At 41.6% G+C, this 144,179-nt stretch overlaps 1 protein-coding gene and 1 pseudogene across 4 annotated transcripts; both read left to right on the top strand.

Moving 5' to 3' along the window:
- LOC136114672 (zinc finger and BTB domain-containing protein 7C-like) overlaps window positions 1–2,025 on the top strand; it is a 5,760-nt pseudogene extending 3,735 nt beyond the window's left edge.
- A 38,470-nt stretch (window positions 2,026–40,495) lies between these two features.
- LOC136114578 (mothers against decapentaplegic homolog 2-like) lies at window positions 40,496–106,459 on the top strand. Of its 4 annotated transcripts, none has more exons than XM_065859946.2 (11): window positions 40,496–40,561; window positions 51,497–51,790; window positions 92,227–92,316; window positions 93,479–93,672; window positions 94,127–94,261; window positions 97,343–97,417; window positions 98,623–98,676; window positions 99,316–99,528; window positions 100,954–101,091; window positions 101,253–101,397; window positions 106,210–106,459. In XM_065859946.2, exons 2-11 carry the CDS (start codon window positions 51,555–51,557, stop codon window positions 106,331–106,333), a joined length of 1,404 nt encoding a protein of 467 aa, XP_065716018.1. In that variant the 5' UTR covers window positions 40,496–40,561; window positions 51,497–51,554; the 3' UTR covers window positions 106,334–106,459. The 4 variants fall into 4 exon arrangements, with proteins under 4 accessions (XP_065716018.1, XP_065716021.1, XP_065716020.1 ...); XM_065859948.2 differs by having other exon boundaries at window positions 40,516–40,582; XM_065859947.2 differs by having other exon boundaries at window positions 40,556–40,654.
- The last annotated feature ends 37,720 nt before the right edge of the window (window positions 106,460–144,179 follow it).

Raw genomic sequence — 144,179 nt, forward strand, 5'->3', positions numbered from 1 at the left:
GTAGAAATAAGCGCAAAGGCAGCACCTTGCAAGTTTTGAGGGCTTGACCTGCCAGCATAAGTAGATTTTTTTGGTGGTTTTTGCTTTTTTTTTTTTTTTATGCTCACATTCTCTATGCATAATAATGACATGATTCCATATATTCTACATATTCTTAGTCACATTACTAATGCCTCGGAGGGATCAGGCTGAAAATATTTTGGAAAACTATGAATTCTCCCACTTTACTTATTTCAACTCCGCTCATACAACCTAGGCAGCACTCGGCTCAGTTCAGTTTTGCTTTTTATAATCATCTGCCTTCGCTGGGATTTTTGTAGACTGCAGAAGGAAATGTTTATTGGGAAAAAAAAATAGAGATTGGACTGCCATCTTGGGAAAATATTGTTGGTGTTTTTAGATGTTCCGTTTAAAAAAAAAAAAAAAAAAGGACTATATTTGTAAATACATTTTATTGGGATGGATATTATGCTCTCCCAGGGGCTGTGCCTCTGCCTGCACCTCCCCTGTGCCATGTTCGTGCTCCAAAACAAAGGTCCTGAGACACCATGTGGTCAGTACAAGGATAAAAGGAAAAGAAAAAACCACCTCCAAGAGGAATTTTTGTTTCAGCAGCATTGCTCCACAAGCTCAGTTAATTTTTTTATCTGCCGGTCAGAATGTAGCTCTGCTTATTTAGATATTCTTATATATGTTTTGGTTTTATTTTTTTATTTAATTTTTTCCTCAAATTTAGGCTGTTCTGGACTTTTTGGGATGGTCTGCAAGCTCCTGACATGAAGGGCTGAGTCTGTGTGATGTTTAGGCATTGTCGCCCTGGGGAAGGAAGAGTTGAATTAAGACTATTTTCCCTCTGTCCTGGGCACTGGTGAGACCAAACCTCAAATCCTGGGGTCAGTTTTTGGCTCCTCAGGCCAAGAAAGCCCTTGAGGTGCTGGAGTGAGTTCAGAGAAGGGAACGAAGCTGGGGAAGGGGCTGGAGCACAAGTGTGATGAGGAGCAGCTGAGGGACTTGAGGGGTTCAGCCTGGAGAACAGGAGGCTGAGGGGAGACCTTCCCACTCTCTGAAACTGCCTGAAAGGAGGTTGGAGCCAGGGGGATTCGGGCTCTGCTCCCAAGTAACAAGTGACAGGACGAGAGGAAATGGCTTCAGGTCACATCAGTGGAGGTTTAGATTGGATATTAGATTTTTTTTTTCACAGAAAGTGTTGTTGGGCCTTGGAGCAGGCTGCCCAGGGCAGTGGTGGAATCACCATCACTTGAGGGGTTGAACAGACACGGAGATGAGGTTCTCAGGGACATGGGTTAGTGCCAGGGTTGGGTTAATGGTTGAACTTGATGATCTTGAGGGTCTTTTCCAACTAAAACAATTCTACAATTCTTTTACAGGCAAGACAGACTGAAGATCCACATGCAGAAGCACACAGGGGAGCGGCCGTACCTCTGCATCCACTGCAACGCCAAATTCGTGCACAACTACAACCTGAAGAACCACATGCGCATCCACACGGGCATCCAGCCCTACCAGCGTGAGTTCTGCTACAAGAGTTTCACCCATTCTGACCACCTCCATCGCCATATCAAACACCAGAGCTGCCGAATCACGCGACCCCAGCGAGGACGCAAGCCGGCGACATGGAGGGCAGCTGGCTTGCTTTTTGTTCCTGGTGGTCCACCGGTGGAGAAGAGCTTCGTGATGTCACCAGTGCTGGAGGAGATGAGCGGCCACCTCAGCGGCACGACCATGTCCCTTCCCAAACCTAGCCCCAAGCACTTTTTGAGCGGGACCAAGACCCCCTTCAGCCTACAGGAGCTGGAGAGCCAGTTTGAAGAAACCCAGATGAAGCTCTTGAGGCGAGCCCAGCTGGACACGGAGAAGAATGCGGGCATCTTCGCCTTCGCCCTGGGCCATAACAAAAACCTCGCCACCCAACCCATCTTCCCTCTCCCCAATCCTTGGAGGACGGGCTTCAGCAGCTTGGCGGGTTTTGGCCACATGGCTCCTGTCTCAGAGGCGAGCAACTAAACCCAAGTCTGGTCCCACCGTGGCTCTGCTCCCTTCCCAACAGGGAGATGGGCTCCCTTGGGGTCCCCTGTTGGAAAGTAAAATGTGGGAAAGCAAGGTGTGCGGTTCCAGCCACCCATGACCATTTGGATGGTCGAAGACATAATACTAACATAATAATATATAAAGGGCCTTGGACAGATTACTTTGAAGTACGTTTCTCGTAATTGTAAAAAGTTATAGCCCAGACTCATGAGAATGGTATCTCAGGCCGGATAACTGCCCCCAAGTGCATAAGATGTGTGACTGTCCTTGGGCCTGGTCTGTGAATGAGTGGAAAAACAAGTGAGACAAACATCACATGAGTTTAGTGTGTTCTTAATAACAATTAGTGGAAAAGCACCTTTTTGTAAACATCTTAGTCCATGCCCGTATCTGTAAATCCTATAAATTGTCAATGGTGAATAAAGAAGGCAGCCTAAGCCTAGATCTAGGTCAGCTCTCAGCTTGTCCAGGCTCTGCGCTCCTTTCTGAACAAGATCTCTGCCTCTGCGTGAATTTCTGTCTGCGTCCTGGTATGCGTCGTTCCTAATCACCACAGTCCCCTTCTGCCCTTTCGCGTCATCTGGCTCCCAAGAAGCTCTTTGTCCCCATGGCTTGCCACGGGTCTTGGGGCACGGGGACATCTCCAGGGTGGGCGGGTGAACGGGTGCTGCACCCCATGGCCACCAGCACTTTAGACTCTATGATGCACTTGACTTTGGGGCCGCAGGGCACTTGCTGTCCCCCCCAATCACTCACCACATGTGGGTCCATCCGTGAAGGCCAGACCAGGACTGCTGCTCTCTTCAACATTCCCAAAAATGTCACTTGCCTTAGTCCAGGGCATGGCCATTACCATGAGATGGCTCTTCTGGGGGAGATGTTCCCCATTTTGCATCCACAGGGCCTGCTGGACACCACCAAGCTGTCTAGACATGGTTTTGATGTGTTACATTCCTTGACCCTTTTGGTCAAAAGGACTTTTGGGGGGGGATTGTTTTCTGTTTTTTTGTTTTTTAGTTTTTGGTGGTGTTTTTTGGTTTTTGGTTTGGTTTGTTTTTTTTTTTTTCGCAATTAATTCCCATGTCTTGCAACAAAATTCTTTCTACAAGGGATAAAGGGGAGGGTCAAGTAGTCATGTTGGGAGGGAGAGGATCCTGACTGTTGCCTTTCTTAGTGGTATATCAGATTTGCAGAGCTGGTAAAAGCCCTAAAAAAAAATTTAAAAAAAAAATCACCCAGGGGCAAAGTAGAGTGGAAAAGTGAGTTTTTACTTATTTTGGTTCTTTGGCCATTTCCAAATTTCAGAATGAGAATCAAAGTCTATTTTGAGTATTTTAACTACAGTTGCTTGAAAAGGTGAAGGCAAATTAATGGAGGATCAGAAATGTTTCAATCCTGAAGTGTTCTTAAACCCTCACTTTGTGAAAATAGAACACATGGGAATTTTCAAATGAAAAAGTCAGAATTCACTGCCACTGACCATTTTGAGGTTTTGTCCTTAATTCCCCCTAATTCTTATGTATATATTGATGACAAAAATTTACAAAACACTTGAGTGTCCCTGAACCTGCAGTGTGGATGGGGAAAAATCTGGTGTGCAAATTTCTGTGCTGCTCATCTCAAGGGACCTTTGTGGATGAGTCCCCAAAAGGTTTCTGGTAGATGAGATTGTCTACTTGCAAACAAGTAGAAATACTATTTCTTCACCGTTTGTTTGTTGAAAAGATGAGGCAGTAACATATGATGGGCTGCTCCAAGCTGAAGGTTGCCCTTGGTGGTCACCAGGTCTGGGGTCCTCCCCAGACCTTGGCTTGACCACCTCTATCTAATATTTCTTTTGAGGCCAAAAAAGTGGTAGATTGGCTGGAACTGCCCCATTGGTTTCCTTCAGCCCCTAAAAACATGAGCTGCTCTCAAGGAGAAAGGCTTTTGATGGTCACCTTCTTCCAATGGCTCCTCTTAGACATGGTAGGACCCCAGTTTCACCACTGGCTGAGATGACTTGTGGCAGGTGCCCTAGGAAGAGGTAGCTCTCACTGTAAATGCTACAAATTATGGCTTTTTCTTTCAATGTCAGCAGAATTAAAGGGAATGAGAGGACCACAGGTTCATTAATTTTTTGGTTTGCCTATCAATGATACGGCTCTGAAGCAGTGGCTGGATGAAGGTCTCCCCAACGGAGCATGGGGGACACAAGGGGACACAGCCCTCGCATGAAGGCATGAAGGACTTCTGCTCTGAGACCATCCATAACAGAACGATCCCAAGGAACTACTGTCGAGGGTTTTGATTGCGGGGTGACAACCTCCTCTCCTCCCCACTTCCCCCTTTTGCCCCTCCCTCTCCCCCCTTCCCACTCAGGACAGGCGATCGGGAGGGAAAGAAGGACATAGAGAAGAGAGTTGTAAAAATTAAAAATGTTTTACTAATGCTATTAATAAGAATAGAGAAAAAATACAAAACATACAAAACCAATCTTGAAAGTCTCAGCAAATGCAGAGCCAGCACCCGAAGTCCTGGATTGGACTCTGCAGCCAACCAGAGCTGGATTCAGTCTCTCACTAGGCCTCAGTTTGCAGGGACGACCAGCAAGGTCCTCTCCTAATGTCGGCCATAAGCAAAAGGGAAAAGGGACTGAGATCCTCATGGTCTCCCACTTTTATATGAAGTATCACATGAATGGAATCTTATACACAGTTGGTCAATTTCTTGGTCACCTGTTTCTCATTGCCCCTCTCGCGAGATGTGAATCTGTCATCAATAAGTTTGCATTCCATTGCTATGTTTACCAAAACATGTATCTGGTTCTCCAGGAAAATGCAGCTAATATGAAAGCTTTAGCTGACAGGTAAATTCACTAAAAGATAAACTTGTTTTTTAATGAAACCAGGACAACTACCCAACGCTCACTTCCTCCTCCAAAAATAAACCCAAAAAGACTCTGCCTACAACAGGTCAATGGAGAAAAATAAAGAAAAAAAAAACTTCTTAAAACAGCATCAAAGTTGTTTTTTTTTTCATCTATATCAACTTCTTACACAAGCAACATTTTGCAGGTGACTGGTTACTTCAGGTAGTGTTTTTTGTCTATGATTTGGAGTCATTGTAAAATATCCAAAGATGCCAAGTACTGTATAATCTACAAGGACTTGAAGCAAGGTGTTTTTTCTGTCTCAATCTGTTTGTTGGGTTGGTGTTTTGGTTTTTTTTTCTATTTGTCAAGGGGGGAATGTCACGGTTGAGACGGACAAGCGACATAGACCAAGTTCTTCCAGGATGAAAGTAGTAGATGCTATTTATTGCCACAAGTGCATTTGTATACAGTTTTACCAATCCATGTGTCTCTTCACTATAGGTTACAAGTTACAGCAGTAACATCTCATTGGTTATTTTTGCTATCATCAATGTTACTTTTCTACTCCCTTTTCTCTCACGGATACATCCTTAACATCTCCGGATACTCCTTTACTCCCATCTTTCTCACGGGTAGGCCTTGATATCTTCAAGGCCAATTTCTGTTCCCAAGCCCTCCATCAGGGAATTCACGGACCCACCGTAGTCCCACAGGGGAAAAAACTTTTGCAATTTTCCTATTTATAACTATTTTTATGTGATTGCTTTATGTACAAAACAGTGGGAAAAAAATCAAAACAAAAAAAGGAGAGAGAAACACACACACAGACAAATCTACCTTAGTTACTCACAGGACAATCACCCTTACCTTTCGTTGATGCTAGAAAGTGGATGGAAAAAGAGAGACTAGATCGTCTTACGTATTTATTAAAGTGTATTAATAGATGCTTAAGAGATACTTAAGAGAACTGATGCTTAAGAGAACTGATGCTTAAGATTATTAGCAGGGCTTGGTTCTCTTGTCTGTGACCACACAGAGAAGGCTAAGCCACTGCAGATGCTGAGCAGTCTCCCTCCTTGGGCTGGTGTGGCCATCTCCGTGGCCTCAGGTCTACGGATCTTTGCCAGACACACAAATTTGGTGCTTTCCAAAGACACCTTTTGGAAAGACAAAATAACCATGCATTAATTAAGCATCTAGCTGGTACAGACTCCAGTTTGAGTTGGGCCGTTGTCATTGCGATGATGATGACGATTAACGAATTAAGGTTGAATTTCCCATGTTGCGCTGGGTTGGGTTGAGTTGGGTTGGATGGAGCTGGGTGCTGGTGGTGATCGCATTTTGGGGTGGGGAGGGAGGACTAGATCAAACCATATTTCTTCCCATTTTGATGTTGTGCAGTGACTCCAGGTTACAGGTATCCACGTGGGAACTCAGCTGAACATGGAGGTGCCTTCCCAGGGCTCTGATCCTCTTCCCCAGGCAGGATGGGTGTGATGAGCAACAAACCTTGGACTGGAAAGACACAAGGCTGTCTCCCAGCTTGTGCTGTGGTGGCTTCTTGATCAGCCTGGAGAAGAGAAGGCTCTGGGGAGATTTTATTGCGGCCTTTACGTACTTAAAGGGGCCTGTAAGAAAGATGGGGACAGACTTTTTAACCTGTTGCGATAGGACAAGGGTTGATGGTTTTAAACTAAAGGAGGGGAGATTCAGGCTGGACATGAGGAAGAAATGTTTTGCCCCTGAGGGTGGTGAGACCCTGTCCCAGGTTGCCCAGAGAGGTGGTGGATGCCCCATCCCTGGAGACATCCCAGGCCAGGAGCAGCTCAGGGCAGGAGTAGGATGCTCAGAGAGGTCCCACCACACGGGACCAGGACATGATGTGCCCCCCCAGGAGCAGGACTTTACACATTCACACCATTAATATCATTCCTATGGACCAGTGTTCTCCAAACAACAGTGATTTGTTATTAATTAGTAGCTGAAATTAACTGTTATCAGGTTAAAGATGATATCTTTATTCATATAGATGATATAATACATATTATATCATATATATGATATCAATCCCAGTCGCGCTGGATGGGGCTCTGAACAACCTGATCTGGATGAACATGTCCCTGCTCATGGTAGAGGGTTGGACTAGATGACCTTTGAAGGTCCATTCCAGTTTGAACCACTCTATGATTCTATTAACACAGCTGACACGAATGTGAGCCCTTTAACTTATGTGCACACAATCACAGAATGTTAGGGATTGGAAGGGACCTCAAAAGATCATCTAGTCCAATCTCCCTGCCGGAGGAGGAACACCTAGATCAGGTTACACAGGAAGGCATCCAGGCAGGTCTTGAATGTCTCCAGAGAAGGAGACTCCACAACCCTCCTGGGCAGCCTGTTCCTGTGCTCCATGACCCTCACCGTGAATAAGTTTCTTCTCATATTTAAGTGGAACCTCCTGTGTTCCAGTTTGTATCCATTGCCCCTTGTCTTATCATTGGTTTTCACCAAGAGGAGCCTGGCTCCATCCTCGTGACACTCACCCTTTATATATTTATAAACATTAATGAGGTCACCCTTCAGTTTCCTCCAAGCTAAAGAGACCCAGCTCTTTCAGCCTTAGTGTTGCTGCTAAAGTTGCAGAATTTCCTTGTTATTTTTGAAAGAGGCACAAAAACCTGGAAAATACATCCCAGGTATGAACGGTGGGACTCATCCCACATCGTTTAGCCATTTAGAAGTGATGTAACAGACACCTTATGCACATGTTGACACTTTAATTTTGGGTAACTCCATCACTTTAATTCACCCCACCTACGCTGGACTTCCCAAAGGTGGGATGAATCACCTTCGATGGCACCTGTCTATCTACTACATACCAGCATGGTTTGGCAAAAATAGCTTGGACTAAACTGCTTTCCTTTTCTGTAGCTGCAATAAGACAAGTTCGACCATGGGGAGGGATGTTCCCATCACTGTAACCCCCTCCTCATCAAGGATGGGATGCTGGCATAGGCCAGGGATCTTTCCCAGTAGGCTTGACTTCTTCCTAGACTCTTTTCACTGGGAATGCAATGGGAAATAAGGGTCTAAGTCCATCCTCCCAAACCTGGGGACCAGGGACTTGGGCTTGTTGGTCATACATCACCCTGCAATCCTAGCAAAACATCCCAAGCTCTTACAGCCACCCATTATTTTCCTTCCCTCATGCTCCTGAGAACGATTCCATAGCATCAGGGGCTTGGGCAGGGGTCTGGACCTGCAGGCACAGTCCAAAAATGTGGCTTGAGAAGATAAAAATATCAATCCCCCTCTCAGGGTGGGCAATCAGTCGTTGAGCATCTCATCAGTGCTCAGAGCCCGCGGGACCACGGCCAGGTCAGCACATAAACGGTGTGCTTCTGAGCACAAAAAATCCAAAATGAAAATTAAGCAAATTACTTTTTAGCTATTTAAATAAATACACTTTTAGTTGGCTGTTTAGTTGGTTTTTAATCTTGTGGCTTTTAACCCCATTTTATGGTTGTATTCTGGTTTGCTTATAACGCCAAAAAAAGATTTGCAAGGGGAGGGTGAAAAATCTGAAAATTGCTCAGAGGAGCAGACACATGGGAATCACAAAAAGAAACCAGATTTCGGTAAATGCTTGTTAGCAGCAACATATGACTCCACTCTTGCTCCTGAACAGCTGTTGTTATCTGCTGGATCATCCAGACCCCAGTGGGGGACATGATGCTGGGGCGATGCTGCACACACAGCAAAAAGGAGCATCTCCTGTGTACAACCTGCGTGTAACTGGATGGGGGACTCTTTGGCCTTGGCTCAAAACCCTTTGGTGAGTGGTTGTGAGAGCCTCCTCCTCTGGTTGTGCCAGAGAAATAAAATACCAAAAAAAAAAAAAAGTTTAAAAAAAAAAAAAGGAAAGAAAGGAAAGAAAGACCCTGCACTTTGGGAAGGGAGAGGTTTTTCTATTTGGCAGTTACCTGCAGGGCAAAAAAAAAAAAAAAAAGGTGAATAATTTCTTAAAATGCACCCTAAAATGCTTCAGACCTGAATGTTTGGTCCTCAGCTCTGCTCCTTCCCACAGTCTCGTGGGACCTGTTGTGTCCCCCATTCCAGGCATTTTTGCAACCATTTTGGAGGGGATTAGTGCTTTATTTACAGTCTAAGTGCAGCCAGAAGATTTTTGTGATCACAAAGGAAAATTTTAAGATAAGGGAGAAAATTATGTGAGACCCCAAGCATTTCATTTTAAGAAAATGTTGTGTTTTGGAGCAGGTCACCCATGATTGGGTTTTTAGGATCTGCTGTCGCCTTTTGGCATCTCTGACAGCCTGTACCTCCTTGGGCCACACATTAATTTCTTTCCAAGCCAAAAAAAATGGGAAAAAAATAGGAAAAAAAACCCTTATTGTAGAAAATACACCCACTCGCCCTGTGTAGCCCAAGCACATGCAGCCCCATCCCACCTCCCAGCCCATCTCCTGGATCCCCACCACCTTGACAGCAGGAGAGAAAATACCTGTGGCTTGGAAATGCCTTTTTTTAATTATTACTTCCCTTGTTTTCCTGTGTTGAACTGATGTTTTACATTACTTGCACTAATTGCTGTAGAGCAGGATGTTGTTGGGTTTCTTTGTTTCTGTCTCTTGTTTGGTTGTAACTCCTCTTGGCTGAGAAAACGTCCTCTACATGTACCTGTTGCACATTTTACACCCCTGGAGAAAATAAACTATTACCTGAAGCGGTGAGTGGCTCATGTATTCTTAATGCTGCTGTGACACTGGGGGATGGAGAACTTACAGCATCAAATGATGGTGAGATGGGTGATGGGCCACTCGTGGTGGTCTTCCAAGGTGACCCTTCATGTGGCATCTGGAAAGATATGGACCTGTTGGAGAGGGAACAGAGGAGCCACAGAAATGATCTGAGGCTGGAACAGTTCTACTGGGAGGACCTGCTGAGAGTCGTGGGTGTTCAGCCTGGAAAAGAGAAGGCTCCGGGGAGACCTTATTGTGGCCTTTTCGTACTTAAAAGGGGCCTGTAAAAAAGATGGGGACAGACTTTTTAGCAGGCCCTGTTGCGATAGGACAAGGAGTGATGGTTTTAAAGGAAGGGAGATTTAGACTGGATAATAAATAAATTCTTCACTATGAGAGTGGTGAGAGCCTGGCCCAGGTTGCCCAGAGAGGTGGTGGATGCCCCATCCCAGGAGACATCCCAGGCCAGGCTGGACAGGGTTCTGAGCAACCTGATCTGGGTGAAGATGTCCCTGCTCATGGCAGGGGGTTGGACTGCATGAGCTTTGAAGGTCCCTTCCAACCCAAACTATTCTATCATTCTATGACCATGAGGGTGTTTGGGCTGAGGAGCAACCCCTGGTGATGGCTGATACCCCAACATGAAACTGATTTGCAGAAAAAAAACCCAAACATAAGTATAATTTGGGGCTTTTCACTTCTGCTCATCTTCTTTCCACAGCTCAAACTTGCACTGCCCTCGTGTGGTGGGTGGCCTGGTGACAGCTCTGCCACCGAAGTAGCAGTGGGGACATCAGCGGGCTGGTACCAACATCTAGAGGTGGTTTGGGGGGCTCTTGGTTGCACCAGGACAAGAACGATCCTCCATTACTTCCTTGGCAGAGGAAAAACATAGCTGAACCACATTCAAAATGGAATTTAACAGTTGTACTCGATCTTAAGAGTTTTTTCCAACCTAAATGATTCTATGATTCTAAGAGTTTTCTGCACCCTAATTAACCACAACCAAATAATGAGGCCAGGGACATCCCACTCACAACTATCAGTGACCTCATAGGGACGCTAATTTTGAGAAGGTTCTTCCCTGCAACCCAAGGGCGAGCCAGGACTGGACCCTCTGATGCCCAATAGCTGATATTTCCCCCTCATGACACTACTAATAATATTACCCAGTTTAGGCAAGTAGAGGAGCCAAATATAAATCATATTCAATTGTATAAAGCTCATTTACTTAGGAACTGAGGCTAAAAAACATAAATACCAGGAAACAAAACAAAACAAAACGAAACAAAACAAAACAAAACAAAACAAACAGCAGTGTCAAGCTACAACCTACACCCTCTTTATAATTGGAACTTTTATTTTATTCTTTTTATTCCTGTGGTAAAGACACCAACTGAGATGTCACAAATCCGATTGGGCTTCCTAATAGTTAACGCAGTGCCTGAAGCCTCGGGGGTCATCTTGGATGCAAGCAGCCAATTCGCAGGCAGGCAAAGCAAACCACATGAGGCACTGGCTTGCTTAGGCCAGACAGGGGTTGAGGTTTTAAGGACAGAGCCTGGCTGGGAGCTAAAACCCTCTTCTGCTCTTGAGTAACCTCCAGCAAATCCTTGTACCAGTGGCTATAAACCTGCCTGCCTTGATACAGGGGAAGGTGTAGATGTTAACTTGGTTTCTGTAGTGAACAGGACAGCGTTTTCTTGGTGGGACCGATGTTAGCTGGAGTTTTGTATCTTTTGGGAAATATTTAAGGTTTCACCCTTGAGTTCTTAGAACCAGGGTTCTCATTTAAGCAGCTTTTATGAACTGCTACAGCTCTCTACAACTGCCTGAAAGGAGATTGTAGCACAGAGAGTGTTGGTCTCTTCTCCCAAGTAACAAACGACAGAACGAGAGGAAACAGCTTCAAGTTGCACCAGGGGAGGTTTATATTGGATATTGGGAACAATTTGCCAGGGGTTATGCTTGGACTAAATGATCTTGAGGGTCTCTTCCAACCAAAATGATTCTATGTTGCCAGGAGTTTTTGATGATAATCACTGAAAAATCAGTTGGAAACACGAAGTTCTCCCAAGTATTTTGCAGTCCACCAGCGTTCACAACCTTTCTGAGACCTGGTCCTTGGATCTAAAGGGAAGGTGAGCAGTGATGTGTTCTGAGTGCTGTTGCAGGGATGAAGGAGTTGGGCTGCGAGCCACCAAAATTTGAATACAGGAGCTGGACGAGGAAAGGGAAGAGCAAGTAGAGGCTCTGCAGGAGGTGGAAGCATCTCCCATGGTGAAACGGTGGAACTGAGGGCAACCCGTGCACAGACCTGTTCCTCAACCATCTACCTGGTGTCCTGCTCTTTTGCATTTGATCAGCTCAGCCCATGACAAAGATTATTGTAACTCCAAGCACCAGGAATGATTTTCCCTGGAGCAGAAATAGCCAAGGTGTCGTGGTTGAGACGGACAAACGACATAGACCAAGTTCTTCCAGGATGAAAGTAGTAGATGCCATTTATTGCCACAAGTGCATTTTTATACAGTTTTACCAATCCATGTGTCTCTTCACTATTGGTTACAAGTTACAGCAGTAACATCTCATTGGCTATTTTTGCTATCACCAATGTTACTCTTCTACTCCCTTCTCTCTCACGGGTACATCCTTAACATCTCCGGATACTCCTTTACTCCCATCTTTCTCATGGGTAGGCCTTCATATCTTCAAGGCTAATTTCTGTTCCCATGCCCTCCGTCAGGGAATCCACGGACCCACCATAGTCCCCCACACCAAGGTGTATAAATATATTAATATATTTCTACTGTTAGATTCAACAACCGTAATGTATTTGTAAATACATATGTGGACCTATATGCATATAATGTGTGTTTAGCTGTTATCCTCACTAGATCTCAGATAGAAGACAATATTATTTCTTCTATTTGGAAGGAAACTGAGGCATGGGAGGGCACAGGGATTTTTTCAAGGCTCCCTTGCAACACAGAGGTCTCTGAGTGCATGCTGCCAGCCTAACCCCTACACATGGTCTTTGCATGGGTGGAAATCATCACTGAGGAGTGGTCAACCTCAGCAATGGCTTCATCAATTTCTTGAATTTGATGCCAGGAGGGAGCATCTTCCTGCATCTTTGTCTCCAGCATCTCCATCTCATGTACAAAATAACAGAGTGAGCAACACCAGAGACAAATGTCCATGTCCCACTGGTGATGCTCTGAAGCAACCGGGCATGAATGAGGTTGAATGAAACGTGGGGATGACTTCAAATGTCAATGAGAAAGGAAACCCCCTTCCCAATTTCCCCCTGAGTGGAATTAGAGTGAAACCCAGCAGTGGGGAGAGGATCACAGAATCACAGAATGGTTGGGGTTGGAAGGGACCTCTGGAGATCATCTAGTCCAACCCACCTGCTAAAGCAGGGTCACCAGAGCAGATCACACAGGATTGTGTCCAGGCGGGTTTTGAATGTCTCCAAAGAAGGAGACTCCACAACCTCTCTGGGCAACCTGTTCCAGGGCTCTGGCACCTCAGAGTAAAGAAGTTCCTCCTCATATTCAGATAGAACCTCCTGTGCTTCAGTCTGTGCCCATTGCCCCTCATCCTGTCGTTGGGCACCACTGAAAAGAGTCTGGTCCATCCTCTTGACACCCACCCTGGAGATATTTATCACCATCAATGACATCCCCTCTCAGCTTCTCCAGGCTGAACAGCCCCAGCTCTCTCAGGCACTCCTCATAAGAAAGATGCTCCAGACCCCTCATCATCTTTGCATCCCTCCACTGGACTCCCTCCAGTAATTCCTTGTCCTTCTTAAACTGGGGAGGTCAGAACTGGACACAGAACTCCAGATGTGGCCTCACCAGGGCAGAGTAGAGGGGGAAGAACAACCTCTCTTGACCTGTTAGTCACATTCTTCCTAATGTACCCCAGGTACCATTGGCCTTCTTGGCCACAAGGGCACATGGGATGCAGCCATGGCCACTGACCCCCGTAATTGGACAGAGATATCCAAAGCACAGGACATGGTCATGTCACACACATGAGTTTCTTGTTTGCAGCAAATGTGAGCGCCTGCAGCCAAAGCCCGCACAGCTCCATGCCAGCTGCTGCTTTAATGCCCCATATGCTGGGCCATATGCTCAATCCACATGGTGGGATGCTCACATGGGCCTTAAGGGGAGAAAAAGGGACATCTGAGCGTGTGGGAGTTTTACAGAGGGTCCTGGTGACTGGAGATACAGAGACGGGGAAGGATGCTCAGCGGGTGTTGGGGAAGGATGCTCAGCAGGTGCAAGAGCTTGGCAAGGAATACACAAGACAAGTGGTACCATGCCCAGTGGCAGCCTCCCATGTGAAGCAGCTAAAAAAGGAGCTGGAAGATGTTGAGGAGGTGTTGGAGGGCACCACCAACCCTTCGCAATGTAATTCTCTCACACAAGTTGGCAGAAAGTTGCACGTGCAAAATTTATTATGACAAGGGAATTTCAAGACACCAACAAGGTTTGAAAAATATTATGGAAATCTGAAGGTGTTGTGTGTTTCTGCACATGGGGAGCATGTCCTGCCTGGGTGGCAGCAACAGGGTGGATGAAGGAAAGGGATTCAGCTCATCTAGGTTAGACACAACAGCAGAGATGCTGCCATCTCAGCTTGCTATGTTCCTCCTGCAATCAAGGAGAGAGCAATCCCTCTTAAAGTAAACATCTGAAATGGGTCAAATAAACCACATTTTCAAAGTGTCTGTTGCTCTTTGGTGTTTTGGAATGTCCCAAGTGTCCCCTCTCAGCCTCCTGCCATGCACTCTCCACCTGGTCCTTTGCACAGAGACATCATTATAAATTATGTTCAAAGCTTTCAATAATCATCACCGAAGAGCCTGACACATTCAAATGTCTGGGATGGGATATTGCATGGGACTATAAGCAAAATTCCCTGTGTGGATCAGCAGAGCAGAGAGGCAGGAGGCTCTGGGTGTGCCCACAGCTCGTTAGGTGCCAGATGAAGGGCTAAGGAGGGCCACCACCAGCTAAAGCTCCACAGGTTCAGCCCAAAGCACTGAAAAGGGGTGTTAGGCTGGACTGATTTGATCCTAGTTCTCCAGAGGAGGGGATGGTGGGTTCTGTACCTTCTTCAGCACTCACTGTGGGGCGAACACGATTTCTCCTGCATCCTTGGTAGCTCAGTCAGATACATGTGATGGAGGATACCTGCATCATACAAATGGTTAGTTAAAATGTTTGAAAAGCTGCTTTTTTTTGCTTGGCGAAACTGTTAATTTGGCTGATCTAGAGTCTTGGCCTCAAAGCAGGGGACCTAAGCCAGGGTTAGAACCTTCTACTGAAGAGAAGCTGCCAAATTAATGTATACTGTGATTAAGTTATAAAAGATGTACCCATCATTAACCAATTGACATGAGATAAATGCTTTCTGACCACCTACAAAATGAAGGGATGCTTTTCAAGTTTTAGATCCTTCTGCATGACAAGAGGGAGACGGAAGATTAAGTAATACATTGTTTAGAAGCAGACTGCTTAGTTTATATTTAATTAATAATTAATAGGTGTATTGTAAGTAAGAAACTAAACAGTTATAACTAACATCATCAATTATTTCTTAGTATAGATGTATTGTATGTCAACATTTTCAAAAAATGCAATGCATATGTAATAATTATGTGAATATAAGCAAAACAAGAGCATCCAGTCTTTGGAGTACTTATGGAGGATGATCCCCAGTGATCCCCAGCGCTGATAAAATAAAGAATGCTGCTTAATGATATAATTGACTCTGCTGTTAAGTTTATTTTTGTTTCACTCTTATGTTTAATAAACTATCTTGTGTCCTCTCCCACCAGCCTACCTCAGGCATGCTGTGATTCCAAGTCCCATCTCCCTGCTTAGAGAGAAACTCATTTGAGTTTAAGACTGAGATTCAGGTTCCTTGAGGGAAGGCAGTTAATCTTTCTGCCTTAACTTCTCTATTTGTAAAATGGAAATGATGACTTTATCCATCTTTGTGGGCTTCAGTGAGGATTACTAGTTAATCTGAGACCCCACAGGTTTAGACCTCACGTGCTCTGCTGGGGGTCTGGGATCAGGCTTGCAGATTTGAAGCATTCTGAGGGATCTAAAAATTAAGAGGCTCCCCATAGAGTTAAAGCAGAATAAAAGTTCTCCATCTAACAGCAACCCCTCCACAACTCAGCCCTATGAAAATCCCTCAAATCTCCCACAATTCACCCTTTTTGTTTTTGAACCAGCCAGGCCTTGTTTACAACGCGCGGAATCATCTTTGAATTACACTGCAGCATACAACATATGATTAACAACAATGATTACAGTTACATATAATGTAGCTAAGCCTTACATAATAAGATCAAACAACTACCCACCATTTGTCAAACCCTAATTCTACTATGACAATCTTATTAACGTGCTGGGTTAGTTTGTCTAAAGTACTATGAATAGATCCAGAATGATTAAACAAGTTAATACAACATCTTTCTCTTAAATTCATCACAACCATGTCCTTACAATAACCACAAAAATCTATAGCAACACGATTTTGAAGTGTAACATGCCTAATATCATCAATATCTACTATTGAGTTAATATCTCAGAAGTTAGATTAGCCTGTTTAAAAGACCAATAGCTTAACTTCGATGTGTCTCCTAAAGCTTTACCAGCTGCTAGACTAGGGAGAATACTAGATACTAGAGATACTATGGTAGGAATGTCTCATAATTTTACCTCATTTTTGCATTGACTAAGTGTAATATCACCCTTTTGACTCTCCTGCTGTTTGCTCAAATTGCCATTCTCCACAGAAGGTACACCACCTGCTTGCTAATAGGCTTCTAGACCACCAGGTCTGTGAGCATTTATAACACTGAATTAGGATCCATGATTTACATCCAAAACAGTCCTCACAACTTATCTCCCTCCTGTCCGTCTGCATCCGTTGAATCTTTGTTGAATCCACTTCAGTCCTCAGCCCGTAATGACACAAGCATAACCTTTTCCCCAGGTTATCAATTGATGTGACCTTTTCCATTTACCATTGACTAGTGATTTGACCATAACTAATGTAGGTTCTTTCTGATTTAGCATGGTTTTGGGTCATACCTGCAAAGTATTTCATCACAGGGCAAATTTAGGCTGCATCGCTTAGATATAAGTGATTCATCACATACAATGCTTTTGACAATTGGTTTTGTGGTGTTTTCCCTACTTCTCCCCCCTTTTTGTTTAAAATAAAAAATAAAAAAAAAACAAAAACAAAAACAAAACAGTTCAGGATCAGATACTTGCATAGGACCTTGACTACATACTCAGAATCACAAATCAAATTTAGAGGTTCCTCCTTAAAAAGCTCTAAGTAATGTAAAGCTGTGCCAAGTTCTGTTAATTGGGTTGAACCTTCAATAATTTTTACAGAATGATATCAATTGTTATCTTCACACCAAACCACTACAGCTTTATGAGACTTCCCAGAACCATCAACAAAAACTGTGCAAGTATGTGGGATCAGACCAACTACAAGTATGGTCTGTGACCTGATGTTGAAGACTTGCAGGTTCTGCACCAATTTACATTTAGGCATGCCAAAAGCTGTGCTGTTAAGAAAATCAGTTAGTGCAATTTACAAGGATGCAGATGGCAAATAAAAAACCAAAATTAAATTTCACAAATGGTACATGTATGACAAAAGGATCATAGCCTATTAAGACTTAAATTAATTCCCTGCATTTTCTTGATCAGAGTAACAATCGGTATATCAGTTCGTTAGCATTCTCATCATACTGTCCCACAATAGCCACAGGTTGTTTCTATGAATGCAGTCAGCCTGTAAGGTGACCATAAACTTATTTCTCAAAGTTTCCAACTCCATTTTATCTGTCATATTTATTGGATGTTGTTTTCCCTTACCGGATCAAAGTTCTGTTTCAGATCTATCAGTGTAGTATTTGCTTTATCCAAACATTGGCTGTTAATACTAGTGGAAATACAGCATTTGAAATTTCCTTGGAGATTTCTCATTTGCACAAGCAGATCTGTGCCATCCAAGGAGCTTCTTGTAAGACATGCAACTAAACAGAATTCTCAGAAAACGTTATTTGACCTTACAATTTACTTAATAAATCCTAACCCAAGAGAGGTATAGGGCTTTCTGGCAACTACAAGAATTCACGTATTAAAACTTTGTTCCAAATTTGGCATTCTGTTGGTCTCAAAAAACAGCCTTTCTTTCATTCTCTCCCATGACCTCAAAAACTAGCATGGTGAATTTACTAAGAAGTCTCTTACAACCAGTTACCACAGAATAAGTCTATTAAAAAAAAAAAAAAATTTGGTTTAATTTCCCAGCTTCATTAGAACTATGGATCCACTGGCAATGCCTTTAAATTTCAACCCTCAGACTCCTTGATGCAGTATTACAGTTCTCTAGCAGTAACATTGCTGGGGGGGGAATAAAACCTCCCTCTCGCCCCCATCTGAGATGGCAGAATCTTCAACCCAGCATGAAAACAAATCAGTTTGAACTCCACATCAAACCAACCTGGCTGCACTCCACACCCAAATCAGTACCACTCTGACCCACAGAAGCACTGAGCACTCTGACCCCCAAAAGCTGACCAGTGTGAAAAGACTGACTTCAGCAAGGAGGTAAAATGATGAGCTCTCTCCCAGGATGTGCCAAAACCTAGGAAACAAGACAGAAGCAAAAAGAAACATCACCAACAATCCCTGATTCAAAGCCGAGAAGCAACACAGTGACACAATAAGGATGGATGACAATACTCCAGAGAGTATTCTTGCTGCAGTTCAGATATAGCCAAGGCCACGCAGCTGGTGTAATCGCTGGTACGAAGTGGGAGGCTCTGGCAAACTCCTCGGTTGCAATGAGCTGAGTTTATCTGGCAGCTTCACACAGGCCCGAAATCCATGTTCAGGCACAGGCCTGGGATATTTTGCTTTTTTGTTCTCCCATTTCACTCCAACCATAACGCACTTCATACACAATTCCAACCAGCTCAAGAGTTGGCTCTCAGCCCAATTTACCTTTTACAATTTACAGATGTCAAAAAACAGTATATTAAGCATCAATGCATTATTCCATTTTCCTAGATCCAAACCAGTTCACATTCCAGCAACTTTTAAATACGACTTCATACAATACCAAGTTCACATCCATCATAGCATTTAGGTGTTTGTTTGTTTTTCTTTTTTTTCCTTTTTTTTTTTTTTTTTTTTTTTTGCAAAGCAGAGTTTAACAATTTAAATTCTTTTCTGGTCTCAAAATTACTAGATAGCAATATAAGCAATTATTCTAATGCATAAGGATGCATCCTAAGGGGGAGCAAGGTGGAATTTTAGTAGTAGAACCGGTTCCCATTTTGTAATTATCTCCCCAAACAAAATTCTTTTGGTACCAAATATAAATATACAAATTAAAATACTGAGCTCAGATATGAAAACCAAATACCAAGTTCAAGTATGCAGATAGATCACAGTTACACTTATTCAAGACAATATCTTGATTTTAGCATTACACCTTTGGGCCGCTTACTGCTCAGTCAGGCAGAGGTACCGCTGGGTCTCCCTGACAAAACAGGTCAGTGCGCGCTGGAGCCCAATCAGCACCTGCTCCCCCGCCGCTGCAGCAAGCTGGACTGGGCAAGGCTTTTATCAGTGTCCCATCTGGTGCGCTACAACTGTTATCCCAAAACCAGGATTCTTTACTTGATGTGCATACAAAAAAGCCAAATCCAGCACATCGAGATGAGACACAGCCTATCACAGAGCTGTGCAAGTCTGGATATTGGAATAAAATTAGCATTCTAGAAAAAAAAGTAACAGCTATTACACACAAAATCTTAACATCACGTTCACGCAGTAAGGAACTAAATTACTCATTATCTTCTGTATTATCACAAAACGCACATTTTGAGTCAACGGATTCTCACGATTTAACAGTCTGTGAACTTACTGTACCATATAACAGGCAAAGACTTACCAAACTATGATATGTTTAAACAGATACCTACAAAGAAAACAGGTTAATAAGGAAAGCATCTTGCAGACTTCAGCAAGTTTACTGTGACCTGTGTGTTATCAGTTAACTCTCTCTCAGCTTGTTGAAGTTCAAACCGTTCCACCTGTAGAACTGTCTGAAATGATGTAATGATCTCTTGTAGAGGTTTATTTTGTCCTGCTCTTCTCACCTTAAAAACAACATTAATTGTAACAAGGTGTTATACTTCAAGATTCTGTTCTCTGGACACTTTTCCCAATCATTTAACTTATACAGCAGTCACCATTAATTACAATATTTTACAAGATATTCCTTCCTCATATTTCCAAGTGCTTTCCTATGTTTTAAAATACCTCCCAATACCGATTTCTTAGGAACACGACTGAAAACAGTCATTCCTGACCCCATCTCATAAGTAAAAACCATGAGAAGAGGGAGGGAGGGGGGGAAAGCACAGGGCTGTTTGCAGCGCGAGTGGGAAAAGTGGGGAGAAAGTTTTACGGTGTACTTATACCACAAAGAAACAATTCTAACAACAACCAGTAAAACAATTAACTCACATTCTGACAAGTTGCTTGATTTTCAGAGGGGCAATACACAGAAGCATAAAATATGTACTGTAAAACTCGCAAATAACACCTTGATAGCAAACATTAGCATTCTCTGCTGCTAATTTCAACACCAGTGCTTTCTTAGTTTCTAAGTTTTCAATCTGCTTATTGATAGCCTCTTGAAGATGGTCAATAAATTGCATGTAATTCTCACTTGGACCCTGATAGTAGTTACAAAAGATTTGGCTGCTTTGTTGGTTTCAGACACCTCTACTATAGCTTGATAGCAGGATTTCAGAAACTAATAGTGCCTGTAATTTTGGTGTGTCAATTAGTGTCTGTTCCAAGAGTTGGGATACCTGCCGCTTTCATCGAGTCCCCATCATTCCGTACTAAATGATCTATAGCTGTTACATTGCATAGGTCTAATTTTGCTTGAGTCTTTCATAGTTTTTATCTGATCTAGGGGCAACATGTACACATACTCTTTTTCCTGTTAACTTAAAAAAAAAATGCTGCAGACCCTCATCCTCATCCGAGTCCTCAGATAATGCGGACTTCAGTGATGCTGGAGAATTGTTGGTAACAGGGGGGTTCAGAACAGTGCACATTCTCGCCAATACTTTCTAGCATCATAATTATTCATATTACCTGAGTCCCCAGGCACATCCCCTTTCCCGTCACGATCATCATGACTGCATTGCCGAATGGTGGATTCACTCGCAATTAGCTGATCTAATCTTTCACACAGTTCTGTTGCCCAGTTCTTATCCAGTGACTCCTTCTGCTCTCTCGTGGAAGTTGGAGGGTTAAAAGATGGTAAAGGCAGATACAAATTGGTAAAAGGACTGATAGTACACTTATTTACGACCTTAGCATTCTCAGCTTTCACAGGTTCTTTGGGCAAGTTGTCTGACTCCAATCCTCTGGACTTGCTGTTCTCACCAGGGTTGGGCAACGGTACAGGAGGCCACCTGCTCGGCATTTTGCCTCCCCCCCCGCCCCGGACTGCTGAGCTATCGGGGGTGTCGAAAGCACAGCAGGGGATGGAGTAGGGAGGGTATCAAAGACACGAACCGGGTAAACTTCACAGTGATTTTCAGGATACTTATCAGGCTGCAACACTGCAAAAATTCCGGCAGCAGCAGACCGTTCAGCCTTAAGATGTTTTAAGGTACTGATTATAAGCTTCCATGTAGTTACTAATGAGGCTCCCCATAGAGTTAAAGCAGAATAAAAGGAACTATGGTTGGACTTGATGTTCTTAAGGGTCGCTTCCAACCAAAACGATGCTATGATTTTATTCTATTATTCTAGCCCACCTTAAAACAAGCTCTAAAATAGGTCAGGTGAACTTTGCTCTAGAAGGACCTCTTTTCCTGATGACTGTAGAAAGTTCAGGGTGACTAACTTGGACTTTGATATCTAAGTTCTAGCATTTGGTGAAGTGTGTCCAACCATCTGTCTGCATGGATGAAGGGCTGGTGTTGGAGGTGGTCTCAAAACACCACAGGCTTGTAAATCCATCAAATACCTTCTCTTATGTACATTACAGAGCAAAACCATTTTCAAAATGTTATTTTCTGGGACTTTATGTATACCAGCAAGGTCAGAGAATTTGCCCCTGTTTCTCTGATCTCCCTCTTCTGGGAGTGGTTGTGCGATGCAGGTCCTGGCTCAAAGCATGGAGATCTGTCAGGTAATGCCTTTTATAAGCCATCTGACAGCTTTACCAGCATTTCCAGCTGAGACTGTAATTGGACCATATCACAGATTTGAGTCATATCAGCTGCTGTTAAGTCATTGTACTCAAAAAAGGGCAAAAAGTCAGGGGAGGGGAATGGCAGGATCCCTTATCTGTCTGGAATTGTAAATGGTTACACAGGGAGCTGCTGGGTATGCTCAAGTGGAAGAGAAGAGTTTATACATCATGGAAGGAGGGGCTGGCCACTTGGGGAGAATATAAGTCTGCTGTCAGAGGGTGTAGGGAGGCAACTAGGAAAGCAAAGGCCTGCTTAGAATTAAACCTAGCGAGAGGGTTCAAGGACAAGAGGAAAAGCTTTTTCAAATACATGGCAGATAAAACTAACACCAGAGGCAATGTAGGCCCACTGATGAACGAGGTGGGTGCCTTGGTGACAGAAGATACAGAGAAGGCAGAGTTACTGAATGCCTTCTTTGTCTCTGTCTACTCTGCTGGAGGCTGTCCTGAGGAGCCCTGTACCCCTGAGGCCCCAGAGGAAGGCAGGACAATGGAGGAGTTTGCCTGGGTTGATGAGGACTGGGTTAGGGAGCAGTTAGGCAATCTGGACATCCGTAAATCCATGGGTCCGGATGGGATGCACCCCTGGGTGCTGAGGGAGCTGGCTGAGGTCATTGCTGGACCACTCTCCATCATCTTTGCCAAGTCATGGGAAACGGGAGAGGTGCCTGAGGACTGGAGGAAAGCAAATGTCACTCCAGTCTTCAAAAAGGTCAAGAAGGAGGACCCGGGTAACTATAGACCGGTCAGCCTCACCTCCATCCCTGGGAAACTGATGGAATGACTTATCCTTGGTGCCATCGCAAGGCATATCAGGGATAAGAGGGTCATTAGGGGCAGTCAACATGGCTTCACCAAGGGGAAGTCGTGCTTGACCAACCTCATTGACTTTTATGAGGACATAACAAGATGGATGGATGGTGGCAGAGCAGTGGACGTGGTCTACGTTGACTTGAGTAAGGCATTTGACACAGTCTCCCACAGCATCCTCACAGCTAAATTGAGGGAGTGTGGTCTGGATGATTGGGTAATGAGGTGGATTGTGAACTGGCTGAAGGGAAGAAGCCGGAGAGTCGTGGTCAATGGGGCAGAGTCTAGTTGGAGGTCTGGATCTAGTGGAGTGCCTCAGGGGTCAGTACTGGGGCCTATATTATTCAATATTCATCAATGATTTGGATGAGGGAATAGAGTGCACTATCAGCAAGTTTGCTGATGACACGAAGCTGGGAGGAGTGGCTGACACATCAGAAGGTTGTACTGCCATCCAGCGAGACCTGGACAGGCTGGAGAGTTGGGCGGGGAAAAATTTAATGAAATATAACAAGGGCAAGTGTAGAGTCCTGCATCTGGGCAGGAACAACCCCAGGTTCCAGTATAAGTTGGGGAATGACCTATTAGAGAGCAATGTAGGGGAAAGGGACCTGGGGGTCCTGGTGGACAACAGGATGACCATGAGCCAGCACTGTGCCCTTGTGGCCAGGAAGGCCAATGGCATCCTTGGTTGTATTACAAGGGGGGTGGTTAGTAGGTCCAGAGAGGTTCTCCTTCCCCTCTACTCTGCCCTGGTGAGACCACATCTGGAATATTGTGTCCAGTTCTGGGCCCCTCAGTTCAAGAAGGACAGGGAACTGCTGGAGAGAGTCCAGCGCAGGGCAACGAAGATGATGAAGGGAGTGGAACATCTCCCCTGTGAGGAAAGGCTGAGGGAGCTGGGTCTCTTTAGCTTGGAGAAGAGGAGACTGAGGGGTGACCTCATTAATATTTACAGATATATAAAGGGTGAGTGTCACAAGGATGGAGCCAGGCTCTTCTTGGTGACAACCAATGATAGGACAAGGGTACAAACTGGAACACAAAAGGTTCCACTTAAATTTGAGAAGAAACAACTTCTCAGTGAGGGTGACATAACACTGGCCCAGGCTGCCCAGGGGGGTTGTGGAGTCTCCTACTCTGGAGACATTCAGAACCTGCCTGGATGCCTTCCTGTGTAGCCTCATCTAAGTGTTCCTGTTCCGGCAGGGGGATTGGAGTAGATGATCTTTTGAGGTCCCTTCCAATCCTTAATGTAGGAAACAATCCTTCTGCAAATGTAGTAGGTCCAGGCAGGATCTCTTGGCAAAGCATATTTTAATAACGATTTTGTAAGACCAAGTGTTCTACCTAAAGGCAGGCACACCTAATAGGGCAAAAAGCCCCTGCTTATATTTCCCCAAAATCCTGGCCGCAATTTCCCTCCCCTGTTCCCCATTGGTTGGGTACTTCAGGGTTTACAGACTATCCGGACACACAATACCCTTCCCCTTATCAATCTATTTAAGATATGGATTCCTGGTACTTTGGCTACACTTCCCCCTAAATTAACTTATCAATACAGGTATCAGTATGTATACAGGTGTCAGTCCAGGAAGAGACTGTGTATTACATTAAGAATTCATAGTCCGATGTCTCTCGGTCCTCTCCCCTGCTAGGGTCAGGCGCCAGGTCCTCAGTTATATAAAAACAACAGTTCTTCATTAAATGTTCCTTACACCTAACATTCTGTGATTCTGTGATTCTGTGATGGTGCTGGGATGATTCTCTTGCTCCTCACCCTTTTGCTGAGAAGTAAGCTAAGAAAAGAAACTGGTGATCTGTTTCAAAATAGATGGTTTTTTTTCCTAGCCACTAGCCTTCATTTTTAAATGTATGCCAAGTGTAAAATGTCATGGCTTTTGTTCTGGCTTTATCTACCAGCAGGAGACCATTATCTACTGAAATTACTTGTTAAATAAGTGTAAACTACCTGTAACTGCAGCACTGCATGTGCCTGGGGAATTTATATAAACCTGAGTTGATACTGGAATGGACTTTGGAAAAAAAACCCTGGAACATCTTGAAGAGGCAGAGTTGATTAATCAAATCGTGGCTTCATTGGAAAAATGTTGTACCTGCCACTGACTCAAATAACCTCCGAGATGATGACTGAAAGAAAGTTCACAGGGAAAATATTCTCCCCTCTCATTCTGTTAACTTTGTGCATTTGATAGCCCATTGCCACGTCTAGACGGGTTCAGGGGTGGGCTGCCAATCAGCTGTCTGGCACTGGCACGCAGTAGATGAGACACTCCACACACGTTTTTCCTCCTGATCAACCAGAGGAGAAATAACAGGAATATCAGCTGAAGGACGAGAAGATAGCAGCCAGGAAGGGATAATCACAAAGAAGGCCATGCACACTGGCTGTCATTTCTCTGAGTGTTTCCAGGAGAGGACTATCCATACATGGAGTGTCGGAGCTGCCAGTGCCCATCAGCAGAATTATTAGGGTTTTTGCTGGAAGATATTCTTGGGCAGAATGACTCCTTGACTCAAAGTGCACTCAAGGGATCTCTCCACCAGGTTTCTGAAGGGTGGACAGGGTTCAGACTGACATTTCTTGACTTTCTTCCTCGCCAGACAGTGTAGTCACCTGGAACACTAAGTTTGGTGTGTTGCAAAATCCACCCAGGACCCGGGTAAAGCAGTCAGCCCCGAACTCCGTGTTAATCTGGTTACAGTGCTTGCAAACCCTGAGACATTGAGTTAAATCAAGAGGTTTTTCAACCCGGAGTAAATTATAGACACATCCTCTAAAGGGCTTTCCAGACAATTCTTCTGTTTCCTTTAACTTCAAAAGCGCTTTTTTCTCACTGGTGGGCCAGAGACAAGTTGAGCTTCATACACAAAATTTAACAAAAATAATTGCACCCAGTTCAAGGTCCTTTGAGGCTTTGCATTTTGATAAAGCTATCCATCAAGCCCACTTGGGGCTTTACAGGGCCAAAATTGTCAGTCTCTGTCTTGCAAAAGCGCAAACATCACCTGTGTAGCTGAGGAGAAGCCCATGGTTACATTCAACAGAGTTCAGGTCACAACTATACACAGAGGGCAAGCTGGGTCCTTGAGTCCAAAAATAGTGACCAAAACTCGCCTTAAATTCTTGCCATCAGATTTAGCTTTCTGGTTTGTGCAAGATACTTGTATTCATGCTACAAAGAAAGACACAATGTCCTCGGAACATCTCTAATATCATGTCTTGCCTGTGCAAAACACTTTTTTTTTTTTTTGCTTTAATCTTGGGGAACAAGACATGGTTTCTGAGGGATGTGACTGTCTTCAGTCGCTGTAGATTACAAATTGCTGCAAATTACTATTTGTATAGACTTGGGAAGCGATTTATCTTGGAATGAGCACACACAGTGCTATTATTGGACATTAGCCTCTTTCATTTGGTTCTTGCTCTTTGCAGACCACTTTTATTACAGTTGCTGTCTGTATTTATTTGTGCATGGCCTGGATCTTCCATGTTTTCAAAGGCTTTCATCTTTTGTAGCTCTTTCTTGCCCCATTCCTTGCTGTGACATATATGAACAGGCTGATTAAGTTCTGAATCTGACTTCTGCAGCCCATGTGCTCTGCTTCCCTTATCTCTGGTGCTTAAAACTATATGATCTGTAATAAATTTGCCTGCAGTCCTGTCAAACTTGCACGAAGAAGCTAACCTGGCTAGACCGCAGCTTCAGATTTTGTTTGGTTGCATCTATCAGAACACATACCTCTTTATTTCCATTTTCACCAGCAAAATTACTCTAAAGCGTTTAAGATCTCATTATTGTCTGGCATTCCTTCACCTGTAAATGCTAAGGTCTGGAAAATCAGCAGCTGTCCTTGCCTGTGGCTGTAAGCTGGGAGTCTTTTCCTACTGACATGTTTCATAAAAATTGACAAATTGCTTTTATAGAGTGAACCGCACAGTGCAGTAAACATAGTCACCGAGATTGGTGGTTTTAAGACAGCTGTCTCAAGGAATCAAAGCTGCACATATCAACTTTAAGTGTGGGGACTGCATTTTGGAAAGCAGTGACTTCAAAAAGGATTTACAGGTCGCTGTTGAAAACACTGTGAGCATATATTCCTGGTTTTACATAGTAGAGAAAATGGGGCCTTTGGATCCGTAAGCAGAAGACAACTGAATAAAGGCAGAGAACTGTTATATACCTGTCAAGGTTTAAAGCAAGGCGACAATAAACCGTGGCAGATGCTCTCTGTTACCCCTTTACCTCCTGCCACCCCTTCCTTCAGATCAGAAAGATGATAGGAAGATAAGGAGGAAGGAAGAGAGACTTAGACTTTGACTTCAAGTTGGAAGGTTTTAAAGGGTTTTACTAATGCTACTAATAAATAGAGAATATATACAAAATATACAAAACCACTCTTGAATGCTCAATGTGGAGTTGGCGTCACTCCAGCAGTGGCAGAGCTGGGTGAGCGGAGCTGGCGCGGCTCCAGCAGCTGTAAGGCAGGTACTCGGAAGTCATGAGCGGGGCTTCACAGCAAACCAGAAACTGGATTTCAGAGATGCAGGGCCTGAGGCCTGTAGATCACAGGCAGACAGACAAGGTCCTCTCTAGATGCTGGCCATGGTCGAAGAGAGCTTGACCCTTGTGATCACCCTCTTATATAGGGGGTATGACGATTATGGGATGGAATACTTCCGTTGGTCAGTTCTAGTCACCTGTTCTGTCTGCCCCTCCTCAAACACGCCCCTCTCACAACGGAACGTGGGAAATCTTATCAATCTTTCTTGGCGACCATAATAATAAATCTAAACATGAGCTTCTTCAGCATTCCGTTGGTCTTCTTATCAGCACTGAGTACAGCATCCTAGGAAAAAATATGCAGACTAAAACTCAGAAAAGTACAGCCACCTAGAAGAACTTAGCTGAAAGGAAAATTCACTAAAAGAGAACTGGTCTTGTTTTTAACAAAACCAGGACAATACCACTGTAAATGCATTTAAACAATTTTGGTTTCAGCGTCCATAATTCAAAAAGGAATTTGTAAAGGTAAAGAGGATTTGGGGTAAACGTGAAAGTTTGGAGATCCTCCTTGTGGTGAAAGACCAAACAAACTCAGTTTAATTTGTTTATTTGAGAAAAACACTGAGGTGCAACTGGCTCCCAGTCACCAAATATATGCATTAAGTATTTCTATGTAAAGACATCATTCTGTAAAAAAAAAACAACAAAAAGGTATAATGAGATCTAATGGCATGAAGTTGAAGCTAAACAGATCCCTTACAGATAAAAGAGAATAGTTCTCAAATTCAACACACCAACTTACCAGGCAGTTGGTGGTTCCTTCACACCACAGGTTTGTAATTGGAGTCAAACTGCCTTTTCCATGGCCGAAATGGAATAGCTCAGAGCTGCAAAGGTTACAGGCTCGAAAAAGGATTCTGGGGGGGGAAATTATTTGGCCTCTGAAATGAATAACATAGAGTAGATGGTTGTAATGGTCCATCTTAGTCATATATTTGAAGACTCTGGTAAAATGTTGATTTTTTTTTTTGTTTTTAACCTCTCAGTGCCTTAAATACTGAAGCCAGGATGTGGTAACAGGACAATATTCTCCCAGATATTGGTGAGAAGCTGGTCTGGACTGCCAGAAAGGCGCTTCCTGAGTATAACAGGGCAAAACTTAACTTTTGCAGAGACTAAATCTTGCCGTGTTGAGAGATGACATGTGCCCAACACCAACTTGATCCCAAACTGGAGGAGGACAAAACCAGCTGATTCTTACACCAAACAGCAGAGGCAGGGATGGTTCATTAGGTTCTCCCCAACCTCCTCTGTAAATATGATGGATGTCACAGTGTCACACCACGGCTGTCCAAAGCAAAGAGCTTCTTCTGTCATCCCAGTTGAAGAAATCAGCCTGAGTAATGTGGAGTGCCAGAGATGGAGGTTCTAATGCAGAATTCCCTGTGGATTTAAAAAAAAAAAAAAAAGCCTATCAGTTGGCTTCAAGCATTGTTAAAAGGACAGAGATTTTTTTTTTGCATCCGTTATTCATCATGATAAAATTCAAGAGCTGAAATAAACAACATGACAGTTTTGTAATAATAAAGTCCCAGTATATTTTTAAGGCCTAATTTTTTATTATGGTAACACTTTTATTCAGTGATAGCTTCACCTGCATAACAGTAATATATGGTTTTTATCTCTGAATAAAACTAAGCAAGAAAGGATTGTTCTGGTTCTGTGAGTTCTTGCTTGATCTGTTCTGTTTATCAGAATAACAATAACTTTTTAAATTATATTGTAATAAATCACCAGTTTTTGAAAGCACAAAGAGAATGTTCAAAATCTGTAACTGAAGCTTTGCAAGATCAATAATAACATAAAGAAAACTTTTACCTCAAAGGATTTTAGACCCTTCATCAACTAATATAGACAATATATATAGAGATCACTTCCAACTCGGCTACCGATCTTGCACAGATGGTGTAGAAAACTGGGGTAAATCTAATTGAGACTAATCTATATAAACATATGCTTAATTAGCATAGTGCATCTTACACAGTGTAAAACAAAACCAGACTGTATTGCAATAACTGATCACAGCACAAATTGGTTTATTTTGATCCTTCCTAGGGAGGCAGCAACTATTTTTTTTAATTATTTTGCAGATTTCACCATAATGAATTAATTTCAGCTTGCTGGAAAAAGCAAACAGAAAAAGGAAATAAGGATGATAGAAAAATTAATCATATCAAGGTTTGTGTTTATGCTGAATTTTGTTCCTGTGACTGATCCTCACTGCCTTCAGCTGGTTTATTCACCGTGTAGATTTAAACACATACACAAATCCTTGCTGGACCAGGGCCTACCATTAATTCAGAAACAAAGCTGTTGTCCCCCAGGCTCACTCACAAATTATGCTTGTTTATTTAAGTCAATAAAGATAAACTCGTGTAAATCTCTTCATAAACAAGGCTATTTCCCTTTAACGGTGGCTTATTTGGGGTTAGCATAAATGTGTTTCTAATCAACTTTGACTAATCCAAAATAAAGGATGTTAGCGGATGAATGGTGTGGTATTTGGAATAATAAGAGAGAGGGATAACCTGATAAAAAACCAGAAATGCTGATAACATGAAATGTTACTAATCTATAAAAATCAGGAAAATAGAGGAAAGAAAAGCCAATTTTGGTGACTACTGATGGCTGTGAGCAGACAAGCCCTATCTACTGCAACCTCCGCTGCTAGCCAAGTGTAATTAAAAAGTGTTTGGAGTTCAGGCAGTTTAAGATATTAAGACATCACTGTTCCTCAGTGGTGGCATAAAACCAAGCCTTTGAAGGCAAGAGACTAGTACAAAATGGAGTATAACATCTGTGATTGCATCTGAGCTCCTTAGATGGATCCGGGCATTTGGGATTTTCCTGTAGCAAGATCTTTACTGTTTGGTTGTGTGAAAGCTCCCGATCCACTTCAGCACAAAGTTGAGCAAGTTAGCACAGCAAAATAATTCAAAATTCAAGTGTTTGATGATGCCAAAGTTGTCTCAACTCACTCTGCTTTTGGTTACTCAGGGCAACTGGATTTATGTGGAAATTAAGATTAGTTAAATCATTTACTCATCAGAATTATACAGCGTAAACAAGGAATATGAGCATATATTGAGATCTTCTGATTGTGTTATGGATTTCTTACAGATGTCACTTGGAAAGATTACTGTCTAACTCCATTCCATCTGATAAACGTAATATACTTTATAACATAAACAACAACTATTTTGTGCTACAACAGGTCAGAGAGGCATATCTTTGCTTTTAGTGCATTATTTTAAATACCAGTAATTTCTTAAGTCCACTTTGACGAGGGTATAAGACAGACACATCAGGTTTACATCAAGGGCTGTCATTTTTTTTTTTTGTACTGTGGGACTGTTTCTTTTTTTTTTTTTTGGTTTGCTTTGAAATCTCCCAACAGCCCAGTCTGTAATGACAGTGATTTATGTAATATTGGAAACATACTTCTGCATTTCAGAAGGGGTAGTGAACAGATTTGAGTTTCAACATTTCAGGGAAATTTCATTACTGAAAAGATAAATAAAAGAACAGAAACATGAAATGCTTTTTTAATGTAATTTTGCTGTTACTCACAGCCTTAAGTCACAGCTTTTTAAAAAATTTGTGGAGTACTTGGCATATTTAATCTACTACATACTTGGACATATTTAATCTACTATATGCTGGTATGACCGAGTAAAAGTGCCTACTAATTTTGGAGATTTTTATGCCTCATGCAGAAGCTTCTTTTTCATTTATGATGCTAAAGCTCTTTCTCTAGTCACTTTAAGGCCTGTTTGGACAGTACAACGCCAGCAGTTAAGTCATCTTGAAAACCAACCACATGCTCCTCATTAAGGGATGGAAAATGCCCAGTGTGGTGTCCTCTTTAACCCTCTCCGTGCTGCCACGCAAAGTGGTTTATCCCATATTGAACCCCCCCGAGGCCGAGGGAGACACAACCTTGATCCTACACGGGGGGGATGTTTTTGTGAGCCTCTGTGATTTGCAGCCCCAACGCCGCCTTCTTCCATTTGTTTTATTTCTCCTGCTGCTTGCAATTTCCTTCCCTAAAGAAAGGAGATTTATGCAATTGCTGGGGTTTTTTGGTTGTTGTTTTTTTTTGTTTGGTTGGTTGTTTTTTTTTTTTTTCCAGTATAAGCTTGTCAACATTTTGACCTGTTTCGACCAAACCAAGCAGAACAGAGGGATGCAGAGCTTTTGGAAACACAAGGTCTGCCAAGTTTCACGGCAAACAGCGGCCATGTTAGAAAAGAAAAAACTCGTTAGTGTCGTGCCTGGGAGAAAGGCAGAGAAAGCTCAGCCCTTATCAGTGCTGTTTGGCTTCCTTGGCAGTGGAAAAATGGTGGGCAGCTGGCCAGCCCCTGAACCAGCCATGGCATGTGCTGCTCTGTGCCTGGAATGAAAAGCCAAAAAAAAAGTAGATTGGGGACACAGAAAGAAGCTTTGGATATATCAGAAGTCAGCCTCGGGGATATAATAGGAGAGGGGACTGTGGATTTATTGCAGCGGAGAGGTGAAGGGAATGTCTGACACAAATCCACACAGAAATGGAGTTTAATTAATTTGCTGTTCATAGAAGAAATTCCCTCGGAATGCAGTGAAAGCTTCACAAAGCAAGTGCTGTGCTGACTGAATAGCCTGGATCTGTTTCCAGGTACAACATGCCTGGAACAGCCTCTTATCTTTCAAAAACATGATGGTAATCTGTTAGCAGCTCTGCATTGTCTGCAGTAGGTATCTTCTCTGTTCTACCTATTTTGTGACCGGCTTGAATCTCAAACTGATGGAACTGGGGGAAAAGAGAACAACAAAAAACCAAATAAGCTGCATGTCTGCTTCAAGCTGGGAAAACCCAAGGACAGACAAGACAAGAGGGAGGTTTCTGTGAGCCTGCATCTATCATTCCTGGCAGGAGGGTTAAATGATGGGAGGGGTATCTCACCTGGCTGCTGGGGATATCAAACCTGTTGAGATGGGAGATGTGCCCAAGATGCTGAATCACAAACACCAATGTGACCAAGCACAGAAACCATTTCAGTCTGGAGGAGGGACAATACCGCTGGAAAGCAAGATTTTATGTTGGTGAGATGGGACCTCAGGTAGAAGTGGCCTGCGGTTGAGCTATATGGGGGGAAGAACAAAGAAAAGTATCAAAAAGTGGAAGTGAAAAAAAAATAGAGCATCTCCAACAGACTAACAGCAAAGCAGGAACAGACCTTTTCACCCAAAGAAACCCTAAATGATCCCTGTTAAACACGTCTTGTGGCTTCCATCCCTGGAAGGGTTTGTAAGGAACATTTAACTAAGAAATGTTGTTTTTATATAACTGAGGACCTGGCACCTGACCCCAGCAGGGGGGAAGGACCGAGAGACATCGGACTATGAATTCTTAATATAATACACAGTCTCTTCCCAGAATATGTGCTGACACCTGTATACATACCGATACCTGTACTGATAAGTTAATTTAGGGGGAAGCGTAGCCAAAGTACCAGGAATCCATATCTTAAACAGATTGATAAGGGGAAGGGTATTGTGTGCGTCGGGATAGTCTGTAAACCCTGAAGTACCCAACCAATGGGGAACAGGGGAGGGAAATTGCGGCCGGGATTTTGGGGAGATATAAGCAGGGGCTTTTTGCCCTATTCGGTGTGCCTACCTTTAGGTAGAACACCTGGTCTTGCAAAATCGTTATTAAAATATGCTTTGCCAAGAGATCCTGCCTGGGCCTATTATATTTGCAAAAGAATTGTTTCCTACAGATTTGGGGGCTCGTCCGGGAGAAACGTCATCTCGGGGGTCCCTATCGCCGAAGGACAGGAAGGTGCGGCCCGTTAATTTCAACGGTCCTGTGGATCATCGGTAGGGACTCCAGGAGAGACCGACAAAAATCCTGAGGCTGTATTGAAAAAGGCAGATCTCTGCAAACCATAGGGGAAAGGGGAAAGGAAAATGTGGTAGGCACAATACAAGTGACCAGTCAACTCTGTGCACAGACCAAGGTAAGAAAACAGACTGTTAAGTACTACCTTGGTGTTCAGGGGCATTCTGAGTGGAGGGATGAGGTGGAAGGAGGGGCCTCGGGACTCAGAATGGGAAATGTAATGGAAAAATGATAACATTCCTCCATACAGTCCTTTAGGGAGGATGTTAAGGTATTGGGGAAACTTGTGATGTACAAAAAGGAAGGATAAATAGAAAATGATAAAATATTGTGTTTTGTCTGGACAAAATAGCCCATAATAGAGTGGTATTCTGGCCATAATATGGATCCGATGACAATTGGCTATGCCAAGATCTAAATTGGTACATAAAAAAAAAAAAAAAAAAAACCCAAACAAAAAACAAACAAAACAAACTGTAAGGGGTTTAAATCTTCCTCCATACCAGGGTGGGTTCCAGTCCCTCCCTTGCTGCAGCATGTTTATGAGTGTAAAGTGTGTGGCCTGATCAGTGTAAAATGCACATGAAAGGGGGTTCAAGTCTCTTCTGAGAATGGGAAAATATCCTTTAGACATAAACCGTTGATCAAGTCTGAGACTGGGACTGGATCCAGCCGCACCTAAACTCCTCTCTGAAGGAGTTTAGAAAGCAAGGGGGTCCTTTCTGAACCTTGTGACTCAACGGGAGGGTCTCCCTGAATTTTTTAGCGATGGGAAATAAAACTCGGCATAGAAAAGGGGACGCCCTGAGACGAGGTATTGCAAAATTGGGAATTTTAACTACAGCTGGGAGTAATTTAACTAAGGTGCTTGCAGAGCTGGTCTCTGCTCTCTGTATCACCTCTTGATTCCCTCCCCAACTGTCTTTGTTGTCCTTACTGCTTTTGCTGGGCTTTACCCTGGGATTGCTAAAGTTATTTTGCAGTGCAGCCAGCAGCAGATGTGTGTGTGTGTATGTGTGTGTAGGGGAAGAAGTGTGAAAGGGGGGGGATGTACATGTGAATGCCCTCCAGTGTTACATGGGTGCACCCATCACCCCTGGCACCCTGGGGATTTGATTATGTGAGGAAATCAAACTCTTAAGTTAAGGGAAGATGGGGATCAATGTGCATCATTATTTTCTAATTTTTTTCGGGATATAATCCATCCTGAGCTGATGTTAACCTGTTATTGAGAGAGTTGGTCTGTCATTTAAAAGAATGTGGAACTAACCCTACAGACAGGGGGAAACTGCCTGGCCCCAAGGTGATTCTAATTGAGATTATAATAATCAAACAAATGGAGATAATTGCCAAACAGTGGTTAAAAATCTGATAAAAGCTTTCAAGCTTTTGAGGAGATGAGAGTAAATTGAGCTGAAGTGCAGGAATGTAGACAGAAGCCAGAGGAGCACCGACTGAGGAAGATTTTTGGAAGGCTTTGTAATGAACTGGTAGCAAGTGTGTTTGTGGATCTACGGAAGTATTTCAGAGAGCATGGGCCAGGTTGGCAGGAAGAATTTGCAAAAATTCTGAGGGTGGTCATGTTTGTGTATGATGGTCAGGAAGAGAAGCGAAAAGCTGAAGGAGACTGATTTGGTAGCAGCAGCTTTAGCTGGGAATTTGCAAGTGAAAGATAAAGATTGGAAGGAAAAAAAAACACGCAGAAGATTTAGACTGAAGTCAGTGATAAAAGTGAGAGAATGAGAGAAAGTGGAATGCTATTATTGTGGAAATCTGGGATATTTATCCCGAGGATGGCAACTGTTAGAAATGACTAAAGGAAGAAAACTCAATACACTTTGGAAAATCAGAGGGGCTGAAAATATTTTTGGTGTTTCTTTTTTTTTTTTTTTTTGTGGGAAAATTGTCTAAATTGCAAAAGGGCATATAATTGGTAAAGTAGGAGGTAATGAGGTCTAGTTTTTAGTAAAAACGGAAGCTACCCTATCCCTTCTAAATTCTACCCTAAAAAGATCTAAAACTGAAGAAAGAGTTGTAATAAATGGGGTAGCAGGGGGGAAGGAGAGACGATTATGAATAAATTCCTATTTGTGATAATAAGAATTAAAAGTGTATGGGGAAGGAATATATTAGTGGAAGATTCCCCAGCTTGTTTATTAGAGAAAAATATTTTACAGACTCTGGGTGTGGAAACACAGTTACTGCCTGGGGGGGTGACAAGGAGAAAATTTGAAAGCTATTATATTACCTGGAAGTTTGTGTTGGTTTTGGCCGGGGTGGAGTTAATTTTCTTTGTGGTACCTAGTATGGGACTATGTTTTTTTGATTTGTGCTAAAAACAGTGTTGATAATACAGAGATGTTTTCGTTATTGTTGAGCGATGCTTGCACAGAGTGGCCTGTTCTGCCTCTCACACTGCTCCACCAGCAAGTGGGCTGGGGGAAGCAACAAACAGTGGCACACTTATCTAAGCTCTTAGACACAGTGTCTCGAGATTGGCCAGAGTGTGTGCAAGCTGCAGCAGCAACTGCTCTTCTGGTGGAAGAAAGCAGGAAATTAAACCCTGCTGCTTTCCTATGGAGAGATGACAATGGGCTGCACCTCTTCATAGATGGGTCTTCAAGGATAATTCAGGGGAAAAGACACAATGGGTGTGCCATCGTTGAAGGTGTGAGTGGTGAAATAAGAAACGGGAAGGTTGCCTAATAACTGGTCAGCTCAAACATGCCAGCTATAAGCTGTCAATCAGGCACTGCAAATGTTAGATGGAAAAGAAGGTACCATCTGTAATGGTTCTAGATATGCATTTGGAGTAGTGCACACCTTTGGGAAAATCTGGGAAGAATGGGGTCTAATTAATAGCAAAGGGAAAGAATTGGTTCATGAAGAACCAGTTGGACAAGTGTTACATAATCTGATGTCACCAATAGAAGTGGCTGTAGTACATGATGTCCATTAGGACATCAGAGGGGAAACTCCTTCTGTGTCAGGGGAAATTGGTTATCAGATGAAATGGCCTGAGAAACAGCCTTAAAACCTGAAGTAATAACTGTAAGTTATCTCACGCTTGAGGTCCTGGCCCCACAGGAAATTCCAGTTTTTGATGAAAAATAAAAGAAGTCCTCCAAGAATTAGGAGCCAGGGAACAGAGTGGGAAATGGGTACTCCCAGATGGTAGAGAAATGTTAAATAAGCAAATAATGAGGGAGGTATTAGCGATTTTACATCAGGAGAGTTATTGGGGAACACAAGCAATGTGTGACATAGTACTGGAATTTATACTATAGCCAAGCAAATTTGTGAAAGATGGGTGGTTTGTAAAAGAATAAATAAAAAGGCACTTAAAAAGCAGCCTGCAGGAGGGCAGAGTCCAAGTTTACAACTCTCTCAAAATATTCAAGTTGATTTACCTGTAGCTGGTCGAATTAAATACATACTAGTGTTGGTTGATCACCTTACCAGATGGGGAGAAGCTTTCCCCCTGAGCACTGCCGCAGCGGCAGTGGTAGCAAAAGTTTAATAACAGGTGGACCTCCACAGTTTGAAACTAAGGATTTATTTCTCAAAAACTGTATACTCAGGTTGTCTTGTCTATCTTCTCTCAGGCACCAAGGCCTTCTGGCACAAACTCTGCCTTTAGAGTTTGCAGCTCACAAGTTTCAGCCTGAAAACTGGGTCCTGGTCAAATCCTGGAAAGAAACAAAGCTTCGGCCAGATTGGGAAGGAGCATTTCAAGTTCTGCCGATCACCGAGACAGTGGTACGACCAGCTGAGAAAGGGTGGACTCATTAGACACGGATTAAAGAACCAATCGAACCTCCAAAGGACAATGACGAGTGGCAAGTATTGACAACTGACGACCCCCTTTGACTAAAGATACAGAGATGAAAATGAAATGAAACTTTTGGGGATTGTTAATCCTGTATATGTAGAATTTACAAATGGGTTACTTAACAAACATCACTGAAACTAAGGGTTCCCTAACAATTTGAGTAGATGATTGCCACATCCTTAACTGTGGGGATGTACAGAGCTAAAGAGAATTGAGTTATGAAAACAAACATGTGTCCAAGGGGACTGAGTCTAAGGATGATTTAAATAAGTGCACAGTTTTTGTTGCTGTCTCTCATTGCCCCTCCTGGTACAGTGTTATCTGGACCACAGAGTTTAGGGGATGGACAGTGAGCAATGAACAGTTATAGAGTTGAAAAGAAAAATTACCCTTTCTAAAGGACAATCTCTCCCGGGATGTGAGTCTCTGCAGTGCAACCCTTTGCTAATTGCAATATAGGGAGCAGATGATTCAGTAAGTGGGGTTTACAGATCACGAATAGACATTAGTAGAAAAGATGCCCTGGGAAGGTTCAAAATATATGGAGATACAAATGCCTGGGTAGAATGGATCAAATATATGGTGCAAAGCCTAAACAAGAGCAATTGCTATGCCTGTGCAGCAGGAAGGCCTGTGGCCCAAGTGGTACCCTTCCCTCTGGGACGGAGCGAAGATTGACAGGGGATGGAGTGCATCTTAGCCTTATACCAAGACTCTACGGCATAGGGAAATAAGTCGTGTCATACTCTCTCCCTACTATTTCCAGCTTTGCAGGGAAAAATATCAAAATTCCCCTGGCATTTTCAGGAATAATTGGAAATCATACTGCCTGTCTCTCACGACGGGGCAGGAATGATACCAAGTTCCTAGGAACATGAGTACGTGTGTAGAGACATGGGAAGTTGGTCCTCATATGTCCTCAAATGCTTCTTGAGTGGATCTTTGGTGGTACTGTGGGAAGATGACACTTCATTCCATTTTATCCCCCACTGGGAAGGTACCTGTGACATTGTACAATTGGCAATTCCTTTTACCCTGGCGTTTGAACACTGTGATCCATCAGGGCAACAGAAAAAGGAGTTTAGGGTTTTCCTTTGATGACAGGGTTTATTTCAATTAGATTGGGGTCCCCAGAGGGGTCCCCAGGGAACACAAAGCAAGAAATCAAGTAGCTGCGAGTTTTGAGTCCTTTTTGTTTTGGTAGGTAACTACAAACAAGAATGTAGACGGGATAAATAACATTTATTTATAAGTTATACTAGACAAGCAGTTAAAGGAATCACCAAACAATTAGATGCCACTAGTAGAATGGCATGGGAAAATACCATGGTCCTAGATATGATGTTGGCAGAAAAAGGTGATATATGTGTAACCAGAGCTTTGCAAGGACTCACAACTTCAGCAGAAGAATTGGCTGAGAGTTCAGGTATAGATAGTCCACTCATGGGATTGTTAGAATCTTGGTTTGGAAAATGGAAAGAAATTATAGTATCTGGTTTTGCTTCTTTATTCGTAGTAGCAGGAGCACTAATTTCTATAGCATGCTGCATCATTCCGTGTGTCTGAGGACTTGTTCAACACCTTATTCAGACAGCTCTATCAAAGCAAATGCCTTTAGGGCCACTGCCATACTCAGATAAAATGATCCTGCTAAAAGATAAAGAAGAAAGAAGGAACAGCAAATGCATAACTCCAGAATAAAAATGTGAAATCATGTTGTCTGGGCTTGAAGCCACCTATAGAACTGTATCATAAGAAAATGCAAAACCAACAAAAATATAAAATAAGGAGAGGAGGAAATTGTAAGGAACATTTAACGAAGAACTGTTGTTTTTACATAACTGAGGACCTGGCGCCTGACCCCAGCACGGGGGAAGGACCGAGAGACATCGGACTATGAATTCTTAATGTAATACACAGTCTCTTCCTGGCATATGTACTAACACCTGTATACATACTGATACCTGTATTGATAAGTTAATTTAGGGGGAAGTGTAGCCAAAGTACGAGGAATCCATATCTTAAATAGACTGATAAGGGGAAGGGTATTGTATGTCGGGATAGTCTGTAAACCCTGAAGTACCCAACCAATGGGGAACAGGGGAGGGAAATAGTGGCCGGGATTTTGGGGAAATATAAGCAGGGGCTTTTTGCCCTATTAGGTGTGCCTACCTTTAGGTAGAACACCTGGTCTTGCAAAATCGTTATTAAAATATGCTTTGCTTAGAGATCCTGCCCGAGCCTATTATATTTGCAGAATAATTGTTTCTTACAGGTTGATGATGAGGTTCTCAGGGACATGGGTTATTGGCAAGTGTTGGGTTGGACTCAATGAGCTGGAGGGTCTTTTCCAACCAAAATGATTCCATGATTCCCACTCATCACATCAACAGTGGCTGAAAACAGGTATTCAGGGCTTGGATTTTGGGTGTGGACACCTCAAATGGGATTCATCTGCCTGATTTGGTAGTGATTCATCAAGAGTTGCCCTAAGTCTGGAGTGCAAGTGTGATGGGGAGCAGCTGAGGGACCTAGGGGTTCAGCCTGGAGAACAGGAGGCTGAGGGGAGACCTTCTCACTTTCTGCAACTGCCTGAAAGGAGGTTGAAGCCGGGGGGAGTCAGGCTCTGCTCCCAAGGAACAAGCGACAGGACGAGAGAAAACAGCGTCAAGTTGTGCCAGGTGAGGTTGAGGTTGGATCTTGGGAACAATTTTTTTCCCAGAACGGGCTGTTGGGCATTGGAACAGGCTGCCCAGGGCAGTGCTGGAGTCACCATCCCTGGAGGGGTTGAACAGACACAGAGATGAGGTTCTTAGGGACATGGGTTAGTGCCAGGGTTGGATTAACGGTTGAACTCTTTGATCTTGAGGTTGTTTTCCCACCAAAATGACTCTGTGATTCTGTGAAGGAGCGCACTACTTTTAGTCAGCTCCCACCCGCGCCCGGCGCGGAAGGATACGGCGCCGGTTGCGGTGCAACCACCAACCACCAGTGCGGCTGCGTGTCTGCGGGTCACACAAACTCCCGCTCCTTTTCTCCGTTCCCGATCAACCACCCCTAGCGGGCGCGTGGGACAATGACTGACATCTAGCAGAACCAGTGAGCGGTGCCTCCACGCCCCGGCCGCGCGGGGCACGCAGCACCTCCCACCCAGCTTCATCTGCCTTCGCCTCGCGTCTTTTTTTTTTTTTTTCTGCCGCGGGCATTCCATTGGCGCCTCGATCCGCCATCGGCGGCGCGGGCCGGGCCTCTGCTCCCTTTGCCAAATCCTCGCTCGCTTGCTTTTCAAGTGAGGGGCGACGCAGCCAATGCGCCGCCTCCCCCTGGGGGCGGGGCGCGGCGGGAGCCAATGGGCGGCGGGGAGGGCGGCCGCGCAGGGGAATGCAGTGTCGAGGGAGGACAGCGGCCGCGTAGCTTGCCGAAGAAGAGGTTGGTCTAGCCGTGGTTTCGGTGCGTGGCCTGGCTGCAGCCGCGGGAGGGGAGCGCCGGGCTGCCGATCCGCGGGGACGGGGTCCCCACCAGGTGTGCGAGGCGATGGGCTGGGGTCTCTCCCCACGCCCTCCTCCCCTTTTGTTGTGATGGGCCCAGGCGGACCGGGACTGGGGGAGCGGGATGGAAGGGCGGCGTGAGACAGGGGGGTCGGCTACCGCCAGCCGCTGGGCTGGGGCTGCGTTAGGGGAAGCAGGGTGGGGGGGAAGGTCGTTGTCACCACCCACCGCCGGCACGGCGAAACAGCCCCCAGCGCCGGGCGGGGGAAGGTGGGAAGGGTCGGGTTGTGCCTCCCTGTGTATGGGGCGTGACGGGGCGGGGGGGCTGGGGGGGGAGGAGAACAATGGAGTTCTGCTTCTCTTTCCTCTCCTCATCCAGCTCTGCTCTTCTTGTGGAGCTCAGGTGTGCAAAGCTCTGTGGTGGGGGTGGTGGAGGAAGTTTAGCAGCGAGTTGTAAAGAAGCGTTGAGGGTCGCGATCCCTTTTGTCTGGTCCTATCCTAGTCCAGAGCCGTGGGTGTGAAATACATGCTGCCTATATGAGACGCGTCCATGCGAATGGAGATCAGTGATTTTCTTCATGGCTCTGGTTTTGATGCTGTAGTTGTTTATGCATTGTAAGATGTAAACAAACGTGATCTGTTAAGTGTTTCGTATACCCTGATAAAGCACATGGGAGAAGTGATAAATGCAGATAGTTGGTGTTCCTGCAGAGTTGTAGAGTTCCTTAGTTGTAATTTTTTTATGTGGGAAGTGAAAGGGAAGAGAAAAAGTGTGACGTTGTGTTGGGTTTTTTGTTTTGTTTTTATTTTTTTATTTTTTTTAGTCCTTATTCTGGGGAAATCAGAAAAAGGATGAAGAGCCCTTGTGGTAGTCTTGGAGAGCTGTTGAATTGAACAGCTGGGATTCAGACTGCAGCCTAGACTAGTGTCTTTTTGGTTGTCCATCACAGTTTTTGACTAAAAAAAAAAAATAACAAGCGTGTGTGTTGGTCTTTTCAAACACTTAAGAAGCAAGTGGATAGCATTAAGAAGTTTTACTTGCTGGATTTACCAAACAAGTATTTCTGAAAATGCTGCAGCTGGTGTATATTGGGTGTAGAGCTCATGTTACCACAGTTCATGGTTGTAAATGAGTCGGATTCCATCTGTAGCAAGAAGTTTATAATGACAGCTTATTAGTAGACTGCACATAACAGCAGGTTTGTCTGTTAAGTGTTTCTCTCTTAGCCTGGAGAGCTGTACTTTCAAACTGATTCATGACATTATTTCTGTTGGGGCTGGACTCTGTAGTGAGATCAGACTGATTAGTCTTTATTCTCCAGTTTGAAAAAAGAAAAACAACAAAAAACCTCACAAAAACCAACCCTCTTGTTGTGAAGGCTTTGTAGTAGGTTCTGGATAACATTGAATCTGAGCTCTGCTTGAGACTGAAGAGAATTCCTTAGCTTTGTATATGTAAAGAACAGTATGCGAAGTTTTAATTATTATAAAAAGTATTCTAGAGTTTTCAAATATATTCAATGCTGCCTTAATGACTGTACATATAAATGCCCTGTAATTGAAAGCATCCATTTATGGGCCTGACTTGCTAAGTGAGCTGTAAATTCTGCTTTTCAGATTGGATTTAATGACTTTTATCATAAAGCCACAAACTGTTTGTGAACTGTGCTGAGAGACAAACAATACCTAAGCTTACTTTGTCAAAATATTTGTAATTGTTGATTTGTTAAACTGAATTGCTTCAGGTCATGTGATGGGATTAGGTTTTTTGTAATAGAATGGAGAGTATGGGCAGCCCCGTGTTCAGTCCTATTTGGGCCAGAAGAAATTGGCTACTGCAGAAAACCTTCCTAAATGCTTTTCTCCACTTCCAGTAGCGAAACTGTGTTACAGGCAACATCTCAGATGATATTTTATTATGATTATTTGCTTTTGACAGCTGTAGTGTGAAGTGAGAGAGCAGCTCCTGGGTCTCTTATCAGTTTAGTCTGGGGCTCAAGCTTGATTTAATTATGCTGGAGCAATATGAGCTTAACATAAGATGCTCTTCTGGTGCAGAGTGAACTCTGATTATCAGGGAGTGGGGAGGCTGGTTTGCTTGAAGAACATTTACCTTAGGCCTGTTTTGAAAGTGAACTTGCATTAACTAATCGTTAAATACAATTGTTTGTGGTTTAGGAAAGTGGAGAAGCTACTAAGTTATACAGAAAAACTGAAACAGGTACCTGCTAATCAGTTCTGTGAATATTTCTGTCAGATTTAGCCCAGGAGTAATTTTATTTTCTGAAATAGTGGAACTGATACTTGCCTGTTACACGTGGAAAATTTTAGTCAAAACAAATGAGGTGAGAAGGGCTTCAACTGCTGTGGTTTGAAGTGCTTATTCAGTGCTTTTGTGGGGCTATTAAGGTCTTTTAGTTTTAAGGAGCAATATTGCGAGGTTGTTCATAATACTAAGTAGGTGGAAGAAGTTTGGTGCTTTGCAGAGACAGCTGGATTGGCGAGCTGCTGTTGTGGTAATTTTCCTCTTTTGTAATTCTAGAATTGCTAAAATACATTGGTCCTATTAGTAGTTTAATCAAAGGTCAGTAAAATTAACATCTCTTCTTTCTCATGTCTCCAGTTGCATGCAGTTTTAGTATACCTTTAATATGTGTGTTACAGTGTGCTAATTTTCTAATAGCAGTGTAGTTTTTCTTTATTACGTTTGTCTGTAGTTTGCAGCAGTCCTTAGTAATTGAAGAAAAATCCAACTTCTGAACCTTTCATAACACCACGATCAAGCTTCTTTTAGTTCTGTGTATGAGAAACATGAGTTTTCTCATTTGATTCATAATCAAACTTCATGAAATGAGTGAGAGGAAAAAAATCTACTTTCAAATTAGGTGGGTAATTCTGCTTTCAATGAGCTGTATAAAGATAATACAGTTATGCAGAGTTTCGAGATGCAATAGTAAAATCAACCTAAAAATTCCTGTGGAAATTAAGTCTGTAGATAGGCACGTTACAAAATCCTCATGCTAAAACTAACCCAGATGAAGCATTTTCTTCACTTCTGTCCCCCCAGATGACAAGCAACCTGCCTTGGACTTTATCGGTTTGTGTCAAAGCTTCAGAAAAGTATGTATGTGCCTGCAGGTTTGAGCTTCTCCACTAGGACAAAACCAGGTCTCTTTCATATGTGTTTGTAGGGGAAGAAGTTAAAGTATTATCCCTTCGGGAATCTCAAAAGGCAGTTTTTGGAGGGGGTGTGGTTGCAATAGAAGAAGTGAAATATCTTCTCTTGTCTGTTCTGTGGAGTTAACTAGAGCGTATCCTATGTGAAAGGGAAAAGACTGGCTTTGATTTTAATTCGAACTTCATAGAGAATTCAGGTTTCCTGTGTGTTGGGATCATGAACGTTGGGGAAACTTTCTCAGACTCTGCTGAGAATAAACTGTCTCCTCGATGTTTGGAATAACACAGCCTAAAGTATCCAGAGATGGATCATAAATTAGTTTTGCTTCCGTTCAATGCAAGATGAAATACTTGTTTTATCATTTCTGTAAGTCTAAATGACTTTGGATTAATATGAAAGAAATATGCAGTGCTGCATAAGCTATGTGCTTTAAAACTTTAGCTCTCATTACTGTTTAACCTAACATAAGGTCTTGATACTGCCTTAATTAGACTGTGCTTCAATTAATGTTGCCTTATTCTGAAACCACTAATATCACAGTGATGCATGTGAAGGGGAAAGGGTGGATATTTCTTCCTCTCCTAAAAGATCTGAAATATTGTGCACTCGTTGAAATCGATAAAGGATCTTATCCAAATTCCAGGATTAATGAAAAATTCTTTAAAAAAAAAAAATCACAAAACCAGGACTAAAATAGGGAGGAAATGAACTTGTAAACTCGCTCTCAAATGCCACATATTATTTTCTTTGACATTTTTTCCTCGATCTTCTTTCCTGGGGAACTTAACTTCTGTCTTCTTTATTCTGGGAGAGTTCTCGCAAATGAAATTCCTCTAAGCCAGAATACTTCTAGTGAAACCGGGAGAGATCAGATTTCTTTATTTCAAGTTTAAGATGAATAAGCAGACTGATATGAAATATGTTGCATAAGGCTTTAGAGTAAGTTAGCCAGAAATCACTTGATATGTTTGGTAGCACCAGTGTGTTTATAGTGTGTTCCAGATGCTCAGGAAAGGAGAATTTCCCTTGAAGATTTTAGTCTGCTAGCATGCTGCCCTTAAGGTTTTCTTCATCTTTCCTGCTTAGTTACTGCTGGGATCATGGACTTAATACTTGTTCCAGAGAGCTACAATAGAATGGAATAATAGTAGACATGACTCAAACTGTGACTTTAAAAGTTGCCAACTATGGACACCATTTGACCAACTATAGAAATATGCGTGCATCAGGAAGCGGAGATACATGACAGGGGCAGAGATGAAACGAATACCACCGAAGTCAGGCAATTTGTAAATTTTCCAGTATTAATCTGTTGGGAATAACAGTATGTGCTCCCTGTGTTCCAGCAATCTGAAGAAACACTCGGAACTCTCTGGGGAACAGAGCGAGTCCTCCTTTGAATATTCAAAGCTGTATTTTTAAGGTGTAATCCAGAGAACATGGCAAGGGATAAAATAGCAGAAGTTTTTTACTCTGTATCACACTGCTGCCTTGGTACTAATAGTTCAACTATAGTTGAACTCAGAAAGGGGTCTAAAAAAATCTGCTTACACTTAGTCCCAGAGTCTCAATATGTTATTATGTTGTAGTGGGAATAGTACATAGGAAGGTAAAAGATCAGATTTGGGCTGTGATGTTGGGCCTCAATAGAAGAGAATGAGCAAAGGAGAGACAGTGCAAAGAATAAGCAATGGTAAAGCACATTTAATGTCCTTAAAAGCAAAGGCTGTAAATGGGGACTTGGTTTTTGGAGATGGTTGGCTGTAGACTAGAAGGAAATCACAAAAACTATACTGTAAGGAGGAAGGGATGTTACATATTAAGCATGTATTTAATCTGTGACCACTTTGGCAATGTGGAAATGTTTTTGGCAATGTTGGCAAAGATTGTTTTTTGGGTGCATTTGGGGAAAAAGCTTTTTTTTTTTTTGTGGATGAGGAAAGCGTACATGGGAAATACTAGAGGAATGTTTTTAGAAAGAGGCTATTGTCAAAAGAGGCAATGTGTGAGAGGGTGATTCTTCAGGAACAAAGATCAAAACTCTCTATATTACTGTATCAATTTGAAGGCAAAAATTACAGGTGTTGAATTAAAACTGGTTTACTGGTCAAAAATGACATGCGGCAATGACTCTTAAACTCCTTAGTATAAACATGGTATCTGAGACCATCTAGGTGGATACGTTTAGAACCCAATGCAAATGTAGGGCTTCTCATTTTTGTTTGAACTCCTGCCAGATGTTCAGCAGCAGACATGTGCTGTCCACCTTCTATCTCCAAATTCCTTGTGAGGTGTAGATTTCTTTGTACTTTTAATTTTAATTATGATGTTGAGAGCTTTAGGGTAATATAATCAAAAAGATAAGTGAAAATATAACCACAGACTGATACAATTTTTCTGTGGTCTTTAGATCAGTCCTTATGCAATATCTTCAAGGACTTGTAATTAAATTGAAGTAGTAAATCTTTCAGGCTTGACATGTGTCCAGAGGAGCTTCCCAGACTATGAGCTGTGTTCAGATAATTTCTTTGTGACAAAAGGCTGATAGTCCTCTCTTTGAGAGAGGGACATGATTCAAATGTACAGAATCATGAAGCTTGTGGACGAGATGAATACACACAGTTCTTTAGCAAAGCTTGCAGTGGTAGAACAAGGGCCACTTTCTGATGCTAGAAAGAAATTGAATTAAAACAGCTAAAAGTACTTCTTTAGAGAAGTGGGCAGTTAAACTCTGGTGCTGTCTGCTGCAAGAGGTCGTGGAAGCAGGTTCAAAAAGTGGTTAGATGATTTTGTGGCCAACAGATCTGTAAACAACTACTAAAGGTAATAGGTAGGAATGAAGCCTTTAATTTCCCACTGGAACAGTTTAAGATGCTGAAGAATTATGAAGAGAATGGGTTACATACAACAGCCAGGTTCACGTGCTTTCCTTGAGTAGTGAATCCTTTTGCCACCTTTGGAGACAGAATACCCAGTAAGGTATTTCTTCTTAATTTCTTTATTGTTGCATTTTCCTGGCATAATTTGCATGGATCAAAATTGCTCTGAATTCAACCTAACTGTGCCTTATGCTTCACAGCGCTTTCTCTAGGCTTGGAGCAGAGTGTCACTTTTGCAAAAATTAAACTGGCCGAAATATTCTCCTGTGAGCATTCGTCACAAACGGCTGAAGTATTTAACCAAGTGAAGTCCTGCACTGCTTGTGTCACATTCTCTCTGCTCAGCCCCTCAAAGATATGGGGCCAATACAGGAATAGTTTACTGAAATTCTTATTGATACCCCTGGCAAATCCCTGACATGACAAAACAATAGCTAGAAGGAAGAAGTTAGTTTAATCCCCCCAGACTTTTAGTCTGCAGCTGTGATGTATGTTGTGTGTTTTTTGTTTTTTTTTTTAAAGCAGCTGCTAAGCTGCAATAATAATTGTAATAAAGGGCTCTTTAAGTGTGTCCCTTTTTTTTTTTTTTTTTTTTAATTTTTTGAAAGCAGATCAAACCTGTGCTTTCTGACAGCATCTGCAGAAACTGGATGAGCAAGTATCAGTAAGGGAACTGGTTAAAACTAAGTATAGTATCTGGAAATTTCATATTAGTTACGTCTGCGTGGACAGTCTTTTGGAAATGGGAAAAAAATGGGAAAAGAGGTATGTTTTTTGTAGTGTGGTGGGTTTTTTTGTGTGTTTTTTTTTTTTTTTTTTTTTGGTGGTGTTGGTTGTTTGTTTGTGTTTTTTTTTTTTTTTGGTGTGTTTCTTTTTTTCTTTCTCTCCTGAGTATGTCAGAATAGTATGGGAGTTCAAATATAAAGGAAAACTGAAATGTAAGGGGTTTCTAAATTCTTCCCTGCTGCAAGACTTAAAATATACATTTGAAGCAGGAAAGCAAATCTTAGTTTTAAAAAAAAATAAAGCACCAGAGAATCCACAAAGTTGTGTGTAGATCAGTGTTACCTCTTAAGGGAGAGAATACTGCAAAATTGGGCACCTCATCACAAAGGGGTATTGTAAAGCTGAAAAATAAGATAAAAGCATTGAGAATGTTTAGAGGGCCTGGAAGAAAAGGCAATTTACCCTGCTGGTAAATGAGACCCTTCTGAAGTGCATATTTTATAAGGCTGACAATCAAAGGAGTATTCCGGGGAATTAAAAGGTGTCAAATTTGAAGCTAAAGAACAGGAAATATGTATATTATGTGTCAGTGAGCTTGGCAAACGGAAGAATTATTGGTGTGTGGATAAGCAATGATACTGGGACTCGGTTGCATGTGTCTGTGTCACGGAGGCACCCCGAGGCTAGTTTAAGGGACAACAGGGTCCAAAACAACTTTTATTAAACCGGTGAGAAACAGGGTTTTAGCACTCCAAAAGTGACTTAAATATAGGTTCGGGTATCAGTTGAGGAAAATTATTAAGGGGCAGCAACTAGTACAACAGGCGGTCCACAGAGTGCGTGCACGTGGCTTCACCCAAAATAATGCCGGAACCGCCCGACTCCCAGAGGAGTACACACTTGCCTGAACACGGTGCGGGATTATTCTTAAAGAGATATAGGTACTCGTAGTGAGTACAGAAAGTGTACACTCGCGATTGTTCGAGGGTAAATTTATAATACACTCGCAATCCTGCGAGGGTTAATTTACTTACATGTGCAAATGTGCACGGAATACTACACGTGCTTATATGGAAGCACGGGAGGAAAATCCACTCGCGATTGTGCGAGGATAAATTTATAATATGCTCGCGATTGTGTGAGGAAATAATTTAAAGTACGCGTGCAAATGTGCACGGAATATTAATACACTCGCGATTGTGCGAGGAAATAATTTTATACGTGCTTGTATTAAGCACGGGAAGTTACACGTGCATGTGTGCACGGAAAGGATAAATATACTCGCAATCCTGCGAGGGGTTTTACTCACACACGTGGCGGCAAGGCAAGCGGGGTCTCCATCCCGGGGAGGGGGGCTCTCGGCGGCAGCATCTTCAGCTCGCAGCTCTGAGAGACCGGTGACAATGGGCGGAGTCTTGACGAGAGAGTCCCGTTTTTATACTGGCTGATCAGACCTGACTGTAGGCATTCTAGAAGCTTCTCTGCACCCCCACACCGTGTGTGGGGTGCCCCTGAAGCCTCCAAACATCCCCCACACTGGTCACAGGTGCCCAGCGGCTCACTGGGCCTTGGCAATCCCTTCTCCCAATGGCCCTGGCCAGGGTGCTCTGGGCCAAACAAAAGAAGCTGTTAGCTTCAAGTAGCAGAGAGAGGGAGATGTGCCTACTCCCTCCATACTGAAGGAGGTGGGGGGAGAGAGGGGGGTTTGCATTCTGCCACAGTCTGTCAGCATTGAATTAATATATCTGAGCAGATATTAAACCACCTATTGCTTGTATTCAAAACGGGATCTTTGCCACAGAAGAGTTTATCGTCTTTGGTTTGGTCTTTTCGAATTTCTTGCATATGCCTCTCAAGCATCTCATGTTTTCTTTGCTCAGACAGTGAGATCTTTTTTATAAAAAGCTCTGAGTAACTTGCCCAGGTGGAAACTAAGGATGGAGACCTGGACTTTTTATGGCTAGAAGCTGGTGTGTTGACTTGGCTCCTTATGAAACTGTACCCTGAGTGTCCTAGTCAGTGTTTAATTTGAAAAATGTTGGATATTGAGTTTATTTTTCTTGTGTTTGTAGCAGCCAGGGCTCCCGTGCAACGTTTTTGCGATCTGCAAAACCTGTAGTCTGAAATATTTGGGACAGTTATGTAATAATGTAACATTACTCAAAGAATAAAAGTTCATATTGTAGTCTTGTGTGAAAAGGAATGCTTTGACTTTTTACCAAGGCCTGTACTGACAGGACAAGGAACAAAGGTTTTAAACTGAAAGAGTAGGTTTAGATTGGTTTTAAGGAAGAAATTTTTTACTATGAGGGTGATGAGGCATTGGAACAGGTTACCCAAAGAAATTGTGGATGCCCCATCATTGGAAGTGTTGAAAGTCAGGTTGGACAGAACTTTGAGCAGCCTGATCTAGTGAACGATGTCCTTGCCCATGGCAGGGGGTTGGATTAAATAATTTTTAACAGAAACCATTCTATGGTTCTCTAATTTAGAATAGATTATTTTGAATGATTTGCATAAAGTTACCAGTGTTAATCTTGAGTCCCTGTTAATTGGAACCTCTATCTCTTTGACCCCAGAAAACTACAATTCTTGCTTCAGTCATATTTGTAGGTGCTCTCAGAAGCTCATTTTTGGAGGTATTTTCTAGTTGAAACTGAAATGTCATTGCTGCCAAATGTTTTGTTTTGTGGAAGTTGAAAAGTTATGATTTAAAGTTACCTGTAAAATATAATTTAGTGTTTGTTTGACCTGTTGATCCTTACTGAAACTGCAAAGACATGACAAGGCATAAATTAGCCATGAATACTGTAGCCTGAAGTATCCCAAATAATCCATGCTGTTTTGCAGATGGAAAATTTCAATAAGATGAAGTTCATACATTTTGGATAGAAATGAGGCATGTGCCTGTACAGGATGGGGAGACATGTAAGCTGCCTTCAGATCTCAAATTAAGTAGCCTGAAGGTAGTGTTAGCTCTTAGCTGAACTAATTTACAGAGCTTGGAAATAAGGTAACTTTCTGGAGTTCAAATACCCATTTGCTGCCTGGAAATAAGGTTGTTTTTGACTTTAACCCATAGGGCCATTACGTCCTCAAGCAATTTCTAACAGCTGTCTGCCTGAAATAATACGGTTTATTTGAGGCTTATGTTTTAGTACCTCAAACTAGCCTAATAGAAGCTGTAAAACCATTTTTTTTTTTCTTTTTTTTCTTAAATGGCTATAATTTTTCTTCAAAATGATTTGAAGCGCAAATTGCAGCGAATGCTAAATATAACCCAAGTTTCGGCATCCCTTCTAATCTTTCATTTTGTATAAACATCCTGATCAGGTAGTTGATACTATCAAAATTGAGAACGTGATTCTACTACTCAGGTGCCTGCAAACTAAGACTTTAAATATCCTTTAATGAATTTTGAAAGACTTGATGATTTTTAGGTGCTGCCAGTTGAGAAGTTTCATTTTCTTTAGGCCATTGAGCTCTAGTGCGAAAGATGAGAATAAGCTTATTACCAAATTTATGAGTGAATTTCAAATCAGTGTCCCCAGTGAAACAGAAATTGCTAGCTATTTAAAATATGACAAAGAAAATGAGAAGAGGCTTGTGAAATGGTTGGCTATTGGAAGACTTCTATCAAGCTGTAATTACTAAATGATATTCAAAATGCAATTTTGCTTGCGAAGTTAATTTGGAGATGGGCAGAACATGCATATATGTGTATGTAATTTGTCAATCATGTATGGAAAATATTAATAAATGGCTAAAATGAACCAGCCTAGGTGCAAAGTTAGACTCGAGTTAACTTCTGTGTTTTCTGGAGTTGATTTAAAGCAGGAAAGACTTGAAGAAAAAAATAAATGTAATCCAACAATAACCTTAACCGTTGAAGAGTCTGCAGCAAACTTGCCTTTTAACTTTATTGGTGAAGTTTTGAACCATGATGAAGACTATTTCTGAACCATTATCTACCTTGTTTTGGGTTGCAGTGTCCTGTGGCATTTGTTAATGAAAGGTCCTAAGCAAGATATATTAATATTTGTTTCATGTGAAACCTCAGTGCTAATGTTTCTGTTTTGGTTTGTGTTTTTAGGGATCGGACGGGAATCTCTTATTTTATTGTTTGCTGAGTGTTCTTTCTGGTGAAAGTTATGTCATCCATATTGCCATTCACTCCACCAGTGGTGAAGAGACTCCTGGGATGGAAAAAATCTCCTGGTGGCTCTGGAGGGGCTGGTGGCAGTGAGCAGAATGGTCAGGAGGAAAAGTGGTGTGAAAAAGCAGTGAAAAGCTTGGTCAAGAAGCTGAAGAAAACAGGACAGCTGGATGAGCTTGAGAAGGCAATTACCACTCAAAATTGCAATACAAAATGTGTGACGATACCAAGGTAAGTACTGTTGTGTTTAAAGTTGTTACAACCACTTAAGAAACAACTAAATGGATGTTTAAGCTGTCCTGTGAACAAGTGACTAAAAAATCAGTTGGATGCTTTTGATTGTTTAAAACATTTTGGTTTTACATAGTGCTTGCTTGGAAAAGTCACAGTTTCTAATAGTAACTTTACATTTCAATTTTCATTATTATGTAGATTCCAATTTGTTTGTATTTTGGTGGTGCCTAGCACAGCTCTTAGTTTGTAGCACTGCCTTATGGTTTTATTTAATAGTTCTGTCTATAATTGGAGGGGAAAACTTGAATCTGCTCTGCCACTTTAAAAAAAAAACCAAAAACCAACAACCAACCAAAACCAACCAAACCCCAAAACAAAAAAAAACCCTAGTTTTTCCTTGGTCAATACTTCAGTCATCTAATTTTTTTCAATTGTATATGGTAGTTATTTTAAGTCGTACAAGCTGCATCCATTCTCCCTTCTGAAGGGGAATTTTCTCTTTGGAGGCAGGTTGTCTGAAGGTCAGTTTATTTACTTCAATTATTATTTGTTATTGGTTAATGAAAATGCTTTTTATTTAATAACCTGGAGTATTTCTAGAACTGCTCTTCTGCTCCTGATATGTATATACATCTAGGTGAATGACTTGCATTCTACCCCTTTGAATTTCTCAGCTTAATTCATAGCAACTGCTGTGTGAGAGGCAAGGGTTATGTTTGTAAGTATAATGCAGTCTGCTCTTGATTCATGCTGTACAGAAATCCCACTAAGGTGTGTGTATAAGCTCATTATGTGTGACATAAGTATCAAATCACAGGTATGTTTTTCTAGGAAGAAGCTAGAGGATCTGGTGGCACAGGAATATTCTGGGCACTTAGCCCATTGACACTTATTTTCTCTCCCCTAGAAAGTATTTTATCTGGTTTATGAACTTAATTTTTCTATTAATACGTTCGTCCCAGTTACTTTTAAACTTTATATTAATCATAGTGCAAATTAGATTAGACTGGTGTCAGTAATGATTTTCATATATCAAATGTGTTATAGCTGTTATTTGATAATGGTTTTAGCATTCTCTTTTAGATTTGACACAGCTTTCTGGGACAAATCATGAGTATGCTCTGAATGAATGACTACTTTAATTCTGTTCTCTCTCTTTTCTGTTCACCTTTTGTTTTCTCTGCTGCCCTCTGCTTGTATTTTCTTCCCTAGAGCAGTCCCAAAATTCTCTGAGTTTTCCTTCTGCTTTCTTCCTTTTGCCAGCTGGAAAAAAAATCAGAAATAAAATATTTGAGCTTTCTTGTCTTGAGTGTATATCAGCAGACTGAGATTGGAACCTGTAGGGACATGGACTTTTTTGAGTTGACATGTGATGACTCTATGATTTTTTTTAGCAAGTCTTTACCATGACGTGTCAACGTGGAAGTCACGGACTAGTCACACGATCAATATGATCAGATAGTAGTCACTTTATTAGCAGAATAATCAGACTTATATACGCTATTGGCTCCCTTATTATGCGATAGCTAGAATCTGATTGGTTGCATGCACTGTTAATGAGCTGTTCGCGCGTCCTTAAACCGTTTCTGCTGGCTCAGTCCTTTTTGGTCTGCGACCACCAACTCCCTCCATGGCATCCTGTTTTTTCAGACAGGCGTCGGCCACGTATACTTGCCGTTCTTCCTCATTTTTCTGCTGCATAAGCTTGTATCAGCATTTCTTCAACCTTGATTTATCTTGCTGCATCTTTGAGGCCTGCACTTTACAGGCTAATCAAGTTCATATCTAAAGTGTTTGGATTGCTCACTACGTGTCCTTGGTCTTCTAAAAACCCCACAATAACAGAGACAAAATGCTTAATTGTAAGGCGTTTTGTATGATAGAAGGTCTATGTCATGCAGAGATTCACTTGATATAAAATGTCTAATATTTAGAGCTCTTAGAGAGGCTTCCTAGAGCTCTCCTGCAGAGGTACTGGAGCAGTAAATGTTATTACTTCAGAATAGTTGTTGTTTATATTTAATTTTGAAGATGATGTTAGGAGATATAAACCAAATGCCAATTTATCATTGTTTTCCTAGTCTACTTGTCATCTGTATTTGACTATCTCCTCCTGCATGCATGATTGTTTTGTGTTAAGGTAGATAGAGTAAATAATTATTTAAAACAGACTACGAAGCTCGGTTTTACTCTGTATAGGCTCCATGTTGTGACCAGCAATCCTTGCTGGGCTGTGATGGACAATTTTCCTCTACCCTCTAGTCTGCTGTAAAAGACTGGACCTGGGTTTTATTTTTCTTTACTACCTTAGGAGAAGCTGGTAGCTTAGAGAGCGCTTCAAGTGGTTTTGGCTCTTACACAAGGTTTAAAATTAAACTAAGAAATGGCTTTGGTATTAAGGGATGAGATATCAGGGTTGCCAGCAGCACTATACAGAATTATTGAGTTTTATAGTTGGCTTTTGGACTGTTGATATAATTTCACTTTAACAGCAGTAATCTGGGTTTCCAAGAAAGAACAAATGTCAACTCAGTACTGTAATGACTTCTGGAGATTCTTGGTCTTGGATTTACTAAGTTAATGAAACTGCTGCTTGAGACCCACTTTAATGAATGTCTTCAATGATCTGCAGATCAGGAGGGAGAAATAATAAAATGCTGAATTTGAAACTTTGTTTTCTTCCTAATCAGCAGGAAGTTTGAGGTGCTAAACTGCTGATATGTGGTTCTGATGTGATCTTACTTTCCACGTGTTCTGTGTGGGGAGGGTTTTTGTGTTTGGTTTTCTATGTGTGTGGGTTTTTTGTGTGTGTGTGGTGTTTTTTTTTTTTAAACTAGCTTTAGATTTAATTAATAACACTGTTTAACTCAGCATAGATAGTGACAAATATTGTGGAATGCTTCTGTTTGCAGCTGCTGTCAACAGAAGTTTCAGTTGTGGTTTCACGAATTTCTGGTCCCCTTGGAGATTTCCAGCAAGTTTGATACAGTACTTCGTACTTTTTCATCATTGAAACCTAAACCAGCTAAAGGCCTACAAGCTTTTTTTTTTTTTTTTTTCCCCAAAGCTGAGAGCAAAAATTGAATTAAATTGCCTCTTAAGAAATCTGAATATTGTCATTGATAACCCTGCTGCAATTTGGATTGTTCTGTTTCTGTGCTGTTTGTCTAGGTAACTACGTGCTTAGTGAGGCTCATACTGTGTGTACTATGCAAAAGCTACTCGTTTGGTAATTAACACAACGTGGGCTAATAGAGGTTCTGAGAAAGCAGAAGCAAACATATAGTGGGTGTTGGCATTGCATAGCAGGGGTGCTTAGCTCTTCGTAAGTGGGTCAGTAATCTAGAGCAGAGGCTAAATAAGTACAGAGGTCCTTTTGACACTGGCCCTCTAAGTAATTTGTAGTTATCTCACTGAATCCTTCCAGTGAGCCAGTGGGATTCTAATTGCATAATTCCTGTGTATCCTGAAACTAAACGTTGGCACATGAGCTCACTTTTCTAAAATATGTAATGAATTTGGTAGAGTTTCAGATGTTACCTTTATGCTCTCCCTTGCAGTTTCAACACAAATGGAGCACAAGGAGGAGTCAGTGAAGAAACAGAGCATGAGCATCAATTTATAAAATAATTCTTCTAAGGGAGTAGTTTCTTCCTTATTATCGTGGGCTGTTCTGTTGAAATAAATACTTTGTAACTAGGGATAGCTAAAATCAAGACTTTAACAAACCAAACTATGTCATGAATAGTCAACAGGTATATTCATAGTCTGTCTACATTATTTAAGAGGTTGTTTCAGTGGTGAAAGTAGGGAGTATTGGAATCCAAACTAGGGAAACACAAATTGCTCTTTTCAGTGTCCCAGTATTTTGCTGTGATCAGCTTTTCTGTCTTAAAAAGAATATAGACATCCTTTGCGCTTGCTTCTTGCTGCCTTTAAGTAAGACCAAAATGCACTTGTTTTCATAAAATGCCTGATAATGTACAACTAACAAGAGTTTAGTGGGAGTAGGTTTGGGTTAATGTTGACCTGGGATGTTGTAGCTCTTTTATTTTTTTTTTTTTAAATGTTAAAAAAAAAAAAAAGCTAAGGGAAGCGTTGCATTAAGACTCCTTTGCGAAGTTTTATGTTCCTCTAGAACATACATATCTGAAATCTAATGCAGAACTGTGTCCTTCCTGAGCTGTAACTGCTTACATCCATATCACATGTTGAATTCTGCTTCTATGCCAACATTTGGGAAATTTGACAACTGTGGTAGAGTCTGTTATAAGATGTCTATAATATCTGTTTTTCTCTTTTCAGATGTTTGTGTACTTATCTCAGTACTGTAGAAGGGTTTGACACAGCATCAAATGACTTCCTGTAGATTCTTAGGTGAAAAGCAGCGGTTGCTTCCAGTGCAGAGAGAAGGGTAATTCTCCTGTCAAACTCTTGCTTTCCAGCCTGCTGTGCCGTAAGAGTTTTAGAAAGTATTATCTGAAAAAATGCTTTTTCTTGCTTAACAGTTCAATATATATGTAGAAAATGTAGTCTTATCTGTGCCCTCTGCTCTTCTTGCTTAACATGAGGACAGTATCCCTGTGCTATGTTTCCTGTTTTTCAGAAGCTTATTTTTGCTTTATTTTCTGACTGAAGTGAGTGAGCAAGAGGGACTCAAATCCTGCCATTGTTTTTTGAGCTTGTTAGGATGAAATAGCAGTATTTTAAAGCCATACCTGTTGCATATCTTTCACTTCAACCAATAGTGTAGGTTGGTAACTTTTTAAAAGGCTATTACGGAACAAATCACACTCTGATTCTCCCAAGGAAATAGCATGGTGATGGTATTTAAGCGTTGTGTTCAGAATGTCTTTTTAATATTTTTTCCTTAAGAAAGTAAAAATGTGGTAGTATATATTGACTGCTTCTGAAGGCTGTAATGTGGGGTTTTTTTGTGAAGCAAAAATCTACAGGAGTTTCTTTTCCATGTGATTTCTGAGTCTAAAAGGCTGTTCTGGGTGTTCAAGTGACTAGTACTATTGACACTTGACAACTTTTCTCATACTTGTTTAAAATGTCCAGGAAATAAATCCACTACATATTAATGTTTTTGTATTTCTGCTGTGAAGACTTTGGATGTGTTCACTGGAAAGGTGTAGCAGGAGAATCAAATTGCCCTTGCTCTTCTCAGTCCTGTAATTATGGTAGGACTTGAATGTTGTCTCTATATCCTCTGTAAAAGACTAAAAGAAATTCTCAGTGCTTTCTAAGTGTCATGCCAGGCTCTGACCTCCACAGGGCAGTAAGGACAGAACGATGGTGCTTTGCAGTGGTTTCCTGTTGTGTGTGACATCTCTTCATCTCAGAGTTAGCCTTGTGCATATGTACTCTGCTGGCAGCTTGCCATGTACCTTCCTCTTAGTAAACAGTGTTATGTAGCCTAACTTTTGAGCCTAGAAAACAACCAGGCAGCTGCTTCCCAGATGAATAGAGTCCACTTTTGTTGCCTGAATGTGAAATGTGAAAAGATGATCCTGCAAGAGAAACAGTCTGCTGTTGCTGAAAGCGACAAGTGCAGAGCAGTTGACTTCAGAGGTATTTTTTTAGTGTCTTCTAATCTGTGTTGAGATAATTTTACAATGACAGCTTTCAACTGGTCCATGTTCTTCAGTGCATAGAGAGAAAAAGAGGATTCTGAGAGACTGCACCAAATTCCTTGGGGTCTTTCTCAGAGCTGGTATGACACAAGCAAGCACCTGGCTTTCCAAGACCTTTTCCTGCTCAAAGATAAATGGGGCCAGGTCGTCTTAGTTTCTAAATGTTCAGGATGGTGTAGGCAAAAGGATGCTGGACCTAATTACATATATGTAAAATGACATGTGCAAGCTCTAGGTTGCAGGACACCTTTAGGTGCTGCATGAACGTGAATTTTAATTTCCCATTATATGTCAAGTTTGACTTCAAGTCTTTATGAAAACTAATTTCTAAACTGGAGGTTAGCAATCAGTAGGATAGCATTGGTAACATTACTTGTTTTTGAAAACTACTCTTATACATTTCCTTTAACTACAAAACTGTTAAAAATTATAGCCTCAAATTACATTGTGCTTGCTTTCTCCTTTTTGATTAATAAAATCAGTATATTTAAGTAGAGTAGGATGCAGGATTAATATGAGTGTAAGATAATGCTTTTTTTTATAGCATATTTTTCCTCTACCAACGTTCCTACTTGAATGGCCACTAAGCAGCAGGACCTTATTCTTGATATCTATATACAGAAAAATATGCGTGCATCAGTAGGATACTGCCCAGACACTGCGTATTACAGAGACCAGGGCCTTGGTCTAGTCTAAGTCATTCTTTAGAAGATGAATTTGAAGACTTAATTAAGTTGTTTAGCCTTCTAATGTAGTGTTGGTTGAAATTAAGAATAGCGATTGTGTTCAAGTGTGAGATTTTATCAAAGGTACTAAAACATGATTGTTGTTTTGATTTGCACAGCTGTGACTGATGTTGGGGACTGAGTTGCCGCGACGAAGTTTAAGCTTTAGTTTAGACATAGCTCAGGTTACAGCATCTTCTGATTGATGTCATCCTGAAAAAGAAAGTCTTAGAATATTAAACAAGGAAACTTAGGGCTGCCAGTTTTAAGCTTGTGCAATTCAGGAAGCCACGTGACTTATCCACATCATTTCCTACAGAGTCGGCATGCCAAGCAGAAAGTATTGGCATGTCATTTGGGGTAGGTCAACGTGTAAAAATATAAATGCACAAGATAGTTAGCCAATAGCAAAATGCTGCATAGTTGGAAAGAGCTTGTCTCGAGTCAGGAGGAAAAATTGCTGTCATTTTTCAGTCTATAAATTGAGATGAATTTTTGTGATAATGCCTTCACCTCCCTGGTAAAAGCTGAATTATTTGGTTAGGGAGTGCACGTTGTTCCCATTGGAGTATCGGTGATATGGAAAGCAAATTTAGGGGCATTGGAAGTTGTTGGAATATGTGGGAATTCTTTAGCTTCAAGATGCTGTTGCTCCTCACTAGGATTGCCTTAATGGTAAGAAGCGGGAAGAGTCAGAATCAAAAGTAAGCGTTAAAGCTTGGTTGAGTTTATATGCCATTAATTGTTTGGTAGGTTAACAACTGATGCTGAGGCTGTTGAATTTTAAGCAAATGAAAAATAACTACTTGTGATTAATTTAGCAGCTTACCTGCTCAGCAGATCCTGGTACTGAGCTCTAACTAGGAATAGTAATATCTGTATCTGACATTTCATGCTACTGTTAAGACGATGTGTTGATCGCTCAGGAAAAATAAGTTAACCGTGCTTTATTGTCATATCGAGGCCCAAATTATCTCATAAATAGTACTTATTTTTCTCCAATAAAAGAATCAGGGCTTTAGTTAGCCCAAGTCAATGCTAAACTATTCCCTGTCTTGCTCTGGTATAATTAGTGGTTTTATATCAGCCCAGCTATTCGGTGTGGCAAAGATTATTGGGTTTTAGTTTTATTGGTACTGTTTTTGCTTGTGTAAATGTTTTATGATAATCAGAGCAGTTTTACAGGAAAAACTTCCAAAATTGTGTAGCTCAGACTGTTAGTCTAGGAAGAATTTATAGGATTAACAACATGCTGCAGTTCTGTTGCTTCTCCATCTTTTGAACACAAATAGCTAGTTAACAGGTTCCCTACTGATTTAATCCTGTTTGGAAGCTACACCTCCTAATTTAATAAAAGCAATTCCCTGTATTTTGTTTACTACTTGTTTCTGTTGGCTTATTCTGACTTGGTTGCAGTGCTGGTTGGCGGAAAGCTTTTAAAATTCATAACATACAATGCAATAATATCATCATGAGCGGCTTTCTTTGGCTTCTGTTGTGCTGTATTGTTTGAAACAGACTGGCAGGATATGAGAGAACAACTGGGAGCTGGAGTAAGTTCACATCTCAATGCATATGCTTCAAAATTGGCAGAACAACAGTGAAATTGGGGAAATCCCCTTGGTCAAGTGCTGAACAGTAAACTGACTTCAGCTTTTGTTCGGAAGATTCCCCAGATTGTGGTGTGTGTTGTGTGGTGTTTGTTTTGGTTTGGTTTTTTGTGTTGTGTTTTTTTTTTGTTTGTTTGTTTTTCTTTTTTCTTTTTTTTTTTTTAATTCCAAGCAAGTTTCAGTTGGTCAAGAATTGAAGGCTTTCAGTTGGAGTCTTTTTTTTGTAATTGTAGCAAAACTGATCATTTATTTGGATGCTTAGGTTATCTTTTCTTAGGTACTGGATAGAGTGAAACCTGATGTGAAAGTAGTAAACTTCTAGTTTTGCTTAAATGCAGAATTTCAAAGTCACTGTGAAGTTAAATTGATGAGTTATGTCCCAGAACTGGTCTTCACTTCCTCTTACTTTTGTGGGAGGCTTCAAGTCAAGTTCCTCTGATATTTGAGGTTATTTTAACTCATACTGTAGTTTTGAAATTTTGACTGAAGAATGTGGAATCTTTCAGCTTTGTGGCATGGAAAGTTGCGTTTGAAATGGCGTTTGTCTCTTGGGTGTTTGCTTGAAAAAAATCTTTTAGTAGATAACTCAAATAATAATTTAATGGACTCCAGCTACAGTTTCCAGGAGCACCTTGCTGTGTTTGCATAGCCTACAGCAGTGCAGCCTCCAATCACCAAAGCTTATTGATAGTTTCACTGTTTTTCTGTAATAAATCTCCCTTTCTGTTATAGTGGGGGGACTTAAATGTAAACTTCATGGCCATATCAGGGGAAGAATTCGAGTGTGCCCATTCTGATCAATTCTGCAAAGCTAGTATTGAAAATACCTTTAGTTCCTTTGTATCTAAATTTTGAGTGTTTGATGTTTTGCATTCTGTGTACCTGTCTTGCAGACTGGTGCCTTGTCTAAGCACGGTTAGTGTTGGAGAATGGCTTAAAAATAAGGGACAGTTGTACGAGCAGAAGCCTGTTCTGAAGGCCTTAGCATAAGTAGCAAGACTAGGCCGCAGTGGGAACCGCTGACTGTTTCAGTAAAATCAGCAAGGTCACTGAGACCTTGGCTGAGTTTCACAAACAGCTTTCAACAGCACAAGAATGTAGAATAAGCATAGCTAGCAGCTGCAAGTAGGAGGACCATGCAAATGTACTGTTAGAGCTTAAGCCAATTACTAAGTGACAGGTATGCATAATTATCGTGAACTGTATATGCTGTTTGGGCTAATAAATCGAACTATGCTTTATCACTCATATTGAGTCGACCTGCGTGTTCCTCCGCCGCTCAAAAGTGGCGCCCGAATGGGGAGCTGAAGTTTCCACTCGAAGCGGCGGATGCAGAAAAGCACCGGTTAGCAGCGAACCAGGGGGCTAAGATCGACCGAACGCTGATCGACGCGGCGTGTCGTTCTGAAAGCCTGGACCGTCCGAGAGGGGTCCACCGTCTGCAGGGGCTACTGGAAAGGCTGCAACGCAGAAAAGCACCGGTTAGCAGTGAACCAGGGGGCGAAAGGCTGGACCGTCCAAAAGGGGTCCACCGTCTGCGGGGGTTATTGGAAAGGCTGCCACAAGGTTAACGAAGATAATAAGGATTACAAAGATCACGAGGATAACGGGAAAAGAGAAAAAGTTGAAGTGCTGGCGACATGGATCTCGAGGTAGCCCTAAATTTATTTCAGTGCTTTTTAGAAAAGCGGGATGTAGATTGTATCAAGCAGCTATCGGGGTTAGTTACGTTAGGAAGAGTGAAGTTATGGAGCAAAACGTGTTTTCTGAAGAACAGGCCATGGTTGGGCTCCTCCTGCGTATTCTCTCTGTGGGGGGACTTGAATGGGAAGAAAGTAACATTCGTAGACTGTCAATTTGGGAGAAACCGAGAAGGCTTTTAAACGTTAACTTTGGGATGATAAAGGGCAGAAATTATGGAATAAGGTCAGCAATGGAGATGATAAAGAAGTTAAATCATTAGTAACTACATGGAAGCTTATAAAAGATTTTAAGGCTGAACGATCTGCTGCTGCTGCTGCAGTTTTTGTAGTGTTGCGGCCTGATAAGAATCCTGTGAAGCTGTGAAGTTTACCCGGTTCGTGTTTTTGATACCCTCCCTATTCCATCCCCTGCTGTGCTTTCGACACCCCTGATAGCTCAGCAGTCCGGGGTGGGGGGAGGAAAAATACCGAGCGGGTGGCCTCCTGCACTATTACCCAACCCTGGTGAGAACAAGTCTAGAGGATTGGAGTCAGACAACTTGCCCAAGGAACCTGTGAAAGCTGAGAATGCTAAAGTCGTAAACAAGTGTACTGTCAGTCCTTTTACCAATTTGTATCTGCCTTTACCGTCTGTTAACCCTCCAACTTCCACGAGAGAGCAGAAGGAGTCACTGGATAACAACTGGGCAAAAGAACTGTGTGAAAGATCAGATCAGCTATTAGCGAGTGAATCCAAGAGTCAGTAATATCAAGCTATGAGAGAGGTGCCTGAAACCAACAGGGCGGCCAAATCATTTGCAACTATTAATCAGGGTCCCAATGAGAATTACATGCAATTTATTGGCCATCTTCAAGAGGCCATCAATAAGCAGGTTGAAAACTTAGAAGTTAAGGAAGCACTGGTGTTGAAATTAGCAGTAGAGAATGCTAATGTTTGCTATCAGCATGTTATTTGCGGGTTTTACAGTACATATTACGTGCTTCTGTGTATTGCCTCTCTGAAAAATCAAGCAGCTTGTCAGGAATGTGAGTTAATTGTTTTACTGGTTGTTGTTAGAATTGTTTCTTTGTGGTATAAGTACACCGTAAAACTTTCTCCCCACTTTTCCCACTCACGCTGCAAGCAGCCCTGTGCTTCCCCCCCCTCCCTCCCTCTTCTCAAGATTTTTACTTGCAAGATGGGGTCAGAAATGATTGTTTTCAGTTGTGTTCCTAAAAAATCGGCATTGGGAGGTCTTTTAAAACATAGGAAAGCACTCGGACAAGAAATCATTAAATCATTTCAGACAGTTGTACAGGCGGGGCGATTTGAACTTCAGCAAGCTGGGGGAGAATTGACTGATAAAACACAGGTCAGAAAACTTGTTAAAGTCTGCAAGATGCTTTCCTTATTAACCTGTTTTCTTTGTGGGTATCTGTTTAAGCATGTTGCAATTTTGGTAGGTCTTTGTTATATGGTACGATAAGTTCACAGTCTGTTAAATCATGAGAATCCGTTGACTCAAAAAGTGCGTTTTGTGATATTACAGAAGATCATGAGTAATTTAGCTCTTTACTGCGTGAATGTGATGGTAGAATTTTTGTGTGTAGTAGTAAGGGCCTTGCCTGGTCCAGCTTGCTGCGGCGGCGGGGGGGCGGGTGCCAATGGGGCTCCAGCGCGCACTGACCTGTTTTGTCAGGGAGACCCAGCGGTACCTCTGCCTGGCTGAGCAGTAGGCAGTTCAAAGGTGCAATGCAAAAATTGAGAGATTGTCTTAAATTAGTGTAAGTGTGATCTATCTGCATAATTGAACTTGGTATTTGGTTTTCATATCTGAACTCAGTATTTTAATTTGCATATTTCTATTTGGTACCAAAAGAATTTTGTTTGGGGAGATAATTACAAAATGGAAACCGGTTCCACTGCTAAAATACCACCTTGCTCCCCCTTAGGATGCATCCTTATGCATTAGAGTAATTGCTTATATTGTTAGCTAGTAACTTTGAGACCAGAAAAGAATTGAAATTGTTAAATCTGCTTTGCAAAAAAATAAAAAAAAAAAAAAGAGAGAGAGAGAGAGAAAAAATGCTATGATGAACTTGGTATTGTATGAGGTTGTATTTAAAAGTTGCTAGAATATGAACTGATTTGGAATCTAGGAAAATGGAATAATGCATTGATGCTTAATATATTGTGTTTTGACATCTGTAAATTGTAAAAGGTAAATGGGGCTGAGGAATGTAACAACTGTTGAGCTAATTGGAATTGTGTATAAAACTCAGGTCATTGCAACCAAGGAGTTTGCCAGAGCCTCCCACTTCGTACCAGTGATTACACCAGCTGCGTGGCCTTGAACTGTAGCCAGAAGAGAGAGAGAGAAAAAACAAACTAAAAACAAAAAACAAAGAAACAAAAAAACCGTGGTTGCCTGCTGCTAAGTGGAGAAAAGGGGGGCTTTACTCCCCCTGCTCTGTCTTTATTTTTCCTGGAGTACTGTCATTCATCGGCTGAAACTCGAGACTAGCATTCAGTCAGCTGATCGGAGCCAGCGCAGCGAGAGCCAGCGAGGTACAGTCGACCACGAGTTTTAGCCGAGATTAGGAAGCTCAGAGGGAAACGTACAGGGACAGCGTGATTCCCGGCGGTCCCGATCCTCCAGAAGCCCCGGCAGCCATTGTGAGAGAGCGGCTGACGTGGCGGGGGGCGTTCCCACGGTGACGGCGACCACACCTCCTCCCCTTGCCTTGAAAAAGCCTTTGGGAGGGCAGAGACTAGTCACTGCCCACCAGGTGCAGAGAGGAGCAACCAGCTTGTGCAGAGAGGAGCAACCAGCTTGTGCAGAGAGGAGCAACCAGCTTGTGCAGAGAGGAGCAACCAGCTTGTGCAGAGAGGAGCAACCAGCTTGTGCAGTGGGTGTGGTAGCTTGTGCAGCAGGGTGCAGAGAGCACTTGTTGCTTGTCAGTCTAACTTATTGCCAGTGTCCCAGACTGCTGATGACCATGGTTGCCTCCAGAAGGACAGCTTGTCTCAAAAAGACTGTGGCAACGCAGACTGAGGCTCTGTCCCGAAGGGTGGCTGTTCAGGTCTCTGGCTGCAGGGAGTGCTAGAGCCTGCTGCTGCCAGAGGAGGGAGGCCAACACTCCACCTGTGTGAGCTGTGAGCAGGTGCAAGATCTGCTCAACATGGTTGTGAAACTTAAGGAGGAGGTTGAGATGCTGAGGTCCATCAGGGAGTGTGAAAGGGAGATGGACTGGTGGAGTAACACCCTGATGTGCCAGTCAGAAAGGCCCCAGGGAGGTACCCCCGAAAAGGAGATGGACCTCCTGCCCTCTCAGACAGAGGTGGAGGTCCTGAGACAGCCCCACCCTTGTTGCTGTCAGGCAGAGGTAGGGGACCTAAAAGACAACAAGGGTTGGAAGTGTATTCCAGTTCGGCATCACGGGCAGCTCCCCTCCCTGCCTGCTTTGCCTCCCCAGGTGCCCCTCCGTAATAGGTTTGAGGCCCTGGATCTTGAAGAAGAGGTAGGTGAGGAGGTGGTGCCAAGCCTGCCTACAAGATCACATAGGAAGAGGTGGTTGACTTCACAACTTAAGACTGCCCCTGATAAGAAAGAAAGAAGGGTGATTGTAATAGGAAATTCCCTTCTGAAAGGAACAGAGGGCCCAATATGCAGGGTTGACCCTCATCTTAGGGAAGTCTGTAGTGTACCTAGAGCCCGGATCAAGGATATTGCTAGAGAGCTCCCCAGACTGGTGCACCCGACAGACTACTACCCGCTGCTGGTCTTCCAGACAGATGGGAAGCTGCTTCCTGTAGTCTGAGGGGAATGAAGAACGATTTCAAGGTCTTGGGAAGGATGGTGGAAGACTCAGGGCCTCAAGCTTCACTCCTTCCCTCTTCAAGTGACGATGTGGGGTGGAATGGGAAAATTCAGTCTCTAAATGGTTGGCTCCAAGACTGGTGCTACAGGCAGGGCTTTGGTTTTCTTGATAATGGCTGCTTTTATAAGACTCCAGTCCGGACAGTGTTACGCAGGAAAGGCTTATCTCGCAGGGGCAAAAGGATGCTGGGGCAGGAATTAGCTGGGCTCATTTGGAGAGCTTTAAACTAGGCTCGAAGGGGGATGGGGTTGTAGCTGGGCTTGTCCCAGTGGGGCAGCATTCTAAAACTGATGAGGACCGGGTGGCCTCCTGTGCCCCTAGGGAGAAATTGGTGTGCTCTGTTCGCTCCCTGAAATGCCTGTACACCAATGCGCGCAGCATGGGGAATAAGCAGGAGGAGTTAGAATCCTATGTTCGGTCAGGAGATTATGATCTGGTGGCAATTACAGAAACGTGGTGGGGCAGCTCACATGACTGGAATGTGGTCATGGATGGCTACGCCCTTTTCAGGAAAGACAGGCCAGCCAGGCGTGGTGGTGGAGTTGCTCTCTATGTGAGACAGCAGCTACAATGTACTAAATTCTGCCCAGGAGCGGATGAGGAACGAGTTGAGAGTATATGGGTCAGGATCAAGACACAGGCTGGCAGGGGTGATACGATTGTAGGTGTCTGTTATAGACCACCAGATCAGGCTGAGGAAGTTGATGAGGTCTTCTATGGGCAGCTGAGAGTGGCCTCAGAGTCACAGGCCCTGGTTGTTGTGGGTGATTTTACCTTCCCTGATGTTTGCTGGAAGGACCATTCAGCCAGCCAGCCACAGTCCAGGAGGTTCCTCCAGTGCATTGATGATAACTTCCTCATGCAGATGGTGGAGGAGCCCACCAGGAGAGGTGCACTGCTGGATCTCATCCTCACTAACAAGGAGGGTCTGGTTGAAGCAGTAAAGGCTGAGGGCTGCCTGGGTTGCAGTGACCACGAGATGGTGGAGTTGAGCATCTTGTGTGGCCGGAACAGAATAGCAAGTAGAATTGCAGCCCTGGACTTTAGCAGGGCTAATTTCGGCCTTTTCAAGCAATTTCTGGGGGAAATCCCATGAGCAAGGCTGCTTGAAGGAAAAGGGGCCCAAGAGAGCTGGATTGCATTCAGAGATTGCTTCTTCCACGCTCAGGATCAGAGCATCCCCACACGTAGGAAGTCGAGGAAGGGAGCCAGAAGGCCTGCGTGGTTGAATAGGGATCTGTTGGGTATGCTCAAGCAGAAGAGGCGAGTTTACAGGTCATGGAAGTAGGGGCTGGCCACTTGGGAGGAATATAAGGCTGCTGTTAGAGGATGTAGGAAGGCAACTAGGATAGCTAAGGTCTCCTTAGAATTACAGCTGGCGAGTGGGGTCAAGGACAGCAAAAAGAACTTTTTCAAATACATAGCAGATAAAACTAATACCAGAGGCAATGTAGGCCCACTGATGAATGAGGTGGGTGCCCTGGTGGCAGGGCAGAAGACACAGAGAAGGCAGAATTGCTGAATGCCTTCTCTGTCTACTCTGCTGGAGGCTGTCCTGGGGAGCCCTGTACCCCTGAGACCCCGGATGAAGCCAGGTCAATGGAGGAGTTTGCTTTAGTCGATGAGGACTGGGTTAGGGAGCAATTAAATAGTCTGGACATCCATAAATCCATGGGTCCAGATGGGATGCATCTGCGGGTGCTGAGGGAGCTGGCTGAAGTCATTGCTAGACCGCTCTCCATCATTTTTGACAAGTCTTGGGAAACAGGAGAGGTGCCCGAGGATTGGAGGAAAGCAAATGTCACTCCAGTCTTCAAAAAGGGCAAGAAGGAGGACCTGAGTAATTATAGACCGGTCAGCCTCACCTCTGTCCCTGGGAAAGTAATGGAACAGCTTATCCTTGGTGTCATCTCAAGGCATATCAAGGATAAGAGGGTCATTAGGGGCAGTCAGCATGGCTTTACCAAGGGGAAGTCATGCTTGACCAACCTCATAGCCTTTTATGAGAATGTAACAAGGTGGATGGATGATGGCAGAGCGGTGGATGTGGTCTACCTTGACTTCAGTAAAGCATTTGACACAGTCTCCCACAGCATCCTCACAGCTAAATTGAGGAGGTGTGGCCTGGATGAACGAGTAGTGAGATGGATTGCAAACTGGCTTAAAGAGAGAAACCAGAGAGTGGTGGTCAATGGTGCGGAGTCCAGTTGGAGGCCAGTATCTAGTGGAGTGCCTCAGGGGTCAGTACTGGGGCCAATATTATTCAATATAATCATTAATGATTTAGACGAGGGAATTGAGTGTACTATCAGCAAGTTTGCTGATGACACTAAGCTGGGAGGAGTGGCTGACACGCCAGAAGACTGTGCTGCCATCCGGCAGTACCTGGACAGGGTGGAGAGTTGAGTGGGGAATAACCTGATGAAATTTAACAAGGGCAAGTGTAGAGTCCTGCATCTGGGCAGGAAAAACTCCAGGTTCCAGTATAGGTTGGGAAATTACATATTAGAGAGCAGTGTAGGGGAAAGGGACCTGGGTGTCCTGGTGGACAACAGGATGACCATGAGCCAGCACTGTGCCCTTGTGGCCAGGAAGGCCAATGGCATCCTCGGGTGTATTACAAGGGGGGTGGTCAGTAGATCGAGAGAGGTCCTCCTTCCCCTCTACTCCGCCCTGGTGAGACCCCATCTGGAATATTGTGTCCAGTTCTGGGCCCCTCAGTTCAAGAAGGACAGGGAACTGCTGGAGAGGGTCCAGCGTAGGGCAACAAAGATGATTAAGGGAGTGGAGCACCTCCCTTATGAAGAAAGGCTGAGGGAGCTGGGTCTCTTTCGTTTGGAGAAGAGGAGACTGAGGGGTGACCTTATTAATGTTTATAAATATATAAAGGGTGAGTGGCAGGAGGATGGAGCCAGGCTCTTCGCAGTGGCAAAAAATGATAGGACAAGGGGTAATGGGATCAAGCTGGAACACAAGAGGTTCCACTCTAAATTTGAGAAAGAACTTCTTCTCAGTGAGGGTGACAGAGCGCTGGAACAGGCTGCTCAGGGGGGTTGTGGAGTCTGCTTCCCTGGAGACATTCAAGGCCCGCCTGGACACATTCCTGTGCGACCTCACCTAGGCGTTCCTGCTCCAGCAGGGGGATTGGACTAGATGATCTTTTGAGGTCCCTTCCAATCCTAAACATACTGTGATACTGTGATCCTTGTTGTGGAACTTCTCGGCTTTTATCAGGAGTTGTTGGTGTTGTTTATTTTTGCTTCTGTCTTGTTTCCTAGTTTTTGACACATTCCTATACCTTTCTTGGGTTAAGATTTGTTAAGTAAGTTGTAAGCTCAAATAACGTTTTTTGAGAATTCTTTTTAGTTGCATGTCCCACAAGAAGCTGCTTGGATGGTGCAGATCTGCTTGCTGCAAGTGAAAAATCTCCAAGGAAATTTCAAATGCTGTATTTCCACTCGTATTAACAGCCAATGTTTCGATAAAGCAAATACTACACTGATAGGTCTGAAACAGAACTTCGATCTGGTAAGGGAAATAAATATCCAATAAATATGACAGCCAAAATGGAGTTAGAAACTTTGAGGAATAAATTTATGACAACCTTACATGCTGACTGCATTCAATTGGATTTGCAGATTTGTCTATGAAATAACCTGTGGCTGTTGTGGGACACTATGATGAGATTGCTAGCAGATTGATATACTGACTGTTGTATACCAGTTGTCACTCTGACCAAGAAAATGTAGGGAATGAATTTAAGTCTTAGTCAGCCATGATCCTTTTGTCATATATTTACCAGTTGTGAAATTTCATTCTGATTTTTTTTTTTAATTTGTAATCTATGTCTTTGTAAATTGCACTAGCTGGTTTTCTTCACAGCACAATTTTTGGCATGCATAAATGTAAATTGCTGCAGAACCTGCAAGTCTTTACCATCAGGTCATAGACCATACTTGTATTTGGTCTAATCCTACATATTTGCACAGTTCTTGTTGATGGTTCTGGGCAGTCTCATAAAGCATCATTCTGTACAAATTATAGAAGGTTCAACCCAATTAGCAGAACTTGGCACAGTTTTAAATTACTTAGAGCTTTTTAAAGAGGAACCTCTAAATTTGATTTGTGATTTTGAGTACGTAGTCAAGGTCCAGTGTAAGTATCTGATTCCAAACTTGTGTTTGTTTGTTTTGTTGGCTTTAAAAAAAAAAAAAGGGGGGGGGGGGAAGTAGGGGAAACACCACAAAACCAATTGTCAAAAGCATTGTATGTGATGAAATACTTTGGAAGTATGACCCAAAACCATGCTAAATCAGAAAGAACCTACATTAGTTATAGTCAAATCACTAGTCAGTGGAAAAGGCCACATCAATTGATAACCTGGGGAAAAGGTTATGTTTGTGTCATTACAGGCCAAGGATTGAAGTGGATTCCCGTGAAATGGGTCAAGGCACGGCTAAATAAAGACAACAAAGATTCAGTGAATGCAGATGGACAGGAGGGAGATAAGTTGTGAGGACTGTTTCAGATGTAAACCATGGATCCTAATTCAGTGTTATAGATGCTCACAGGCCTGGAAGATAAATCGAAGTCAATCTATAAGGAAATTCAACAACTTATGGACTACACCCAGAAGATTAAAGAAGATATAGGGGTTTTTGGCTTGGAGGGGTTAAGAAACTGGCTAGGGTTAGAAGGGTGGTTTAAGAGCTTTTTACGAAGTGTGTTGCTTTTCTTAGTTATAGTAGCTATAGGGTTATTGTGTTTAAGCTGTGCTTTCTCTTGCTTTAAAAGAATGTTTGAGCAAATAGCGAATCAGGCTCTGCTCGTACAAAAAGAAGAAGGGGGAAATGTTGGAGAATGGCTTAAAAGTAAGGGACAGAAGCCTGTTCTGAAGGCCTTAGCATAAGTAGCAAGACTAGGCCGCAGTGGGAACCGCTGACTGTTTCAGTAAAATCAGCAAGGTCACTGAGACCTTGGCAGAGTTTCACAAACAGCTTTCGACAGCACAAGAATGTAGAATAAGCATAGCTAGCAGCTGCAAGTAGGAGGACCATGCAAATGTACTGTTAGAGCTTAAGCCAATTACTAAGTGACAGTTATGCATAATTATCGTGAACTGTATAAGTATATGCTATTCAGGCTAATAAATCGAACTATGCTTTATCACTCATATTGAGTCGACCTGCGTGTTCCTCTGCTGCTCAAAGGTTAGTAACCCAAAACCAGTGTTTTGCTGTCTCCTACACGTCTGTATTGTAAGCTACATTGGTGGCAGCCGTCTTAAAAACGCCGTAATAATGTATTCAATGATAGGAAGACGTTTTTACTGGAACTCATTGTGTTTGCCCATCATGTGGGAACCGTTCAACATTTTGGGCAATAACCACAGATATTCCAAGAAGGATTTAAGCAGCTCTCATGTGAAAAGCCAGGTAATGGTTTACTTGAATGCTAGTGGTCCTGAAGCCTTTGAATTTATTTTTTTTTTTTTTTATTTCTGCAGTGGTACAGAGCAAACAGGGCAACTGCCACCTCAGCAGAGGGCAGGTGGTGGTAGATCAGGGTTGATTCTTTTTAGGTGAAGAAAAACAGCTTTTTGGATCTCCTGGGAAAGTGCTTTAAGTGTTAAGCAATCACATGTGAAGCAAGAGGACTCATGGGCATAGTCTTCGGATGTGTGTTTTGGGTGTGAATTGTGAGCAAGATGCCGAAAACTTCAGGACTTCATCTTAACACATCCTTTCTGGCCAGCTCTAGGCAGCAAAGCTCAGGAAATAGATTTTAATTTTTCTTTTTCTAAGAATTTTCTTTTAATATTTCTTATAAAATATAGGCGTTGCTGTGAGCAGTGGTAACATCTTCTGACTTAATTTTTGTATCTATTTGTGAAAATGGCACAAGTACCATTCAGTTCCCAGCATGTTTTGTGGGGAAGCTTCCTCTGTGGCTCAAACCTTATTTGAAATATCTTATGGGAAATGGTGCATGCCTTATTTATATAATAGTTGATATTATATATCCTGTGTTCATTTTTCTTCCTGGGTTTCTTGAGATGGGTGTGTAATCCATAAGAAGCTGTCCAGAGGCAACTTCAGTTTGAGAAGAGGTATTAAAAGATTCTGTAACTGTTGTTCTAAGAGTAATGTTTTGCCAATTTAGCAGAGTTTTCAAGCAACGTGGACAAGATAAATGTTTTGTGGAGCTAATGCCTCCCTCTCACTACCCCAAATACCTATTAGTTGGAAAAGGTTAATCAAAATGTCACATCTTTTTTCAGCTGTCCGTCGGTTGCAAACCAGCCCACTCATGCAGTAGCATCAGCTGCTCGCCCACTTGGAGAATGATGGACTATTTCAGAAAAAATATTTGATGTAGCCCTTGGTAGCTGTGCCTTTTAGCTTGTGGGAAAAACTTTCACCACACCTACTATGACTAATAGTGGTTAGAGAACATGAGATAAAGGTTTTTTTTTTTTTTTTAATGTCTGTCTGGTGCTAGTCCTGAAATGTGTATGTTTGTCTTTTGAAAGTATGATCTTCCATGAGATTCCTATCTGCTGTTAACAAAGCAATTTGTTGTGGATAGATCAACCAGTATTGTGATGGATATGTCTTCCTATAAAGATACTCTGTCCTTTGATAATTCTGATTCTGTTTAGGTCTGTTAAGGATGATACAGAGCGTTAATCTGTGAAACTGCATTGAGTGTCATCTTAACCCACTGCGTGATACTGCTTACTAATACGAACCAGAAAAAAAGAAAAAGTAACAACTGCATGTGGTGTGAACTGAAATTGAGAAATCAAATTGTTGGGTTCTTAATTCCTTACGTAACTTATAAGTGAAAGAAAGATATTTTGACATTGCTCCTGGAAGACCATGCTAGTCATCTGTCTCTTTAGTTAGAGCTTTTCAGTGGTAATTTAAATAGTAGAAAGGAATTGCTTAATCAACTGTTTCCACAGGCATGGCATAATGAGAGTGGAAGACAGGTGGTGATTTCTTCGCTAGACTGAGTTGCTAAACATACTTGCTTCATAGCTGCTTGCTACCTGATGTGGTACAACATCTTACTAGATATCCAGAGCTCTGATTCTTTTCTCAAATGGACGTTTTTGGAGCTTGTGTTCCTGGTTATGCGTCTTTTACTGTGATAATAGAGTTTTGATCCTTTATTTCTTTCAGGAGGTGGTGGTCTTCTGTTCTTTGGAAAGCTTTTGTCAGAAAGTCCAAAGACATTTTCAGGTGTGATGTTCTCAGGTGAAATACAGATAATTAATGTTGAAGATAAGTTCACTCAGACATGTAATAAATATGATACTTTCAGCTATGGGAGTTTCATACTTGGAAGCTTCTGTCCCAGTTGAAGCACTGTATTTACATGGCAGAAGATACTGTGAGAAACTGCAGAATAATACAGCAATCAGAAAGCCTTTATTGGGTACAATAGTGTAACAAATGAAAGAAAAAGGAATTCCAAGTTATCATTTCATGAATGCCATCTTAAAGTACAAACATACATGTCCTCAGAGCTTGTAGGCCCACGTCTTTTTTTTTTTTTGCTTTTTTTTTTTTTTAATAACTTGCCTGGTTAGTCTGGGGAGCTGCCGTTGTGAATGCGGTTGTACACTTGCCCTGTATCCAGTGAGCATGGCATCTAGAATCACAGAATGGTTTGGGTTGAAGGGACCTTCAAAGCTCATCCAGTCTAACCCCCTGCCATGAGCAGGGACATCTTCACCCAGATCAGGTTGCTCAGAACCCTGTCCAGCCTGACCTGGGATGTCTCCAGGGATGGGGCATCTGCCACCTCTTTGGGTAACCTGGGCCAGGATCTCACCATTCTCACTGTAAAACATTTCTTCTTCATCTCCAGCCTGAATCTCCCCTCTTTTAGTTTAAAACCATCACCCCTTCACAGAATCACAGAATGGTTGAGTTTGGAAGAGACCTCTGGAGATGATTTAGTCCAACCTGCTGAAGCAGGTTCACCAGAGCAGATCACACAGGAATGTGTCCAGGTGGGTCTTGAATGCCTCCAGAGAAGGAAACTCCACAACTTCTCTGGCCAGCGTGTTCCAGGGTTCTGGCACCCTCAGAGTAAAGAAGTTTCTTCTCGTATTGAGATGGAACTTCCTGTGCTTCAGTCTGTGCCTGTTGCCCTACATCTTATCTTTGGGCACTACTGAAAAGACTCTGGTCCATCCTCTTGACGCCCACCCTGGAGATATTTATCAGTATTGATGAGATCCCCTCTCAGCTTCTCTTCTCCAGGCTGAACAGCCCCAGCTGTCTGTCTCTCCTCATAAGAAAGATGTTCCAGACCCCTCAGCATCTTAGTGTTCTGCCACTGGATACCCTCCAGTAATTCCTTGTCCTTCTTAAACTGGGGAGGCCAGAACTGGACATAGAACTCCAGATGTGGCCTCACCAGGGCAGAGCAGAGGGGGAGGAACAACCTCCCTCAACCTGCTGGTCACGTTTGTCCTAATGCACCCCAGGAACTATTGGCTTTCTGGGCCACAATGGCACATTGCTGGCTCATGATCAACCTATTGTCCACCAGAACTCCCAGGTCCTTCTCTGCAGTGTTCCTTTCCAGCAGGTCCACCCCTAACCTGTACTGGTGCCTAGGGTTATTCCTTCCCCAGGTGCAGGACCCTACACTTGTATTTACTACATTTCATCAGGTTGTTCTCTGCCCAGTTCTCCAGCCTGTCCAGGTCTCGCTGAATGGCAGCACAGCCTTCTGGTGTGTCAGCCCTTCCTCCCGGTTTGGTATCATCAGCAAACTTGCTGAGGGTGCACTCAGTCTCTTCATCTAGATCACTGATGAATAGGTTTAACAGAACTGGATCTAACACTATCCCCTGGGGAACCCCACTAATAACAGACCTCCAACCAGACTCTGCACCACTGATCATGACCCCCTGAGCCATTGTCTTATCGCAACAGGTCCTGCTAAAAAGTCTGTCCCCATCTTTCTTACAGACCCCTTTTAAGTATGGAAAGGCCCCAATAAGGTCTCCCCAGAGCCTTCTCTTCTCCAGGCTGAACAATCCCAACTGTCTCAGCCTGTCCTCCCAGCAGAGCTGCTCCAGCCTCACATCATTTCTGTGGCTCCTCTGGCCCCTCTCCAACAGGTCCATGTCTGTCCTGTGCGGCGATGAGGAACAACACACACCGGGATGCAGACAAAGGTACACACGCAGGCAGAAATCTTGTTCGGGAAGGAGCACAGAGCCAGGCAGAGCAGAGTGCTGAGCCAGGCTGACTCTCTTTATTAGTCATTAACAATTTATTGGATTTACAGATACAGACCTTGACGAAGATGTTACAGAAGATGTTTTTCTAGTAATTGTTATTAAAAACACACCACGCTCATGTTTGTTTCAGTTACATTCCCACTTATTCACAGACCAGGCCCAAGGACATTCACACATCCTGTGCGCTTGGGCGTGGTCATCCAGCCCAAGATAACATTCTTCCAAGTCTGGGCTATCACTCTTTACAGTTATGAGAAATGTACTTCAGCACAATCTGTCCAAGACTGTTCATATTTTGCTGTGATCTAATTAGGTTAGTACTATTTCTTTGACTGTCCAGATGGTGATGTTAGTATTGATCTTCCTTTATCATCCAGGTGGCTGGAACCGCCCATCTTGCTTTCCCACATCTCCCCCTTTTTTGTTTTGGAATATCAGGTTCTCAGTGAGCGCAGCAAGGACCCTGGCTTTATTCTTCTTTGCATTCTGTATCGTTCTCCAGATGATTCAGAGGACTGCAAGAAAAAACGTTACACAAGCACATCCAGTTCCCACAAAAACCCATATATACAGATTGAGGCCTGAAAACCAAGTTTTTTGGTCTAATCACTTCATGCTATTAAGTAATGTTAGCCATTATGTCTTACAGTGCTAATTCTTACAAATTATGCAATTGTTTTGCAGGGCACTGGTTAAATCCTAAATCAGGCCTTGCACATTAGCTGAGACTGCTCTTTGGAGGTGTTGTTTTACTTGTTTTTGCTCATAAACACTATAATTAAATTTCAATGGTATTACATATATTTAGCGCTCTAACAGAAAATACAGGTTCAGATATCAGTTGAAGAGATTATTTGAATACAATAACATAAGAATGAGGATCCACAACGTGCCTGTAGTCACTCACAAGAAACAAACCTAGAGGCCTCTTACTTCAGGGTACTCCTAAGAAATAATCACTCGCCTGGGTTAGGCAAAGTCTCATTCAAGGATACATCCAGTAAATAATCACTTACCCGAATGAAGAGGTGAAGTGTTCTTAATCCCAGCAAGTCTCCTTAGAGGGTGTTCCTGTCTAAGGAAAGGACTTCAGTTCACAGACCCGCAGCTCCAAGATGAGCACTCAAAGGGTGTTGTTGGCGGGAACCCCGTTTTATAGTCTGGTCAGATGTGGATGTGGGCATTGCAACATAGTCCAGAAGCTTTGCAGCTTCTCTGGGCACGTCCTTTGTTGAGGACTCTGTCAATTGACCGAGGCTTCCACCCCTCCTGTCCCACTAGCTGGTAGAGGTGAAGTCACCCTGCCCCGAGGCAGGGGAGGATGTGACTGATGGCACATTGGTACCATCCTAGGTGTGTACTTTGAGACAGGCACAGTGGGGCACAAAAAGTGCTGAAGAGCCATCAGCGGCCCCATTGAAGGCTCCAGATCTTAGGAGGATGTGTAACTGCCACACAATCCACCCTGTGACCGCAGTCATCTGACAGGCTACTTTGGCGTGGTGGTACAGTCACCTCTTGCCTCCAAAGTCAAAAGGGGGCATTCTGTTGGTGAGTTTTAATGCCCACTGTGGATCATCATACCTTATGTGTCATTTTCCTATTATACGTTACCATTATAAATCAACCTACTATAGAATAGAATAATGCAAATTACAATTATTACAGTTATTAACAAATATTGGAGAAGGCTGGTTAGTTATCCTGAAAAGGAAAACAAATGCATTGAAAGTTTTTTCGCCAGTTAGTCCCCAGTCCAAATAATGTAAATCTGTATCATTCTGATATGCTAGTGCCTCTAATTTACAGGGGGCCCAGTACAAACTCAAAAGATCTTTTGTGGTTATTTTAGATGCTTTGCATGTTAAGACCCAGAATGGAAACAAAATCCAAATTGCTCTGAACCACCCCTCCATCCCCCATCACTGATAACATAAGTGAAATTTCTCTGACAAACAATTCTTAATTGATTTCTTAGAAATACATACAGGGTCTCAACAAAATACTGTTGTGTTTGATTAAATTTAATCTAATCCTTGTTTTCCAGCAATTGACCTTCTGGTGGTATCCATGCACCACCTACCCAGTGTGTGTCGTTGTTACTGCATTGTTGCAGGAGATGATAGCCCAATAGGCTAAGGAAGTGTTAATTGGAGTGAGGGGCCTGCTGCTGCCATCATAGTACTTGCATTTTGCTGTAACTTCTTCAACTCCCCCCAGGTAACATCACTGACCTCTTCCTTTGGTCTCTTCTGTTTTTTTGTTGCCCTCTGCTGCAGGGACAGACACTGTATCTCTGGCATTAGGTCCTGAGTCGTGTTTGTCCAACTCATAGTCACATTTAACATATTTTGCAGGAAGCCACTTCAGTCCTGTTGGAATAAGAACACACACTTATTCCCTTTTCCAGGTGATTAACTCTACAGGCCTTTGCTATTGACTGTTGTGTAGGGGGTCCCAATACAAAACCTTTGGTCTCTGAGATAGTGAATCTGGAACACGGAAGTGTTTTTCCACTGCTGAGATAGAGGAGGGAGGCATAGTATGATTAAAAAAAATTAAAGTATATGTTACATTGTCTAATTGTTCTTGAGGTGTCATATTCCCCCTTTTTTGTTTTAATAACATTTGTTTCAGCGTGGAATGTGCCTGTTCAATAATAGCCTGTCCAGTGGGAGAATGTGGAATACCTGTGACATGCGAACCATCCCACTGCTATAAAGAATTTTACGTAGATCCAGCAGTTTAGGTAGGACCATTGTCAGTTTCAATCTGTTGTGGCACATACATGACAGATGGGTCATGGCCTATTAAGACCTGAATCCACTCTGTTTTTTGATCCAGAGTAACAATCAATTCTAGAAGCTGAGTAATAGTTTTATGGAAAGAATTGGGGAAAAAAAAAAAATCATTCCAAATATATCAGACTGTTAGCTTTCTCATCATATTGTTCTACAGTAGCCACAGGTTGTTTTTGTTTTGTAGCTATAAACAGACGAATCAGCAAGTCCAATCGAATGCAGTCAGCCTGTAAGGTTTTCATAAATTTGTTAATCAAAGTCTCTAACTCCATTCTGGCTTTCATGTTTATTGGATATGGTTTTTCTGTACTGGATCAAAGTCTTGGTTGAGTTCTGTCAATGTAGTGTTGGCTTTACCAATACTTTGGCTGCCCATACTAGTGGAAATATATAATCCAAAATTTTGTTGAAGATTTCTTGCTTGCAGCAAGGAGATCTGCACCTTCCAAGCAGCTTCTTATGGAACCTGCAACTAAACAGAATTCTCAGGGAACGTTATTAGAGCTTACAACTTAGTTAACAAATCTTGACCCGGGAGAGATATAGGGCTTTCTGGCAAATACAAGAATTCATCTGTTAAAACTTTATTCCAAATTTGGCATTCCATTGGTTTCAAAAAACAGTGTCTGTCTTTATTTCTGTCCCATGATCTCAAAAACTATCAAGGTGAATTTACTAAGAAGTTTCTTACAACTAGTTACCACTGAAGAAGTCTGTTGAAAAAAGTTTGTGGTTTAATTTCCCAGCTTCATTAGGACTATGGATCTACTGGGGATGCCTTTAAATTTCACCTTTAGACCGCTTCATTGTTACAGTTCTCCAGTGGCAACATCGCTGCACAGTGGGGGTAGAGAAAACCCTCCTTTTGCCACTTTATCAGTGGGCAGCCAGGTGTTTTTTGGTGTGTTTGGTTTTGTGGTTTTTGTACTGGTTTTGTGGGGGTTGTTTTTGTTTTGTTGTGTGGTGGTTTGTTTTTTTTTTTTTTTCTTTTTTCTCTCTCTCCTCTCTCTTGCTGCAGTTCAGATAGAGGTAAGGTGTCGAGAGTTTAGATGGCGGGGTGACAATCAAACCCTGGCAGATGTATTGTTAACCTCCTCTTCTCCCCTTTTCCCCCTTTTGCCCCTCCCTCTCCCCCCTTCCCACTAAGGACAGGCGATCAGGAGGGAAAGAAGGACAGAGAGAAGAGAGTTGGAAAAATTAAAGATGTTTTACTAATGCTACTAATAAGAATAGAGAAAATAATACAAAATATACAAAACCAATCTTGAAAGTCCCAGCAACTGCAGAGCTGGCACCTGAAGTCCTGGATTGGATTCTGCAGCCAACTGGAGCTCGATTCAGTCTGTCACTAGGCCTCAGTTTGCAGGGATGACTAGCAAGGTCCTCTCCTAATATCAGCCATAAGCAGAAGGGCCAAGATCCTCGTGATCTCCCACTTTTATATGAAGTATTCACGTGAATGGGATGTTATACACAGTTGGTCAATTTCTTGGTCACCTGTTTCTCGTTGCCCCTCTTGCGAGATGTCCATCCGTGCTTATCAATAAGTTTGCGTTCCATTGCTATGTTTACCAAAACATGTATCTGGTTCTCCAGGAAAATGCAGCTAATATGAAGGCTTTAGCTGACAGGCAAATTCACTAAAAGAGAAACTTGTTTTTTAACAAAACCAGGACACAAGGCCACGCAGGTGGCATAATTGCTGGTGCGAAGTGGGAGCTGCCTTGCCCTGGCAAAACTCTGCAGTTACAATGAGCTGAGTTTATCTTGCAGCTTGACACAGGCCTGAAATTTATGTTCAAGCTGTACAGCACAGGCCTGGGATATTTTGCTTTTTTATTTTCCCATTTAATTCCAGCCATAATACACTCTATATGCAATTCTAATTAGCTGAGCAATAGTTACATTCCTCAGCCCCATTTACCGTTTGCAGTTTCTTAAAGATGCCAGTAAACAGCACCTTAACCATCTGTTATTTTTATTTTTGTAGATCCAAATCAGCTCATTCTAGCAACTTTTAAATACAACCTCTTCCAAGTTCATATCCATCATAGAATTTAGTTTTATTTCCCATACCTCCAACTCGTACATAGATTCAATGCGAATCAGAGTTTAATAACTTAAATTTTTCTCTGGTCTCAAAATTATTAGCTAACAATAAGAGCAAATTAACTTACAGTACTGTACTTCACCCCATTTTTTCCAAAGTTCTGCAGAACAACATTAATTGCAATGTAGCACTAAAACCCAGAATTGCACATTCAAGCCACATTTGAGTACGATGTCATTTCAAGTTTTCTTTTATCAGAGTATGTCTCCAAAAGGTTACTCTAATGTGTAAGGATGCATCCTAAGGGGGAGCAAGGTGGAATTGTAGCAGTGGAACCTGTTCCCATTTTGTAATTATCTCCCCAAACAAAATTCTTTTGGTACCAAGTATAAATATGCAAATTAAAATGCTGAGGTCAGATATGAAAACCAAATACCAAGTTCAAATATGCAAATGGATCACAATTACACTTATTCAAGACAATATCTCAATTTTAGCATTGCACCTTTGAACCACTTACTGCTCAGCCAGGCAGAGGTACCGCTGGGTCTCCCTGACAAAACAGGTCAGTGCGTGCTGGAGCCCCATTGGCACACCCCTCACCCCCCCCAGCTGCCGTAGCAAGCTTAACTGGGCAAGGCTTTTACTAGTGTCTCATCTGGCGTGCTACAACTGTTATCCCCAAAACAGGATTCTTTATCTGGTGTGCATAGAAAAAAGCCAAATTTAGTACACCAAGATGAGACACAGCCTATCGCAGAGTTGCACAAGTCTGGATATTGGAATAAAGCTAACATGCTAGAAAAGTAACAACTGTCAGACACAAAATCTCACCACTGCATTCATGCAGCAAAGAGGTAAATTATTCATGGTCTTCGGTATTATCACATTCTGAGTCCATGGATTCTCATGATTTAAGTTTGTGAACTTACTGTACCATACAACAGGCAAAGACTTATTAAAACTGTAATATGCTTATACAGATACCTACAAAGAAAAAAGGTTAATGAGGAAAAACATCTTGCAGACTTCAGCAAGTTTTCTATGACTTGTGTGTTATCAGTTAATTTTTTCCCAGCTTGTTGAAGTTCAAACTGTTCCACCTGTAAAACTGTCTGAAATGATTTAATGATCTCTTGTAGAGTTTTGTTTTTGCCCTGCTCTTCTCACTTTAAAAACAACATTATTTGCAACAAAGTGTTATTCTTCAAGGTTCTATTCTCTGGCCACTTTTCCCATTCATCTGTCTTACACAGCAGCCACCACTGATTATAATATTTCACAAGATCTTCCTTCCTCATGTTTTCAAGTGCTTTCCTATGTTCTAAAACACCTCCCAATACTTTTTTCTTAGGAACACAACTGAAAACAGTAATTTCTGACCCCATCTCATAAGTAAAAACCATGAGAAGAAGGAGGGAGGAGGGGGAAGCATGGAGCGGCTTGCAGCGCAAGTGGGAGGAGGAGGGAGAAGGCTTACAGTGCACTTATTTCTTTGTGATATTGTTTGTGTAACTGTAACAACCACCAATAAAATAATTAACTCACATTCCTGACAAGTTGCTTGATTTTCAGAAAGGCAACACACAGAAGCAGGTATCCCGTCATGTTCTGGTGGTGGTTATGGTTTGTAAGTAACTGGAAAGGGGAAAGAAAAATTGCCATGCTCCATAGCTTTTTCAAGGCATTTTTGCATCACCCCTTTGTGTTCTGCTGTCTTAGTCACGAAGGGGTTACTGTGTGCTGTAGAAGTATCATTAAAATCAGGCAAAGGAGGTGCTGAGGGCAGAGTTCTAGACTCCTGACCCAGCTCCACACAAATTTCTGCCTTATTTTTACACAGCTGGGATGTTGTTAATGAGGGATATAAAACTGACTCTTTTTTGAGATCTACAGAGCCTGACTCAAAAGGATGAGTGCTGTCAGTGCTGTCAAGACTCCAGTCATTAGCAACCTCCTCATTTGTGTTGTTCTGTCCGTTCTCCCCTGTTTGCCCTTGCGTTATTTGCTCTGCCAACTGCAACAAATCGCCAAGTTACATGCAAACCATCAGGGACTGTAAAACCTGAATTGTTTTGTGTATGTAGATGTTCTCTGACCTGTTTCCAAATTTTACTGTCCAACATCCCCTCAGTTGGAAGCCAAGTGCAATTCTGTCTCACCCATACTGGGAGCAAAGTGACCTGCTTCTCAGAAAGGCGATACCCAGAAGAATGTAATAGCTGCAGTAAAACCTGCAAATACAGTTTATGTTCCTGAGAAGCAACTTGCCCCATACTAACGCAGTCCTGCAGCTCTCTCATTCAATGAGGTCTGCTTGTCCCTATTTATACTATAGGGATTAATGTGGCCACAAATAAAATTTACTCACCCGTTGGATTGCGTGGTCCCTGCCAAACACACTGCTCGATGAAGAGCCTCCAGGGGTCACACACTCACACGGGGCACCACTTGCGGCGATGAGGAACGACGCACACTGGGACGCAGACAAAGATACACACAAAGCAGAGATCTTGTTCAGGAAGGAGCGCAGAGCCAGGCTGAGACTCTCTTTATTAGCCATTGACAATTTATAGGATTTACAGATACGGGCCTGGACTAAAATGTTATATAAGATGTTTTTCCAATAATTTTTATTGAAAACACCCCACACCAATGTTATCTTTGTTTCAATTATGTTCCCACTCATTCACAGACCAGGCCCAAGGACATTCACACATCCCATGCACTTGGGGGCGGTTATCCAGCCCAAGATACCATTCTTACGAGTCTTTACAATTATGATAAATGTACTTCAGCACAATCTGTCCAAGACCCTTTATATTTTGCTGTGATCTAATTATGTTAGTACTATTTCTTTGACTGTCCAGATGGTCATGTTAGTTTTGATCTTCCTTTATCATCCAGGTGGCTGGAACTGCCCATCTTGCTTTCCCATGTCTTTGCTTTTCCACAGTCCTGTGCTGAGGACCCCAGAATTGGACCCAGCACTGCAGGGGGCGATGTCTCATGGGAGTGTCACTGGTTTTGATGGCTTCTTTTGAACATGTGATTCAGGGGAAGAATAAATCAGTGTTGTGGTTCATCCTATTTCCAGTAAGAGTGTTTCAGAGTTTGTGAGATACAAACTGCAGCTGCTGAAAGCTGTGGTGTTATGTTGAGAGTAGAGCAAGTTTTCCAGCAAAACTCTTAGCTGATGATTTCCATAGGTGGCTTTTGCACACTCCTGTCTTCAGTCTCTCTCCATAAGACTTGTGACCAGCTCCCTGCTGACTCTTGAGTGAGGCTGAGCTGTGTTGCACGCCTTTTATGTCTCGGTCCCGAACATATTTTTGTGCTGCTAAATCTCTAAGGGGTTTGAGACACTTGGGAAAGCACTCACAATTGTGGGAGCTTAGTGTCCCAGCTGCCAGTTTTACTGTTGTTTTTTTGAGTTTGTGCTGAGAGAGAAATCTGAGCTTTCAGTTCTGTGAGAGCTTTCTTTTTTGGAGTCCAGGGTTCTTTTAGACATTACTTAATATCCTTTTCTTATTTTTTACAGGCTCTGTTTCTCCTTTGAAGAATAGGAGAATCTTTTAGCAAGCTAACTGCCCACCTGTGCTTAAACGTGTAAATATCCATTTACTCTGGTTGCTAATACTGCCCTTTAATGGAAATTTTCTAGGGGTTTGCTTTTCTACCCCAGTGTTTATCACAGAATGGTCTTAATGGAAGAGCCTTGTCCAGCTCCTCTTAAACATGAGTTTTTAAGAATTCACACTTTTTATTTGGTGTTGGTTAAGATATTAGCTCATCCCTCTTGTAAGTGCTTAGAAGAAAAATTATTTCATCCTGAATTACTGAATCTTTACATTTTCTATTGCAAGAAAATGAGATCAGGACCTCTGTGTTCACATAATTCACAAGCAGGAAAGAACTGCTGTAGCTTTGAGTCATGCGATTTGATGAATGTGCATGCCTGGTTGTGTAGATTTAAGTGAGTAACTGACATTTTGTCACTGTAATGTGGGATGATGGAAATGTGAGTAAATAGATTGGTCAGTTCTGCAGGGATGCAAAATGTTGTTGAGGTTCAAAAAGGAGTAGGGTAGATATGAAAGTAGCTTAACATTTGCATTGTTATTGCAGATCTCTTTAATGTATTCTAGGTGAGCATAGTGCAAGTAACCTTTTCCCTGCCAACCCCAGCATGGGGGGAAAAAATATTTCAGTAATCGAGACACTTAGGCTGGCAAAACTAAATTTTCCAGTAAGCTTTTGTTTATACAACTGACTATATAGCTAACTGAGGTGCTGTTTGTAAAAACATGTAATACGATTAGCATTGCTACTGGCTGGCACAGAGACATTTTAGGCTGTAACAGAGAGAAATGCTAATTGCCAGTATATAGGAAGGACTGTCAAGTCAGACTATAAAAGCAGCTGCATGTATTTTCATTTGAAATCCAGAATTAAGGAAACCGTGATCAGGTAGATTTAGTAGGAACTGTCATCTCTCCTGAATATAATACTGTATGTAAGCCAATGAACTTTTAAAATTGTTGGCTTCGTTTCATCTATATTACACCTAAGCTTTTCAAATATTTTTTTTCTATTACTGTTGTTTTTGAGACCCTCTCTGAGCTAGTTCCAAAGGTTTGGTGTATCTCCCTCCCACCTTTATGGGTTCTTGAACCCCAGTTGCATCAGGGAAGAAGATAATTGATATGAGAGGAAGGACTCTGTTCTTTCATGCATCAATTAATTACTCCTTTTCTCAAAGTTAGTATCAGTAGAGTGTAATGGGCAGTGTCTTCACAGGAGTGTAACTTAAATTTAGCTACACTGGTGATGAAACAGAGCCTAAGGCAATATAGAGGTGTTCCTGCCTTGGGTTCCTGTTCCATATGTTGCTGTGTGAGGTCTTGAATCTAAGATCTTACATAGCAAGATTTGGGGGGGGGAAGTTAGTATGCAAGGTACAGTTCTTCAATTTGCAGACTTTATCCTGTTTTCTCTGACAAATTTTACAGAAGGAGCCATGTGCAATGTTAAAGCAATGGTATTTTCTTATTTTTTTTAATGAGAAAATGGGATTCCCTAAGTCTAGTGACCATTTTTACTGCTCTAACTCCATTTTGGATACCTTGGTGTAGCTCTTGAAGCAAATTCTGCACCTTTTTTCTGCCCCTTTGACAGAATCTCAGTCAAGGTAGTAAGTCCTATAAATGTTAAGCTGGTATAAGTCTGTGTTTTTCTTGTTTATTCTTTGAGTGGAAACAAGAATGATAAAAAATTTCAAGCTCACATCTGTAGAGAAGAGAGTTCGAGAATTTGAAAACTAACTTTCAATCTCATCTCCTACTTTAAAACTGATAAATGGGGTACTATCATAGTTTGCTGAAATTACTTTTCCAAATGCCTCAGAAAATGTAGGGGCAGACAAATTAGACTCGTTTGAAGAAAGGCTTGTGATACAGGAGACAAACAAATGGAGAAGATTGCCTTGAGCGTGGATTTGCAAACTTGTTAGTAGCTGTAGATTCTGAAAGATTCTTGAAAAATGTTAGGGATTCAGTGTAATACTTCACAAATAAGTAAGTTAAATGTTCAAGACTATTCTGTAATGATTCCTGTATAATATGGGCTTTGACTAGCATGATGATAATTGCGTTTTGGGTTTTAGTTGTCATCTTTCTAGTCGTACCACTTGAGGTAAAGAGGAGGCTGTCAACCGAACTCTGTGCCTTTTAACTCCTTTAGAGCTGTTCTACTTTGTAAGACTTTAGAGAAGAAAGTGGGATCGCAGTTATGCATGAATTGTGACAATATTTAACAACTTCTGTCTAGAGTTTCTGGTACTTCGTATATCTTTGAAGTGGTTCTGCTTACTTTCATTTGATGGCATACTTGTTGCAAGCACTTCATTTAGTACAAAAAAATACCTGGAGTGTGCAGCGTTGCCAATACTGTAACTAGTGTTAGTGGCAGGATAGTTACTTTGTTCATTCTGTTTTGGTAAAAACTGGTAATAAATTCATATTAGCAACAACCTGTAATATATAAATATCAGCCTAAGCATGTGTGTGACAGTTTTGGTACACATAGTGTACTGTTTAAAACTCTGCTGGCTTCGGGTTCTTTTGACTACAGCCTCCAATAAAACAGCGTCTCTAAAATTGAGTATTATTGACGAGACCTACCACCTTTATCCCTGCTTTTTATCTTCTTTTTGGCAGATGCACTTGGAGAAAATACAGGGATGTCTTGGAGTGTGTGCAGTGCCATGATTGTTTGGATGGTACTTGCATATATGTGCTTGGATCTGCAAATCCGTACATCTGCCTTTTAACTGTGCTGAACTTAATTGTAATAAATGGTCTAGGTTGAGTACCAGCCTGAGGTGGCTTTATTAATTGGCATCTGGACATCAGTGAGGGGACTGTGGATCGTTCTGTGTAGCTACATCTCCAGCTACTGAAGTTTTTAATTCAGAATTACTGCCACTGCAAGCCAGGATTTTCTGTATTCAGTAAGATGAGGTTGTACTGTCACAGATTTAACGTTAATATGTTGGTTGGCAGTGGTCATTTTATCCTGTTCAGCCTTTTCCTGTTCCTTATTTTCATCTGGATGGGTCAGCATCCTTTGCAAATACAATAATTAGTTTTTAGGCTGTGTGTTCCAGTTGAGGTGATTCCATTTGTATTTTTGGACTCTTGAATGTGACTATAGCATGTTACTTTAGACTCTTTCAACCCATGTAGTTTATATTTGGTTATTACAGATTTCAATAGGGACTTTGATTCCTCTAATGGGGATATAATACATTAAAACAAGCAATCATATTGCTTATGAGTTTGTCTATGTTTGTTCTTCATGAGTACCTCAATAATTCATCTGTATTTAAACTGGGACTTGATAGTCCAGTTTTGTAGTAGACTTATAGATATTATTCCACAAAGACAGTTTTCACTGATGCTGATTGATAACATCATTTGTGATATGTAGCCTAGACAATACAAATACTTTTTGGTTATCTTTGATATTTAGCTTTTTCCTGCATCCACATTTTTCTTGCGTGTGTCACTATTTTCTTTCTTACTCAAGAAAGGCAGTTTTGGCACTTGGTCTCAAAATTATGAAGCATTGCTTCAACTCTTTGCTGTTTCGGTAATTTCTTGCCCAGAGTGGGGTTTTTTGGAACTCAGATTTTCCTGTGAAAGGAAATGATGAAATGGAAGAAGTGAAGGCATGCCATGTGCTGTTGCATGCTGATTGCCACATTAAAAATTCTTCTTGCCAGAATTATACAATATCATCTGAGATGCTGCTCCTTATAAGCAGATAAAAAAATCAGGTTGAAACGCCAACTCCTGCAACCATTCGCACTTATGGAAAAGCTCTGATGGAGGCAGCTTTGATTCCATACGTTAATAATTTATCTGACCCTTTCTTAACTACATTAGTCCTCTGGTCAATACCAACATAGGGATTGCAGGGTAGCAGCTTATCCAGATGTCTGCTAGACTTCAACTTTTCCTTAAAAATCCCTGGGTTGCAAAAAGTAATTGTTATTCCTTGCAAGTATACTTTGAACGTTTCTTCTCTAGGAAAGTTTTGTTAGGATATCAAAACACCTGGGGAATTGAGCCAATTTGATGCTTTATATCCCTGAAGTCCCTTATAAATTCGCTTATTTTGTGGGGTCTGCAAAAGCAGCAATCTACTATTCAAGCAGGCTTGCTCTGGGAGTCATAGAGGCCACAGAACATGGTGATTTGCTAATCCAAGCTAGTGCTGAAAAGATAAAAATATTAGCTTTTGTATAGCTGTCTTCATTTCTGTCAACAGACCAATTGTTTTGATAACAGCAATGAAAATGCTCCTTGGAATGAAAGTGTCTGCTCTGGTGGGAGGAAGTATAATAGCTTTAAGCTTGTATTTTTGAGTATATTTAAGTGCTGTCTACACAGGAAAGATTTAAGTAGAGCTTGGATGCAGGAGCCAAATTATATTTTGGAAACAATGATGCCTTACCAGTGCTGCAGTATACAGTGAGTTCAAAACAAAAAATCCTGTATGGCTGGAGAATGTTCTAGCTACTTTCTAGCATATATGATCATGTTCCAGGGCCTGGGATTGTTTCCGGACAAGATGTAACATCTGAGTACAGATCTTAGTCCTTGATGGTTCCGAATTCTTTATGGGCTAAGGCGCAGAAGGACTTTTTATATTATAAGGGATTTGGGACACTTCAGAAAGGTAGGTTTAGAAGAGAATGCTTCCTATTTATTTTGGGACAGTAATTCTGCATTATTATGTTTATGCCTTCTTGTTTCCCTTTTAGATGGTTTTAGTGGTTGTCTAAACATCTTTCAGAATGCAGTCACCTTCTTTCCAGCCACAACCTTTCTGGAATGCGTAGGAGTGCCTGCCCTCCCTCTGTCAGGCTATTGCTGGTGTATGAATGAACATACTGTGGCTTTTCATGGAAGTGCTGCGTATGAAATACGCTTTTTACGGTTGTGAGGAATTTAATTCTGATTTGGTGTGCATGTGTGTGAATATTAAGAGCCCTAGTTTATTGTCTGGGTGAAGTGGTGGGACAGTCTTGCATGTTTTAGGCTTTAAAGTGAGCTGGAGAGTGGGGAGACCACTTTATTTTCTAAAATGTTTCATCTAGTGAGCAGTAAAAGCTGTGTTGAGCTGACTTTATTGATCACACAGGATGATTTCCTGCAGGCTCTTCAGTGTTTGATTGTGGATTATTGGAGTTGGTGGATAGTCCTAGTGTAGATGAACCAGTAAAACACTGATATTAATCCCAGCTCTAAGCAGACGTACATCCTGGAAGACAATGTCATGTAAGATGCTGAATATTGGAGCAATTTTGCTCTAACTGATCACTTTTCCTGTCCTTCCTGGCCTGCACTCCCTCCATGGTGTCCTGAGTTTCATTGTGACCTATGGCTCCCTCGTATCTGTCAGGATCCTGTTTGTGTCTTCGTAGGTTATGGAATATGCTGTCAGCTTTGATAATTTGAATATTTATAAAGAGGTTAGCAATATAAAATACTGTTTCTGTTCATTGTGCATGCTCAAGGACTAGGAAATTTTACTTTTGTGTGTGTTGTGGAGCAAACGTGTGGCACATCATGCTCACGCCAGTGATGCGCCCCACAATTTTGAGAATGTGGAGTCTCAGCTTTGGAACACAGCTTTGTACAAAGGATCCATTTTTAAAAGGTAGTAAGCTGTCGGAGCTGACTGTGCCAATTAATATGCAACAGGCTTTGTGTCTGCTGATTGTTCTTCTAATTTAATGTGCATGATGATCTGTCTTCCCAGCAGTAGCAGTGTATTTAAGGACATGGTTCAGTGCGGGGTGGTGTCCCACAAGCTGCCCTGTGTGTCTTCAGAGCAACTATTTCAGTCTTTAAGCAGCTTCTGGCAGCCCAATGTCCTGGAGGCATCTCAGGAATATGAAGAGAGGTTTGCAGGCTCTACTGATGATCAGTATTCTTCTTCTGCCCACTTGGTTTCCGGAGAGCTGCGATGCTGCCTGTGTCCGAGATGGATGTATCTTGTCCAGGACAGTCGACTTCTTTGAAGAGCTGGATGTATGTCAGAGAATGGTCCTCTCTGCAGCTCTCTTCTAGACAAAAAGTCATCTGCTGCAAGATTTTACCTCTGTCTTTAATTAGTAAAATGTCAAAAGGCATATTTTATTTAATGTTTTTGGCTGTTGCCAAAAATGATGCTCTCAGTCCTGCTTTGTAGTGCTTGCTTAGCTCCACAGTGAACAGAAAAACTGATCTGGTTGAAAAATAACTTTTAAAATGTTAATTTTCAGCCACATTCTATGGTCAGACAGCCAATTCATTGCTTTGGATTGCTGCTCAACTGGATGAACACTTAAGCCTCCCTGGGATGGCATTAGAAATTAAGCAAGTGGGACAGGGTGGGAAGGGGACAAGAACCATTCAGTCCCTTTTTTAGTAGCTCACACTTTTTATTAAAGTCACCATGGAATTGAGGTGGTTGTCAGCCAGGCAAGTGGCTTTAACTACAGTGCTGTGCTCTCTGCTCTTTTGTTTCATAACACTAATTAATTTTCTCTGTGTAGGAGTGCGAAATTGAGAATACCTGCTACATTTTTCTTCCCTTGACCACTCAATCCAAATTTGTGAGTCTATCAGCTAAGCTCAGTAGCTTAAATTTAAATAGCAAAACCTGTATTTTAAACCAGGAGTTGGGTGAACTTGCATTACAGTATCACAGTATGTTTGGGATTGGAAGGGACCTCGAAAGATCATCTAGTCCAATCCCCCTGCTGGAGCAGGAATGCCTAGGTGAGGTCACACAGGAATGTGTCCAGGTGGGCTTTGAAAGTCTCCAGGGAAGGAGACTCCACAACCTCCCTGGGCAGCCTGTTCCAGTGCTCTGTCACCCTCACTGAGAAGTTTTTTCTCAAATTTAAGTGGAACCTCTTGTGTTCCAGCTTGATCCCATTACCCCTTGTCCTATCATTTTTTGCCACTGCGAAGAGCCTGGCTCCATCCTCCTGCCACTCACCCTTTATATATTTATAAACATTAATAAGGTCACCCCTCAGTCTCCTCTTCTCCAAACGAAAGAGACCCAGCTCCCTCAGCCTTTCTTCATAAGGGAGGTGCTCCACTCCCTTAATCATCTTTGTTGCCCTACGCTGGACCCTCTCCAGCAGTTCCCTGTCCTTCTTGAACTGAGGGGCCCAGAACTGGACACAATATTCCAGATGGGGTCTCACCAGGGCGGAGTAGAGGGGAAGGAGGACCTCTCTCGATCTACTGACCACCCCCCTTGTAATACACCCGAGGATGCCATTGGCCTTCCTGGCCACAAGGGCACAGTGCTGGCTCATGGTCATCCTGTTGTCCACCAGGACACCCAGGTCCCTTTCCCCTACACTGCTCTCTAATATGTAATTTCCCAACCTATACTGGAACCTGGGATTGTTCCAGATGCAGGACTCTACACTTTCCCTTGTTAAATTTCATCAGGTTATTTCTCGCTCAACTCTCCAGCCTGTCCAGGTCCCGCTGGATGGCAGTACAGCCTTCTGGCGTGTCAGCCACTCCTCCCAGCTTAGTGTCATCAGCAAACTTGCTGATAGTACACTCAATTCCCTCGTTCAAATCGTTAATGAATATATTGAATAATATTGGCCCCAGTACTGACCCCTGAGGCACTCCACTAGATACTGGCCTCCAACTGGACTCCGCACCATTGACCACCACTCTCTGGCTTCTCTCTTTAAGCCCGTTTGCAACCCATCTCACTACTCGTTCATCCAGGCCACACCTCCTCAACTTAGCTGTGAGGATGCTGTGCAGACTGTGTCAAAGGCTTTACTGAAGTCAAGGTAGACCACATCCACCGCTCTGCCATCATCCATCCACCTTGTTACATTCTCATAAAAGGCTATGAGGTTGGTCAAGCATGACCTACCCTTGGTAAAGCCATGCTGACTGCCCCTAATAACCCTCTTATCCTTGAAATGCCTTGAGATGACACCAAGGATAAGCTGTTCCATTACTTTCCCAGGGACAGAGGTGAGGCTGACCGGTCTATAATTACCCAGGTCCTCCTTCTTGCCCTTTTTGAAGACTGGAGTGACATTTGCTTTCCTCCAATCCTCGGGCACCTCTCCTGTTTCCCAAGACTTGGCAAAAATGATGGAGAGTGGTCTAGCATTCTTTTTGTTTTGCCTTTTTGGAGCTGTTAAAGGTAATGTAGCAGCCAAACTTCAGGTTTTTTAAGTAGGGAATGGAGTTCTAAGTTGCTTGTGAACCAAATTATCTTCCTTTCTGAGTTGTGTTACTTCTGTAAAATAAACTGTCAGTCTTCAGTGGTCACAGAGCAAGTCTATGATAGAGCTGAGCTTAATTTATGCTTCTGAAAATATGCTTTCCATTTACAAGCCCATGCTGTTTTCTTGCTTTGTCTGAATCTACTACTGCTTTTAGTTTGTGTTTATGCCCTGAGGCTCCTTTTTCTTTCCTGTTGTGATCTTGTCATTCAACCAGTTTGGTCAAGAATAAGTTGTCTCTCCTCCTGCTTGATTTAGCAATTAAGATTTGTTATTCTATGGTTAAGTTTTAAAATACTATACTGTAAAACTCCGTTAAAGACTCTGTTTTGTATACAGTGGAAAATAATAATTGGTTCTTTAATCAAGGAGAGTATAGGAAACTTTGAGATGTGTCAGCTACAGTGTGCTTTTCTTCGGAGTCTGAATTCTACTGTTTTGGGAAAAGCAGCAAATTAATAAGTGCATGGGGAAATTAGATTAATGCTGAAGTGGATGTACTGAAAGTTAGATTGTGATGTTTGGTTTCAGATACACGTGGCCTTTGTTTGAAGTCTTATAGAAGCTTATGTTTAAAAACAAACAAACAAAAACCAACCCAGAAACTACCCTTTAAAATCAAATTTTGTCAAGAGCTAGGCTGAGGAAGTTTTGCCTGTTTTAAGGAACATTGCAACTGTATTGACTACTTAAAAACCAGAGAACTTGTTCACCTTTTAAAAACATTATCATTTACCTTGAATCACGTGTTCCATTTTGATAACCTCCTTCATATAGAAAATATAGCATGAGATGTCAATTCAAATGCAAGTCTAACAGTGCTCTATCTTCTATGTGAAAGAAGTATTCTGTACGTTTTTCCATATTTGACATCATGGTGTTTTGAATAACCATGTTCCATATTCATATCAATTTTTTGTTTTTGTTTTCAATTTATGCACAGCACTTGCTCTGAAATTTGGGGACTGAATACACCAAACACGATAGATCAGTGGGATACAACAGGCCTTTACAGCTTCTCTGAACAAACCAGGTGAATATTCCGCCCTCTCTCGCATCGTAGAAATCTTGTGGGAGGGATTGGCTTTGGAGGGTCTCTAAGGGGATGCTTTAGCTGTAAAAAATAGACTAAAATGCTTCCTAGGCCTCTCATGGTATAGCATTTTAAAACATTTGCTTGCCAGTGTAGAACTCTGAGTGTTCTCAGCTGATGTTTTGACCAATGAAACTCTAATCCTGGAATATTCCTCTTTCACACCAGTGCTGTTGAAAGAATAGGAGGACTTGTTAAATGCAAGCTCTAATGTGATTTGGTATTTATATTAATGAAGTTGGGATATTTAATTCTTTAGACCTAATCTTACAAAGTGTTTAAACCGCTTTGTATGCCACAAGCTTTCAGTTAAATCTTGCTAATTGGCTGAGATATGAGCTACTAAAGAATCGTTTGTAAATTCCTCAGTAGTTAATGGTGGGCAAATTATAAACAGGGTCTCTTTTTTTTTTTTTGTCACATTACTTGATTTGTGTATTGAAGTTTGTCTCTCATCCCATAACGATCATAAACATCTGCATTTGTGTAAGCATATGCAGTCTGTCTTTAAAACTAGCAGAATGTTTTCAGCTGGTAGCAAGGCAGATGAAGTCAAGAAGATAAACTGTCTGGCCCTTACAAGATGTGCATTCACACTTTTGCATTACAGTTATACTGCCACGTGGATCACTTGAGCAACTGACTGTTTATAGGCTTATTTGCAGTCCTGTGGGAATTCTTATGCTTAAACCCATAAAATATCCATGCCACAGCAAAACCTTGAGGTTTAGCAGTGCAAAGGGACTATTAAGTGTGTGACTATATTTTTTTTAACAACTGTCTTCTGCATTTAAAAAAAATAAGTGTGAAACAATCATCCTAAATACTTCGTTGGAGGTAAAGTGGCTTTTAATGAACTCTAAATTCACTGGCAATAATTTGAGCAGCTCAAAAATAAGTTAAAGGCACTGCTTGATACCGTAATTTTTATCACATTTGAAGCCTTTCAACAAGAAGATATATATAAATGTTGCTAACAGTGCCATTCCACTGAATTCTGAGAATAAATAAACTACCCATCCCATGCGTGTACACTGTTGCTTGAGTGATTTAAAAGGCAGCATGCAGTCTGTAAATACTTATCCAAATCTTTCCCCTATAGATCTCTTGATGGCCGCCTACAGGTATCTCACCGTAAAGGATTACCACATGTTATTTACTGTCGTTTGTGGCGCTGGCCAGATCTTCACAGTCACCATGAACTTAAAGCAATTGAAAACTGTGAATATGCTTTTAATCTTAAAAAGGATGAAGTCTGTGTGAACCCTTACCACTACCAGAGAGTGGAGACGCCAGGTAGGAAGAATTCTGACTTTCTGTAGCAGCATCTGTACGTATTTGTTCAGCATAATGTTTTAAATGAAATATAGAGAAAGATGATGCTTTTTCTTGCCAGAAGATTCTTAGAGATACAGCTTTTGAGAAGTTTTTAATAGTAAAAATACTGAAAAATCTTTACAAATGTGTTGAATACCCCTGATAAATACTTCCAGTACCACTAGCAGCTTCTAGCTGGTTAAGTACGGTCTGGACTGAACCTTTACTAATGTGGAATAGTCTCACTCAAGAGGTAACTCAGGAATCTGATTCTTCTAGGAACTAGCAATACAATAGCAATATTAGTAGTACTGAGAGAATTTCAAAATGTATGAAGAAATTGTTAAATGGTTTTGGGTTTGTTTGTTTGTTTGTTTTCCTCTTGGTGTATATTTTGAGGGTCTTACTAATGCTTTGAATTTTGCTTTTCCAGTCTTGCCTCCTGTACTAGTGCCACGGCACACTGAGATCCTAACCGAGCTTCCGCCTCTTGATGACTATACTCATTCCATTCCCGAAAACACTAACTTTCCAGCTGGAATTGAACCACAGAGTAATTACATACCAGGTATTTTCTTAACTCCCACTGTAAACAGTACAATCAACACTGCTACTGGAACAAAGATGGTAATTTCATCCTCCTAAGTGATCAAACTAATTGAAAGATGCACCAATAAATTAAATTGATGTTGATTTTGTGTATTTATTCCAATGGAAGTACTTGAACACTCACTGTTTGCAGAACATGATCCTGTGTGAAACCATATTGCTGTGGTTTCACCATAGCTTACTTGGTTTCAATAGCTTATTTAAGATTCAAAATGCTAATGAGTACAAAGTAGACCTTCACCTTGTGCTTTAAACCTGTTTTACAAACATATAGGGCCTGACAAATGCTGTTTATTGGAGATTGAGTAGTAAACTGCTTCTCAGTTTCTCTATGTGGAGAAAACTTAGTTGCAAAACAGTGATTTTAAAAGTGTTTTGTTCTGTCGTTTACAGTTGATCAAGGTCTGCTTTATGGATTTGTTACTATGGTTTGCCTATATTTTTGCCTTTTAATATGAAAGAAAAACCCAACCATATTGAATGCTTAAAGAATTCCTCTTCCCCATCCCAAAACAAATACTGCTACAGTGCACCCAAAAGCCTGTACCCTTATTGGAACATAAAATCAATGACTTTTGTTTCCTGCCCAACTTCCTTTTTCCTATCTCTTCAGGAAGTTACCTGGAGTGTAAAACCAAGCAAAGCTGAAGTTTTCTCAAAAATGTTTAACACAGCTCTGTTACAAACAAGCTGAAGATAAGAATAAGACAACTGCCTTGAAACTAAATTATATACAACATACAAGTTGTATCTACGTGTCTTAAACAGAATTTAGCTTGTGTTTTCTTTACATGTATCCAAGAATTGAAATGGCACCAAAAATTTCAATTAATTTGATTTCTTCTGTTTAATTTATGCCATATTTGTTGCCAGCAGATCTTTAAAGAGCAATTTCAGGTGCTAGAAGTTGGTGTTGTTTTCTTCACTTATGTATACTTTTTTGACTCAAACAGAGGGCTTTTGATAGCATTTGCAAGCAGCTTACTGGAAAGCCACCATTTGAAAAAAAATGAGCTAAAGCAACTGGGTAGTTATTTGGAGGAAGTTTCTTCAAGGTGATTGTGGATGTTCACAAAATCTCCAAATATTTATGCAGCTAAGTACACCTTGCCTCCTTTTCTTTGTCACCGACACACTCATGGTGTATTCATATCATGACATCTTGCTTTATTTGACCTTGCTAACAAAATCTTGAATATTTAACTATGTTCTGCTAAGCCCTGTGTCTTGACAACCTGCTTCAGAGATCCATTAGCTTTAGGCTAGACTTAACAGCCATCATAGTTTTGCACCGTAAAACTATCTCCATACTTGGTCTACAGAGAGGTTGGTTTCACGTAAAGCAGGGAAGAAGATTGTGAAGGTGCAGCATGGCTTTTGGGGCTGTTTGTTCCCTTTCGGGTTATAGATGCACTGAACTGCAATATTCAGACTTTTGGCAGCATTCAAACTCCACTAAGAATTTTTAAAGCTGCACTTGAGCATTGATTTCTAGTTGTGGTGGTGCTCAACCTCTGACCCTAAAACTATTAATAGTACTAGGTGGAGGAAATATCTGTGCAGACAGACACTAGATATGGAAAAATAATATGTACTAAAGAGCCGAGATTAGCAACTGGAAATAGGAGGCGTAAGTTGGGTTGGAAATGATTATTGACCTTTTACCACGGCTGTGGGCTTAACTATAATGAATTATTTGGAGATGGGTGGAGTCCACTTTATCACAAATTCTATTAAAATGTTCAAAACAAGCATGATTTTGTCATCTGGTTTCTTGCTAATAAAGATTTCCCTTAATCTTCCTTTAAAATTCTCACTTCTATTTTGTCACATCTGTATTTAGCACGCTAGTTTTATAGAATGAACCAAAGATATAATTCTTTTGATTCATTTTTATTTAATCAACTGACTTGATTCAGTTTCATCTTGCTGATTTCCTTCTGAGCTTACAATATTGCTGTAAATCTCAGACATGATATTGGATATAATTGGATTTTAATTCTTAAGCAAAACACTTTAAATTTCTGCCATTTGGTAATAATGTAATTAAATGCGTTTAATCTCTCAGATGTCTCGGAGACAATTCTAATGCAATTTAGAGATAGTTTAGCTTCAAACACTTTCACTAAAGAAATCCAGGTTTTGCCTTTAAAATATAGGAAAAGACATTTGCCCATTTCAAAGAAAATTATTTCCTGAAGGGCAGTTGGTTAACTCATTACCTGGATTACAAAGTACATTTTGCATGGAGAAAAGGAACAACCATACTCTCCTGGGTTTTGAAGATATTTCTGTGGAATTAGACACAGTTTCTAGTATCAGAATGCTTCCAAATTGTTATTGAGTTTACTTTGGTCTATGAAACTTCATCTTTAAAGAAAACTAGTTAAAAGAGTAGATGATTGTTTTAATAGAGCTTAGAAGTAATAATAATTATAATATACCTTGTATAGTGTAACTAGTTAAATAATATAGTTATCACTAATTAGTGAAATCAACTGTTGGGTATGGAAGAAAAATGGATTTGGGGACTGAACTGAAAAATAACCTTTAAATCTAGCAACTTCTATAAGGTGTGGGAGGGTATCTGATCTGATGGTTAGTCTACATAAAGGCTCCCTTTGTTTTTTTGTTTTTGTTTTTTTTAAAGTCACCAGATGTTTGGTTTTTTTTAATTTGTAATTCTCCTAAATGTGAAAGCTGTTGATCACAATTGCAAAATTGTTACTCATTGTAGTGAAAGTATCTTGTATTAAATGGAACAAACAAGGGTTATGTGTTAATTATTTAACATATTTCAGCAATTGGCTGGCAGACAAGAGATGCTACATTTTCCATAGGCAATAAGGCAGGTAATGGGTTTGAAGTCCTGCTGGAAGGCCAAAAGGGACAGCAAAATAAAATTTTAATTCAATATTCAGGTATATGGAGCTTGTGAAGGCTTGAGGACAAAACCCCCAAATGCTAAATGTTACACATTTCCCCAATCATTGAACCAATAAGTGGACTTTTTTTTTTAATTTTTTTTTTTTTTTGACAGAAACACCGCCTCCAGGATATATCAGTGAAGATGGAGAAACAAGTGACCAGCAGTTGAACCAAAGCATGGATACAGGTAACATTTATTTTTCACTACTTTCAAGGCTTGGGCATTAATTCGGCTCAAACGATGGCAGTAGCTTTCTATAAAATCTGGTGGGTTTTATTTAAAAATATCACTTGCAGTCTTTTGTGAACCAAATAATTTTTTGCGAGGGGAATGCTTTTCTGTGCCATATTAAGTACATTTGGTTTTGTAACAAAAGCATACAGGTCTAATTAAAGTCCTCATCAGAAAGCCTTAAAATAGATTTTAATAGTTGAGTGGTTTCAACCTACCCCTGACTTCACCTTCTGGAAACAGATTCATTGAAGCAAAATGTTTGGTGGCCTAAAGTGACAGAAATTCTGCATTTCGAGAACCTCTTAACTCTGACAACCTTATTGCTTTGGCCACGTTTCAAATTAATTCTTGAATGAAAGTGTTTCTAGTTAATCTGGTTGGCCTTAGAGTCGGACAAAGCACATTTAATGTGTTGGATAAGAACCTCCTATGTGCTGGCAGACTTGAATGTCTGTTTGGTTTAGCTAATGTTAGCAACCCTTTTCAGTTAAATTGGAATCACTGCACTAATTTCTGTAAGAACTGCAATATTTTCCCCCTGTGTGACAAGAGGTACCTTAATTAAAAGAGCCTGGCATCAGCAGTCATTGTAGGAATGTTTCTGTGCAAAGCCTCTCAATATTTTCAGTGCAAAAAAATGTGTTGGAGAGTTCATGGGGTTTTTTTGAGGTTTTTTCCTTCCTTCCTGGAAAGAATAATTTCCTCAAATGAGGAAATAAATCCAATTTGTTCTTTTCTAGAGATAAACCCATTCCTTTGAGAACAGAGAGGTAATATCTTAATTGTCTCGGCCACTTTTTCTTAGCTGCTTTTTTTTCCACTGAATTTGGGAAGAAGTCACTAATTTCTCACTGGAGAAGTGCGTAAATAAAGTTACGTTCACAGAGGGTGCATGAAGTGAGAGCTCTGCCAAAATACAATGCAATTATGTTAATCGAGTTTTTATGAGGAGGGGTAGGTTCCCAGGAGTCTGGAACATTAAATGCAATCTTAATTCAGAATAAGCATGTGATATGCTGGAAAACTGGTTGTAGGATTTCTGAGATTTCTTATTCCATAGAATTTTAATGTAAAACTGTGTCTAGATAATGGTTATACCTACCTACCTGAAATAATGAGAATTATGTGCTCTGAAACAATCCGTGTTGCTTCAACAGGATCTCCAGCAGAGCTGTCTCCTAGTACTCTCTCCCCAGTTAATCATAGCCTGGGTAAGCTGGAAATACTTTTGTTTCTGTGTGTGATGACTCTTCTTTATATATGTAATTACATTAAAAATGAAAATGTACTTCAAAAAAATAAGAGTTGTATTAGGAGGAGACTATTGGGTTGGCTTCCTGATGATAAAAATAATAGGGCTGGCTTAATAGCTTGTTAAGAACTATTTTTGTAACTATTGAGCTTCTAGCAAAGAGAAAGAATAATATAGTGGTGTGTGCAGGAATAGTATTTATACAATAAATATTTTAAAGGATGTTAACCTATCCTTTGTGGTTCAGTGTTAGGTAGTTTAATCTTTTCTTTGACATTGCCAAAATGTTTGAGAGTTATAGAAAGGCAACAAAAATGTCTCCACGTCTGGCACTCACAATAACGTTGGCTTAATTGTTTTGTCGAGCAAAATGCAAGCACTGAACTACATGAGCTGTGGTCAGATTAGCTCATCCTTTCTTCTCCCCCTCCTTCCCTTGTGTGGAATCTTGAATTCCATTCTGTTTACTGGGGTAGGTAAAAATGACAGCGAGCAAAACATAATTGGAGTAGTTTGAGGAAGAGACAAAGAGCAGGGCAGATTTCAGCTTCAAATTCTGTGTTAATCTTGTTTTTCGATTTTATTTTATTTTTTTTAGACTTGCAACCAGTTACTTACTCAGAGCCTGCGTTTTGGTGTTCAATCGCATATTATGAATTGAATCAAAGAGTGGGAGAAACCTTCCATGCATCACAGCCTTCCCTGACTGTAGATGGCTTTACAGATCCATCAAATTCTGAACGATTTTGCCTAGGTCTGCTTTCCAACGTAAACAGAAACGCTACAGTGGAAATGACAAGGCGACACATAGGTAAAAATCTCTCATCTTTTAAATGTTTTATTTCATTTTAGCCATTAAATGATCTGGAATCATCCAGGTAGGATGAACAGATCTGTGTGTTTGTATCCTTGTGGAATTTCTTTCTCTCAAACCAAATCATCCCGAGGGGCAGGTTTTTGGCTTTCAGGCTCCTTGTTGGCCTACTCTGCTTTGGATAGCATTTATAGTCCGAGTTGATTATAATTGAAATTTAAGCTTTAAAATTATTCACATGTTACTTAGTTTATCCCAATATACAAAATGCAGAATGGACATTGATAGTCCTTAATTTAAACTTAAGTTATTTTCTGAAATGGGAAAAGCTGCCATTGAGATAACATGTGATCAAGATTTTCTTTGTAAACTGTTTTCCACAATGCAGCGTCTTGGCTTTAAGTTTTTCAATAATTTTTTTTTTTTTTTTTTTTTTTTGATTCTTTTAGCAACATTTGCAAGTTTTTTTTGTTTTCACTTTTAGTAAAAATGTTTAACCTCTTTAGTAGAACCTTCTGACTCCTTCTATGCCAAATCCAAATGTTTGTTTAGTAAAACTTTAGATATGCAGAAACCCAGGCTATGCCTGTGATGAGTGATCAAAATAGTCTTGTTGAGGAAAAGCAAAAATATAAGGAGCTTTCACTATTGTATAGATTAGCTCGCATTTTGTTTGAAAAATAGTTTTCAAGAAAAAGAAGAGAAACCGTGACCTTTAAAGGACCTGTTCATTATTAATAGTTTTCTTTGGGAGATTAATTGCACATTATTTCTCTTGTGCTAGAAATAACTCATACAGATTTTTTTTCTACTCAGAGAGAGAGAGAGAACAAGATAACAATTTAAGAGTGAACAATAGGATTTCTTATGGGTATTTTTTTGTGATAGGGCTAAATGAAGTCCTGTTGGTTTTGTCCACACAGTGGGTTATGAAATACTGTGGGTACTGTGGGTGTGTGTAAGCTGAGAGTGTTGAAGTGATATACTTGTGTTTTCCTTTTTTTTTTTTTTTTTCCCCATAGTGGCCTGTGCTGCTTCACATACAACAATTTAATATTAGCACAAGTTTTAATTCTGTTGGATCTCATCTTTTTTATTTCCTTTTCGGTATTTCTTTAAGTGAAAAAGTTATTTGTCATTACATGGCTATTAGTCATTATTACATGGCTAGAAAATTCTGTCTCACTCTTGACCAAAAATTATTCTGCTTCTCCTTTAAATATTGTGTGTTCCTGGGAGAAAAATGCAAGTTAGTTGTGTTCTGCTTCTACTACAGCTGTCAGCCCAGCAGTATGGTCCTGTAGATAATTTCTGTTTCTGTTGTAAAGAAAAACTTTTGTCTTCTCTGAAACAAAATACTCCCTTGTTTGTTAATCTGCTCTGGTCATATCATAACAAGAGTTCCTTTGAATTTTACTACAGGAAGGGGAGTACGTCTCTATTACATCGGTGGAGAAGTTTTTGCTGAGTGCCTAAGCGATAGCGCAATTTTTGTTCAGAGCCCCAACTGTAATCAAAGATATGGCTGGCATCCTGCAACTGTGTGCAAAATTCCACCAGGTTAGTAGCCTACAAAAGGTCTCACATAAAATTATCCAGTGAATATATTAATTTGGTTTCCTTTGGATAGTTCCTTCATAGTTTCTTCATAGTTTTGAGCTTCTGTGTAGCAAACACAAGTAATCATTGATTGTACCCTTTTGACTTTTTTTTCTTTATAGGATGCAATCTAAAAATCTTTAATAACCAAGAATTTGCTGCTCTTCTGGCTCAATCTGTGAATCAGGGTTTTGAAGCAGTTTATCAGCTTACTAGAATGTGTACCATAAGAATGAGTTTTGTTAAAGGATGGGGAGCTGAATACAGGTAAGAAAACCTTTGTTTTTAAACTTAAAAATCAGTTGTTTTTCTTCTTTCGCTGATATGCTTATTTCTGTGTGGCTTCAAAGCCAAACGTAGAGGCTTCTTACTGCTACTGTAGATATGTTGTCTGCAAGTTGAACCCATATTTTCCTTTTTCTCCCCCTTCTAAGTCATGAAGGCCAGTAAACTGATCTTAGCATTGTATTGAAGTCAGCTGTTAAGCAAGGAATATCGTCAAAATTTTGTTTACTTGCTCAGTCCTGCTCACTTGCTTTTTGTGGTGAAACCACTGACAGCATCTAGCAGTTGCACAGTTTGTGCTATGAGATTATTTGTTGTTTATTAGATGTACAGTTGTTTTGGTCTCTGTCCTGTTCTATATGGAGTATAATGAATCCATTAGGTTGTGGTGTGTGATAGTACCCGACGGAAAATATTGGAGTCACTCAGAGTGCATTCTGCAGAACAAACCATCTGAAGAACACACATTTAAAGGATATTTTGGAACTTGTAGCAGAAGAAATTTTGCAGGAGTAAGATGACTGTAAAACTGCTAAAAACAGCTTCTTGAGTGGAAAAAATAGGGTTTTTAAAATTTGCTTTTGAATAAATTCTAATTGTATTCTCTGTTAGCATAAACTAAAAACTATAGTAGAGGAATGTGCCTGGTTTTAGTGTACTTTGGGAGTTTGGGGAGAAAAAGCATTGACTTGTAACTGAGCAATATTAAAGATTTCATTATTTTGAAGAGCTAGAGATGTGGTTTTAAAGAAAACTCTCAAACCTCTCCAGAAATCGTCCTCTGAAAGAAGTCTTGACATATATCCTGTTTCCATTCAAAATTATTTTTTTTTTTACATCTGTATCATTTCTGAAGTTAAATAATGGCATGTAGATTCCACTGTAAATCCTGGGATTTTGATTCTTTTATCTACTCTTGCAATATATACATGTAAATACTGGCGTCCGTACATGGGGGAGGCTTCTTGTCTAAATGAAGCCAATTTTGTAAAAGCATAATTAGATGAAATGAGAAATTTGAGTAATGGAATAAATTGATACCTCTTTGTGAGAAAGAGGTACACGAGAAAGAATCTGGCTCAAGTTTAAAGAGCTGTTGGATTTGGCTCAAAAGGAATATGTATAAACTTAGACATAATTAAATACAACATTCAAATCTGAACAGAAGAAAGGCTTAATCAGTCAGATTATATGGAGACAGCTTGAAGTGAATGGAGTGTAAGGGGTGGGTTAAAACGGTGGGGGAGGCTTTTGGTGAAGTGAAAAAACTCCAGTGAAAACTCCACCAGAACAGCATAGAAACCGATATTACTGACATAATGCGGAACTAGTTTCTTTTCATCTCTGTTTAAGATGCTGCTAATAAATTATTGATGCACAAAACTTGTAAGTTATGCCGCAGTTGTGATTAAAGCAAGAAGAGGCTGCTCCTCTGAATGCAACCTTGGATGTAAATGAATGTAGTCAGAATTGTCAAAATAGATCAGGAAGCTCTGTAAAAATCCATCATACTTGTTAAAACTTGTGTGCTGAATTATTATGTAAGAAACATTTCTCATAGAACCGGCTTTGCCAAAGAATTACTTGCATTTTTGGGCATATGTGCATAAATATGGCAAGGTGGTAGATTTTATAAGCTTGGTAGGCAAAATGGCTTTTAGCTTTTCACAGAATGTTAGGGATTGGAAGGGACCTCAAAAGATCATCTAGTCCAATCCCCCTGCCAGAGCAGGAACACCCAGCTGAGGTTCCACAGGAAGGTGTCCAGGTGGGTTTTGAATGTCTCCAGAGTAGGAGACTCCACAACCTCCCTGGGCAGCCTGGGCCAGTGCTGTTACCCTCACTGAGAAGAAGTTTCTTCTCGAATTTAAGTGGAACCTCTTGTGTTCCACTTTGTACCCATTACCCCTTGTCCTACCATTGGTTGTCACCAAGAAGAGCCTGGCTCCATCCTTGTGACACTCACCCTTTATATATCTGTAAACATTAATAAGGTCACCCCTCAGTCTCCTCTTCTCCAAGCTAAAGAGACCCAGCTCCCTCAGCCTTTCCTCACAGGGGAGATGTTCCACTCCCTTCATCATCTTCGTTACCCTGCGCTGGACTCTCTCCAGCAGTTCCCTGTCCTTCTTGAACTGAGGGGCCCAGAACTGGACACAATATTCCAGGTGTGGTCTCACCAGGGCAGAGTAGAGGGGAAGGAGAACCTCTCTGGACCTACTAACCACCCCCCTTGTAATACACCCCAGGATGCCATTGGCCTTCCTGGCCACAAGGGCCCAGTGCTGGCTCATGGTCATCCTGTTGTCCACCAGGACCCCCAGGTCTCTTTCCCCTACACTGCTCTCTAATAGGTCATTCCCCAACTTATACTGGAACCTGGGGTTGTTCCTGCCCAGATGCAATACTCTACATTTGCCCTTGTTATATTTCATTAAATTTTTCCCTGCCCAACTCTCCAGCCTGTCCAGGTCTCTGGATGGCAGCACAGCCTTCTGGCATATCAGCCACTCCTCCCAGCTTGGTGTCATCAGCAAACTTGCTGATAGTGCACTCTATTCCCTCATCCAAATCATTGATGAATATATTGAATAATATTGGCCCCAGTACTGACCCTTGAGGCACTCCACTAGATACTGGCCTCAACTGGACTCTGCCCCATTGACTGCGACTCTCTGGCTTCTTCCCTTCAGCCAGTTCACAGTCCACCTCACTACTCAGTTGTCCAGACCGCATTCCCTCAGTTTAGCTGTGAGGATGCTGTGGGAGACTGTGTTAAATGCCTTACTCAAGTCAAGGTAGACCATGTCCACTGCTCTGCCATGATCCATCCATCTTGTTATGTCCTCATAAAAGTCAGTGAGGTTGGTCAAGCACGACTTCCCCTTGGTGAAGCCATGTTGACTGCCCCTAATGACCCTTTGATCCCTGATATGCCTTGAGATGGCACCAAGGATAAGTTGTTCCACCACCTTTCCAGAGATGGAGGTGAGGCTGACCTGTCTATAGTTACCCGGGTTCTACTTCTTGCCCTTTTTGAAGACTGGAGTGACATTTGCTTTCCTCCAGTCCTCAGGCACCTCTCCCGTTTCCCAAGACTTGGCAAAGATGGTGGAGACCGGTCCAGCAATGACCTCAGCCAACTCCCTCAGCACCCAGGGGTGCATCCCATCCGGACCCATGGATTTATGGATGTCCAGATTGCCTAACTGCTCCCTAACCCAGTCCTCATCAGCTAAAGCAGACTCCTCTGTTGTCCTGCCTTCCTCTGGGGCCTCACCGGTACAGGGCTCCTCAGGACACCCTCCGGCAGAGTAGGCATTCAGTAACTCTGCCTTCTCTGTATCTTCTGTCACCAGGGCACCAACCTCATTCGTCAGTGGGCCTACATTGCCTCTGGTGTTAGTTTTATATGCCATGTATTTGAAAAAGCTCTTTCTGTTGTCATGATGGTGGTAAAAGCTCATATCAGCAGATAAGTGTTGACGTTAACACATGAACTATCCAGGCTGAGGATCGTCTTCTGAAAAAACTTAAGCAGAGGTAATTACAGCAAAGAGATTTAGTGATACATGAACTGGAAATTCACAAGTAGAAGCAGCTGAATTTTAGCTTTGAGACTCTGCTAAGTGACCGTTGCTATTTTAGCAACTTTTACCAGTGTAGCACAAAGCCAAGATTGTTGAACAGCTCCAGTTAGAGAATTTTGAGCAAATGTGTTGTGGAACACGTCAGAGGGGAGTTGACAGTGGTGGAATAATGAACTTCCTTCTTTGGGAGAGGATTTGAGGCTAAATGGAATTATATTTCCTGTGTTTTAGATTATTCTTTTATTGGATTACATTGTTTTGGCATAGGTGTTCAGGGCAAAGATAACAATGGTTTTTAGAGCGAGCACAGACCCTCGCAGCTTTTTTCTCCTAGAAAAATGTGAAACCACAGAAAACTTTTGAAATCCATTCTTTGAAATCCATCCTATTAATCTTTCTGCCATTTCAGATCCTCTGTTTAGGTAAAGAGATTTCCTTCAAGCCAAGGGTTGCAGTGCCAACAGTAAAAATGTGTCTGACTAATCTGCTGCCTTGAAATCTTAACGCCTCTTTGCTTTGGCTTTGGGATAGCTAGAATTATTTGGAAAAAAATGGCTTAGCAACACTAGTCTTGCCAATCTTGTTTGGGAAAACTCCCATGCCTGGAATGGATACAGTGAAATAACAGGATTTCTCAGGCAAGAGGATGGCCAATACTGATTTCTTTATTTTGGAAATGAGCAGGAAGATTGTTTTGAATAAGAGGTCTCTGAAACAAGAGTATAAGGCAAAGTGAGTAAAGCTTGAGGGTTGAAAACTATAAATCTTTACTGAGGCTTTCTATACAGTGTTTAATTAATGGCTTCTGTGGTGGAAAATTATGGGTAAGTTTATATAGAAGACAAGGGAAATGCAATTTTTACTTGAAATGTTTGAGGATTACAAAATTCAAAACCTGCTATGCATGCAAGGCCCTTCGAAGGCTGTGATGCAGCTGCAAACAGCTATCTCTTGTTGTTGTTTCTCTTTTTTCTTTTTATTATTTGAACTTTTTCTTTTCCCCTTGTCCTCCTCCCTTGTCCTCCTCCCTTGTCCCCTCCCTTCTCTTCTCCCGTCTGAAAGAAACTTAGTAACACTTATGGTAATGGTTGCAGATTTTTACATTCCTAAGTAGTAGTTATGAATGGAAACATTTGATTGTATGATGCAGAACTTTATGGCAGCCAAAGCTGCTTGCTGATTTTCCCTATTTTTTATTTCCTAGGCGGCAAACAGTAACAAGCACTCCTTGTTGGATTGAACTTCATCTGAACGGACCTCTACAATGGTTGGACAAAGTATTGACTCAGATGGGCTCCCCTTCAGTACGCTGCTCCAGCATGTCATAAATCTCCTTCCTTCCTTACCAGTGGGCTAAATATTGAGTCCAATGAACAGACTTAATATAACAGCTCGTCTGTCGTTAGTATTTGTGTGTGGTCCCCATGAACTGTTTACTATCCAAAAAGTTTTTTTGTTGTTGTTTTGGGTTTTTTTTTGGTGGTTTTTTTTTTTTTTGGTGGTTTTTTTTAAAAAGAAAAAAAAAAAAGAAAAACAGCACTTGAGGTCTCATTAATTAAAGCACCTTGTGGATTCTGTTTCCTATACTCTGATACTAGATGAAAATTTAGTGTATAGAAATGCCTTCTTCAGAAATAAGGGACAGTTTTAAAGACTTTTAATGGTGTTTTTATTGGGTATATAATTGAGTGTCCTAATGGTTTATCAATAACATCAATAGCTAAGTATATGTACAGGTAATGTATCATGATCTCAAATATCACAGTATCGTGCTGTTCTCTATCTCAGTTCCCATAAATAGTTGTTTGTTTTTTTGATTGGGGCAAATCTCTCATAAAATTCCAAGACTCTACTCCTTTATTCTTTTATATTTTTTATATAAGCAGATTTTCGAGTTGTCCTAAACATAAAAAGCAGACTTTCCTTGTAGAAAAGCTTAACTTTTTGCTGCCTTCTTAAAGAAAAAGAAAATCCCTCCATTGGAAGGGAAAGAAATGTCTGGAGATTCATCTGTGAAATCTTAAGACACGTTATATGCTTAATGGGGCCTAAAATGAATTCATATTATAAATTCTGAGTATCCATCACACTAGGAGTCTATTTTTCCCTACCTGTCTGAGTTGGCGCATCTGTTGCCAGCAGTATTGCTGGCACTGATGTAATTTGGGACTATTTTTTTACCTTGAATCATTGAAATCAGTGATTTTTTTTTTCTCATGGAATGAGAATTTACTGTAGCATTTTGGATACTGGATTAAGTAGACAAGGTTATTGGCTTACCTCTTACATCTGTATTTTTTTGTTAATCAGATGTCACTAAAAATCATGGGGATTTTTAGGTTTTTGGAGTCAAATACCTTGGGAAAAAAAATCCTTTCTTTCATATAGGTTTTAAATAGATGCAGCTTAACATATTTCAGTAACAGAATTTAAATTTCTGATCAGAGTGGCTTTGTCTAGCTTCCTTACATACCAGATCATACGTATTCATTATATCATAATGGGCCTTGTTATTAAAAGTAGTTGCTTCTGCAAAATGTCTAGGATAGTGGTTGCTGAGGTATGACCAGCAAAGGAGGACTTCTAGGTTCTTTGTGACAGTGCATGTTATTGTGAACCCTTGGACACTACAGCTGTGCCGTATTAAAAATATTCTGAAATATATTCTACAGATAAGTGTGGGTTGGGGAAGGGTTGGGAAACTCTATAGAAGGGTTATTCTGACTTGAAAAAAAATATACATCTTACTAACATATTACTAACAATCTTGTGATCTAGCTGTCTGTCATTCTTTTGTTATTGTGGCAGTAGTGGGATTGCCTTTGTCTGTTTGTTTTTGTATTTTTTTCCTCATTGTTTCATCCATTACACTAGTTCTGTACTTTCTTTGTAAGTACAACTAGTGAGAACTTTAGCTTTGAAAACAAAAATGTGGCCAGTGTTACAGCTTTTAATCAGTCGATTGAATTGATGATAGCAATGGATATCTTTATGCTGTAAATGACTAGGGCATAGAAGCAATACCAAAAATCAAGCCTTGAAAAAGTGGGCTAGACACCTTTAAAAAAAGTTGGCAAAGCAGTTACCAGTTTGTGCTAGTTTTACCAGTAGACTAATGTATTGGTAGAACTTGTGAACCTAAGAAATATGCTTCATGCGTGTTGCATTTGCCTAACATGTGAATACGCTAATAAAAGTTTTAATTCTCATGATAGTTGGTTTTTTTCTTAATTAATTGCTGTATATATTTTCTGTCGAAGGTTAGGAATCATTATAAAAAATAAATGGCACCAGTGTCCTGCATGTTGTGGCTGGAAAGGTATAGTTTAGATGGTAAAATCAGTTCTTATATGTCTGTCATGGAGGTTCTGGATCTGTGTGTGTTTAGTGATAGAATTCTGCTCTAGATCAAGTTTACTAAAACCGTTGCTTTTCTCTACCACAATCCAATTCTGTAGTTTCCGTACTGTGGATTTCTATACGTGTCTGTTCGGTGACAGTGACATTATTTGCTTTGCCGTGAACGTGGTAATAACCTTGACTGGGCCCTTTTTTTTTTGATGGGCACTTCCAAATAGTGTACAAGGATGCCGCAGACGTTATCTGTGGACCTGTGGTGCTGCCTGCATGCGAGGCCATCTCGGTCTGTGTAGAATTTGCTTTTTTTTTTACTTCTTTTGTACCACTAAAGTATTCTCTCCTGCTGTTTCTGTTTCAGCCACAGCGCAGTGGAACAAGGGAACTTTATTTGCGTTCAAAATATTTGCTTGTCTATATTTCATTTAAATGCCTTTGGCAGTTCTCGAGTAACTTTAACCTACTCCTGTTTCTTAATCCAGTGCCTGACTTACCCCACTGCTGTTCCGCTCTTCAGAATCTGACTAGTGCCTGCTCAAACATCTTAATGCCTGTGGTACGTAAGGAATGTGTCTTCATCCCTCTTCTGCCAGTCAAAGTACCTATGTCCAGAATACAAGGGAAAAGTGAATTATCTTTTTTTTTTTCAATGAAGCTGTTTTGTTAAATAAAATACTTGCCAAGCAGGGAGTAACCAACTGGAGATACTTAACTGTGGATAGCTAGCTGCTTATCTGTGTCATGAAGCTGGAAAAACTCTCTATACCATTGCCTTTAGTTTGGAGTGGGATTCTGTGTGCATGGGTTCTGATCTCTTTCTTGTCGTTAGCCCTGTCTGAGCTTGATTTTTATAGTACTACCAAAGCCAAGTAATCAAAAATAAGGTAAACAGCTGAACCTAAAAATTATTTTTGAGTTGCCTTTTAACAGCTTGGATGCACTGAGCTGACATATCAGAACCATTCCCCCTCCAAAGAAAAACTTGATTTAGTTTAAAAGTTGGTCCAGGGCTAAGGCTTCAAGAATTACATCGAATGTCTGGACTCCTGCACCTTTAAACTGTGAGAATTGATAGTAGAGTGTTATCTATGTGTATTTCTCCCTTCCTTTTGTGCATGTTTCTGATTTAGGCAGTAAACTCTGCAACAGGAATTTTCTGCTGTTACTTTGGCATCTTCCACACAGTCCTTTGGCTTCTAAATGCTGTTATACAAATCCAGAACATGGTGAGAGCTGTGGTGGTTTCTTGTTCTTATTCAGAAGTTGAGACTGATTGCAGGCAAACAGCATAAATAGTTTTAACTTCAGACTCCCTTATATAATCAGCAGGGAGAGGTAAAATCTGAATTTGGGGCTCTGAATTCCTCTCTTGCCTGATTTAAATGCATAAAGTACAAATATCTGCCTTAAAATATTCTTGGGTGCCATCAAAGTAGTCAGATGTTTAGGAATAAAATGATAATAAATTAATTTACACAGTGAAAAGCAGAAATCACAACTGCTGTACTTCACCAAGATTTTTATTTTTATGTGTCCAACCTGATTTTTCATGTTGAAGTGGGAGGGTGTGATGTTTGGGGGTTTGATAATCCTCTGCAGCTCTAAATTGTTGGCACAGTGAACTGTGTTATGTTTTAACCTTCAAATTTGTCATACTTCGTTGTGGTTACAGCTTTTTTTAGCATTGCAAACTGAAATTTTACTGCAGCTGGGTTTCAAGTTAAAATATTGTGAAATACAGGATTTCACTATACTCCACCCACACAGCATTTTACTTGACTATGAAGCAGTGTTCCTTTTATCAAAACAAGTTTGACTATAGCCTAATTTTGGGGACACTGAAGCTGCAATAATAGCTCTGAAGAATACTTCTGTTCTTAGAAGAATCACAGATATTGCAAGGAACACACTAGCTATATCAGAAAGGACAGACCTGCTCAGGGAATTAAATTGCAGCTGGTCTGAAAGTTTATTACTGTTAAGAAAACATGAATGAAATGTGTGTTTTCCTGACAACGTGGCTAGGAAATAACCATCATAAACTGTGTTAAAGGAGGCTGTTTAAAAATAACCTTCAGTCACATTGGTCCACTTTTCCATCTCTCTTTTGGGTAAAAATTGCTCTAAATAAGGGTGCTCTTTTCTTGGGAAAACACAGCTGGTGGAATAAGTTTCTAGAACTAGACTGTCACAGCTACAAAAACGAGAATCTAGGCTTCAAAGCTGAGAAGAGTTTTTGATGTTACATTAGCTGTAATCAGAATTAAATCTAGTTAGTTGGCAGAAGAAAAATGAGTGACAAGAAATGGATATGTAAAAATGTCAGAGCTCGATGCTCGTGATACTTTTCTGCCACGTAGAAAATTTACTCAGGATGGATTCAGTAAAGCCCAGTTGCTTGTTCTGTTCCTTTTGGAGTAGAGTCCAAAGTGGCAATGGATAAATATATATTCCAGCCCTACTGTTGTGTGGATATTTTGTTTTGGTTTGGTTTTTTTTTTCATTTTTATTTTAATTTGCAACAGAGGAAGTTGAAACAAAGCTGATTTTTCTGTTAACAGCATCTAGCTATTTGCTCATCTGAAGCTGTATTAAAGTATCATAAAAAATGAATGTATGCTTCATGAATTAATTGAGCTTATGAGCAACGTGTACCTAATGCAGCAAATTCTGTTTGATTTTCAAACTGATCTTTGCTTTAAAGTCTGTCTTACTTGCCTTTTTGTTTTGAAGTAAAATTCCAAGAACAGCTATTGTGGTATCAAGCATAGAAAATCATTAAACTTAGGTTGCCAGCAGTTGCAGTTTATCTTCGGGTGAAGGGGTGGATGCTGCCCATCTGTTCTTATTTAAATGTTTGAAATCTTTGTCTAGGTGGTTGGTCACCTTTGATCGAGGAATAACGAAACAAGGAGGCTGGAGCCTCGAACATGCAACCAGTTTACAAGCTGGAGTAGAAGCAGGTCAAGCTGTAGAACTGTATGTTGCACCAGAAATTTCAGAAATTTTAGACTCCACAGGGTTATTTGTCATATGCTCCAAACTCTGCAGAGATACAAAAGAGTTAGACAGGGAACAGAATACGGGAAAGTTTAGGTTGTCTAGATGCATGAATTACTTTGAAATAAAACCAAAGCATAATGAGTTTAGAAACACTTCAGAAGTCCCGTCTTTTCTGTTTGTATTGCATCTCCTTGAAGAGTTGATCTGTAGGATTCACGAAGTGAAGCTGAGAAAAAGATGTGCTTAAGCTGTTGAGATTTGGGTGGGAGTTACTCAGCATGGACTCCTCAGGGCTCTCACAGCTGGGCGTTGATGTATTTTTTTTTTTCCCTGTGAAATCATTGATGGAGCCTGTGGTTTAAAAAAAAAAAAAACAAAACAAAACAAAAAAAACCAAACAAACAAAAAAAAACCACCTGAGGCAGCAGAGATGGGCTTCCCAGGAGAAGAACAAGACTTGATCCTACTATAGCTCTGAGAAGAGCAAAATTTATCTTGTGGCAGGCAGTGCTGAGATCTGTGAGCTGGTGGGAATCAAAGTGATGCCACATGGAGAAGGACTGTGGACTAACCCAGGAGATGTCAGCTCAGGTACTGTCCTAGTGAAATTCCTTAGGGACCTGAGCCAGGTTGTGCTGTGTGTTGGTGCTGTGGCCTCCTCACATCCTTGGTTACCAAGACAGATGAAGCTTGGGCTTGTCTCTGCTGCTGGTGGAGATGGGCAAGAGCTCTACAAGGTCCACTGGAGGGTTGAATGAATATTCACTACCCAGACTGATGTCTAAGAGTGGAGAAAGGACTTTAGAATTAGTTGCCATGAATTTTTGTAAGCAATCTGATAGAATAGCAAAGAGTATCCACTTTGGTAGAGAAGGATCTGAAAAAAAAATAGATTTGCAGTGGGAAACAATTGAAATTCGCTTTTAGATGAGGGCTGTGGTGCATCTGAGGAACTAAGTGGTGTCAGAAGTGAGGGAGGATTGTCGAGCTGTGGGTTGGGAAGGGCTGTGGTTGCTCTGGAGAACATCAACCCTCCAGGCTGGACATGCCTTGCAAAAGAGATTCATACACAGTATTGAGATGTACATTCATATGCCAACATAAACCCTCTCTTCTCTTTTTGTAGTTAAACTTTGTAAATGATAACATTAATTTAGGAACAATAATCCCCTTCTAGACAAGTTCACTTTTCCAGCTTCAGAAGTCTGAAAGTCCAATGGGAGGAAAAAACACAGCTATTAGCAACGCTGATGTTAGTACTGATGTGATGGGAAAATATCTTCATAATGTACTCAGACTTTGAGGTTTGTTTAGTGTGTGAAATTTAAGATGGGCAAAGAGCCAGGGCGGAGAAATAACTGAGGTTTGGTAGAACAGGAAAAGTGGTAGAGCTGAAAAAAAAAAAAAGGCTGATGCTCAGCTTCAGCAGTGATATGTGGTGACCAAAGCACCCTGACCAGTTATCTGAATGCTCTTAATTATGTATCAGTTACTTAAAGATCATAAAACTGGTTATTCTTTTGTTTCAACAGTGACACAGGAGCAGGCTTAATGGAAATTGAGCTGAGGGGAGCACAAATCTAGTTTTTCATCTCTTTTACTGTCAAAGCTAAGACTCAGTCCCTTGAGGATCAACTTGAGCTCAAGACTGAAGAACTGACACAACTTGTCCTGCAGCCTGGTACTGGATGGAAGAGACCGTTACCTGATCCACAAGGAGAAGCAGTCTTACAAATAAATAGTAATAAAAAGCCCACAACCTCTGTGAGAAGAGGTTTGCTGTAATATCTACATTAATTTTGATTTCAGAGCAGAGTTTTGCTTTTTTTTTTTTTTTTAATGAGAGCAGTTGGACAATCCCTGTGAGTGTTCAAGTGCTCCTCAGCAAATAGTACATCTCATCCTGTGAAGCAAAAGTGTTTTGTTTTGTGAGTTTTTGGTGGTATTTCTTTTGTTAGGGACTGAGCAGAAAGTCATATTAGGAGGAGGAAGGAAAAAACAGCTTCAAAGTTATCTACTTAAAAAGGGGGGGGGGGGAGTAGGAAATGAATTAGTGTGCAGATAACAGTCTAAATATTTTAATTGTTTGGATTTAGAGTACTGGGTTGAAACCTGCCTGGCTGATTGAAGTCTCACTGAACTTCAGCTCCAAGAGGCTTTATTTCAAGTATAGGGCACTTGATCACAAATTTGTATTATTTTTAGTTTGTCGTGTCAACAGACACCCTTGTTTTGTACAGCTTTGTTTGACTGACAAACAGTATGGCAAAGGTGTCCTGTCTCCAGTGAAGACACCTGAAAACAGGTCAGCCCTCAATTGAGTTATTAATTTGGTTTGATGTAATGAACTTGATACAGCTGCGAAGGCACTTCTGATCTTGGTGCCATCCCAAGGGCACAAACTAAAGCTCAGCAGTTCTGTTTCTTTCATACCTTTCAGAAGGTGCTTTCTGAGTACCTTATTTCTGGTCATCCAGTTGAAATCAAGGCTTTGCTGTAGTAATACCATAATTATGTGCTAATAACCATCATTTGTGTTTTCTCTCTGACTTCTACCTTCTATCAGTAGAGCTGTGGCAGTTTACACGAGCGGATGCTATTTGGAGTCAAAACCCTCAAGCCTCGTCTTTGTTAGGGAACCAAAAAGCAACTGTAAAGTTCTGGAGATCTGTTTGTACCCAGTGCTTCCCTGGATGTGCTCTGAGAGCTTAACGAGCAGAAATAATAGTTTATTAATATTGTGACATTGGGAGGTTGAGCAGGATTCTGGAAAGTTGGATCTCTGACCTAGGGTAAGCAAAGATGTTTCTCCTCCTGCCTTCCATCAACACCCCATGTCTAGTGCTGTCAAAAGATCTGGGTACATTTAGAAGACCTAGTTGTGCTGTTAATTAGCACTGTGGTAGGTAGCACCAGCCACACTAATTGCTACCATTGGGTCTGTTATGTCCAACTGAGTGGCTGACAAAATACAGACAGACGGCGATGGATTAACTTATTTTTTGACTGTGGTTCAGATGCTGGCTCGAGGAGCTCTAGTCTGCTTGCAGAGGCTGCTGGTGGGCTAAATTTAGTAATATTAGGCCCAATCTTTGAAAGACATCTAGTTAAGAAAACATGTAGCTGGATTAAAACATCAGGGGAGCAGGGAGGAATTGGTGGACTTCTTCCTGTGGTGTAGAATGTTTAAGTGGTTCCAGATCAACCCAAAATTCATGTATTGTGTGCTAATTTTGGCATGTCTGCAGCTGTGGAGCTCTGGCTATGAGAATTTCCCCAGCTGTGGCTGAGCTAATTCCCAAATTAATGATTTCTAAAATAGACCTTTTAAGCTATACAGGAGCTGTTCCTCCCCTTGATATTCATAAATGTCCTGTGCTGTAGCCAGCATCCATGAAACCTGGCTTTTCACTGAGCAGTCTGAGATCTTTATTGCGTTCTTGTTATCCATGTGTTTAAAAGATGTATAGACAAGGTTTTTAGGGACATGGTTTAATGCCAGAGTTAGGTTATGATCTTAAGGGTCTCTTCCAACCAAAATGATTCTGTGATTCTGTGTGGTTAAGGCAATGTCAACTTTTACAAGCCAAGTCCCTTGGGGTCTCTTTCCCCATGTTTTTTGTGTTTTGGTTTTGTTTTGTTTTTTGTTTTTTTGTTTGTTTGTTTTTTAAAAAGAAAGAAGAGCCAAGCACTTCTGACAGAGTCAAAATGTTACATGGAAAAGTGTTGATTACATGGGACTGCTGAATAAAAGCAAAGCAGACAAGTTGGTCCCTTGGTCATCTTTCCAGCCAAGCGACCTCCCCAAGCTTATGTCACCACATGTGGCTCCAGCTATTTAAAAATTAAATTTTTTTATAAGTCTTCTACTGAATATTTCTCACTTTGAATTTTCTGTTCCCAAATAACATGAAAATCATCTGCCTCCCTTCACATAGTGTAGGCATTCGGTTCTAAAGCTCCTCCAGCTGTTGTTATATACGGCACAGCAGCTTCTATTTGGATGTGAGCATTTCTCTTTCTCAAAGCTGTTGTATGAATTCAGGCCACTTCTAAACCCCTTCACGGTTTTCACTCCTCCTAACAACAGGACTGTCCTGTCTTCCCAAAATTTGCTGTGCTGTTCTTTAACACCCCAGCCTCGTTATCTTACAAACCGGGGAAGCAACCTCTTGATCTGCATCATGGAAAAGTGTCATTTTTCCCCTCTCATAGAACCATTTTGGTTGGAAGAGACCCTCAAGATCGAGTCCAACCGTTAACCCAACACTGGTGCTAAACCACGTCCCTAAGAACCTCATCTCCATGCCTGTTAAACCCCTTCAGGGATGGTGATTCAATTGCTTCCCTCTCAAGATGGTTTGTGCAAAATCCTGGGTCTCCCAAAGCCTAGGACAGCTAAAATCTGCAAAAAAGGCCACAAAAATATGTTTTGAAGATATCCTGCAGTGGTTGCAGGTAAGACCTTGTGGTCTTAGGTAGATGCCAAGCTTTATTTGAATAATTTTTGTGAGCATGGAGTTTGTTAGAGCATCTTGTCAGGCATTGGAACAGGCTGCCTAGGGAAGTGGTGGAGTCACCATCCCTGGAGGGATTTAAAAAACATGGAAATGAGGTTCTTAGGGACATGATTTAGAGGTGGACTTGACAGTGTTAGGTTAACAGTTGGACTCTATGATCTTAAAGGTCCTTTCCAACCAAAACAATTCTATGATCTTGTGACTCTTTAGCAAGACAACCTTAACTTCCTATGGGCAAGGTTTCCACCATGCCAAACTTGATTCTGCAGCTGATATCCCAGCCAACTGCCATGGTCAGATGGTGTCTATCGCCCTTGGGCACATGGTCTTTGTTCTTCACATGAGGTTTCATCTATAAGCTTTGCTTTGGGTGTTCCCAGATGGAGCTACGCTCTCTTTACTCTCCTGCCAGACTTTCCCACAACAACCTGGTCACCACTTGCACTGTGGCAAGACTTGTTGGGTGGTTGGGAACAAAAAAACCTGTCTCTCCCTAGGTTAGTGTTAGCAAACACCATCTTTTCTGGTTGGAATAGCTCATACAGGCAACTTCAGTAGCTTGGATTTAGTCCTGGTAGACACAGAAATTTCACATTCATGCCCTAAAGCTCCAGGCTGTTTTAAAAAGCAGTCATGCAGTTTTCTGGTCTGTCAACCACAGTGTGCTCTATCAAAAAGATTACCTTTTCCTCCATCAGGCGGTCCCAATTTCCCTGTGGCTTTGGTATAAATACAACAGGATTTGCTCGTCTCAGCAGCTCCCCTCCTGCTTGTCCTTGAACACTCTAGGAGATGAATTGAGTGATGCTTTTTTTTCCCCCCAAGGTAGATCTATTTTGAAATTGTTTCAAGGGCATGTGATGTGGAGTTAGCCAAATGTAAATAAACTCAGCTGGCTTATTTCCCATGTGACCAGGAAATGTTGATGCTTCTGCTTTTGAGTAGGTTTGTGCCTAGGGTCTTTCTCAGGTGGTCCGAATTGCATGACTGAACTCTTCTGGAGTTGGTCTCCTGAGCTTCACTATTTGTTTGTGAAGATCTGAAGAAGACAGGATGATGCTCTCATGATTTTGGTCAGTGAAGCAGTTTGGAGGCAGCCTTCATGTTGAGGTCTCTGAAACCCATCTGGGACAATCCCTGACCACCTGAGCCAGAGATCTTTCACTTGATTCATCCCAAATCTAAAACACTGTTCCTCACAGCTGGGGTGTCCTGCAGGTCTCCTTGCTTGCTAACTCCTCTTCCCCTGTAGTACCAGGGGTCAGAGACAGGGAAGGGAAGGTCTCCTAGAACAAACTTTCCCTTCTCTCTGTTATAGCTTCTGACTATTCTGGGATACCTAGTAGAATCAGCACTCTGGGTTTCCCCTTTGGCTCTTTTAAGATCCGTTTTGTCCCCATGCCTGGTTGTGGGTTGGACATTTGGCTCCTTCAAAGAATAATAGAATGGTTTGAGTTGGAAGGGACCTTCAAGGGTCATCTAGTCCAACCCCCTGCCATGAGCAGGGACATCTTCACCCAGATCAGGTTGCTCAGAGGCCCGTCCAGCCTGGCCTGGGATGTCTCCAAGGATGGAGCATCCACCACGTCTCTGGGCAACCTGGACCAGGGTCTCACCGCCCTCATTGTAGATGAAGGAAACCTCACTCTTCATGTCTGACACGGCTCAGGTCTCAAAGGAAGAGTGTTCCTTCAGAGTCTACTTGCCTTTTTCTCTAAGACTCTGTCTAATTCAGCCAAGAGATTAATGTTGTTTCCTTCTCCAAGCCTCACACCTGAAAGGAGCTCTCACACCCTTCATATCAGGGAAGTTCTCTCATTTGAAGGTCTTTCTGGTGGGTCATGGGCAACTGTTGCTTCAAGGTAAGAATTTGGCAATTCCAAGCAAAGGCAAGGAGGATGCATTGAGGCTTGCCTCCACTGCCACACTCAGCTGCCAGGTCCTCTTGTTCAAGTTGAAGGATCTGAGGTGCTTCCTTTTAGAGCTAGAAAGATGATGAGGGGTCTGGAGCATCTTTCTCACAAAGAAAGGCTGAGAGAGCTGGATCTGTTCATTCAGCCTGGAGAAGAGAAGCTGAGAGGGGATCTCATCAATGCTGATAAATGTCTCCAGGGTGGATGTCAAGAGGATGGACTAGACTCTTTCAGTGGTGCCCAACGACAGGATGAGGGGCAATGGGCACAGGCTGAAGCACAGGAGAAGTTTCATCTAAATATGAAGATAAACTTCTTTCCTTTGAGGTGCCAGAGCCCTGGAACAGGCTGCCCAGAGAGGTTGTGGAGTCTTCTCTGGAGACATTTAAAACCTGCCTGGACACATTCCTGTGTGATTTGCTCCGGTGACTCTGCTTTAGCAGGTGGGTTGGACTAGATGATCTCCAGAGGTCACTTCCAACCCCAACCACTCTGTGTTTCAGTGATTCTCTCACCTTTATCATGGATCATCTTCCAGCAGCGTCTCATCTCTGAAGCCTTGAGGGTAGATGCAGCGTTGGGCTGAGGAGCTTTGTGGTTGGAGTTGTGGAACAATGACCCTTTGCCCTTTTAATTAATGATGTAGGGAAATTGCTGGGATTAGGTGGGGATTGTCACTTTAAGATCCTGTGTGGATGAAACAAAAGTATGCAGGGAACATGTGTACTGGTTGACCTTGTCCTACCTGCTTCCACAGAATCTTCTGGAGTTGTATCTCTGTATGAGAGAGGAAAATGCAAGAGGTATGATGAACCTTCATCTATCTGTGCACTGAGTTGTGGGTAGTTCTGCTGCTGATCCAGGCTCTGCAGAAGTCACCACACCATTTTCATGTCTTCAGAGCTTGTGTCGCAAACCCTCTGCACAGCCCATGAATAAATCTATAAAATATTGCCAAGTGCATCATTTTTCTAATGTAACCTCGTGAGGCAATTCAGCTCAACAATAATGGAGGGGGGGAGGGAAAAAAAAAAAAAAACAACAGGAAAAAGTTTGTGAAAACGTTTTCAAATTGCAAAGTACTAAAGGGCACCCCACACCCTGGGAATTTATGGAGATGGTGCACACCAAAACAACCTCAATAAAAGGTATCTGGGTTGTGTTTGGCTATTTCATTATGATTATGACCAACCGCTCTTGGAATTTAAATCATGTTCATTGGAGAGAAAAAAATGTGGTAGCCTCAAGCCATGAAAATTCAGATTTTATTTTTTTTATTTTTTTTTTTTAAAGAAAGTGTACAGCAAAACTTGAAATGAAAAAGATAATGAAACCCATACCCTGCAGAGCGTTTGCACTGAAACTTTATATACATGAAAGAAAATATTCCTAAGTAAGCTAGTACTCATTGAAAGAAAAAGGCTTTCTATCTTCTGTTCTGGTAGGATTTGGACCACACTGTATTTCAGGCAGTCGGGAAGATAATGAGACTTTGATGTCAAATGATATTTTTCATATGTGTTACTTAAAGCAATTCAGTCCAGACATCAAAAGGCCAGTTTCTTAGTCACTGCATTGGTTTTATGCTGGCGGTAAAGATCTGGCCTCCAGAATTTCTAGGTTTTGGGGTTTTTCTTTTTTTTTTCTCTCTCTTTTCTCCTCCCATTCCCCCCCCTTTTCCCCCCTTCTTTCCCAGATAAATGTTAATCTAACAGACAGGACTTTCATTGCAAGTGGAAGGACAAATATGTGAAGGTTTCCCAGGAAAATTACTATGCTGGAAAAAAAAAAAAAGTGATGAAACCTTGAAATGCACAGGCATTATTGGCATAATGTTATAGATGGGAGAAGCCATCAAACATTGGCTAACTGCTAGTTAGGAGCAGTGATTTTTTTTGTTTGTTTTTTTTTGTTGTTGTTGTTGGGTTTTTTTGTTTTTTTTGTTTTTTTAATTCTTGTTAGCCAGGCCAAAGTTATATCCAAGCTCCCCATGGCCTTGACAAGCTGCAACAGCCTGCAGAGAAACATACATGTGGCAGGGAAAGTCAATTAAAGGAACAGGTTTGCTCATAAACCTCCTGGAAAGTATGAGGATATCAAAGCTGGCTGGATAATTAATTACATCAGAGTAAATGCAAAGGAGATCATCTGAAGGGATATTGTGTTGTGGGAGCTTAGCTTCGACAGGTACTGCATGTTAAACAACGGGCTAATAGACTGCTCCGAGGAATGGAGCAGTAAAATCTTGTTACAAATTTGTTTATCAAGAATGTAGCGATAGGAAGGAACAATGATGGTAGTTAACTGGCTGAATTATTGCTTTTTTAACCTTGCTTTCTGCTGGTAGTCTTTTGTCAACGCCTAAGCATCTCGTTTACTTTAGGGGCTAAGGAAAAATAGGAGCTGACAAAGGACTTCCATAGAATCATTTCAGTTGGAAGAGACCCTCAGGATCATCAAGTCCAACCATAACCTAACCTAACTCTAGCACTAAACCGTGTCCCTAAGAACCTCATCTAAATGCCTTTTAAACAGTGCTTTGAATACCAGGAAAGTAGGAGCCAATTTCCTTATTTCTCCTCTTCCTTATTTCTCCTCTTTGCTCTACTGGTTGCTCAACACATGCTGGTGTTTCAAGAATTGCTGCTGGCTCCTTGTATGGGGATATTGCGGAAGATTTGGCAAGGAGGTTAGTTAAGTGTAAATACACTCAAGTGACTTGCACCTGTCTGTAGAAAAAGCACATACATCACACTAATTGTCTTACTGACCTTGTGTGCTTGATGAGTAGAACCTCTGTGTTAGATAACACAGACCTGTGAGAAATTCTAGGCACCTTATCACTGTGCTTTCCTATCTCTGCCAGTAACTTGGCTTCCAATACATTCAGAACTGGTGGATCTCCAAAATGCTGTGGTATCCCATTTGACATGAACCCTGCTTTGCATTGTCTTGAGCATCCCGTGCCAGAGAATGCTGACTCCTAAACCAACGTGTGCGGGAAATCTCCTAACCCTGAGGTCATGCCAAGGTGGGTGCTACTGCTGAATCTCACCACTGCTTAAACTCTTGCCTCTCCTGGGGTGGGATTTGCAAGGGAGATACTGGCTAAGGGGAACCAGTCTCCCATGTGGGGTTGGATCCAGACCACTGTCTTAGAGACAAGACTCAACAACGAGGGTGGTGAGACACTGTCCCAGGTTGCCCAGAGAGTTGGTGGATGCCCCATCCCTGGAAACATCCAGACTAGTCTGGATGGGGCTCTGAGCAACCTGATCTGGGTGAAGATGTCCCTGCTCATGGCAGGGGGTTGGACTAGATGACCCTTGAAGGTCTCTTCCAACCCCAACTATTCTATGATTCTATGTTGCCTGTTGGGTCTTGCCAACTCTCTGTGGTGTCTAAAATCATCTTGTTCCTGAGAAGGGGAATAACATCAGGGATTTTTCCATGTCTCCAGGCTCCCATGGCTTTGCATGACCAAAAGCCAGGGAGTCTACTGCCTGTGGCCAAGATTGTTAAACCTGAGGAAAACGTGCTGGGATTTTTCAGCTGTACCCTGTCGTGGTTGAGATGGACAAACGACATAGACCAAGTTCTTCCAGGATGAAAGTAGTAGATGCTATTTATTGCCACAAGTGCATTTTTATACAGTTTTACCAATTTATGTGTCTCTTCACTATTGGTTACAAGTTACAGCAGTAACATCTCATTGGCTATTTTTGCTATCATCAATGTTACTCTTCTACTCCCTTCTCTCTCACGGGTACATCCTTAACATCTCCGGATACTCCTTTACTCCCATCTTTCTCATGGGTAGACCTTCATATCTTCAAGGCTAATTTCTTTTCCCATGCCCTCCGTCAGGAAATCCACGGACCCACCGTAGTCCCCCACAGTACTCTGAATAAAATCAAACATCCACCTGATGGCAGCAGAGAACAGGGAATGGATGAGTGGCTGTCCATCCAGTGCTGAATGCATACTGAAGATTTCTGAAATACGAAGCGTTGTTCAGTGATGTGGGCCTTCCCAAGGTGAAAGACTCTGTCTAAGGGAGAGCTCACCAACAGCATCTCTGTGCTTTCCTGGAGAGGAAAAGACCAGGTAGGGTTTGGGTACCACTTTTGAGGATGCCACGATATGACGAGCAGGGTGAAGTGCCCAGCGCTTCGGCCAAGCATCAGCATCTCCAAAAAGCAAATGGGAAGGACTGTGATGGTTGGGTGTCCATGGTTGCCCCTGCGAGTGGTGCCGGATCTGACCGTGATCCCTTCAGCCATGGGCACTTCTTCTGGTGGTGGCCAGAGGTGTCAGGAAGAGAGTGAGAAGGGGATGTGGGTGGATGTAATGGGGAATTTGGGAGTTTACCATGGGGTGTTCAAGTTTGAGAGCTCTTGAAGCAAAACTGGGGAGCTGTTTTACGAGGGACAGAAGTACTCAATAGCAGAAGTCTTGGAACCAAAGTGCATCTTGGGGAAACGGGTGAGACTCACCAATGACCACAATTTGGAGCGAGTACCTCTCTGCATAGCACAAATGGCATTTTCTGTCCATACCACTGGCATCTTCCCAGGCATTGCTGGAACAGGTGAGGACATGGGTCTTCCCATGGAGATGCAGCCATCCACGCATGTTGCATTAAAGGGGACCTGCAGCAACTTTCTTAACTGAAACTCTTGATGAATAACCTAAATTCTTTGGGTATTTTTGCATCTGTTCTGCCAAACTGCTGGGGTCACAGGAGGGAGATTTAAGAAAAACTTTAGGGAATATCTCAAAGGAACACTCTCAAAGCAAAATAACCCTTTCTCTTTGAAATATTTTTTATTTTGAATTTAATTCTGTTGGGGAAAATGTACTTTTAAATGCACCAATTGAAAAAAGGTTTGACCCCCAGTTTAACTCTTAAACTTATTAGTACTTTTTGCCGTTATACTCCTGTTACATTGCCTTTTTTAATTGCCAGCAAATGGAAAAATCTGCTGTACATCTGTAGTGATCAGTGTTGTTGCTGGGACCCTGTGGTGTATTCAAAATTAAGCAAATAGATATTGTGACAAGAAGTGAGATGAGATTACATGAAAAAGGAGGGAGGAGCAAAGAATTACTTTTTTTTTTTAATAGTTTTTCTTTCCTCTTATCCTGTGCAGATCCCATCTGCAGAAATAATAGCATCAAGACAGCAAAGGGGAGGTTGGATCTTATTCTGGCACCCCCATGCCGATCCACCTGGCCCCTTCCCACCTGACTTCTTGCACAATGTGTTGCCACAACAGTCTCAAATGGGAAACAGCATCATCTTCACCAACTTGTTATATATAAATCTATAACCCTCATCATCATGAAGACAGGTGCTGTGTCTGCACTCTGATGCTCTGATGCTTGGATTCTCCTTTTGGTACCTTTCAAAGGACCAAAGGAAAAAAAAAAAATAAGGAAAAAAACCAATATCATCTTTTGAAAACTATTGCATTCTGGTAGAGTAACCCAGATGCTATATGAACTTGAAAAACTACATTTGGATGGTGATTGCTGCTGTTGTTAGTTTTAAAGTGCTGACTGATCTTTGCATGATTACTGGCCCATTTATCTAAATATTTGGAAAATAGTATTTATATTCATATGACCTTTCAGTGATCAAGCAATCAGAGTAATAGCACGTCAATGATTTGGTGTCAGGTGAAAAGCTGCTGACACAAATAGGTCTATGCTTGGGGAATGCAAACTGGGCTAGAGGGCAACCTTGGTTGAAGACCAAGGAAAGCCAGACAAGTTGAATTCAAAGAGAACCTCATTCTGCATTCAAAGCAAACCTTTACCTAATAATATTAAATGTTAACAAAAGAGACTATGGTCAGTTATGGGTAAAAAACTATTAATTAGAGCTTTGTCATAAGTTATTCTTGACCTTTGAGCCAAGACAATAAGCAATTGGGGATCCTTTGTTTCTGTGCTCTTGACTCCAGCAGTGTCAAATGTTGGATACAGGTGAGTTATGTTGTTCTCCCCTTTGGGAAAGGTGATGTCTTATAATTTGAGGATATTCAGCAACTTATAAACTAATTAGTTTAAAATTAAATTTTCCACTCTACCAGACCAAAGACAATAAGACACGTCTTAAGACACAAGAGACCACTTTGGCAAGGAGTAAATGGTGAACGGTCATGTGAAAGAGCCAGGACATGTTTCAGGCAGATCCAGGCACCCTAATTAGGTGGAACACAAAACCGTCCCCCCATTTCTACAGACCTGAGCTGCTGACAGGGTCAGGGAAGGCACCTGTGGTCCCCCTGATGTCCCCAAAACTTCCCTCTCCACCTCCTTGCTATGGGCTGGTCTCTGCCTAACCCTACTTTCTGGTTCCTTTTCAACATTCTCCCTTGTGCTGGGGCTCACCCAATGTGTGCAGCAAACTGGAAAGATAAAGTAAGCTCAACTGACAAACTGAAGACCACTTAAATTTTTTTAAAAAATAAATTAATTATGGGTTGAAGTGATGGGCTTGCAAGGCACTGCCATGTCCGAGACATTCCATTGCTGATCTAACTGAAATCTGCCTTTGAAGGGTAGTAGCCCAAATCCCATCTCTTCCCTTGCATTGGGTTTTCTTTCCTTGTGTCTTTTGCCTGCAAAGACTCTCTTTGCGTAAACCTGTTGCTCTCCATTCCCAAGATCCTGTCACAGCTCCGGTTTTCTGGGAGGGCATTTATGAGCTCCTTCCCACCCCACGGCCATCCCAGGGCTGAGGACAGATAAGAACCAGGCTGCCCACCGCAAGGACCAGGGCCACATCTTCCCTTCTTGGCCAAACACATGGTCATCATGAGACGTGCTTCAACATGTATGGCTGGATGTCCAGTGTTTGCAATGAGGAAGGTGAGGTTGGCTCATGGGATGTGCTTCACCACCTGAGGCCTGTCCACAGCATCAAAATTCTGGAAGAATTTGCAGGATTGGACTCCAGTTGAGTAAATCCTACCAGGTAGGACTCCCCTTTTCAATGTGACCAGGTTGTAATTAAGGTGAGTTCCTACAAAAAGTAGTTCTTTCTAAAACAAAAACAAGTCCTTCAGAATGTCCTTGAAATATGTTTTTCGATACGCAGACCCAGAAAGGGTTACATCAATATTGCTGAAAGTGCTTTTCTGCACCCCAATAAGCCCCAAGACCCTACTCCAAGCCAGCTCTGCACCATGATTGGCACTACTGGAGAAACCGTAATTGTTCCTAAGCAAAGTAACAGAGTACAGTATTTGTTTAATGGATTGTTAAACCAATATAAATAATGCTGAAGCATGCATGGAAGCAACAAGGATTTAAATGTAATTACACAGGGAAACTTGGACCGTGACTGTCCGCTTTCCGAGGCTGTGGTGCAGCATGAGTAGTATTGCCAAAGTAAGGGGATTAAGCCAAGCTCAGGAGGGGTTTTGACTCTCCAAGGCACTACTTTAGGTTTCTGCATTACTTTTCTGCTTAAAGAGAAAATTTGGGGAGAGGCTCTGACCATTTTACTTTGTTCCTGGGATAATTTCCTCTATAACGATTCCATCAGGATCAATTAAATTAAATTAAAAACAAAGAAAAAAAAAAACAACCAAAATAACCCTCACAACCATCTCTTCTAGAGCCGTGAGAGCTGACGGAAGTGAATGAAGATTATCACGCCATTTGGGCCAGTTTTGAAAAATATTTCGGTGTTTTCCTTGTGTGTCTGCCATCTTGTAGATTCAAGCTCTGGAAGGGAACTCAATGAACATTTTGGCCGACCTGCCCAGGGCTTTGCCACACCAACCCTACCACTACCCTGGAAACCCTAACCCCAAGGACATCCACCCATCTTTTTATTTATCAAGGACTTTGCAGCCCACAGAGCCAATGCAGATTTATTTGGGAAAGCTGCTCAAACCATAAAATAATGTAGCGTTAAAAAATTATATTATAAAAGACAAACTCCGCTACCAGGAAGGTCTTTGCAATACAAGTGAAATGTGAATGAAAACACAGCATGTGTGGCTTTTGCAGTGCAAAATGCATATTCACACCACAAGCAGTAGAAAATTTTTCAGGGCTGTTTTTCCAGGTGCTGGCATCAATGAGAAAGAACTCAGCTTTGATCTGTTTTTGGTCAGCTCCACCTGGAAGCTGCACCATGGTCACCCAGGGATGGGGTGTCTTGATCTTCCAGTTGTTGACCTGGCACTGAGAAAGGCAAAGCTCCCAGGTGAAAGTTGCAGAACTCTCAAAGAGGCGAATAAGGTCTCGCCAGAGCCTTCTCTTCTCCAGGCTGAACACCCCCAACTCTCTCAGCCTGTCCTCCCAGCAGAGCTGTTCCAGCCTTGGATCATTTCTGCAGCTCCTCTGGCCCCTCTCCAACAGACCTGTCTTTTTGAGGGCATTGTCCAATTGCTTCTTGAATACTGTCAGGCTTGGGGCTGTGACACCTCCCTGGGGAGCCTGTTCCAGTGCTCCACCACCCTCTGGGTGAAGAACCTTTTCCTAATGTCAAACCTAAACCTCCCCTGGCACATCTTCCTGCCATGCCCTCGGGTTCTGTTGTTGATCGCCAGAGAGAAGAGCTCAGTGCCTGCCCTTCCTCTTCCCCTTGTGAGGAAGCTGTAGGCTGCGATGAGGTCTCCTCTTAGTGTCCTCTTCTCCAGACAGAACAGACCTAGTGACTTAAACCACTCCTCATATGGCTTCGCCCCCAGACCCTTCACCAACTTCCTTGCATCTCCTCAGCCACCCCAACCCATCTCTGGAGTCTAATGTTGTGTTTTCTGGACCCAGTGACAACCTAAGTGATGCCACTAGGGGCTGCAGGCTGAACCTGGGCAGGTCGGGACACCCAAGGGTGCCCAGGGTGGGGGATTTGCCCCTGCCTTTCCCTGGGATGTGAGAAGTGACATCTTTTCCACTTTCCTGGACCTGGAGAGGGCAGCAGAGAAAAGCCAGAGCATCCTTGGCTGTGAGCTCCTGGATGGAACAGGAGCAGTTGCCTTTCAGTATCTAAAGGCACTTCTCTGTGAGGAGGGTAATTTAGAGCAATTACACTGATTATTATTGCTTTTCTAATTAGTGCTTTTCCTACAGAATAAACTGAGTGTTAACAAGCAACCGCTTGTTGCCAATAGCTTAACTGCTTCAGTCCCAGTTTTTATCAAACATTAGAGGAGCTTCCCCCCCCCCCCCCCGTGTAACTGATTTTGTTATCTGGTTTCACATAAAAGCCCCAATTAAATATTCATTTTGCTTTGTTACATATGTCATTAAATTTTCATGAGCTGTATGTTCTTGAAATTTGGGGAGGGGAGGAGTGAAGAAACCTACATTCTCTTAAAGGCAGGGATGCGCATATGTGTGTTTGCTTAGTGGTAGGGAGCAAAATGAATAATTAAAAAAAAGAAAGAAAACAGAAAAAAAATCAACAGAAAAAGTATTTTCTTACATACTATAGAGAGCCATCCTTAAATTTACCAGCAGAGGGGAAAAAAATTTTGAGGCAGGTGGAGTTTTTGGTCCCTGCCCTCTTGCATTGCACCACGAGGCTGCGGCATCGAGGCTGATCCTGGGGGAAAAAAGGGTTTCCTTGGGGGCTGAGAAGATAATTTTCACTCTTAGTCATTTTTTTCCACCTTCCTAAGTGCCTTTGAAGAAGTTTTGTGGGCCTGTAGCCCATGTAATTCTTCCTCGGTGCAGTCGGGGTGTAAACTTGTATTTAGTGATGCTGATGGAAAGTGTTGGGATTGATGGTGGCTTGATCAGGTGTCAAGGTTTAAAGCACAGCGACAATAAACCATGGCAGATGCCCTCTGTTAATCCCTCCCCCACCCTCTCCTGATAGGAAAGATAATAAGGAGGAATAAGGAAGAGAGACTTTGAAAGTTGGAGAGGTTTTAAAGGCTCTACTAATGCTACTAATAAATAGAGAAAATATATAAAATATACAAAGCCAGTCTTGATTATCCTGGGTAGCAGCTTTTCCCCTCCCTCACAGAGCTGGCATGCCTCCAGTGGCAGCGGAGCTGGGTGGGTGGAGCTGGCATGGCTCCAGCAGCTGCAGGGCAGGCACCCGGAAGTCCTGGGCAGGCCATCACAGCAAACCGGGAACTGGATTTCAGGGATGTGGGGCCTTGGGCCTAGGGTCACAGGCAGACCAGCAGGGTCCTCTCTAGATGCTGGCCATGGTCAAAGAGAGCGAGACCCTCATGATCCCCCCCATATATACTGTATGACGTGGATGGGATGGAATACTTAGTTGGTCAGTTTCAGTCACCTGTTCTGTCTGCCCCTCATTACAAACATGCCCCTCTCAATTATGGGATGTGTGGAATCTTATCAATCTTCTTGGTTGTCATAGGAATAAATCTAAATATGAGCTTCTTCAGCATCCCATTGGTCATCTTATCAGCTTTCAGAGCACAGTGTCTGAGAAAAATATGCAGCTAACTTCAGGAAAGTGCAGTTACTTAGAAGGACTTAGCTGAAAGGAAAATTCACTAAAAGAGAACTGGTCTTGTTTTTAACAAAACCAGGACAACAGGGAATTTAAAAAATTACCAACAAATTAAAAAAAAAAATCAACAAATTAAAAAAATATATATTGGCAACAAAATTAGCAACAATTAAATCCTTACCCTCCCCTCTAGCATGGAGTAAGGATTTTAAAAGCTTGCATTTACCTTCCCCAGTGCATGAAATTTTAATTTTCCAGCAGCTGATTTCTTCCCTGCAGCTGTAGGGCTGGTTCACCTGCTACCATCCTCATATATAACAGGTTTCCCCCCAGACCAGGGTTAGCTGACCTGCAGCAAGAGCACAGCTTCGAGTTTGTATCGAGGACAAGATCCAGCAAAACAAGTGGTTTTGTTCCCTTGGTTTTTCCTAGCATCCCTCCGAATATATTTCATGGACAAATAGTAAAAAAGTTTATACTGAAAGTACAAGTTTCTAAAAATTGCATTGTACTGCAAAGTGAAAAGAGAAAAAAAAATGCAAAATTCAGACTTTTTAATTTTTTAACTCAGGAAATTTAAATTATAACAGTGAAGACAAAACTGCATTTGAAGCGAATGTCTTTCAATAGATCCTATAAAAATCCAATTAAATATTTTCCCTGAAAATACAGCTTGTTCTTAAGACACCTTAGAGGTTTGAGGTTGTTTTTTTTGTTTCTTTGCTTTTTATTTTTTGTCAAGGGAAAAGTATGGTTTTGGTTATTTTTTTGATTGATTCTCTTTGGTCAGTTCTCAACTAGTGCCATGACTTTGTTGAAATTGAGCACACTCCTCTTCATAGATAACAGCAATGCTTCCCAATTGTATTTGAAATTAAAAAGGGTAAAAAATTTAAAAACTAGGAAAAAGTATTATTTGAAATGTTTCTTCCCCTTCTCTTCAGAGGGCAGATGAAAGTGGTGAGATGTGGAGACCCAGGAAAGAACTGTCACATTTTTCCTCCTACTACCCTCAAAACGAGATAAAATAATGCAGTTGTTTTCAAAAAGCTTGTAATAAGAATGTTTCCAAAGACTTTTAATAGTAATATATTGGGGTTTACCGTAGGATACAGAAGAATTCCTGTGTCCCACCAGCCGCAGCAGGTGATGGGATGAGCGTGTGGGCTCCAGCTCTCCAACAGAGGGATAGAAATTATTATCCATTAAAAAAAAAAGTTTCTAATTAGCAGCATTTTTACCAGTTCTGGGTGGCACAGTTGTGTCTGGCTGCCTTGAACAAGGGAACATGTTTGTGCATATTTTAGGGTAAAATAGGCTCAAAGTGCTTGTCTGGCATAGACAGGCAAACCAAGTATCCCATGTCTTTCTGGATGTTTATGTTTTTTACAATTCTGATTTTACATATCTGTAAGTAAAATTTTATATATATTGGCCTGGTTTTGTTAAAAACAAGACCAGTTTCTCTTTTAGTGAATTTTCCTTTCAGCTAAGTTCTTCTAAGTAACTGCACTTTTCTGAATTTGGCTGCATGTTTTTCAGACAGTGCGCTCCAGAGCTGATAATGGTAGGAGTGGTATGCAGAAGAAACCCAGGTTTAGACTTATTGCTATGGTAGCCAAGGTTACTGATAAATTTTGCATGTCCCGTAAGTGAGAGAGGGTGTATTTGCAAGGAGGAACAGGCAGAACAAGTGACTAAAATTGACCAGCTGAATATTCCATCCCATACATGTCATACACTTTATAAAAGCGGGAGATCACAAGGGTCTCGTGCTCTGCGACCATGGCTGGCATCTGAAGAGGACCCTGCCTGTTGTGCCTGTGATCCGAGGCCTGGTTCCAGACCCTGCATCCCTGAATCCAGTTCTGGTTTACTGTGGAGTCCAACCCAGGACTTTCAGGTGCTTGCCCTGCAGCCGCTGGAGCACACCAGCCCTGCTGCCAGCAATGCTGTGCTACTCTGGTAAATTCAAGATTGGTTTTGTATATTTTGTATTATCTTCTCTATTTATTAGTAGCATTAGTAAAGCATTTTTAACTTCTCCAACTTGCAAGTCTCTCTCTCTTTTTCTACTATTATCTTTCCTTAGTGGGGAGGGTGGGGGGTTAACAGAGAGCATCTTCCATGATTTATTGTCACCCTGCAGTAAATGATGACATATATGTATTTTATATCTAGGAAAAAAAATTAAGGACATTTTTCTCCACAATATCAGGCCTTATAGAATAACTGCTTTACAAAACATTGACCAGAACATGAAATCCTCCAAATTATGTCCTACTTATAGGTTTCCAAAAATGAGCTTTAGAATAAATTCCCAGGGATAATTAGGATAGGAAATACACAAGCTAATGTGTCCACGCATTGCAAGTGACACTGTTGCAACTGCTCAAACCAAGGAAGGTGGGAAGATAATTGAAATTCATAGTCAATAGATCATTTCTTCTCTGCAGCTGTCCCTGAATGTGAGAGTAGGAACAGGAGGACCTTGACACACCCAGTGGGACCATCCTGACCTTCCCAGGTACATCTACACTGCTTGAGGATGGTACCAAAAGTCCTATTTTTGGATAATGTCATAAATATAATTTTTTTTTCCAAAGTGAATTACTTATTCCTCTCTTTGTTCTAAATAGCAAATTTTAAAACAAGCTTAACTGAAATGAAACTATGAAAGCTGGAGGAGGGGAGAAGACAAGTCATTCCCATGTAAAAAGGTGGGGTTTTGGGGTGAACAAAGCCATTCACAAAATGTCATCAAATTAAACATATTCTGTCTGAGGGGAAAAAAAATAAGTACCCCAAAAATTTAGAGATAAGTCATCATTATAAGTTAGTCTAAAAGGGATAATTACTTTTTAAAAATAGTATTTTGAAACTACCCAAAAATAATTTGAAAATGTGAAGCCTTTGCCCCTGCTTCTGTCTTGGAAAAAAAATGGATTTGTGTAAAACAATTAGGGTCAAATTAAGCATTCCTTTAAAATGCATATTCTCAACTTCAAGAGAAAAAATTTTAAAAAATGTTTATGGGTTTGTCCTGGTTTTGTTAAAAACAAGACTGGTTCTCTTTTAGTGATTTTTCTTTCAGCTACGTTCTTCTAGGTGGCTGTACTTTTCTGAGTTTTAGCCTGCATATTTCTCCTAGGATGCTGTACTCGGTGCTGATAAGAGACCAACGGAATGCTGAAGCAGCTTGTGTTTAGATTTATTACTATGATAGCTAAGAAAGACTGATCAGTTTTCCCACATTCCGTTGTGAGAGGGGTGTGTTTGAGGAGGGGTGGATGGAACAGGTGACTAGAACTGACCAACAGAAGTATTCCATCCCATAATCGTCATACCCCCTATATAAGAAGGTGATCACGAGGGTCAAGCTCTCTTCGACCATGGCCGGCATCTAGAGAGGACCTTGTCTGTCTGCCCGTGATCTATAGGCCTCAGGTCCTGCATCCCTGCAACCAAGTTCCGGTTTGCTGTGAAGTTCCACTCATGACCTCCGAGTACCTGCCTTACAGCTGCTGGAGCCACGCCAGCTCCACACACCCAGCTCTGCCGCTGCTGGAGTGACGCCAACTCCACATTGAGCATTCAAGAGTGGTTTTGTATATTTTGTATATATTCTCTATTTATTAGTAGCATTAGTAAAACCCCTTTTAAACTTTCCAACTTGAAGTCAAAGTCTAAGTCTCTCTTCCTTTCCCCCATCTTTCTTTTCATCTTTCCGATCTAAAGGAAAGGGGTGGCGGGAAGTGAGGGGATAACAGGGAACGTCTGCCACGGTTTATTGTCGCCTTGCTTTAAACCTTGACAGGTTTAGACAAGCTGGTTTTTTCCAAAATTTTGCAAGGAAATAAGGGAGAACAGATCAACTTGATCCATGGGATGGTGGATGGTAGGTGGGGAGTTTGCGAGGTGCCCTGGGCATGGGGGTGGCTCAGCTCTGCCCCACCAGCTATGGAAAAGGGGTTTTGCTGCCTCGATTTTCTCACCCCATTGGTTTAAAAATGGCTTTTTCTGGGGTACGAGCACAGATGCATTGTTCTTGGAAGGTTCATCATCCAAGTTTGGCATTTAAATTTTTTCTTTTATATTGCGTGCATCCACTTTTATCTTAATTCTTGGTAAATTATCCTCAGGTCATCCTCAGTCTTCCAAGTCTATTTCCACCAGAAGTTGAGAGGTTTTGTCTGCACAAACCATTTTCCAGGGCAATTTTTGCAGTTCTGCCAGGTTTTCCTCATGAAAGTGAGGTGAATGGGATGCTAGCTTTACAAAAAAGCAAAGGAGGTGGCTGGGATTCCCTGAAACAAAGAGATTTTCATTGAAAACTGTCTTTTTTTTTGAGTGTGGAAAAGCTAATTGTCAATTTTTTGCCTCTTTTCAATATTATTTAGGTCTCTTCAGAATTTTGTTTCAGGCAGGGGAAAACACAAACCCCATTTGCAGACATGTTCATCGCTCTGAAAAGCCGGTCATTGCCATTTGTGATAATGGTTTGTATTCAATTAGGTGAGTAACCATTGGAAAAGTTAATTCTGGGCACTATGTGATGAAAATGATTTCATTTTTTTCCACTGCTGTTGCAAATACGGGGACAAGACTCTGTTTGGCCCAAGAGATCTGCCCACCTTCTTCACCCCCAGCACTTTTTGGAGCTGTCTGCAGAGTCAGGGCTTTGAATTTTGTATTTTCTCCATTGATTTTCATTCCCCTGAAGTCCTTGATCTCACATTTTGTCTTCCAGCAAGAGTAAAGATGTTTGTGTGGGGAGAAGAGGGGACAGAAAACTTACATTTAGCCTGGAAAAACAAAAACAACAAAAAAAACCCAAACAACAAACACAGCTCCATTTCATCCGTTAAAAGGTACGTGTGGGTTAAACTTAAAAAAATAAAATATTGTCTCCTACAGGAAAAAAAATATTTGGAATCAACCGAACTTTGCATATCTAACCAAAATTTTTCAAAGTTACAAATTCAAGGAAAAGCTTGTGGTTTAGACCAAAGCCTGATAAACGTAAGCCTGCCTAGGTCTGTGCCCTGTATTCCCATCAAGTTAATATCTTTCCTAAGCACTAATGTGAACAGAGCTCAGCTGCTCCTTTGCACAGCACAGGAACCGGCGCCGCTGCATCGCAATGCGCGGCCGTGCAGGCTGTGAAGCCGCATCATATGAAGGGGTCTCCAAAAACCAGCTTTTAGAGTAAATTCCTGAGGATAAGTGGGATCAAAAAATGCACAGCGTAATACGTGCACACACATGGGGAGCAAAGCTGTTCTCCTAACAGTTTAACTAGCATGAGGCAGCCAGGGATGAATTTTGATCATTGCGGTTCATCTTCATCTGTGATGCTCTGGTGCCACAGCTGAGCCACTGCCATGACTTGCTGCTGGTGGGAGGACCAGGTTCAGGGTGCTTTTGGTAGCCAAAAACCAGGTACCAAGGAGGGGTTTGCTACTGGCTTGGTGGGGTAAATCAGCCTAGGAAGGTGGTGCTGGGGCAGTGCTGGTGTGAGAGGGGACAGCTAATGAGGGCTGTGCCTCGTTTGGAAAATGAACATGTGGAAACTGTGGCTTTTTGGAGAAAGCGGCCAATTTGGGATGGTTATCAGTGATTCCCAGCCACAAACCAGTGGTGGAAATAACTTGTATGTAGCACCTTGCATGCAGGACTCAAAACTTCCCAGGAAAAATTTCACTGGGGAGCAATTAACTACAATCCAGGTCAGCCCCATCTTCTTGCCAGAGCTGATGAGGGCTGTCTGCTGGATCTCCTTTTCTTATTTTCCCCAAAATGGCTTTTCTGGCATGGAAATGCAGCCCTCACTTGGGAGGAGCCGTGACACCTTCTTTCCCTCTGGTGACAGCTAATTTGCAGGGATGCCGAGTATGAGGAGCACATTGTCCCCTGGAAAACCCAACTTTTGGAGGCTAGTGTGAAATTACCCAAACTAGAAAGCAGCCAGGGCTGGTGAGGGATCTCTAAAAAGCATCATGGGTCACCTCTTAATCATACTGGTCCCACTGGGGATAGACAACCCCAGAAAAGCAAGGGCATGGGGTCTCTATGCTCCAGCATAAAGATCAGACCAGGTCCCTGCAGGGTTTGGATTGGAGGGTGGAAATTGAGCTGCGTTTTCTGGCCTGTGGCATGATGGCATGGTGTCCTGGTTTTGTTAAAAACAAGTTTCTCCTTTAGTGAATTTGCTAGATACATGTTTTGGTAGACATAGCAATGGTATACAAGGTCGCTGGACTGATAAGGATGGATGTACATCCTGCAAGAGGGGCAACGAGAAGTAGTGAACTGAAACTGACCAACTAAGTATTCCATCCCATTCACGTGATACTTCATATAAAAGTGGGAGATCATGAGGATCTCGTCTCTTTTTCCTTATGACCGACATTAAGAGAGGACCTTGCGAGCCGTCCCTGCAAGCTGAGGCCTAGTGACAGACTGAATCCAGTTCCAGTTGGCTGCAGAGTCCAGTCCAGGACTTCTGGGTGCCAGCCCTACATCTGCTGGAGCAGTTGCCAGGACTTTCAAGATTGGTTTTGTATATTTTGTATTATTTTTTCTATTTTATTAGTAGCATTAGTAAAACATTTTTAATTTTTCCAACTCTCTTCTCTCTGTCCTTTCCCTCCCAATCGCCTGTCCTTAGTGGGAAGGGGGGAGAGGGAGAGGCTAAAAGGGGAGAGGGGGGGAGAGGGGGTTAACAATACATCTGCCATGGTTTTATTGTCACCCTGCAATCAAACCTCGACAATGGCCCAGCACCCTGTCCAATGGAATCTTAAAAGTGTCCAGTGTTGGGGAATTCACCACATCCCTGGAGAGATTATTCCAATGGCTGATTGTTCTCATTGTGAAAAAATTCCCTCATGTGTTCCATCAGACTCTCCCCAGGAATAAGGTATACCCATTGCCCCTTGTCTTTTCCATGTGACTCCTTGTAAAAAGGGAGTCTCCATCTTCTTTGTAGCCACCCTTTAAATACTGGAACATGGTGATGAGGTCTCCCCTAAACCTTTTCTTCTCAAGGTTTGCACAAACCCAGTTTTCTCAGCCTTTCCTCATGCGGTGGCTTCCCTGTCCCTGGATTATCTTTGTGGCCCTTCTCTGGACCCTCTCCATCCTGTCCACAGCTTTTTTGTACAGCAAGGACCAAAACTGAACACAGTATTCTAGGTGGGGCTTAGCTGATCCAACATGGCTCATTACTTTACATAGATCAGGAAGACCCATTTTCCACCTAGCAAAGGGGGGCTGATTCACTGTCTGATGAAAATGGCAGCGCCCTTTTGAAGTCAACTGGTGAGGGGAAAATAAATGCATACAGACAAGATACTGACTTTGTGGATTTGGGCTTCCGTGTTTATTTTGTGGCCTTTCAAAAAGCAAGTTACTTGTTTAATGATCTTTTCTTGAGAGATGCTTAACAGATGGACTGACTGGTGGCCAGATGCTGCTGAACTGCTTGGTGGATCTGCTCCTGTGCCATAGGTGGGTCCATGTTGAACAGCTGGTGGATCTGTTCTCAGAAGGTCCCACATCCTCCCACCCCATCTCCTTCCTACCCTGCATCATCTCCGATTCTTCCCAAACCCCTGGTAGACATCCAGTCTTTGCACCATCCCTTACAAGGTGGTAGTTCCCAGTCATCACCAGGACATCCCCAAACCCTCTCCATAGGTGACATGGGTTTGCTCCGTGTTGGTGGTGTACAAGAACAGGACAATCGTGGGGAGACCTGCCCCATAACAGCAGTGACACCACAGCTGTTTAATTCACATGTGGCCTGTGACACCTGGAGAGGTTCTTCCACATTCAGTAATTATCTCAGTACAGCAACCAAATGCCATCTCCAGTTGACAGCTGTTCTTTGCCTTATTCAGGTACTTATTCTGAATATTGATTAATGAGTGTCCTGAAGAAGGTAACGCATTGCTGTGAACTTCTTGTGGTATGGCACAATGTAACTTTCACTGACACCTCCAATAAACCCTACTTTTCTTAAAATTCCTACTTTTGGTTTCCCTGTGAGCTGTGTGGGGCAGGGACACCTCCAGGCTGTATGTCTGTACAGCACCTAGCACTACAGAGGGCTTGAGTCCAGGGCTTCTAAGCAATGCTGAGAGGGAATGGCAAGAAATAGTTTAAGGTCAGCATTATTTTTACTCCCTTGGAGAATAAATGCAACAGAAACTTATTGTATGAACAGGCTTGGCAAGGGGAGATTTCTTTTATTCATAATAAAATTAATCTGTGGGAATTTCACAAGTTCTCTTGCAAGATGGTAAATAGCAGCACTTTATTAACTCAGGCAATGAGATCCCTTATACAATGAGGATGCTGTTTTCGAATCTCTGGTAGCAGCAAAATACAAAGATGGTGACTTTTCTTCTCCATCCCTCCATCAACGCACCCCAACACCTCGCCCCAGTGCCCACCTCAGGAATGAGCAGGACCATGACATTGGGACATCTGGCCATCTAAGCAAGGGACACTGTGTGTGTACCCTTTGCTGTGATTTGCAAACCTCCTGTCATGTTGAACACTCACTTTGGGGTTGCCTCACCCTACAACCCCCTCCCAGATCTACCAGTCCCAACATCTGCTTCAGGGTCCCACATGATGCTCGCTTGGGGAAGAAAATGCAAAAAAACACCAGCAGGGAGATCCAACATGGGCTTAAAAATTGAGTGGACGATTCATCTATGTCTTGCCTGCAAAATCCACCCAAAACTCAGACTCTGTCTCTTTTATTTTCCCTCCCAATACACCCAGCAAACCCTAAAGCTCATGGTTTAGTCCTATCTAGCAGAGAGCGTGCGTGTGTATGTGTGTATCTTTTTTTTTTTTTCTGGAGTGACTTGTTTGTACTGTCATCAGCTGTTGTTTTGGTAAATGACAAGTTAAACAGATATATCCAAGCATAAAATCTAAAAAATGTTCCCTGTGGACGCCTGGGAGGTGTTGTTTGAAATCAGCTACATATCAATTGGGCAGCATCGAGAGGATCTGATGATAAATTCCAGTCCACAGATGCCTTATAAATTACATTTTTTTGTTCACGATCTAACCTCATCTCAGCTCCCCAGAGGCCCTTAGACTGAGAACTATGATTGTGTCAGAGAAACGTTTGCTCAGCTTGAGCGATGCCATTAGTGTTACATGTGCCAGGTCGCTCACACCGGCATCCCCCCACTTCCATCCCACCATCCCCCACAATCCCAACCCGATCCCCTCTCCTCCTCCTCTTCAACAAAAAGGCAATATGTGCCTGGTAATTTTCCTGTTCATTATCTCATTGTTTTCTGTAAGTACAAGGTTAGATTGAATTACTGCAGGCTCTATTGTCTATTTGTAATTCTCCTTCCATGCCGTGCTACTAATGAATGGGCAATTTAGTCAAATCTTTGTAATGGCTTCTTCTAGTCACCCGCTTAATTACTCTGAGCTTTTCTCACTGCTGCTTTATTGCATGGAAACTCAGGCTGCTTCCAGGTCTTTGCTGGGGGATCTCCAGCTCTGAAAGAAAATAATAATAATTTAAAAAAATCGTAACAATAACCAACCCAAATCGTCCTGATTCCTCAGCACACAGGACTTTCCCCTCCCATGTGGTTTATTTACTCTACAGTTAGTGGTTTTGTTAATGTCGTGTGCACAGAGGAAACTGTCACTGTGCAAATTAGGCAAAGTACATTTAAGGTGAAGGCAATCTAGACCCTTTGAATGAAGGGGGGTTGGAAAAAAAGGCTAATTAAATAAATGTACAGGACCTTGTACAGAATATTCCCCACTCCATACAATTCCACTGGAACAGGGATGCTAATCTCCGTCTATTTTGGGATCACTAAAATCAGAATTTAGCTTTATTTTGGTACTAGGGGTAGGAACTGTGCTTTTTGTTTGTTTGTTTGCAAAAAGAATGTGTTCACCTTTGTGTTTTATGTCCAGTATTTCAATCTGCAAGAAAGGGGTAGGGCACAGGAATAAATAAATTTTCAAATTCATTTAATAAAATTAAATGTGATCACTTCTAATTAGCAGTCAGATATGTGTAGAAAGCTTTAAAACAACCCCTTTGCACAATAAATACTTTTAATTTTCTTTAATAACAGGATACAAAGAAAGGAAATAAGAGGAAATAAAGGAGTTAAAAAGAAAGTATTGTGAATTATAAATAAGATCCAGGCAGATTATCTCAGTACATGATCTGACTCACCTATTTAAATTCCTAAAGAGACTCTGTTCCTTTATTCAGGGACTGAAATACTTAGAGGCTGGTGGAGTGCAGGATTGGGCCCAAAATCACAAGTAAGTGGACTCCATGTGTATTTGAACTCCACTTTATCTGTGTGTTTAAACTGGACACCAATGCCTTATATCAACCACATTTTTAACAAACTGCACTGCCTATTTTCGACATTAGCGTATTTTATGTTTTTCGTTTTTGCATGAGGTTTATTATCTTCAGGGAGAAAATGCTCTAACAGTCTTTCTCTGATCCTGTTCCAATTAATAGCTATATGTCATTACATGAAATCCAGACCTTTGCTTGTACTTTTTTTTTTGTCATGTTTCTCATTTTTTAATTCAAAATTGAAACTTTGAATTTGTTCAGTGATCCATTAATTTCTGTCAAATTGACCTTTTCCAGAGGGTGTCATATCCATATGACAAACAGGTATAGACCACAGATTTGTTTTGTACAGAGAGTCGGCATGCTTAGTGATCTAAACAGATATTCAATATACAAACACTAAGTGTAACAATAAAAAGGTGTTTTCTTTCCAGCTTCTATGACTGGAAAATAAATTTAAATTAAACTTATATTCAACAGGTTTTCTTGGGAATGGGTTTGTCCCTGAGAACTGTTACAAATAGATGGGGAAGATCTTGTGAGCTTTGTATGAGTCCAAAAAGACTGATAATAAATTACTGTATTTATCAATTATCATAAAGGTCTTTCAAAACACTTTTCAAGGAATTTTCCTATAGGGGAGTTTCCCAACCCACAGATACATATTGCTGAAGAGAGCTGCACAACTAAGCACAAAGATGTTGAAGACTTTTGAGAGGTTTTGACCAGCGCTCATGCTCATCCTTGACCCTACAAGTCAAAACCTTCACTGTCCAGAGCCTAAAGGCAATGACCACCCAGTGTCTATTGCACACAGCAGGAGTTGGGGTCTGAGCTACTTCAGGGATCTGCTCCTAAAAGCTTAAAGTTCTTAAATTTCAGCAGAAATAAAAATAACCCAGTTTTTACATGATTACAAACAGGATTCACTGCACAGACACCACAGATTTTGGCCAGGACACAAATGTGAATCTCTGTGGCAACCTCCAAAGCAAATCCTTGTGTCAGTAAATGTACATTTTAATCACAGTTGTGCTATCAGGTCAGGCTGACCGTAACTTTGCTGTGTTTTTTTCTTCTTCAGACCCAGTGAAGTGTGCTGAGCTCAATGTGACCTGAACACCATCCCAACATGCTGCTCCTCCTGTCCTGTTCCCATGCGCATATGTGTTCCCTTGGCAGTTATCACCGTGCTCCTTCCTCTCCTCATGCACAAGGGTGATCATAGAATCACAGAATCATAGCATCATTTGGTTGGAAGACACCCTCAAAATCATTGAATCCAACTGTTAACCAAACACTGTCACTAACCCATGTCCCCAAGAACATTCTCTCTGCATCTGTTCAACCCCTCGAGGGATGGTGACTCCATCGCTGCCCTGGGCAGCCTGCTCCAATGCCCGACAGCCCTTTCTGGGAAGAAATTGTTCCCAAGATCCAACTTCAACCTCCCCTGGCACAACTTGAGGCCATTCCCTCTCGTCCTGTCGCTTGTTCCTTGGGAGCAGAGCCCGACCCCCTCTGGCTCCAACCTCCTTTCAGGCAGTTGCAGAGAGTGATAAGGTGTCCCCTCAGCCTCCTGTTCTCCAGGCTGAACCCCCCAGGTCTCTCAGTTGCTCCCCATCACACTTGTGCTCCAGCGCCTTCCCCAGCTCCGTTTCCCTTCTCTGAACTCACTCCAGCACCTCAAGGGCTTTCTTGGTGTGAGGGGTCCAGAACTGACCCCAGGATTTGAGGTTTGGCCTCCCCAGTGCCACCCTGGAGATGCTGCAAGCAGCCAGATCCTGCCTGGGGATTTGAGTTCCATCTTGGATGCCACCAAGAAGGAAACTGTTGCATGGCCACAGCATTGCATGGACACACCAGAAGGTGTTTCCCAGGTCTCACTGGACCAGTAGCTCTATAACAAGTTCTGCTGCCGTGCTTGGTGTGGAGGAATAAGGGGATTTTTGCTGGTGGTCAGATCAGTGAGTGTTGGATTTCTAACCACCTCCCATTGTGCCACCCACAGAACTGAAAATGCCATGTGCCTTCAGAAACACATAATCATTAATAGCAACTTATTTCTATTTATCTTTACAAAATAGCTGAAGATGGGGAGAGAGGCAGCCTGAGACCAAGCTGGTGCCTCGTAGACCTGGATAGGCTCTTTGCCTGCTTTGCTATAATGCTTCATTTGAACTGACACATTGATAGCCACAGTTTTTCTAGGAAGTGACCTTCATGCTGCCCATTGATTCCCAGTGGCCATCAACTCCTTGCAATTGGAATGACAGGCCAGGTTAAAGGTCAGTCCTTAAATAAAGCTTCTGGATTACTAAACACCTGAAAGTTCAAATGAAAATGGAAATCTACCCTTTATTTTATGTGGCGTGTTACTGCTAATGACACTTTGGGATCTTAAATGGCCCCTACCCTTTAACTCATGCGTGCGTTTCACTCGACAGTCCCTTAAACTGGCTCCTCTCCCCATCACTGCTGGACCCTTACAGAACAGACGGCAAGGGAAAGCAATCTCCCTCAGATATATGGCTTCTGAGGGAAAAAAAAAAAAAAGCTTTCACAGGAAAAGACATCAGAACCAATTAAAACATTTGCCTTTTAAATGATGGCCAGGAACAATAATTCCCTTAAGATTCACACTAAAAGGATTTTATTTACATGAGCTGTGGCATTAAAAAGGCCCCACTAGCACAGCTGTATCGGGGAAGTCAGGTGTTGGGATCTCAGTACCTTCCCGTGCCCCACGGATCCCCCAGGCACATCAACCTAACATAGCATGGTGTGATGGGTTGGGCACACACCAAAATATGCGTTTACTGACAATGTCCTTTAAATGTTGGTTAGCTTTGGTGGTGCTTCTTAATTTGAAAAAAAAAATCTAAGTGAATATTTTAAAATGTCTAAAAATATAACTTAAAAAATAAGGTGATCTCTCAAAATTACCCTTTGTTTTTTTGGTGTTTTTTTTGTTTTGTTTTGTTTTGTTGTTGTTATTGTTTTTTAAATCTAGTTTCACCTACTAAAATCTAAGGAGAGTTTCTGTGTAATGTCAGTATAATAGAACTTGTTTCAAACAAGCTTTCTAGAAATGTTTAAAACATTTCCCCTAGCCAGAGACCTTACACTGAATTTCAGTCAAGAGCAAATTATTTGCAGGCAGTGTTATAAATCAAAACTCTGTTTCTAATGGAAGTGCTGACACAACTTCAACTGTAATGGTACTTTCAGGCAAAACTGTAAAGAAATTAAAGTCTTACATTCAGTATGCTGGTGCCATATCCAGAACTGCTTTTTTTAAATCTTTCTCCAGAGTGCTTCTCTGTATCAGAGCAAGATGGAAAGTCAGTGTAATCCTTGTGTAATGCAGAATGTAGATATCTGCTATACCTAGTGATATTCTGCAACATAAACCCTTCTATTAGAAATATCAAGAGATCAAATGGTCAATTTTTTTTGAGTTCTCTATGAAATAATAATTATGTGTGTAAGCACCTACCCAGATCACATTTGCTATCTGACTGGAAAAGTGACATCTTTAAAATATTATAAAAAAGAGTAACCAATGGTCAAAACCTGTTCTTGATCCGTCATCTAGGTAGAGCATTCATTTGCCCCAGCATTCTTAGGGGAAACTGCAAACATTTCCATGAATATCAGGCAATAGTCTACTGGCAACACATGACTCCTTTGAGGCAGAGAGACCCTGGCATGGGTCTTGCTCCAGCAAAATAGGTGATATAATTTTGGGAATATTGGTTGTCCCGTGGAAGCCACTTGTGCATTACAAGTTGCACAAGTCCAGAGATGTTTCAAAGGACATTGACCATCGGAGCTGTGTGAACCTTGCCCTTTCCATCACCTGGGATATTATGGCAATTCAAAGTGGGTTTGTTTGGAAAAAGAATGAAAATTAGGACTCTGGTAAAAATTTGAAACCTCTCAAAAAGCATTAGTTTGGGGACTATTAGAAGGATTCTGCTCAAAGCTGTCCTTCATCAGAAGGGGTCTGGAAATTTCCCAGCAAGAATTAAAAAAAATCCCTGATTCTTCTGAGCAGTAATATTTCTCAGAGAGCAAGTTCATTTTCAGTGAAATTCCACTGAAGCACAAGAAGGTTTTCCACTGGAAACCTGTCTGGTTCCCTGTGGAGGGGTTGCTGTTAGATGGAGATTTGTTCCTGCCTTGCCCAGTCCAGCTTGCTGCGGCAGCGGGGGGACGGGTGCTATATCTAAACTGCAGCAAGAAGAGAAAGAAAAAAAAAAAAATGGAAAAACCTGGCTGCCCGCTTTTGAAGCGGTGAAAGTAAATTCACCGTGATAGTTTTTGAGATCATGGGAAAGAAAGAAAGAAAGAAAGAAAGAAAGAAAGAAAGAAAGAAAGAAAGAAAGAAAGAAAGAAAGAAAGAAAGAAAGAAAGAGAAAGAAAGAAAGAAAGAAAGAAAGAAAGAAAGAAAGAAAGAAAGAAAGAAAGAAAGAAAGAAAGAAAGAAAGAAAGAAAGAAAGAAAGAAAGGTTTGTTTGGTTTTTTTTTTTGAGACCAATGTAATGCCAAATTTGGAACAAAGTTTTACCATATGAATTCTTGTATTTGCCAGAAAGCCCTATACCTCTCTTGGGTCAAGATTTGTTAAGTAAATTGTAAGCTCAAATAACATTCTCTGAGAATTCTGTTTAGTTGCATGTCCCACAAGAAGCTACTTGGATGGTGCAGATCTGCTTGTGCAAGTGAGAAATCTCCAAGGAAATTTCAAATGCTGTATTTCCACTCATATTAACAGCCAATGTTTCGATAAAGCAAAAACTACACAGATAGAACTGAAACAGGACTTCGATCCGGTAAGGGAAAACAATATCCGATAAATACGACAGCCAAAATGGAGTTAGAAACTTTGAGGAATAAATTTATGAAAACCTTACAGGCTGACTGCATTCGATTGGACTTACAGATTTGTCTATTTATAGCTACAACATAGAAACAACCTCGGCTATTGTGGGACAGTATGATGAGATTGCTAACAGACTGATATACTGATTGTTACTCTGATCAAGAAATGCAGTGAATGAATTTAAGTCTTAATAGGCCATGATCCTTTTGTCATATATGTGCCATTTGTGAAATTTAATTTTGACTTTTTGTTTGTAATCTATGTCCTTGTAAATTGCACTAGCTGGTTTTCTTAACAGCACAGCTGTTGGCATGCATAAATGTAAAATGCAAATTGCTGCAGAACCTGCAAGTCTTTAACATCAGGTCGCAGACCATACATGTATTTCGTCTGATCCTACATACCTGCAAAGTTTTTGTTGATGGTTCTGGGAAGTCTCATAAAGCTGTAGTGGTTTGACATGAGGATAACAATTGGCATCATTGTGTAAAAATTATTGAAGGTTCAACCCAATTAGCAGAACTTGGCGCAGCTTTACATTACTTAGAGCTTTTTAAAGAGGAAGCTCTAAATTTGATTTGTGATTTTGAGTACGTAGTCAAGATCCAGCGCATGTATCTGATTCCGAACTTTTTTTGTTTGTTTGTTTGTTTGTTT

The sequence above is a fragment of the Patagioenas fasciata genome, chromosome W (genome assembly GCF_037038585.1).
Source record: "Patagioenas fasciata isolate bPatFas1 chromosome W, bPatFas1.hap1, whole genome shotgun sequence".
Taxonomy (NCBI): domain Eukaryota; kingdom Metazoa; phylum Chordata; class Aves; order Columbiformes; family Columbidae; genus Patagioenas; species Patagioenas fasciata.

Bases quoted from the DNA above. Each gene is read 5' to 3' on its own strand.
- LOC136114578 (XM_065859946.2), top strand. From the start codon at position 51,555: ATGTCATCCATATTGCCATTCACTCCACCAGTGGTGAAGAGACTCCTG. The intron at 92,317-93,478 runs GTGAATATTCCG...TTTCCCCTATAG, and splicing joins AGCTTCTCTGAACAAACCAG to ATCTCTTGATGGCCGCCTAC. The intron at 94,262-97,342 runs GTATTTTCTTAA...TTTTTTTGACAG, and splicing joins ACAGAGTAATTACATACCAG to AAACACCGCCTCCAGGATAT.